We start from the raw sequence: 144,179 nt of genomic DNA, 5'->3' as shown, positions 1-144,179 counted from the left end.
ACCCAAGGTCAGCCTGTCAATCCCTGCGAGTAGGAGGGGAATTGAAATATATAGAGATTTTTCTGAGTGGTCCAGAATTTTAGACTTAAACAGCAGAAGTGCAAGGGATGAAAAACTGAACTGGATGCAATTTAAAATATGACTTCTTGGACATAGTCTCATTTCTTTAGAGGAGTTAAAGGATGACAATATGTGTTGCAGATTACACAACCAGATTATTTTACCTATATAGGCCCAAATTCTAGGTAGGTAGGTAGATAGATAGATATAATGGGAGTGGCTAAGGTGTTGAGGAATATGGTTAGACTTAAGTGTTGTTTTGTTCTATTTTGTTTTGAAAGTGTGTAAATACTGGGCCAAATTCATGCCTTGTGAAATGCCACTGATAAATATGGTGCCTATTGAATGCACCATAATTACAATGTATAGCTTTGATTTTCTCAATAGATGTATTTATATATTTGGTTCCCAAGAGGGCATAGCTTATCAGACTTCAGTAGCATCACTGTAATATTATTTATGCCCAGGGCTGTTGTTACAGCATGGTACGTCCACTAAAAGTCACAGGATTGCAATGGTGGGATGCTCAAACGTCATGGAAGCAAAGACAAAGGAAAGTGTCATGAGACCTGTTTTGCAGTTCAAATAAAGCCAGATTGTACCTGGCCCCTGTGCAGGAGCCCAGGGGAGGAAAAGTCGTAGTCTTGTCCTTTCGGCAGGAGCTAGACACACGCTAGAAGTTGCTCATATACTAGTGTTCTGATGGCAATATAGGGATAGATACAGAAATAGAGCAATAGCAATCTCTGTGCTCCCCAACAAGTACTGCTCCCTTCTGGTGCCTGGAAGGTAGGGCACAAGTAACCCCTGCCCCCACAAGGCGTGAGGAAGAGATGGGGTCACAGCTAACACCCCTCCTCCTCTGGCTAGTAGAGCTGGCAGGACATACAGGGAGGGGAATATGCTGCATGCTCTGAAGCAGTGTAACAGAATGCACCCTTTCTGCGAGGAGCTCCTGGATAGCCTGGGCCTCTTTAAAGCACAGTCCCTCTCAGAGATCCAACTGGGCACTGCAGCTCTCACCACTTCTCAGATGAGTCACTAGCTAAAAGCCACAGCTGAGCCTTATATGTTTTGTTCTATATTTTAGTGCCAATAACTAGAACTGTGTTTGTGCTCCTGTAGCAAAGCGATGACTCACCAGTGCGGCATTTCCAGCTGGTGGTCTCAGGAATTAGCTCTTCCAGCCCAGAGTGCCCTCTGCAGGCCAGTGTCTCACCTGCCGCTGGCCCCTGTGTCCCTCCCAGACCTCAATGCCCCTCTCCCCACCCAGGGGAACCACCAACCCTCTATCCCCACCTTGCCTCACCATCTAGCCCCCACTCACTGGAGCAGACTGCAGTCTGTAAACCACTCATCATCAGCAAGGGGGTAGGACCAGCTACCTCTGCCTATTCCCAGCCTACCCCTCTGCAGCCCCAGTACCTTTCTGGGCCTTTACCAAGGCCTGTAGCCTGGGAGTTTACCAAGCTGGAGCTCCCCAGCTCCCTTTGCATTCACTCTACTCTCTACTCCCAGGTAGCCAAGTCCTTCTCTCTCAGAAGCTAGAGAGAGTCTCCCAGCTCCTGGCTCACTGGCCTTTTATAGGGCCAGCTGTGGCCTGATTGGGGCATGGCCCCAGCTGTGGCTGTTTCCCCAATCAGCCTAGCCTTTTCTCCAGCCCCAGCGCACTCCAAGGGCTGGGTTTAATCCTTTCAGGGCTGAATCAGGGTGACCACCCCGCTACAGCTTATGATAACAGTGGACAGGACAAATTAGTTGTTGCAAATTAGTTGTTGCAGTTGTTGGAGACCTGGTAGACCTCAGCCCATCTTCTTCTGAGGTTTTTTTTTTTTTTTTTCAACTTTGTGGAAGGAAGACATCTCCTGACCCATGGATAAATTAAACCTCCAGGTGAGAGATTACTGGCCAGGTCATTTGTGTGCCCACAGTGTTGCTGTGTTCCTAATTACAATTAGTTTCCCCTACAGCTCAAGGTTTAATTTTGCAGCTCACAAAGCTTCAGGGAAAACAGGTTTAACTGTTCAGCATCAGATACACCACCTACTTAAAAATCCCAGATGTCAAAGCCATTAAAGTGACACTGTCAATTTAAAACTCACATGTCTGTCTGAAAATCTTATCACTGTAATAATAAGTCATTTCTAAAGTTGTATAACTGAAAGAGATTAGAGAAAAAAGTCTCTGTTTGAAAGCATTTTTTGTACAGCCTATTTTACTGTTTCTCCTGTTAATTCAGTTACGACCTAATCCAGCAATGAAATCTGCTCACCAATTCTCACTCCAGCCCAGAATCCACATTGACTTCAGTGGAGCTCTGCATGGCCCCAGAAGCAACTCGTACAGATATCACGGCAGAGATGGGGCCTTGGTTAGTTGTTTCCCATATATTTTGTGGGGGTTTCCTAAACAGGGGAAAGAAGAATTTAGTTCCCGCTGATTCAGTTCCCCCTGGAGACAAATGGGTTTGTGAAAGCACAAAAAATTAACAGTGAGAGACTCTGGGCAAATGAAGTCCTTCAAACTTTTAACTCCTTTTCCACAAGTGACTAGGTTTCAAATTGATGTCCCTTTAATATTTAAAAAATGAATGCAAAATAGAAACTCATTGACTCCTGTTGCATTAATAAACATTTTTATGTCATAAAATGAAAAAGGGGTTTTTTAAAGAGAGACAAAGAGAAAACATTAGTAGACAAAGAGAACACTTCACATTTGCACCCACGCTATAATATTATATACACCTCTTATGGGTTGAATTTTTGACTCAGTGTCCTTATTTTACCCTTTGGCCAATGTTATGTTTTCTCCTACTTCTGCTGTAATTCTTCTTCTTCTGAGGAATATCAGGTATTTTGAGAATGGCTTTATAATGTTAGGGAGACAAATTCTGTAGCCTTTAAACAACATTTAAAAGAGCCATTGAAAGGGTGTTGTGATAGCACAAAAGATGACTGATTATATGCACATTATTGAAGGAAAGGGGATTTGGGGAGCTGGAAGGTGGATAGGAGGAGAGGGTGACTGGGTGATGGAGCAAGGAGATGGGGAGTGGATAGATGCAGAGGGAGTTGGAGGGGCTGAATAGGCACAAAAGGTGGAGGGTGTATAAGTGCAGAGGGGCACCATTCATTCTATGCATTGAATGAAGCAGTATTCAATATAGTATAGTATCCTATCAGGTAATTAGAGATTGTATTATAATGTAGAAGCAAAAGGGGGTCAAATTCAAGTGGCAAGAGCGACCTTTATTCTTGCTGGTTTCAGAGTCGCAACCATGTTAGTCTGTATCCGCAAAAAGAAAAGGAGTACTTGTGGCACCTTAGAGACTAACAAATTTATTTGAGCATAAGCTTTCGTGAGCTACAGCTCACTTCATTGGATGCATTCAGTGGAAAATACCGTGGGGAGATTTATATACACATAGAACATGAAACAATAGGTGTTTGTTTCATTTGTTAGTCTCTAAGGTGCCACAAGTCCTCCTTTTCTTTTTCCATACACACTGTAATGAGAGTGATCAGGTAAGGTGAGCTACTACCAGCAGAAGAGCGGGGGCTGGGGAGGGGAGAGAGGAAATCTTTTGTAGTGATAATCAAGGTGGGCCATTTCCAGCAGTTGACAAGAACGTCTGAGGAACAGTAAGGGGGGAAATAAACTTGGGGAAATAGTTTCACTTTGTGTAATGACACATCCACTCCCAGTCTTTATTCAAGCCTAAGTTAATAGTATCCAGTTTGCAAATTAATTCCAACTCAGCAGTCTCTCCTTGGAGTCTGTTTTTGAAGTTTTTTTTGTTGAAGAACTGCCACCTTTAGGTCTGTAATCGAGCCAAAAGAATACCCAAACAGCCAGAAGAATACCCAGAAGTTGCCTACTACAGGACAGGCCCAACAAAGGAAATAACAGAACACCACTAGCTATCACCTTCAGCCCCCAACTAAAACCTCTCCAACACTTCATCAAGGATCTACAACCTATCCTGAACCTATCCTACAACCTATCCAGTCCTTGCTTACAGACAGCCCCCCAGTCTAAAGCAAATACTCACCAGCAACCACACACCACACAACAGAACCACTAACCCAGGAACCTATCCTTGCAACAAAGCCCGTTGCCAACTGTGCCCACATATCTATTCAGGGGACACCATCACAGGGCCTAATAACATCAGCCACACTATCAGAGGCTCGTTCACCTGCACATCTACCAATGTGATATATGCCATCATGTGCCAGCAATGCCCCTCTGCCATGTACATTGGCCAAACTGGACAGTCTCTACGTAAAAGAATAAATGGACACAAATCAGACGTCAAGAATTATAACATTCAAAAACCAATCGGAGAACACTTCAATCTCTTTGAAAAAAGAAAAGGAGGACTTGTGGCACCTTAGAGACTAACAAATTTATTTGAGCATAAGCTTTTGTGAGCTACAGCTCACTACCCACCTAAAAGTGGCAGTGTGTATGGTAACACCCGTTGTTTCATGTTCTCTGTGTGTATAAATCTCCCCACTGTATTTTCCACTGAATGCATCCGATGAAGTGAGCTGTAGCCCAGGAAAGCTTATGCTCAAATAAAATTGTTAGTCTCTAAGGTGCCACAAGTCCTCCTTTTCTTTATTCTTGCATTTCCCAACTTTTGAATTGCCTTAACATTATTTTAATGTATGGGGTTTTTTATGTGAATCAGCACCTACCTTCATTTTCTTTCAACCAATAGTGCATAGCTTAGATAGGGAGAAGTAAATGGAGCTGTAGAGTTTTAAGCAATATGAGATCAAGTGAAGTGCCTGTTCTGTGACTGCAAGGGCATATACAATTTTGGTGAGCTTTGCACTAGATGGGGAGATTTCTGACATCCTGGGTTTGTTTGTTTTTTTTTTTCCTTCTTTTTGCCAAGAGGTCTTTAAAGTAACATCATTGAGACTGTCAAGTTTCTCTGACAGAATAACTTGAAAGCAGAACTGTGAGAACCATAGGATACTTGAGTTCACCTCAGGCTTGGTGAGTAGTACAAAAGGCTTCTTAGTCTGCAGGGCTTCCAAGCATATCACAAAGAAAAGCAAAGAAAGTCCTTTTGCAGCAGCTTGAGAAGCCACAAGAGCTTCTCCATCAGCACATTCAAAGGCTTATATCCAGGTGATGCAGATTGCCCCACACTAAAGAGCACTGAAGCCAATGGGAATTTGCTATTGACTTGAAAGGCTGGAGGATTGGCTCCTAATACATTTTGTTAGATGTTCTGTGAATTATCTTGTCCAATCTACTTTTTACATATAATCAGAGCATGTGTTGGGTTTTTTTTAAGAAGTCACACAATTGCAGCCACGTGTAGGAAGGTGTAAACTACAGTCAGAAGCCTGTTGGAGGTGTTCTTGATTTGGCATGGGAGACGGGAGACACTATAAAATAGTAAAGAAGTAGCATTGGATAATTGTTCTTCCTTTCTCAATACTGACAGAACATTTTCATTATCACTGGATATTTATAAGTATTGTAAAATATAAAAATGAAGGGGTTTTTTTTGTTAAACAAGAAATCAGTCATCTAATGGTGCATATAGTTGACAGATGGAGATGGTTGGCACTTATATGTATTTAAATTGTGAACATCTACCCCGCTGTTCCATCCCTACTTTGTCACTTGTCTTATTTAGTCTGATTCTTGACAATACTTACACATGTGAGTAAATTTACACATGAGAGTAGTCCCATTGATCTTAAATTAAAAATTCCTTGTCTTCATATATCAGTATAGACATTCACACTATGGGGCCCCAATTCTGACTGGGGCCCCTGGATAGTATTGTAATATTAATTATTATTATGATTATTTATGTAATATTCTTATAAGACATAATTTTTAACAGGTAATCTCAGAATACAGTTTGCAGTGTTGTTGCAGCCAGGTTGGATGCAGGATATTAGGGAGACCAGGTGGATGAGGCAATATCTTATACTAGATCAACTTATGTTGGTGAAAGAGACAAGCTTTCGAGCTTAGATTGAGCTCTTCTTCTTCCTTTCCCAGACCTGAAGAAAAACTCTGTGTAAATGTAACACACATGCCTAATAGGGAGATATCTCTTTAAGAGGTCTATTGGACCATGGGTGGGTAGGCGTGAGTTGTGTCTGGGTTCTTGTTGCTAGGCACGTGCACAATTAGCACTCCACATCCACAAGTTTCTGGAATTGGGAGCAGTGGTTTTGGGTATGCTCAATAGGTTCCCTATAGCTGGACTTGGATGCCTTGAGGGCAAGCAGTCAGGGACGCTGCTTTCCAAAAGGCCAAGTGCCCTTTGTGGGCTGGGAGAAGCTGAGCCTAGGAGTAGAAAGCAGGCTGTTTTCCCTACTTCTGAAGCATTTTGTAGCAGGGTTTTTTCTTAAAAAAATCTATATACTTAACTGAGTGGTTGGTTAACCGGTTAAGTGACTGGCTAACAGTGATAGCAGCAGAGGAAGAGTCTGCATGTTTTTCACCTGAGGATTCCTACAAGCAAGTGGAGGGAAAATGTTGCTTTTGTCTCCACAGATTGTATAGATTTGGTGATCAAAGACTCTAACTGAGGCTTGGGCGAACTCAACCTTACCTTTTGGGAACTCTGAGTTTCCTCTCACTATGTTTTTGTGGGGACTGACCTGTTTAGATTTAATTAGTTTTCTTTATTTATATTTAGATTATCTTCACAGTTATATGTACGTGGATTGTAAAGTAGGTATGTTGTAAAAATTAAGTTATTATTATTTTATTATTATTATTTGTTTCTTTATCATATGGTTTTATAAAGTTGGTACTTAATTAAGTTCATTTATTTTGTTCTTTTCAGGACTTGAATGTGGGGAGATTGACCCTGTGCAATCCTTGCTGAAAATCCTTAGAGACTGAATTCTGGGTCTCCTGCTGCTTTTCTATGGGAGTGGGGTTTTGGGGGCACTGGAGAAGGGCAATAAAGTGAACTGTAGCTCACCCAAAGGTTATATAAGATCAAAAGTCTGTCTTTTTCACCAACAGAAGTTGGTCTAATAAAATATATTACCTCACCAACCTTGTCTCTCTAATGTAAGAATATAATTAATAAGGGAAAATAAATGTTTGATTTCTAAATGAGATGATGTTTGGTTTATCCTGTGGCAAAAGTGATAAAAAGCTATTATTAGTAAGAGAAATTTTGTACTAAATGTGATTTATTCTTCTGTAAATTAACAGTTGCCTTAGTGACTGACTTAAAGTCCTTTGAAGTCCCATGGACTTCAGTGAGCCTTGGATCAGACCCTTACAGTGCTAATCTCCACTGGAAAACATATTTGACCAAAGAGGAATTGCTTAAATAAGCTGGGCCAAATTCTATCCTTGGGAACATTCAGGCAACGATAATGAAATCAAACGGAAGATACAGTGCAATAGAGGGTAGCATTTGGCCCTTTGTCTCTGAAAGGAATGACCTACAATATAACAGATCAGCAATGGTAAAGTTAAAGTGTAGTTATGGTCAGAAAAGTGACAGTAAAAGTAGAACTTTCTTGCTTAACAGATCAGATCCTTATGGGTATTTGGATTCAGATCAACTTGTTACAGTCACTTGTAAATGGAGTGCATCTGACTTGGAATCTTTGAGGGACATGAAACATGGAATTTCACAATGGCATTTTTACAGAGGAACTTTATTGGGAATCAGTAATGAAGACGTTAAAGGAGACGATGGGGACATTAATGAAGCATTTATTATCGAAGTAGGTTACATTTTGTGATGCAGAGGGGCTTAATTCACAGTGTCAGGATTGACCCAGCAATGAGTCTTTCACCTGCACAACTCCCAAGAACAGATGGCCAAACCGAAGAAATAGAGAGTATTCTCAGAGCACAGCATTTTGAACTGTTACAAATTAAACAGCAGAGAGAAACATTTCCTGAGCTACATTAGTAATAAGGAACACTTAACATGGTCCAAAGAGATCTTAGAGAAATTGTGCTGCTTTTGTTGTTCCATTTTTGTTCAAACCCTAGTTGCAGGAATTGTATATTTGTTAATTTCAAAATAAGCCTAATTTACTTTAATTATCTGCCTCTTGTGCTTTATTATTTTACTTCTTTTATCGATGTAAAAACTAAACCAGCTCCAAAGGTTTTCTTAGGAGCAATTGGAATGTACTGTAATTTTCCAGCTAGTCAAAACAATGGGTTGAATTACTAATTGATTGCTAATTGTTGACATGCTTGCTGAATTACATTCAGAATTTATTGAAAATAAGGTTTGCATCTTTCTCCTCTTTCACCTCAGTGTTCAAGGATAGGCATGATAGGAAGTCATGTCTACTTCCTTAGGGCTTAATCCTGAGCTATTGACATCAGTAGAAAGAATCTTATTTGATAAGGCCCTGTTGAGCTTATTGACATTAAATGTTGATGGGGGAAGAACAGCTTCTTTTTTTGCTTGCATCGTGTTCCATAATATAGTAAAAAGTATGTCCAAAATGTTAACAAAACAAAATACTCCTGTGCCTGTTGTCTTCATGTTGTTTCTCACAAAAGAAATAATGAGTGTCCACAACACTCAGTCCTAAAGTCCTACGATGAGACTTCAAACAACACACATCTGTCAGCTTTATAAAGCCAAAAAGGAATTTCAAGAAAATGAACTGTAACAAGAATGTGGGGTTTGGCTGCGGGGTTTGCGGTGGGTGGGTTGTGGGGTGGAGATGGGTTTTTGTTTGTGGATTTGTTGATGTTTTGATTTTTGTTTTGGCAGGGGTGTTGCTATGACATTTTTTGTTTGCTTTTGATTTTTTGCTTCTAAGAAAGAAAGCCAGAAAATAAAAACATGTACTGAGTGTTTCATTCAAAGACTTTACGAAAGGACATGGTGAGAGGGAGAGAGGATCACGTAAGAGTGTCTGAAGGTTCTAAGACAGAAATTTCAACAACAAAAAGCCCAGCAAACAGTACAGCCCAATATTGCCTAAACTTCCATTAAATTGTCTTCAAGTTGCCTCATTACCCATACGATCAGATCTACCCTGTTGTGCTTTGAAATCAGTTGAAGCGGCACCCTTACTGCTTTCTCTTACTCTGCAAGATGTGGAAAATTCTTGGAATCTTGTAATCAGATGCAGAGAGTTAGAAGTTCAATTCATAGTCTGAATTACCCACACAAGAAGAAAAGGGTAAGGCTCTGAAATCTGTGCTTTACTCAGTATCCATAGGACCCTCTGAGATAGGAAATGGGGGGGAAAAACAAACCTAAAAGGCAATTTCACTAAGGATGTCACAATTAATGTGTACTACTTTACTCTTGTTTGCTTGAGAGCATGTTTGGGGAGAAGTGTTTATTGTGTTTTTATGTATGTTAGTACGTGTGCTCAAATTTATCAGCTGGACAAATTTTTGAAATCCCCTAATTACTCTAATTTATTAGCATGTATCTGTTGAGCCATTATCTATAAAACTATCTGAGAGAGATTAGCTGATTTGTTACATGGAAGTGAAAATATATTATGTTATTTGCAAACACATTAGAATGGTACTTGTTTCAATTACTTGGAATATTGAAATAATGTGTGAATAACAATAGATTATTATTGTAACAAAAGTACCAGATAAAAAATGTAGAGCCAGAGGCTCTTGGATGCAGAAAGGTATGGAAAGGAGAATAGGAATGGAAAACTGGGCAGAAAGGGTTTAATTTAGAATTCATGGGGTGGATGTTGATGGAAACTGTGGGCCACACAGCTTCGTTCCCATTCAAGTCATCAGAAGGCTGTGTAGTTGTGAACCAGTGTAATTTCTGTGTGGGGAGATGGCAGGAAATACCAGCACAATCGTGAGCAGAATGTAACAATGCTCATTGCATCCTTATTCCATCCCCCTGAGAGGGATGGAGCTATGGCATAGTAATGTCAAGGAAACCATATTACCAAGGGGAATGGAGAACTGGTCACAATGCATTGAAAAAATATTTTGGTCAAGAATAGCCTTTTTCAGAATAAAACATTTTCATGAAAGATTTTTGTTATTTCAAAATGTTAGTTTTTTTACAAAATCCAAAAATAGAAAAAATTGGGGATGGGAATGTTATTTTTATTTTCTTTGGGAGGTTTTACTGAGTTAAATTTCAGTATCTTTGGGGTCCATTGTATTAAATGCAAGTTTATGTATTCTTGCAGGCCAGGATTGTTTGTAACTCTCAGGGGAGTGGAGATGTGGTGGGAAGCCTGGGAGTTCAGAATGTGTGCCAGACAAAAATGGACTTTTGGAATAATAAGTGTGAAGTGAATTTCCTGGGCATTACCTAGGGAGAGGTTAATGGACATTTCCTCCCCCCTCTATGCAAAAACCCAGCTTTCTGAAGCTACACTTGAACAGTGGGTCATTGTCCGCTGATTACCTGTTCCTGGAGACTAGAGACTAAAGGCCCAAGCTGTATAAACAACTGTCAAGCCATTTTTGTGGTTCTGAATCTAAGACAGTTATGAACCTATAAACATGGGAAAACGGGGGTTTTGGAGGACTGACACCTATCAGAGCTTGAGGCTGGAGTTGGGGGTGATCTCTGGTAAGCTCTTTAGCATATGTGTAACTTCTTTTATTGTATTTAATGTTTTCTCTGTAATTCTATCACTTTAAGAATAAATGTGCTTGCTTAAAGGGAAGTGGTAACTTATAACCACTGGCAATATCCTCCAGAGAGAAAGCAAAACACAGATACTGGCCTTTTAGGCAATCTGTCTTGCTGGGGATATCACAGTGTCGGCAAGGAATTGTGCAGTCTTAAAGGTTTCCAGCTCCCAGCCATCTCTTGGGTTGATACCTACAAATCACTCTCTCCTGAATGGGAGTTCTTTAAGTGGCCACCCCTGGTGGAACATGGGGAGGGAAGAACAAGTACAGTTACTCTGAAACTGTGATACATATCGTGGCAGCATGTGTGGGATCTATGAGTCTAAATTGCTGTAATGCCAATAGAAGAAAGCAAGTACTGTAAAGGGTAAAGCATAGAGAAATGTCTCATAGTCTTTTTTTGCGAAAGGAATAGCAAAAATAGAGATGGGAGAAATGAGTTATTAACAATTGGAGAAAGGTAAGCTAGTTGAGCTATGCAGAGAAGGGTAGTTCAACACTGAGGAGCCAACAAAGGGCAACTAGTTGACCTGCTGTATTCTGACAACCAGAAGAGAAATGATGGTCCAGTTTCACAGGGAACATCCAGCCCACTGGCAGAGAGCCCAGCAGGCAGGAGAAATGGGAGAAGCCTAAAGTGTGTTCCCTGGGTGAAGCACAGAGGGGGAATACAGGTACAATTACCCTAAAATTGTGACATTTGAAACCTGTGGAATGAAAATGGTTCTGAAATTACCATCTCTTGGGAACAGGGCTCGTGAAGAATGAGGTCTGGTGTCTTTGGACCCCAATCACTTCCATGCAGCGGCAAACTCCACCCCTTTAGGGAAAGAATGTGACAGTAACTGCACAATTTAAACTTTGCAGAGTTGTGGGAGCACTAATTCACGTCCCAAAGGATTTGCCACAGAAAAGGGCAATTTAACCCATACAACTCAACCAAGCAATGCAATTAATGCATTTCCTTGGGGAAAAAGATATGCCTATTTTTTTCTTCAGTTTTAAAAAAAAAATATTTATGGTATCAACAGCATGCAATTGCATTGTAAAAGAGACAGTTCTTATGGAAAGAAGATGACCACAGCTATTACTTATTTTTTACAAATTGCAATGATTTATATTAGGGCTGTTGATTAATCGCAGATAACTCATGTGATTGACTTTAATCACTATTTAAAAACAATTATCACAATTAATTGCAGTTTTAATCACACTGTTAAACAATAGAATACCAACTGAAATTTATTAAATATTTTTGGATGTTTTTCTACATTTTCAAATATATTGATTTAAATTACAATACAGAATACAAAGTGTACAGTGCTCACTTTATATTTTTATTACAAATATTTGCACTGTAAAAATGAGAAACAAAAGAAATAGTATCTTTTAATTCACCTCATACAAGTACTGTACTCTTTACCATGAAAGTGCAACTTACAAATGTGGATTTTTTGTTTGTTTGTTAGTTATACAACTGCACTCAAAAACAAAACAATATAAAACTTTAGAGCAGTGGTGGACCTTGAAGAGGATGGTCCCAGAGACAGGAATCTTCTGTGGCCTCTTTCATCTGATATGACCATGGGAGCATTTGGGGAAGGAGTCTACAAAGAGCTTCCCTTAGATGATCAATGTAGTTCTGATGCGATCTGAGGGGAACCTTCCCTCAACTTCTTTATCTTAGCTGCTCTCTCTGTCATTGCTTTAAGACTATCTCTGACGTGGCCCTTAATCAAACACTTGAGGTGGCTGGAGTTAGGGTCATCAACAGGCATAGGCTTCCTACAGTCTACACAAGATGTGAACCGAGGAACTTTGGCATAGGTCCTCCCCCCGGGTCCTGGGCACAGTCCGGAGACCTGCTGGAATGGAAAAAAATTAAAAGAAGGGCTAAATTAAAATAAATAAAACTATAAAAGAATTTTAAAAAAGAAAAAATTCCCAAGACTTTTGGGTACCACTAGGCAGATTGTGTAGTTATTCACAGGGAATGCCAGTGCTCTGACCACCAACTATTCTAGGAAGAAAGAACTAAAGAAAGGGTGTGGTGAAACTGTCCTTTATATCTACATTTGGAGCATGAGAAGCTCATCAGTGGGTGGGGCTGCCACTACACATATTAGGGAAAACTCTCTGGCATTGGTGCATGAGGCACACACATACCTAAAGTGCAATAGACATTTGCAAGCACTCAAAGGGGAAACTCTTTTTCGGTAGTCTACGTCCATAAATTCTTCTATACCAGCTAGTTGTTGAATAAACACCCATTCCTCCAAAGAATGACTGTTCTGCTACATGTTGCATGCAACATAAATTTAAGAGGGATTGTATCAGCTTAATATTGCACTGAATATTATTCATATGAATAAGAGTAATTTTCAAATACAAGCCTTACACATTCTTCTCATTGAATGGTTGATACAACTGGTTACCACCAATTGTATAAATTATTTGCAAGTGGTGCAGAACATCATCATTTTATAGATGCTGCTCCCATGGAAAAATCATGGAGCAGGTCCTCAAAGAATCAATCTTGAAGTACTTGCATGAGAGGAAAGTGATCAGGAACAGCCAGCATGGATTCACCAAGGGAAGGTCATGCCTGACTAATCTAATCGCCTTTTATCAGGAGATTACTGGTTCTGTGGATGAAGGGAAAGCAGTGGATGTATTGTTTCTTGACTTTAGCAAAGCTTTTGACACGGTCTCCCACAGTATTCTTGTCAGCAAGTTAAGGAAGTATGGGCTGGATGAATGCACTATAGGGTGGGTAGAAAGCTGGCTAGATTGTCGGGCTCAACGGGTAGTGATCAATGGCTCCATGTCTAGTTGGCAGCCGGTGTCAAGTGGAGTGCCCCAGGGGTCGGTCCTGGGGCCGGTTTTGTTCAATATCTTCATAAATGATCTGGAGGATGGTGTGGATTGCACTCTCAGCAAATTTGCGGACGATACTAAACTGGGAGGAGTGGTAGATACGCTGGAGGGGAGGGATAGGATACAGAAGGACCTAGACAAATTGGAGGATTGGGCCAAAAGAAATCTGATGAGGTTCAATAAGGATAAGTGCAGGGTCCTGCACTTAGGACGGAAGAATCCAATGCACCGCTACAGACTAGGGACCGAATGGCTAGGCAGCAGTTCTGCGGAAAAGGACCTAGGGGTGACAGTGGACGAGAAGCTGGATATGAGTCAGCAGTGTGCCCTTGTTGCCAAGAAGGCCAATGGCATTTTGGGATGTATACGTAGGGGCATAGCGAGCAGATCGAGGGACGTGATCGTCCCCCTCTATTCGACATTGGTAAGGCCTCATCTGGAGTACTGTGTCCAGTTTTGGGCCCCACACTACAAGAAGGATGTGGATAAATTGGAGAGAGTCCAGCGAAGGGCAACAAAAATGATTAGGGGTCTGGAACACATGACTTATGAGGAGAGGCTGAGGGAGCTGGGATTGTTTAGCCTGCAGAAGAGAAGAATGAGGGGGGATTTGATAGCTGCTTTCAACTACCTGAAAGGGGGTTCCAAAGAGGATGGCTCTAGACTGTTCTCAATGGTAGCAGATGACAGAACGAGGAGTAATGGCCTCAAGTTGCAGTGGGGGAGGTTTAGATTGGATATTAGGAAAAACTTTTTCACTAAGAGGGTGGTGAAACACTGGAATGCGTTGCCTAGGGAGGTGGTGGAATCTCCTTCCTTAGAAGTTTTTAAGGTCAGGCTTGACAAAGCCCTGGCTGGGATGATTTAACTGGGAATTGGTCCTGCTTCGAGCAGGGGGTTGGACTAGATGACCTTCAGGGGTCCCTTCCAACCCTGATATTCTATGATTCTATGATTCTATGATTCATGGTCCTGAATGAAATGCATATCACTAACCTAATAAGTACAAATGCTTAATGATGTATTTTTTTTTATGCCTTGCTAAATGTTAATGTCCGACTTGTGAAATGTTAAGGTAGTAAATAGCTTCTTTGAGTTTATATGCACTAAATTTCACTTTGTAGCCCTGAGCATTTAAGGTAACAGTCACAGAGTATTAGTCAAAGGGAGTGTTCTATAATCTCATTGACTTTTAATTTGTTATTGTTAAAAATAATAATTAAGAGTTGATCTCAGTAGAACTGAGGAATAGACCATTGTCACAGGATAATGGTCTTCTGCTGATTGGTGAATGTTGAGAAATTTACTGAAAATAAATGTTATGAAATTTGGGTGAAATGTATGCTACAATATCCTAATGTTCTTTTACAGTGACTTTGTCAGCTATTTTGAATGACTAATATAGGACTTATCATGGCCTGGGGAATGTTACTACACTTGTTTGATAGTCATTGATATAAAAATTAGTTGGAAAAGATTTTTCACAAATGCAGTTTATTTTAAAGGTTACCACACAAGTATGACTATGTTGGTTTCCAATGTTTCCTGTATTTTAAATTTTATCTGTATCTAAGTATCATCCGTGAGCAGGATTTATTCTGGCTGAAAATGTCAGCATGATGATATAGTAGTTGTTTTAAGAGTGCCAGCCAGAGGTCAGGGCCTATTTCATGAGTGGGTGGTTGAAGTTCTGTGGCCTGCAATATGCAGGAGGTCAGAGTAGATTATCATGATGGTCCTTTCTGACCTTAAAGTCTATGAGTCTGAGTTTCTGGAGAATGTTGACGTATGGTTCTGCAGCTGGACTACAAGTGAATGTAAAGTGCTGAATTCAGTACTGATGTAAGTGGGTGAAAATTTATTGATGTTAAGGCAGCTGCACCTGCAAACACTAGGGATAAATTTGACCCAAATTATCTACTATGAACATGTGAATATACTTAGATACCTAGTGTGGCTGAGCAAATATTATGCTAAATCCAACCAACTTTGGAGTAAGCAGAAATGCAGTTATTCTACATATCCCCTCCATGCCTTCTGGCACTGTAAAGTTATCTAAGTGTTAAGGACCAGATTCTGATATCCTTACTCCTGTTGGGGAGTATCTTACTCTGCAAATAGTCCGGATGAACTCATGTGGTACTCTTTTGTGGAATAAAGAGCCCCTTGTCATGATAAAGGTATGCAAATCTGGTCTTCAGTGACTATTTATGCAAAACACTTTCATCTCTTAGAATATATATATATATATTCATTTGTTGGCAATTGTTAATAACATTTTGGTATCTTGTATAAATTTAATTCATTTAAGTAAAAATGAGTAGTTTTGTCTGCACCTTTTTAATCATGTAATGTTAAATATTTTCATCAGCTCTTCATAAAGGGCAAGCTACTGTGGTGATTTACATGCTATTCTATTGACTTCAGTTAATTTAAACATACTGTACATCAGCATATATTTAGCCCTAGGGATCTCCAAGTGGTATAATTAAGAATGGAGAAAAATCTGCTCTCAGTTTAAACCCCATAAAGGTCAATACAAAACTGAGAACTAGGTTTGGCCCATGACCTCTTATTTGAACTGCATACCTCAGAACTGTATTCTGACCTCCATTTACACCCATAATGCAGTCTTTTATTCCAGATCCACACCACTTCCATGCTGAGCATAGTATAAGTCAGGTTTTGACCCAAAGGGGGCATTAACACACCGCAGTGCATTGCCGAATCAGAGCCCAACATCCTAGCATTGGTTTAAATGAAGGTGGTTCAGGTAAAAAAAAACAAATCTTGCTTTCAGATGAATTAACTGTTATGCAGCAGCCTTCCCAGAAGTTGGAACATTAAGATGAGGAATAGACACACATATATCTGCTAATTTAAAGGTCTCAGTGCAAATACTAGTATTCAAGAACATATGGGACACTAGCTGGAGGATAATTGTAAGATGAACAGTACCAGAGAGGCTTGTAATTCACAGCACTGAATGACCCTATGTTTGTTGCAGAACTATTTCCTTCAAGTGATAGTTCCTCCTGGAAAATCCACCATATCATATCTGTAGGTATTTGCAGCCTAGAGTTTGACACATTTTACTCTCTCTTGGTGATTAATTGGTGGTCTCCCAAAGCATTCAGGATCATTGTTAACCAAGCTCTTTGTGCTAGCTTCTACATTTTGGCAGGAATAAGAAAAGACACTAATCTAGGTTGTTCTTGAGCCATATAAAAAAAATAGCACATAGATAGATTCACAGCCTTGGAAAACTATATGGGAGCTTCCAGGGCTTTCCTCAGCAAATGTCAGTGCTATTTCTTTGTGCTGTAAATTCTTTTTCAAACATTAGACAACATTTTCTGCAACAGTACTATACATGCAGGTTATTATATAATACATCCAGGAGATGTAATCTAATTGCCTTCTATGACAAGATAACTGGCTCTGTGGATGAGGGGAAAGCGGTGGACGTGTTGTTCCTTGACTTTAGCAAAGCTTTTGACACGGTCTCCCACAGTATTCTTGCCAACAAGTTAAAGAAGTGTGGGCTGGATGAATGGACTATAAGGTGGATAGAAAGTTGGCTAGATTGTCGGGCTCAACAGGTAGTGATCAATGGCTCCATGTCTAGTTGGCGGCCGGTATCAAGTGGAGTGCCCCAAGGGTCAGTCCTTGAGCCGGTTTTGTTCAATATCTTCATAAATGATCTGGAGGATGGTGTGGATTGCACCCTCAGCAAGTTTGCAGATGACACTAAACTGGGAGGCGAGGTAGATATGCTGAAGGGTAGGGATAGGATACAGAGAGACCTAGACAAATTGGAGGATTGGGCCAAAAGAAATCTGATGAGGTTCAACAAGGACAAGTGCAGAGTCCTGCACTTAGGACGGAAGAATCCCATGCACCGCTACAGACTAGGGACCGAATGGCTTGGCAGCAGTTCTGCAGAAAAGGACCTATTTGTTACAGTGGACAAGAAGCTGGATATGAGTCAACAGTGTGCCCTTGTTGCCAAGAAGGCTAATGGCATTTTGGGATGTATACGTAGGGGCATTGCCAGCAGATCGAGGGATGTGATCGTTCCCCTCTATTTGACATTGGTGAGGCCTCATCCGGAGTACTGTGTCCAGTTTTGGGCCCCACACTACAAGAAGGATGTGGAAAAATTGGAAAGAGTCCAGCGGAGGGCAACAAAAATGATTAGGGGACTGGAACACATGACTTATGAGGAGAGGCTGAGGGAACTGGGATTATTTAGTCTGCGGAAGAGAAGAGTGAGGGGGGATTTGATAGCTGTTTTCAACTACCTGAAGGGGGTTCCAAAGAGGATGGATCTAGACTGTTCTCAGTGGTAGCAGATGACAGAATAAGGAGTAATAGACTCAAGTTGCAGTGGGGGAGGTTTAGGTTGGATATTAGGAAAATCTTTTTCACCAGGAGGATGGTGAAACACTGGAATGTGTTACCTAGGGAGGTGGTGGAATCTCTTTCCTTAGATATTTTTAAGGTCAGGCTTGACAAAGACCTGGCTGGGATGATTAAGTTGGGGATTGGTCCTGCTTTGAGCTGGGGGTTGGACTAGATGACCTCCTGAGGTCCCTTCCAACCCTGATATTCTATGATTCTATGAGACCTAACTAATACTGTCACTCAATAGCTTCAATATGCCAATAATATGGGAGCTATATTCCAAAGTAAACTACCATGGCCAGATAGCTTGATTCCTGACTGTGTCCAAGGTGCAAGAAGTCAGTGAAATATATCTTACAACAATAAGTTACTGTTAAAGTACAGGATGTACACTGGCTTCCATATAAGATATGTAGTGTATGGCTGTCTTTTTTTGTTTTTGTTTCTTGCATATGCAAGACATGTACAGCTACATCTCCACATCCAAAATAATGTGGAAAGCCCTTTTAACTCGTGGAATAGGTAAAGGTACCTTTCACAAGCAGTAAGCTCAAAAACTCCATGTAATGTGTCATAGATTCTGTAATTGGACACATGGGACTGTACCTTTTCCATAATAGTAATAAGACATAGTAAGCATTTGGAGCATCATACTCTATGATGCATATGAAACAGCAACTCAGAGATCTAACATCAAGCTTGAAATGACAACTGAATTCTAGTCTCAGGGATGCAGAATCCTGGACTTCTCATCCTGAGGTGAGGGCAAGCAATTTTTATAAGTCACCCAAAAGCTCAGTACTTCACATTATCTCTGGCTTTGTAAACACTAGCCTTGAGCCATTGTTTCAGTGTGTGCAAAAGATAAATATTTATACAAGCAAGATCTTACTGTAGCCATAGTTTCAAGCATTTGACAAATGAAACAAATCAGTTCTACTAATAGTAGTCAACACTACAAATCTCAGGCTTCCCACAGTACTTCTTGACAAGTGGATCTACAACAGTTATATATTACATCTACATTAGTTTGTAATTTTCACTGCAATGAATAGCAAAACACTTACTTATATTTAACATCTTCTTTTGAAGTGTTTCCATTTAGGATGTAATTCACTATGCAAATAATTTTGAAATTGTACTGGATTTGAATAATTCTGTTTATATTTTCCCATTTTTTTTTAATTATTGAAAACCAAATTATCAGACCATTTAAAAATCATGAATATATAAGAGATGGGAAATTGTAACAACATACATCGAAATATGCTACCTGCTTCATGAGCAATTAGCTCTATATGAAACAGAAAATAGGTAAATAAAAGCTGCTGTTGCTCCTCATGTTAAATGGGAGGAGATTTTGACTCTGGAATCTACTTCTCCCTCCCGTCTTGTTGTGAAACAACTCAAACCTGTTTACCAGCAACTCATGCTGCAAAGTCCTTTTGTTTTCTCAGTATTTAAATTAATGCTAATTCAAAATGCAAGTGCAGCTCAGTGCAGCTTTCTTACACCTGTGCTCAAGTCACTTATGGAGGAGGAGGAGAATATGTCTCTCCACAAGCAAAAATTTTTCTCATTTTCTGATACTTCATGTCATTGTCAGTTCAAGTACTCACACTCAGATAAATTGATTTTAATAATTTCTATGGGTTACAGCAGTAAGTGGCTAATATAGAGAGAGATAGAGATATTTCTGTATGAAATGTTTCACTCTCAAGTAACAGGAGAAAATATGCATTGGGAATTTCCTTACCCTGTTTAGATTTGTCAGAAGGAAGGTATTGATGCCAGAATTGTATTCCAGCAATGTCTCAGTCCATCCTTAGTCAGTCTGGAACAAAGCTAGTTGTGCTTAATGGAAATTTAAATTGTTGGTTACTCTGAGAAAAAAAATACTGTCAAGTAATGGATTGACTGTTCAATTTAACACCATTGCTTCACTTCAAGAATCAAGTTTTTAATACTAACCTAGCACAAAATTTGTCCTTGGATAAACATGCAGGGCTTCAATGGAAGTCAATGAGGGCTATGTATATGTAACTGAGGACTGCATTTGACTCATAAATCACAACATTCATAGACACTCTTTCCTACACACACACAATAAAAGGGCAACTTGGATTTTAGCCAAATATCTAATCCGAACAAGCAATAAATGAGCAACCTGATCACTTTTCAGTGTGACATTAGGTAATCAAAAGAGAAACAAAAATGATGTAATTTCAAGGGATAACTTTTTGCATGCCACGAGTTCTGTTTATTATTTAATAGCTTTTGTAAAGCATCACTTCAGTTCTGTTTCCAAAAAGCAATAAAGCAGAAGTTGTTTTTACAAAGCAGACGGAAAATTGGTTCACTAACTGTTGGTCATTTCCCAAGTATAATTCAGTATTTCTAAACCGTTGAATATACTGTATAATAATGGTTTGTTTTGTATTTTAAGTAAGCCTCCCAATGAATGGATTGTGAAAGAACTTTGGTTATGAACTACATGTTGATTTTTATTGTTTCTGATTCAACTATCAATTGCAGTGTTCTGCTTGTTTATTTTTGAAAAGTCACACTTTTTTCCTACTTTAATTTTTTTTTGTTTCTTTTTGTTTACCCCTAACAAACTACTGTGTTTTGAAAATAAAGATCTAAATGTAATAGTATATTGAAAGCAATTCACTGCGATACTTCTCATTTCAAGATTTTCAAATTCTTTGAAGGGAATGAAATTTGCATTTTCTTATTAATACTATGAGAAGTTGGACATTACAGTTATTGAAAACACAAGCCAATTTGGTCTGCCCTTCACACAAAATACTCTTGTGTTAGGAGATTTGGCAGCTCTCTGTTAAAAGATTGATAGGGCTGGATACTGAATTCTCCATAACTGAAAGGTTACCAACAGAGACGATATATATTAGAGCTGAGAGAATCTGATGCTACCTGAAGGTAAAAATGTATTGGATATATGTGTGTGTATGTGTTTATTTCTAAAAAAAAAAACCCTCAAATAAACAGAATATTTATTTAGCCAATGTACTTGTACTCAATGTACAAAAGAGCTTAGAAGTGTCAACTCAAAGGAACTGCTATTAGAGAGTTGTGGAAATAGAATATTAATAAAAAAAATCAAAACTACAAGCAGAAACAAACAAAATCTGTTCAGGGAAAATGGATTTTATGCAACACATGGTAAATTTTTGTAGCCAAGGTCACATAATTTTCTAGAAAATCATTCTGATGCCAGAAAAATAATCTTCTGCTGTCTTCTGAAGAATGAACATACTGAAGAATTAAAGACAAAACTGACACTACTTCTGTTGTGAAGAGATCAGATGTTTTATTTGGCAAATATTGATAGACAAAAAAGCACTTTTACATGAAATCCTTTCCCATCCCATTATATCTAAGATATTTTTTCTTGATTTAGGAGTAACATTCACCTATCTCTATTAATGGAAATTATTTTTTTAAAGTGCAAAAATAAGCATTTTTTTATTATTATGGTTTCCAGTCGAGTAGAGTGGGACAAGCAGGAGATTATCTAGAACAAACTGTGAAAGTATTCTATTCCTAAATCATCTTCTCTTCTTTCTATTATTATGAATACTTCCAGGGTAAACTTGGAGTTTTGAAGTATTGAATGTGAGTGGATGAGGAAGAGTTTCTGTTGCTTAAATAATCTCAGAATAAATACTTCTTTTCCCTGTCCCATTCCCACCCCTCTCTCCTCTCTCTGAATACAAGCTTATACATTATGAATTCCTTTCTGCAGATACAATGGGGTAAAAGTAATGGTCTGATCCTTCTTCCAGTGATGTCAGTAAGACATGGAGCAGGGCTGGATTCTTGTGTCCATTACATAAATTTTTGTCCTTTATAAAACAGCATTTTTTAGCAATAGATTTGCATTTCTTGAAAGAAACGTGCCAGAATTCCTTCTTCTCCAGTGTCAGTCTCTACCCCAGGTAAGATTCAGGCATGACAGAGAATCTAGTGATTCATAGGTGAGTATGATTTATGTGCAGTTCCTTGGTCAGAATATAATCTGGGGTGATACATGAACATATGTTACAGTGCCCCATCTGTAATGAAGAGAATTGTTTTTATTAGATGAATACGTAGAATTACAAAGGAATAGAAGAAGAGATTAAACATAGCTCTCATTTACTTAATAGAGCTTTGTATTTAAGCTTAAAGAGAAGATGTATGTATCTTTAAGGCTATCTTGTGGTTTGGCTTATGTAACTAGCTCCACTGTCTGCCTTTGTAGGTTATACTTCACTTCAAGGACAGTGCTACAGTGTGAGTGACAAGAGTGGTCTGGTACTCAAGTAAGCAGAATAACTTGGTTTGTTGTTTTGTTTCTCTATTTCATATACTTGCTAGTTTTTTTTTTCCTCACAGTGACCCTGAAATTCACCTCATTAGCAATGAAATCTGTCTGCATAAATAAAGCTGCCTGATTTGGAAAAAAAAAATATTTTAGTTTCTCACAGATCAACAGACCAGGAGACCTTTACACATTGATGACCCAGTTCCTGAATACCAGCTCCTACACATGACACAGAGGACCAGATGGAAACTTTGTTGATGGTTAAAGAAGACAGACCAAAGAGTATATTGCCATATCGTTCTAATCAGTCTCCCAAGCTTCAGTCTCCCAATCCACCACCAGTGATGAACATTATATATCTCTATTTAATACAAAAGATTTCTATTAATTTTGTTTTGCTTTCTTACATATTCTCTATAGAGTTAATTTTTTCCCCATATGACAGCAATGGGTATATGGTCTATGCAATGGATAGAGGAATTATAGCAATGTTTTGGCAATATCTGCCAGGGGTGGCTGTATATTTTACTGGGTTTTATATGAAGTAATATGTAGAATTCCCATCCAGCTCCCTCCCAACCTATGACCTGGTCCCTCCACTCCATTTAATCACAACTTCCCCAGCCACCTTCTTCATGTTTGTGACCATCCTTTCTGAAGCAGCAGTGACACGCCTCCCTCCATCATGTTTAAGAAACTTCATTGTCTCAGGTGACTCCCCAGAGAAGCCAGGAGGTGAAACAGAATTGTAACTTGGGGCATGGAAGAGGGCAATCAGAGTATTCAGTCTCATTTTAGCTCATGGGGAGCAGTCACCTGGGGCCAGGCTATAGGGAATTGAGCATGGTGTACTGTCTGGGACTAGATGTCTGCTTTTGGTGCAGGAAGGCCCTATATGAGCACATAGATAACATACGCTTAGGCTACTACTGATACCTGACGGCAAGTAGTCCGTAATTAAGTATGACTATGCTCTGCATCCATTTTCTTGGCTTTTTAGAGAGAGAAAAGGTGGAGAGCTCTCATTCTTATTGTTGCCTCACCACATTCCTACATGACATTTCTTAACCAGGATCTCTTTTACTGATTGCCTCTTGACCTTTCTGTTTTCTCCTGAACTCTTAATAAATGGAGGTGTGATGCTGCTTCTCTTGTTAAAGTTCATGAAGTTTTGCCAGTGCCATCAACATCAGTGGGAGACAGAACAGGCCAACAATTAGAAATTTTTTGTTTTGCTATGGTAATATTGACATGTTTACATTTTCATTTTGGGTTTAGCTAAGCTTAATTAGACTCAAGTTTTTAAAAACAACGCAAGCTTACTGGTCAGGTGGATTTTCCAAGATTCTGGTAAAAGATGTAATTTTTTTTTTGTTTTTTTCATTTTGGGTTTCAATGACAAAGCGTACTATACAAAGTCTTTCTTCTATAAAATTCTGCATTCACTCATCTCTATATTAAAGTTCATCCACTCAGTGATAGAGATATTTTTCAATATCAATCAGAGCCATAAATCATAATAGGTAACTAAAAGTAGGATTCAAGATTTTGATTGACAGTGAATAGCCAAATAATACTTCCAGCTCAATAAATGTCAGAGAAGTTTTGATAAGCAAGATAAACTATAATAATCTCTAGAGAAGAACATGGTACAAGAAAAGTATTAAAAATACCTCAAAATGTAATTTAGGTGAAAGAAGTAAACTCAGCTATTTTAAATGTGATGATTCTGCAATTTCAGCTTAATATTCATAGATGAATTTTGAGACAGAAATTGTTAAGAGAAAACAGTTTTGTTAATACTCTAGATATAAAGAATTGACCTGAAATGAATGCAGGAAGGGTGGTGTGGGGAAAAGGTACATTTTACATTCCAAAAATTATTTTTTAGTTCATCTCAATAGAACTATTAGAAAAAAAAAAATCACCACCACATAGGCAAAGTCTAAACATACCCATGATAAATGCGGAGATAAAGGAAGAAGGAGGCACGCCTCGGGGCCCTAATTCACCCCGGGATATTCACTACTTCCCACCACCCAACACAGATGTAATGAGGTTAAGTGGTGTCCGTATAAAATAAGTAAGAACTACTAATTATTCCTCAAGGAAGGTTTTTAATGATTTTTGACTATAATAACAGCATAAACAAAACAAGAAAAGGAAAACCAAAGACCAGCACTAAATAAGAATTAATACAAAAGGCAGATTATATTGAAGACAAACGCAAGTATATGTAATATTGTGGACCATTTGCGAGTTTCTGAACAATGACTCTACATATGCTGGTCCTGGCAGGTCACAATAAAAGCCCTGAAGACAAGCATAAGTAAAGCTTTTATTCACCAATTTTATATTCCTGGTGACAAAATATTTCAAAGCAAACACAACTATACGTATAAGGAGCTAATGAACGACAGCACTACAGGCATCTGCTCGGACTACTTGAAAGACAAGCACAAATACATGCAAAGCTATTATGCATCAGCCACCTGCTATTGGTTTTATGCTGCAGTATCAATACAACTATGATCAATTTGGCTTGAGCAACTAGACTTCTGTACTCCATAGACTTACCCTGCATTCATCCGAAAATACGTTACCCTTGAGTCGGCCACTTTCTGCATTGGCCAGGTACAGACAGTCAAGAAATGCATGTCTCTTCAGTTCAGGGGGTGTGGTCAGGTTTCCCTTATGACTGAAAACACATACACAGTCCTGTGCCTTCGTCCTTTTTATCTGATCTGACTGCCATGTTTTAGAACAGACCAACCAATCAGGATGGGCCACATGGTTTATGTGGTTGCCCTAGTTGTATAATTGATGAGTATTTAATTTTTATATCTCATTGTTAGTTGTTCGTATAATTTAGGCCTGTTTATTTTCTGTAGCCAATTGGGTCTTGAATGTGGGTAATTTGGGTTTAATAAGTACATAGGAGTCAGCATAAAATATTATCTGGTTGCAGCACGTCCTGACCACAAGCTTAAGCTTTATTTTTGCAAGGCTTGCATTTTGCAGTATAATGTTTGAGGCCTAACATTTGCAATACTTCTATTCCGTTCAAGCTTGACAAGACAGTTGTTCAATTTATTCACAATAAAAACTCTAGTGAAAATGTTTAAAGATAATTTTCAAAAGCTGTACAGGTAAAAAGAAACAGTGCAAAACAATTGCAAAACTATATGAAAACACTCTTTTTCCTTGCACTTTCAGTTAGTACTGCTGACCATCATTATGGAGAGATAAATTTGCTGCAGTTGTTGACACCTATTTTATGTCATTAAATATTGGCAAAATTAGTTAAACTTTTGAAGCATAGTATTGTTTTGAGCACATTTTCTTTCTTTCTTTCTTTCTTTCACAAAAACGCAACACATGGCATTGATTTTTAATGCTTAGAAGGCACCATGTTATCTTTTCATTTATCAGGGCTATGCCCAATCTTGGATGCTTGTGAATTTTGCAGTCAATTCTTATATTTTCTGTCTCTAGAGATCTTGTCAGGGAATACAACAAATCAGCCGTCAATATTTGGATTTAGGCATAACTTGATTAATGAAGAGGATGGCTTTGTGCCTCCTAAAACTTGTCATGCAATACCACTGGTTTGCTACCTAAAACACCAGAATAATAAATCATCTTGTTTTTAAAGTGAGTCTACTACTTTGACTTTTAGACTGTCTCCCCAAGTAAACTAGTAAAGCCCAGATTTAAATAGTGGATTCACACTTTATTCCCAGTTAAACAACTGTTTTCTCCAGTAAGCCATAACAGATTGCAAATAGGGAGGACTGAAAATTTTCTGTGTGTATTTGGGGGCTGGGGCTGGGAGGGAAGGGTTGCTCGACTGACAGCCAATTTTGGAATACTGGCATAATAATTTGTAGAGCTGATTCTGCAGTGGAAGTACATTATTTATTTCCAGGTGGTGTACAGCATTTGTTTGCACTGTGCAAACAATGATATGATTTGTCTGTCAGGTCAAAGTCCAGTGAGTATAAAAATCTATAATGAAACAATATTAATTAGGCTTATAAGGACATGTTGGTATCTCTGTAAATTTAGAATGGCACCCCTATGCCTGGCTGTAGTTTAAGTGAGATTTTTTTTGTCAGTTTTTTCCCCTACAAAATGATATATAAAACAACCAACAGTGAAGGAAACTCACCTACTGCACCCAGTCAATGTTGCTAGAGGGGTGATATGATATAAATCAAAGATATCATTAGTTTCCTCTTAAAATTTCAAATGTATTTACATGTCCTGACAACTATGCTTGGAAGTTACATAGCACATTTCATGTTCAAAGTGCTCTATAAATATTAGGTCAGATTCTTGGCCCCACTCTTGCTGCTTTTTACTGTTTACAGTTCAACTGGAAACTTAGTGGATCTGGCCCCTGGGATTCCACAGCATAGGACTGCCTGATAGCTGGAATGGACCCTTGTGGCCATGGGTTTCTTTATGTGAAGCCAGGAACCAAACTGGCCTCAGGGTCAGACAACCACAAAAGTGGCTCAGAGCTATCTTTCTCTCATTGATTTTAAGTAGAGTTGTGAATGCTCAGTTCCTTGGACAACACCCAAAATTAGAAGCCACTTTAGAAAATGTGAGTTAAAATTCCTTTCCCAAGGCTATGCAAGGGAGTACTGCCAGGAATAGAACTCAGGTATTTCTAGCACTCAGTCCTTCACTCAGACAACTAGAAGTGCCATTATATCATCACTTTATCTACTCAGAGTTATTTTACTCTGAATTCACAGGATATATGCAAACTAGTAATGGATGAATCTGGACTAGATGTGGGTTGGGGTCTGCTGCTAATTACAATGCATTGGAAATTTCCTGTACCCTGGGAGGGAGAGTCCTACATAGAGGGTCCTTGTTCAATTGCATGCAGAAGTGCCTGGTGATTTTCTTTTCCTCACGTTACGGCTATGTCTACACTGGCACGCATACTCAGGTATTGAACCATGTACATGCTCATGCACGCTCCCCATATCCACGCCAAGTATCTCCATTTTGCTGTGCCTGACAAGGCTATAATACTGTTTACACTTGTATATACCATGTCCACACTGTGACTGTTCTTATGTGATGTTAGCGGTGTCCCAGGGTTCTGTGCAGACAAAGACACTTTAGGAACCACTTTGCTGTGTGTTGTTGGTATTGTTCCCCCCTGCTTCACACATTTGCTGATGGCAGTTCCTGATTGCATTGCCCCCTCACTGGTGACAGTTTTGTTCCCTGTAGCTGAAGGACATTAGCTGTTCATTCCTGTGACATTGCACACATTATAGACAATTATAACAGGGCACCTCCACTGGATTATCATCTGAGGGTTGGGTTTGTGCTGTGGAGAGTGGTGGTTGAGTTCTAATGCAGTCATTGAATAACACTTTTGTATTCACAATTTACAAATCTCTGTTACTGGGAGCACTCAATCTCTCTGAATGACCTCATCAACATTTGTTTTAGGGGGGTCAAGGGTGTATGGAGCCATTCTTTTTGTTAACCATTCACTGTCACCAATGCTAACTGCACTTAGCAGCTGTTATTGAGCGCTAATCCCTACTAAGGTTGAAACTAGTCAAGGTTGAGGGTAAGGAGGGCAGGGAAGTGGCAGGTGCTGTCTTTGCCTGTATTGTTACTGGAATTGTGTTTCAGTTTTCTGCATGTGAACTAAGCCATAAAGACATTTATCTCCCTATTTTCTGTCTTTTAGATTTCTGCTGCATTGAAAACTAGTAGCACTTTTGGTAAGCATGTAATATAACTGTACTTTCCCCATCTCTCCTATACGTGCTTGGAACTTCAGATATTTCTGAACATGGGGATGTGGATGTGTAAGGATGCTTGGCTGTCCCTCCTTATCAATCTCTGAGGGAGGCCATGCCTCCTTGCAGTCGCACCCTTGTCCTGGCACTCGCTCAGAGGGGAATTAGCTGTATGTAACACTCAGGCTGCCCGAGCTGGGCTGAGCAGCAATTGTGCCCGGTCCTCAGGCAAGGTAGGGTGGCAAACACTAAGGAGGCATTGTCCTACAGTCCAGGCAGAACAGCAAAGTGTCAGGTATCCTGGCTGCTGCAGACAGCTGAAAAATGCAGGCCTCTTGGCCTAGAGTGGGGAGGCTGCCACCCAAATGTGGTGGTGGCAGGGGGACCCGGGCCTATGCTGCTCCACCAGGTCCCAGTCCAGGGCCCTAGCAGTGGTGAAGTGTTCTGCCACTGGGTCAGCGGGGATCTGCCAAAACACACTGACCTAGGATCTGGACAATAGGGGAGGGATAGCTCAGTGGTTTGAGCATTGGCCTGCTAAACCCAATGTTGTGAGTTCAATCCTTGAGGGGGCCATTTAGGGATCTGGGGCAAAAATTGGTGATTGGTCTTGCTTTGAGCAGGGGGTTGGACTAGATGATCTCCTGAGGTCCTTTCCAACCCTGATATTCTATGATTCGAACACCCAACCAGACAGTCGTCAAGTTTCCCTAGGCTACTTCCTATGTCCTTTTGTGTGGTACATCCATTTTTGGGTGTCCTTTGTCTCCCCAGGGCGGTGGGCGAGTGGTAGCCCAAGCAGCTACTCGGCGCCTCAGTCGACCAGCAGCTCTGGCAGCTCCTCAGCATAGTGGGGTCCTTTTCAGACTCCAGCGGGAAGCATCTGTCTCCCTTGGCAGTTCCAGCCCAACTAAGCTGCAGGGCCCGCCTTTTATACTTCTGCTTCCTGTTTCACCACTCAGCTTCCAACAGGGAGTGTGTGGCCTTCCTGGCTCTGCAAACCAAGGGGCAGGTTGTGGTCCCTCCTTTTCAGTCTTTGAGGGAGGCCTCACCTCCTCACTACAGTATAGGTATGAGACAGACAGAAAAATCATGGCACCAGATCGGGGTGGCCAACCCGTGGCTCCGGAGCCACATGCGGCTCCTTGTATAAGCACTGACTCCGGGGCTGGAGCTACGGGCGCCAACTTTCCAATGTGCTGGGGGGTGCTCACTGCTCAACCCCTGGCTCTGCCACAGGCCCTGCCCTGACTTCACCCCTTCCCGCCCCCTCCCCTGAGCCTGCCATGTCCTCCTTCCTCCCCACCACAACCTCCTGCATGCCACAAAACAACTGATTGGGAGGTGAGAGGAGGAACGGGGAGGCGCTGATCGACGGGGCTGCCATTGGGCAGGAGGTGCTGGGAAAGGAGGGGTGGGGGAGCTGATGTGGGGGCTGCTGACGTATTACTGTGGCTCTTTGGCAATGTACATTGGTAATTTCTGGCTCCATCTTAGGCTCAGGTTGGTCACCCCTGCACCAGATAGTTACATCATTGAATTTCATGTGCTGTAAATCATGTGGCCCAATCCTGAACCTGAAAACATCTTCCATTCATCATATTTAGGAAGGAGGGTCCACCCACAAGTCCAGGAAACTATAACAGTTACTGAAAGTACTATATAGAGCATGTAATGAACATATATTTTAAAAGAAATGTCAACCAAAAACCTTTAAAGCATTAAGGGAATGAATCCATGAACACTGGAGAAATATTAAATACTCTGCTCCCATCTCCTTGCCCTCCCCATGATCTGGGAGGAACAATGGAGGAAAATCTCTCTTGGAAAAAACTGGGGACATCTCCTGCATGGGGTTTGGGCAAATGGAAGAATTCAGGAACTCCCATAGGTTCATTATTCACCTCCAGGACACTCAGGTGGGTCCCTCTGTGAGGGGTTCTGGAGTGCCTGGTCCCAGGAGTCATGTCCTCTTCCTAGTTATATGAGAAGGAGTTCTAGAAAGAGAGTCCTCCAGCTCAGCAGCATCCCGGACAGCAGAAGGCAGACCCTGAGCTCATTCAATCACCAGTTCTATGAACCTTTCCATTAAGGCAAGGGTCAGTAACCTTCGCCACGTGGCCCATCAGGGTAATCCTCTGGCAGGCCACAAGACATTTTGTTTATTTTGACTGTCTGCAGGCTCAGCCCCCCCGCAGCTCCCAGTGGCCGTGGTTTGCCGTTTCCTGTAGCTCCCATTGGCCGGGAACGGCGAACTGCAGTCACTGGGAGCTGCGGGAGTCCGTGCCTGCAGATGGTCAACATAAACAAAATGTCTCACAGCCCGCCAGAGGATTACCCTGATGGGCCGAGGGCCGAAGGTTGCTGACCCCTGCATTACAGAATACTCTTGTTCCCTATGGCATGCTCCATGTACCAGTTCATTAAAATCTCTTCCTGTTAAAAAGCCCAATCCTCCCATTCCCTGGGGAATTCAAACTGGTCCTACTTTCTCCTGTCCATCCCTATAAGCAGCTCTTCCAGGATCCTTCTCCATCTTCCTCTGCTGTGTCTGGGGTGCTGCTCCTGCCCTCCTGGAAGAATGGTTTCCCTCTAAGGAGCCACAGGTCCTGCCAGTTCATTTTTTTCATTTGTAAGAAGCTGAGAAATTTCCCCATGTAACCTAATTTTGGTATAGAAGGCCACAATTTTGATACTTTTCTGCATTTGAGGAATGTGACTTTGGATTATCCTTGGTTCTCAGACAATTTTTGCAGCCCATGAGGCAGGAGCACAGACTATTAATGGTAAGAAAAATATACTGAAGTCTTAAATAAATTAAAATGTTCATATTGTTTTGAGGGGAGTGGGTGGCAGTTTCTTCCAGAGTTATGTTACCAGTTTGCAATTTCTTCTTTTAATGGCTGGCCTACATTTGGATAACATAGCAGTTTTCAAGATACCAGAATGGAAGAGAGAGCTGGCTTTCCAATGCTGTGGAGGAGATCTGCAAATCTATGCCTGAGAGACGTTTCTGCTAATTGATCAACCCTTTACATGTTGCTGAATTGGATTGGTTTGGAGAGCTAAGAAGGTGGACCAAGCACATTTGCATTGCTGTTGAACCTCAAGAACCAGCCAGAGTTTCTGCTACATCAGAAACTTGCTGAAACAGGCTTAAAAGACTGGGATGCAATTCAACTGGAAATTGACTATATTGCATTGACTATAGTGACTAGTTTCCGTGCAAAGGGAGATGTGAACTACTAAAACCGGCCACTCCTTTCCCCGCCCTGGCATCACCAGAAAATTCTGCCCCTGTGCCTGATTCACAACAGTGACATAGACAGGAAAGAAAGAGTCATAGATTCCAAGGCCAGGATGAACCATTATGATCATCTAGCCTGCTCTCCTATATAACACAGGAGGTAATTCCTTGAGCATAGCTAGAGGCACACTACAGACTTATTCGGTTTCTTGGTGTTTCTGATCAGCACCACAAGCCCCTCGTCTCTCCACTGCAAAGTGATACCACACTGTGTTTCTCTAACTGCCAAACCAGATCCTTTCCCCACCCATTCCCCACTGTATGTAAAGCATGGCTTTGTATGAGAAGCAGCCAGACACCAGGGACAGGAACAAGTTTTGTAAACTTCCAAGGGAGAAAGAAATGCTAGACTAACTTTTCTTAGACAACCTGCACCCTCCCTTTCCCTGGTCCACACTGCCCTGGAACTGTTGCTACCTGATGGCTGGCCGAGAAATAAATAGACACAGGACAGAATGATTTTTCATTAATAATCTGTTTTAAGACATAGCTTTAGCCAAATGCATAATAGTGATTCATTAGAAATCACTAAAATCATTGATTTATAGCTGTGCCTGGCTTAGGAATCATTTCAGGGTGGAACAGTGTGGAGGCTGAATGGAAGGGGGAAAGTTGGAGGAGTTTGGTAAGAGGATGGGGCTTGACAATGCTGTGGATTCAGCACTGCAGTTCAAACTCACAGAGACCTAGCAATTCATAGGATATTATTCAGTGAGAAAAACTCAGTTCAAAGTACTTCAAATGCCCTGGATCTTAAAATCAGGAATGTGGCACCAGAGGAAGAGGGGACATTGGTGGCGAAGCTGGGGGTCCACCATAAATAACCAGCCTGAGATTCTGGTTCCTGCTGCAGTTCAAGGTCCTTGCTGGGTTTGCCAGGGGGCTTCCTCAATTGTCTCCTCGAGGTAGAGATGCAAAATCACATGTTCCTTGTCCTCTGTCTTCCAGGGCATCCTCTGCAGTGCTTACTGCCTCCTCACCCTGGTACTCATTGGCAACCCATTGGACAACGAAGCCAGTGGGGTTGAGCAGGAGGTCATGAGACACTTCAGGCTCCGCATAGAAGGGGTATATACCATGTGCCCTTCCAGAGCTACTGTTGGAGTTCTTTTGGGCTCCTGTACAGGAGCCTCAAGTACTTAATACATTCTTGGAACTGGGCTGGGGTCCATTGAATACCCACCTGCTCCAGCCTCTGTGAAATATCCCATAAAAAGTAATAGAGGATGGTGTACTCTGACACACATTGATCAGCACCTGGGTATGGTCAGTGGGACAGGCCACTGCTCTTGGAGCAGAATTATCAGGGATCATGGCTGCGGCAGTTAATCTCCTGGCAACCCAACAAGTGGTTGGGGAAGGCTACCTGATTGACTACACCACTTGATTACTCAAGAATGGCAGCTGGCTGCTTTTAGCCCAGCAACAGCAGCATCTCTCTGGCTGCTTGATGCATTCACACCTGCAGCTATGATACTGCCTGTGTCTGGAGCTCCTTGACATGATCCTGCCTCGTTCTAGTCCTTTTCCTGCATTGTTTCCCAGCCTTGCTTCTGCTCAGTCCTTGCTATCTCAGCTTGCTCCTGGTCCCAGCCTCCTAACACTCACCCTGGTTTTTAACTCTGGCTCTAGCCCCTGATGTGGTTACTGGTTTCTGATCCTGGCTCTGACCCTCAGGTTGGCTATTAGTTCCTGACTCCAGCTGTGACCTTTGGCATAGCTACTTGTTCCTGATTTCAGCTCTGAGCATAGTTTCACTGTTAGTTCCTGGTCCACACTCTGACTCCTCGTGTAGCTATTGACTGCTGTCTCCAGCCCTGACCCTTGGTTTGGATCTGCTTTCTGACTCCTGCTTTGACCTCTAGGCACAACTCCTGTGTAGACCACTATGCATCTCTGCCCATGACCCAGTGTCTAACAAGGATCCACGTTCACCTGTATAGATCTAAAGAGCGCAGTGGAAAGCTGTTCTGAAGTGCAGAAATGCTACTACTGGTGACAAAAGGAGAAACTAGAACCTCTGTAAGGTAAGGGTCTGGAAGAAAAGGGTTCAGTGCATTATGGGATTGTGGAAAGAGGACTACTGAAACTTGAGACATGGTACACACCCCTTTCCCCCATCCACACTTCAAATTGGCACGGGTATAGGGCTATGTCACAGACTGAGTTGTGTACTTACCTACACCCACCCCTCCGGCATACTATTTTATTCACCCTCTATTCACCTCAAAACATGTGCTTCTAAGGTTTAGGAGTGGACAATAGGGGTAAGTCAATGTGTAAGAGGCACATTGGGTAAGACACACAGCATTTCTCAGCACAGAATTAGTCTTCTCCATTTTAACCTCCCTGCAGGACCGTCATCTGGCCCGGCTCCTCTCAGGACAGCTCCAATCAGATCTGGCTTCTTATTTCTGGAAAATGCTTCTCCCAGGCCTCTGGTTTGGTTGGTCTCATCTAGGACACGTTGGCCTGATTCTGCTCCTTGCAGAATAATTACACTCTGGTCCAGCTTCCCCTTTCTGCAAGAGCTGCCTAGCAATGTATTAGGAAAGCAGTCAACATTAGTCCTCATTATGAAGAGTCCTTCCTGTGATAGATATGGCAATTCCCTGCAATATCCTGGATAAACCTTATTAAATTAAGTTAAACATTTCTGAATTAAATGTAAGTATTTTAGGAGTTAATTGTATTAAAATGCATATTTTTATTTGTTATCATGAATCTCTAGGGCAGCAAATCTGACTAATGTAAACCCTGGGAAGTGTTATGAACTTCAGAGGTCTATTTGAAACAATGAGGTGTGTGCAAAACCCAGCCTCTTGAAGCTAGTCCTTGAAAAGTAACCTATTGACTATGAATGATCTAGTCCCAGATCAAAGAGTTAGATTGCATAAAGGAAGAACTAGATTTTTCATGGGTGTGCTTGTTCTGAACCAAGGTGATTATGGACTAGTAACCACAGAAAACCCTCTTGGTGGGGTTTGAAGGATTGATGACCATTGGCCAGAGCTCTGACAACCAGCCAGAGTTGGGATGATCTCTGCTAAGCTTATTAGAATGTGTGTAGGTTCTTCGATTGTTTTTAATATGTTTCCCTGTAATGCTTTCACCTTAAAGATAAATGTACTTGCTTAGAAAAAGCTGGTTGGAACTTATACCTATAGGCAATTACACTGTTTATAACCTCTGAGGAGAAGGCAAAACAGGCCAGCTAAGACAGTATGATTGATTGGGGAATTTAGTGCAGGCAGGGAGCTGTGCAACCTGGAAAAAAACCCACTTAGGAGGGAGCAAGGCAGAGGTCTCTGCCCAAGAGAGGTTATGGCCATGGAGCTGGAAGCATGAGATGGGTGTCCCTGCCAGACCCTGGAGCGGGATACAGGTGCAGTTGCCCTGAACTGTGACACTACCTATGCAGTAATTTCATGAGGACCATTACCCAAATCCTGCTGAAGATCACAGGAGACTTTACATGGATTTCACCGAGTGTTGGATCAGGCTCCCAATGCCTTAATTAAAAAGAATATAATATACTTATATATATAAAATGTTGCTCAGTGGAATATTTCCTAGCAAATAATTGCTAAAGAACTAAAACCTATTTCTATTACTTTTCCCTCCTCCTCACTGTGGATACCGAGCTGGCTGTAATACTTGCTTGTTGTCATAAGCTTGGTATTTTTGGATGCCCAGATAACTGTAATTACATACTCTTTCTTCAACATTATGAAAAGCAGTTTCTGAATCAGAACTGAGGTCTACAGACGTACCCTCCATGGTCAGGAGAGGAAAATGAGGTGTGAGCAATGCAGAGGGTATGATTGGCATAAACATAATCATCTGGTTGTTTAAAACCCACCTGTAGGCTCATGAAAGCAGAAACAATTTTTATCATAGCTGTCTGTGAGACTAAACATGAGCAACACTAACAGATAGAGGGGAAATGATCACAAAAGGCTTCTGGGGAAAAATAGAAGGGCTAGTTGTGATAACAATAAAAAGAACAAAACACCCCCTATTTTGCCAGCTGAAGCATTGAAGTAATAGAATAAGGTATCTCTTTTGTGCCAATATCCTGATTGCATTTTGCTTTCCAAGCCTCATAAATGATAATTTGGATTTTAAGTTTTCTAATGCATGATAAACTTGTAGGGATTAGCTTCATGTGCTCATGTAATTAGTACCAAAAAACCCACCAGCAACAAAATGAGCCAGTCAGAATATCAGACTTGCTGAACCATGGTATGTATGGCTTAGGGGGGAAAAGTGAAGCTGAACCAAGGACAATGTGAGAGTTTCAAGGAGCAGAGAAGGCCAACTGGGGCTAAGGAGCAGCTTAGTGGTCCACCAGGGGTGGGCAAGGGACATACTAGTGCTTCCATAGCTTCTTCCTTTATTAGCAGGAGTACTGTAAGTAAGATACAAGAAGTTATTCTTCTGCTCTACTCCACGCTAATTAGGCCTCAACTTGAGTATTGTGTCCACTTCTGGGCACCACATTTCAGGGAAGATGTGGACAAATTGGGGAAAGTTCATAGAAGAGCAACAAAAGTGATTAAAGGTCTAGAAAACATGACCTATGAGGGAAGATTGAAAAAATTGGGTTTGTTTAGTTTGGAAAAGAGAAGATTGAGAGGGGACATGATAACAAGTTTTCAAGTACATAAAAGGTTGTTACAAGGAGGAAGGAGAAAAATTGTTCTTTTTAATCTCTGAGGATAGGACAAGAAGCACTGGGCTTAAATTGCAGCAAGGGTGATTTAGGTTGAACATTAGGAAAAACTTCCTAACTGTCAAGGTAGTTAAGCACTGGAATAAATTGCCTACAGCGGTTGTAAAATCTCCATCATTGGAGATCTCTAAGAGCAGATTAGAAAACACCTGTCACAGATGGTCTAGATAATATTTAGTCCTGCCATGAGTGCAGGGGATTGGACTAGAAGACCTCCTGAGATCCCTTCCAGTCCTATGATTCTATGATTCCACTACTGGATCTACTTTTATTCACTGCATTAAGATTCCCTGACAGTATCCCCAATAAGTCCATTGGGCAGAAAAGGCAGGGGCGAATTAGTTAGTACCTCATAACTTGTGTCAGTGGTTTATGTAGAGTTAACTGTTCTAGAAAACTAGAAGTCACTAACAATTGTTTCCACAAAGGGTGGATTAGAAATTGCTGAGAATTCTCCAATTGCATCACAATGTAGCATGGAAATTAACTAGAAAATTCAATCCCTTTCTTGAATGGTAGAAATTTGACAAAGATAATATAGGGTTTGACTCCAATAAATTAAGTATAAAACTACAGACAGATAACTAAGGAGTCACTAGCACATCTCCATAATCTGCTAGTGCATAATGGGTGGCAGGCTGTTTATTGTCAAGAAGGCTGCCAAGACAGCAAAATACTTATGAGGCCCAGTTAGTCATGGGTCTTAGTAACAGCTGAAACCCTGGTGGTTTAAATTTGAACTCTAACCCAACATTGTGACATATTTTTTTCTCATAATACTCCAAAGACTTTGTTTAATAATCATCATAATTCCAAAAAATTATACAATGCGTGGTGAATCTCAATTTACATATCAGTTATTTTTTTTAAGCACAGAGAAAAGTGTAATTATCTGGCACTGAAGCTAATGAATATGAAAATGAAAGGTTTTCACATAGGTGGCAACTACAGAAGCAATATTTATACAATAGCTTCATTGTACCTGTGCTCATTTAATAGAATTGTGCGGCTGTTGCTGTTTGAGCTCCATAGAAAGCTTTAGCACACTGAGCACAACTGATGTACTTCGGTTTCTTGTCAGTTCGCTTAAAAAGAGAGGAGCGAGATTGGCCCAAACTACAAAATTCAAATCTGAGTTGGATGTAATTTCAATACTTCCACCTTCCCACCCATCTTCATAGCTCTGAGGTATGTGGATGTGGGTGCTGGTTCAGCTTATTGGACAACTAGGCCCTACACAATGGGGATATCTGCATTCAAAGTAATGGTTCAAGACCTATAAAAAAAAATCTGTGGACACTAGCCAGTGTTTTGCTGGGGTGGGTTCACTAACTTTTGTCATAAAAAAAATCTGATGCTGTGACAAATTGCTCCCAAAAGTACATGATGGGAATATAACCAGGGAAAAGCTAAATATCAAAAGTTAAGCATGTCATGTAGTGTCACAAAAGTGTGACAACGTTTCAAGAAGACACCAAGAACATAACCAATTTGATTCCCCTGTCCCTTTACCCTCATCCACCCCAACTGATGCGACTCATTCCATCACTACTATCCTGGCCTATCAATACTACAAAATTGCGGTTATTTTTTGTTTGTTTTGCAAATGAATTCATGAGTTTTCTTCCTTTTATACTATAAGCCATTAGCACATCTTGGAAAAAAAAAAAAACCCAACCAACTAGCAAACAATGCTTGTGGAAGGTGTTAGGGTGCCTGAAAGCATTAGGGACTGAAAACCTAATTTTACTCGAGAGACCAGTTACATCATGACCAGTGGCAGTACAAGCTCCTCTCAAATCTCCCTTACCAATATCTCTCAACACAGGTATTGTGGGATCAACTCTAGCGGGGAGAAGATAATTAAAGTCCATTTCCATCCAGTTTTTGCCCTCTCAGTTGAGATTGTCAACAAGAACGGCAATTAGTGTCACTGGTTTATGTGGTGTAGGCACATGTCAACTAGAATGGAATGAGATGATCAGACAGTTTGGTGGAACAATCATCACATGGTAATAATACTGTCTGTCCGTAATAACGCCAGCCATGTTCAAATAGTGATGCAGAGGGGATTTCTTCACATGAAGAGCTAACTATGAATTTTCACTGTACATTACACATAGATAAATTAAAACAGAAAAAAAAACAAAAATGACATCTCCATGAAAAGTCTCTATAAGATATTTCTCTTGAATCCCCACACAATCCCTGTTGCCTAGGGGTATGTCTACCCTGCAATTAGATGCTTGTGGCTGGCCCTTGCCAGGTGACTCAGGCTTCTGTGGCTCAGGCTAAAGGGCTGTTTAATTGTGGTATAGATGCTCCGGCTGCCATCCGGGCTCTAGGACCCTGGGGTAGGGAGGGTCCCAGAGCTCGGGCTCCAGCCTGAGCCTGAATATTTAAACCACAGTTAAACAGCCTCCTAGCCCAAGCACCGCAAGCCTAAGTCAGCTGATATGGGCCAGCCACACATGTCTAATTGCAGCGTAGAAATACCTTAGTAGTCAAGCAGGCAGACTTCTTGCATTTAAAGGTATAGTATACATAAAACAGAATCATAGCAACAGGTAACACAGGAAATGCTTTCTTCCATACTGCTCTTTAGATGTGGAATGACCTCCATGCACTGATCGGTAAGGTATACAACCTATGCTTTTTTAAATTACTTCTCAAGTCTCACCTCTGTTGTCACACCTTCAAGAAACCTGCTAACAAATGATGGTTAGGTTTGGGAAAAGAGAGATGTAAAAGAATGTATATTTGTACATTAAAATGTGTTTAAGCCTTGTGGTCTGAAGCTCTACAGAATAAGGACCTGTTCCCATCTGTTGGTGAATAGGACAGAGGACAGCTACTGAGAGAGCTTTGTTTCTCTTCACTTTCTTCCCAGAATTCCTCCAGCAACACTTTGGAAGTCACTATAACTATACTCAAACTCAGAATTGGTTGGGTAGTGAAACTGAACTGAAAAAGGTGGAAAGTGCACTTGCTTTGTGGCAAGGAACACATCCCTGGTGGCAAGGATCCTATATGCTACTGGCTTCCCCAGGGAAGGTTTTCCTCCTATTGGCAAGATGCTTTGTGTGTTCCTTATTTTCTTCTACTGTAATTCCTTCAGGGCAGGAAGTGAGTCCATGCTTGTGTCTGTACAGATTTAGTATGATAGAATCATGATCCGGAATGGAGTCTTTGGGTGCTACCACAATACAGGTATCAGTTATGATGGGGACAGTGACGATGATGATAATGCCTAGGTACCACGGTAGCAAGTAAAGCCCCATTATATTAGACAATGTGCAAACTACTGCTACTATTACTAATACAAGAGGCAGAAACTAACACCATTTGACCATTAATTCCCAGTCACTGAACCTGATTGGGTATGTTTATTTTGGAAGTTCCTTTAACTTTATTATTTGTAAGAATGTTTGATACTATACTTTAGCTGCACCTTGGACTCCATTAGGAAGCCAGGTTGTGTGCCTTTCATCTACCATCCAGCCAGGTGTTTCTGCGCTGGAGGCATAGAATGTTTAAAGTTTTAAGAGAGCTTTGAAATCCCTAGTTGTCTTGAGGCTCTCTTGCTTTCTACCTTGCTGTTCTTTGAAGAACCATTTAATTTGTTCTTTATTTGTGTGTTTTGCTATGTTGGACCCAGAACAATAAAGGGTTGCTTCTGGACTGACCTATTTTTAATCAGACTTTAGAGGACTGTGAGTAGGATTTTGATTGTGGAATATATCATTCCGCTATCTGCGAAACATATTTTGGCACTTCCTGTTTGAAGATGCCATAAAATTAGCTTCCTTGTGAAAAGTATCACATATGATCTTTTAGTCATCCTCGACTAAAGAAATTGTTGCAGATGATATACTGGAGGGTTGAGCAAGTTGTTTATAAATAAACACATTCCTCAAATGACTTTGACCCGTTTTTAGGAAAGAATGTACCAAACAATATATTGTGACAATTGGTTGATTATTCCTGATTGCTTCCTTTTTCCTTTGAAAGGTTGCTTTCATGTGCATATTAATGTGTGAATTCTGTGTGCTTTGCAACACAAATGATACCAAAAACTACAAAGCCCTTTACTGAACTAACTGACCCAAAATTTCTAACAAAAACATGAAAACCTATGCTTTCTTACTTTTTACTCTAAATTGGGGGAAAGTATAGCTGCAGTTTCTGATACATTAAAAAGACATATCAGTAGCCATACATAAAAAATAAATTCATCACAATAAACACCCAAGCACCCACATTGTAGTAAAATATTTATTAGTTTTTTGTCTTTTAATTTTTATGTTTTCTTACTTTATATGTTATCCATATGTTGATATTTAGGCTAATTTTTACACTTAGGCGGTGAGCTTCTTTGGTTATGTAGGAGAGAAGACTAGCTGATCATTACGAGCATTTGTGGTCTTAAAATCTATGAATCTGTGAATGACTCTGAATCATGCAGTTATGCACATGAGCAACATTACTCAGGATAATCCCATTGACTGTAACTGTTTGTAGGATAAGGGCTAGAGATTGCGAATTCCTTTTGGAACACAACAAAATACACATCAATACCCATCATCTCCAAAACCCAACCAATTCAACAATCCATTCATCCTCATTTGATTATAATATTATTTTTCTAGCATATGTAATAAAGCCTAGAGTTCATGATGGGTGAACATGAACATCAGAACAACACAGTCTTATATAAAGTCAATCAGAAAAGCATGCAAAATATGTTATCTACATTAAGACAGCTTCTGTGACTCTCCTAAAATATTAAAATCTAACCAAATTGATTCACAGTGTTCCTGAAGAAAGATGGGTAAATTTTAATCATAAAATGCTCATATTGGGCCATCCTGTATTATCTTTCCATATCCTTTTCAACTTTTCCACCACAACTTCCTGAAAACCTTTCAAAATCCAGTGGGATCTGGTCCATCTATAGGAAAAGTATATCATCCAAAATTATTTGGCATTCTTCATAAACACTGAGAAGATATTTTATGTTCCAAAAATTTCAGTTTTACGGTATCAAATCCTCAGGTTCTTCATCAGTTTTTACTCATGCTATATGCAGGCAAACTCCAATTCAAACCACCAATCACTGGGGCAATGAAGGCCATAGTTACACTCCTCTGCCTCTGATCCAGTCCTAAAATTATCAGGTCCAATCTCTGCTTTCTTTTTTAAATATATACTTGAGCAGGTAAACTGATCACTATGGTTAAAAGTTCGCCACCAGTTTTACCATCAGTTACAGCCTTTGGAGTGTATGAATCAATGACCGCAGGTCCCTTGACATTTTAGGAGGACCACAGATCAGTTTGCAATTGTCTCCCAGGCTGCCACTGATAACACTAGGGTTCCACAAGGTCCTTCTCAGCCACAGGAAGAAACAGCTCAATAGCATATGAGGTAGTATGATGTAGGGAAGTCGGCACAAGACTGAGAAAAAGGGACTCCTGCTTCCTGATTCCCAACTCTGACACATAACTCCCTTTGTGGCCTTACTCAAGTTATTTCACTTCACCTACTAGTACTTAAATTTGTCCTTCTGTGAAATAGGAATAATACTTAACCCACATGAATGAAGATAAGGTAATTAAGGGCCAGATTGTAAACCCCTTACCCACAATGTAGAGGGCCAGAAGGAAGTCAATAAGGTGACTTGTAAGTAACCACTCACCAACAGGATTAATGAGTTATTATTCTGGCCCTAACTAATGTTTGTAGAGTGCTAGGTAAGTGTTAGAATCCATCAGAATGCCCACATAACTATCCTATTCCTGGAGTGCCCTCCAGTTTATTCAAACACTTGTTGCTTGAAAGATACTGCAAACTACAAAAACCCCAGCACAAGTTTCTAAGATCAATGTAGCTAGAGTCTGGGAGAACCTACATTCACCCGATAAATACTTCTGGGACCTAATCCTGCAAATTTATCCTACCAGATGTAATGCTACTGATTGAATTCAGTCATTCGAACGAGTGTTTGCAAGACCATGCCCTTTATGTAAAATGAGTCAGTTGAATTTGAGTGTGTATCCCAAGAACCCTCTTATTAAACATCCCCCAAATCTTACAGCTTTGTATATAATGGTGAGGTCAGGGTGGACAGTCATCACTTATCTTTGGTGTAAAGAAACAGCAAAAAAAAATTTTACCCACTAATCCAAAAATGCTCTGCTCAACCAGCCAGCTCTTCACTTTATTTCAAAGTGAGTTTGCCTAGATCTTAGGAGTTAGCCTGTAAAGTTAAGTATGTGAAAACTCTTATATTTGACCAATTACTGGGCTGCCTGGTGCTATCCATTTTTAAGCAGAACACTCCAAGAGTGTGAATAAAGCTTCTAATATAGATGAATTGTGGGAGCCAAATCAGAAGATATATGATTCTTTTAATTTTCATAAAAGGCACATCTTTTCCTTTGCCATTTTCACATTTTTTATCCTGATCAGAAATAAAGTAAAAAATAATAATCATTGTCTTTCCAGATTGCAATTAGGTTGCAACTCTTAATGGTAGATGGCAGAATTCTTACTTTCTGATCCCACAATATGACTTATAAAATTATTAATTAAGATTTGACGTTACTAGGCTGGGGAACAAAAGCTAAATTTGAAATATTTCAGCATTCAAAGCAATGAAAACATCCTCTAACATTTCAGAAGTAAGCTTCAAACCATTTTCCAATTAATCAATACAGTTTTGCTCATTATTCTTAAAGTATTCTGGCCATTCAGCCAGAATTAAATGTTCTTTAAATAGTCTGGACTTTTGTTGCTTTTTCATGGCAGCTGTCAAGGTTCCTTCCCCACTCTGAACTCTAGGGCACAGATGTGGGGACCTGCATGAAAACCTCTTAAGCTTACTTCTACCAGCTTAGGTTAAAACTTCCCCAAGGTACAAACTATTTTACCCTTGGACTTCCACTGCCACCACCAAACTTTATCTGGGTTCCTGAGAAAACGTTGTTTGGAACGTCTTTCCCCCAAAATCCTCCCAACCCTTGCACCCCACTTCCTGGGGAAGGTTTGGTAAAAATCCTCACCAATTTGCATAGGTGACCACAGACCCAAACCCTTGGATCTTAGAACAATGAAAAAGCATTCAGTTTCCTTTCAAGAAGACTTTTAATAGAAGTAAAAAAGAATCACCTCTGTAAAATCAGGATGGTAAATACCTTACAGGGTAATTAGATTCAAAACATAGAGAATCCCTCTAGGCAAAACCTTAAGTTACAAAAAAGACACACAGACAGGAATATTCATTCTATTCAGCACAGCTATTTTCTCAGCCATTTAAAGAAATCATAATCTAACACATACCTAGCTAGATTACTTACTAAATTCTAAGACTCCATTCCTGTTCTGTCCCCAGCAAAAGCATCAGACAGACAGACACAGACCCTTTGTTTTTCTCCCTCCTCCCAGCTTTTGAAAGCATCTTGTCTCCTCATTGGTCATTTTGGTCAGGTGCCAGCAAGGTTACCTTTAGCTTCTTAACCCTTTACAGGTGAAAGGATTTCTCCTTTGGCCAGGAGGGATTTTAAAGGTGATTACCCTTCCCTTTATATTTATGACAGCAGCTAATCTCATTTCCAAATCTTATAATTCTGAAGTATATATAGTATATTTTTCAGGGACATGTGAATGAGTTCTCTTGGTTTTAATTATATCCAATAAATGACTTAGGTCCTGATCAGACAAAGACTTATGCATGTGCACGTTTTAACTCAATAACAATTATATTAAGTAAGGAATCCATGAGCCAGTATATTAGGGAAAGCATGCCTACACATTTTTGCACGGCTGGGACCTTAGACACAAACTTGGTGTCTTTTTGTGTATTTCACATGGATGAAGAGGAAACATGCCTATACAATATGGCATTGCACCAAAAAAGGGAAGACACTGATATTTGCCAATGACCATCCTTGTTCCCAATAATAAATGACACAGGGATGTGAACAGGGAGTAGATGTGGGTTTTGTGCTATAGATAAAGGAAAGCAATTCAGAATTCAAAGCCTTTAACGTTTCTTCTTGAACAAACATATGGTCACATTTTTGTGAAAATGTCACTACAGTACATAGATTTTTACAAGTGAAAACAGGCCAATAATATCCAGTCACATTGAGTCAGTTTCCAATCAAAACCAAGCTAATGTCGATGAAAAAATGGAGGAACATGAGCCCTTTTTCTGAGTGAAGCTTGCTTTTTCACCAACAGAATGTGAAACTGCCTTTTTGTAAGCTTTTAATGTGGAAATGACCATTTGACTGAAATTGTGACTGAAGAAAAATGTGGAGGGGTGAAATTATTAATATTATTCTACAGTATATTATTTGTATTAATAGCACCATAAGGAGCCTAATCATGAATGAAACAGTTTCCACATTAAATAATTTATAATGATCTTAAAACGAAACAAAACAAAAACCTATGAAAAATGAGTGAGAAGTTCCACAAATCAAAAATTGTTTATTTCACTCAGCTCTAGTTAATATAACTCTGGGGAGATGGCCTTGATTTGGTTGCGATTAAAAGTGAAATTCTAAGTCTCTTCTAAGTCCCCATTTATGCATAGCACAAATTCAATACCCAAACTGCAATTTTCTGCTTAAGTGAGGCTCAGGACTGGAGTATCAGTTCTGAGCTGAAAGAATAAAATTGCACCGTTCCCACCTCAAGCTGGTGTAGTTAGTTCCACAGCTTTATGAGCGCTAAAAAAATTATTCAGACATTTTTAAAAGAATAGAATAAAACAAAAAGACACAGGAAATCAAATCTCTCCAAGAGGTAGATGTGGAGTCTAGAGCTCGGTGAATAATTTATTTTTGAGTTGAGCCAGCACAATGAGAAATCAGGGAAAATGTTTGGCTCAGTTTCGAAAATGTTTGAAATTTGTCAGAAAATTGTAAAACCCCATTTCAGGATAGAAAACTCTGTGTTGTATGTCCATGTCCCCTTTTGTAACCTGTGGTCCACTGGTTAAGGCACTCTCCTGGGACATGAGACCCTCCTGAAACTGTTCTACTCTGTATAAATATTTAAATATTCACTGGGCCACAGAGAGGCACTAGCCTGGGAGGTAGCTGTAGATTCAAATCCCTCCCCTGACTTAGACAAACCTTTTACATATTTATGAGCATAACACCTACTATCTCCACTTTTCAGAGAGGGAACTGAGGCACAGAGAGACTAGGGGTGGGCTTCACAAAGATAATTAGGCCCCTCGCTCCCGTTGAAATCAAGTGACTTTCCCTGGTCACACAACTGACATTCCTTTCCTGGCTCCTGAATACTGCTAATGCCCTGATCCTGCTAGCACTTATGCAGATGTTTAACTTTACCTTGATGTCAGTAGCATTTCTTGGATGCTTCACATTAAACATGAGCGTAAGTATTTGCAGGGTCATGGCCTAAATAGTACTTTTTTTTATCTACAGAATACAGCAATCTGCTGAAATCTGCAGTCACAAAACCAGACATCATAGTAATTAAAATCTTACAATAACACGTAGAAACCTATAATTCTGGTAAATTACTGGATTAAATAAACAGTCTTCTGTAACATACATATCTTATACAATCTAAGAAAAATGTCATTTGCACTCTTTTGGAGTCAACAGGATTTCATGGAAACAGCTTGTGAATCAATACAATTTTATTATTATTTCTGGCACATCAATCAGGTAAAGCAGAGTTTTAAAGCAGGTCATTCCCTCACGTGCAGAAATACATTTTATTATTCCAATACTTATTTTGATCTTGAGTTTATTTGCTTTATTTTAAAAAAAATATCACTGACAGAGATGTGTTGATTCAGAGATGCTGCTAGGCTACTTCTCTTAGGCTTATCAAAGGAAGTCATGCTGGAAAGGTATGCTTTTTTTTTTTTTTTAAGAAAGGAAAGAAAAATCAGAAGTCGGCTGCAGTGCTAACCTATTTTTCCTTAAAACCCTATTTGAAAATTGTCCCCAGATTTTTAACAAAGGCGAGGATGAAGCTTCAACTAGTTTGTATAACATTTTCAATGAAAAGTTAGAAACAAAAGAATTGAAAGTTTATATTTATAAATATGTATAAATTAACAAATGGTAGCCTTTATCCTGCAAATGCATGTGCAATGCAAAGTACAGAACGCATGGTTGGCTAATGTGAGTGGAAGCTACTCATGGCCATAGAGATTGTTAAACATTACAGCCTTGATTGAAAGCCCTCTGAAGTCAATGGGACTCTTTTCACTGATTTCAAAGGGCTATAGATCAGGCTCAATGTGTAGGTCTTTGTGAATTCTGATTATGGGGCCTTAGAATTTTCAGAAGAATTCAGCTCTTGCTATAGACTTGTGCTCCAGAACCTCAGATTTCATTTTTGAAAAATTGTTTCCAGCCACTCTGGTTCTACAAACTAGCTTACAAATGAACACCCATGAAGAAGTAGTGTCTACATGAGCTTGGAGACAGCCTGAAACATGACTACCCCATTCATCGTAAATGGTCAATAACTCTGAAACTTAAAGATGGTGGTCTGCAGCAGATTGGAAAATGAAAATGTGTAATTCAAAATCAATATAAAAACAAATAACACAGTGACTACTGCACTGTATTGCTCATTTTTTATAGGTGGGCAATTAAAATCTTCCATTTCAAAATCTTTCCTGAAACTACACTTCCCTCTTTGGCCAGATTCCTGTTACTTAATTGGCCAACAAGCTGCAATTTCACTAATGAAAAATTCCATTGTCCCCATCACTAATTTATTTACCCTACAGCTTTGTGGGAAATTATAATTGTTTAGTATTTGTGTGGTGGCTTTGGGTGGGGGGAAGGAGAAGGTGAAAAAGAGCAGAAGTTAGGAGGCAAACAGAGTGTCTGTTGGTGGGAAGAAAAATCCATTTATTTATGTTTAGCGCCCCATAAGGGATGTACTATCTCTTTAAGAATGCTTTTGTGTGTTTGCTAGGACAGGAAATGAAATATCCTCTTGGAGATGGCAAGCCTGACTGCTGTTTGTGAGAAGAATGAAGCAAGGAGTTACTGTGATGTGGAGAAAACCCCAGAGAATGCTTCTTAAGTCCCGCTGAGAGGAGAAACAGGAGAACAGATTGTGTGCCAGCTGCCTTCCCCAAAGTGGAGCAAAGGAAAAGACTCTTACAGAATATTGGTGAGTGAAAAGGGCCTGAAATCCTTAATCTGGCCCTCTGCAGTGCAGTGTGATAATAATGGTGATTTTTTACATTGAGTGCCCCCCATTATTTCAGTAACTGCTGCTGCAAGGGGAATGTCTCACTTGTGTTCCCCACCAGTAAGTGATGCCAAATCTCATATTTGCTGGTTTTCTTGCTGAAAATCTCAGCTTTAAAAAAAAGTAAACTTCTAGTCCTCAAGTTTGAAAATAAAAGCTTGTGATTCACTATGACCCCCAGATCTGTTTCTCTAGTAATCCTTCCTAGGCAGTCATTTCCCATTTTATACATGTGCAACTGATTGGTCCTTCCTAAGTGGAGTACTTTGCATTTGTCCTTATTGAATTTCATCTTATATACTTCAGACCATTTCTCCAGTTTGTCCACATCATTTTGAATTTTAATCCTAACCTCCAAATGACTTGCAACCCCTCCCAGCTTGAGAGTGGTCTCTTAAATCATCACCCTAGAAGCTCACACCTGCCAGTTTAACCTATATGCTATGCAGTAGAATAATTATGTTTGGTAATGTTTAGATGCCATATACACTCATCCATACTATTTTCCCTCTTACCCTTGGAGAAAGAATGGTCCAAGGAAAGTCCTTGTGTGTCAAGAAGCTAGGATGCAGATTTCTCCTGTGGAATGTGGTTGAGTTGAAAAGCCTGAATCAGAAGTTGCTATATATAAGCAGAGTTGGGCTGGGATAGAACTTGAATAGGAGACATTCAAAGAACCTCTACTACTGGTATGGCAAAGAGTGGTGTTGGTTTTCTATTAAGTGGAATATTTCTTGCTGAGTCACAATTGGACCATTGCCCAGCAAGAATGTAGGAGTGCTGTGCTGTTGAGGATGCATTTTGGTTGAGATTTAGAGACATGAGTGTTTTTGTGATCATTAAATATCACAAGCCAATTTTTGTAAGAGTTGGGATTGACCTTTGTGTCCAGCACAAATTTAAATTTGCAAAATACTGTTCTACATCCAAGTTCCCCCTCTACCTTACAACATGACTTAAACTATATTCTTCCCTCCATGAACTACACTATTATCTAGCTTTCGTGTGTGTTGATAAATTTACTGCTATATTCACTCTAGAGGTGACTGCATTTCAGAGGTGGATGAAGTTATCTTTGTTTAGGTTGTTGAGCTTGTTAAGTATTTTGCATGACCCTTGCGATGACTGTAGAAATTTAACATATATTGATATTATGGCCTCTTGAGCCTTTTCTTCAGTCTTCCTCTGGGGACAGATGCTGGCAGACTTCTGTTATGAGCTAGTGTGGATGCTATTCTGTGTATTATTATAATGACCTCTTTCTCTCGCATAGTGTCAAACACATACAATAACAGTCAATGGAAAAAAAATCTGTAGAGCTTTACATTCATCTAACTACTGGATCTAAAAGAAATTGCAATATGGTAAATATTCTTTTGTTTATTAAAATGAAGAGGAGTGTAGTAGTGCAAAAGAAAAAGATTACTGATCTGCTAGTTTTTTGGTGCTTTTTTTTAAAGGACATGAATTAAAATGAAGTATGTACAAGCCTCTTCAGTATAACTAACACTGCTCCTTACATTCATTCCAGGAGATTTATGCATTTTCACAGCCACTGCTACACCTGCCACTCTTATAATATGGTGATGGCAGACGCTTAGCCAGCAGTTTCTGCTGGGTCCTGGCCCTGCTGGGGCTGGCAGATGGAAGAGCATTCTAGGGGAAGACTGGAATCTAGTCCCTGCTACTGTGTTCTTCTTACACGATCATGAATAAAGGATGATATAAATGTAATAGTGGCACTATTCTCAGGACACTGCCTGAGCAACCATACACCTCATTACGCTGCATGAAAGAATTGTTCTCCAATCAGAAGCTGCAAGTACTGATGTGTTATTTCTTTGGCTGATAGAACCTTTTGTGCACTTATACACACTATGGCACATTAAATTGCAATCACTAGAAGCTCTTGTGTCCCTGAATAGTGGCATCTCTTTAAAACAAGGTATTGTGATTCCATGGTGAGATCCAATAGCTACAGTGTGAACTTTATTAATCATGGCTGCACTATAGAAGTATTCACCCAGCATTCAATAACCACCTACGGTCCTGCCCTGTGTATTCACTGGGGGCAAGGGGAGAATTGCATCCCTAGATCTGAATCCAAAGGAGACAGTCTACATGTGGGTGTGTTCCCCTCCACCCCACCCAGCTGTGCGAGTAGGGGCCTCAGCCAGCCCCTGGGCACATTCCCTGGACCCTGCAGTAATCACTTCTCTGATCCCAGAATGCACTTAAAAGGATAAATTAGGGACTGGGTAGCTTGGGGAAGGAATGGATGGCCTGGAGACAGAGTCCAAGGAAACACACATCCCCCAGCTGGCTCCACAGAGATGCTCAAGACAGACTTAGGGCTATATTACCTTCTTGTGGAGCCTCCTTTCTTGTAGTGATCCCACTGTAAGCAGGGTGAGTCACGGGGGCAGTTGCCACCAGGAACAGAGGGAACAGGGTGTTAGGAGCCAGAGCCACTGTAGAGGTACAGGAACTCCACGTGGGTGATCTTAGCTTCCCATTGATCTCCTGGAATCTGCAAGGTTTAAGGGGCAGGATGTGTGGCCTATTCCATGCGGGACAAATCCTGCCCTTAATGAAATAATGCATGAGGAACTCTGTGAAGGGATCTCTCCAGAGATTTCCTCCCTCTTTGACCCCCCAGCAGCTGATGCTGTGGGAGGGGATGAGACAGTCTCTAGAATGGATTGTATTCTGTAGCTATTTTAAAGCCCTGGTCTGGTATCTGGAGCCATTGTTTCTGATAGCTCATTGTCTCCCTCTGGTCATCTGGCCCAGCATCTTCTCTGTCCCATCAGATAATCTCCTCATTGTCAGTGTGAGAGCTTTCCTTTCTGAGAGTTCCTGTCATATGGAGCAACCACTCTACAACTCTGTGGCTTCATCGTTTCTCCATTTCTTCCAAGTGACAGGTGAAAACGAATTTTGCTCCATTGCCTATATCCTTAAATTATAGCAGAGGCAGAGAGTCATTTTCTCAGTAATTGTATTATTTCTTTCTACAAAAACTTTGAAAGACTCTGTGAAAGATGATATACAAAATAAAGCTGAATTGTAAAAAAGGATTTCCTTTGAATGTAAACTAAAAAAAGTTCATTCTGTTTAAGGGAAAAATAGTATAGTGAGCCTGATTCTAATCTCATTTATACCGGTATGAATCAATAATAGTTCTCTTGAAGTCACTAGTTATACTAATGAAAATGAGGCCAGAATTGGGCCCCTTTTAGTTTTTGTAAATAGGCTGTTTGACTGACACCTAAAACCTGTTCAGTACAGGACAATACCTTGTGCAACTTTTTATACAGTGTACAGAGCTCCTCAATAGTTTTGCTAACTACCTTGATAACAGAGGAAGTTACAACGTCTCCTGGAACATAAGGACATATGGTTGCATCTAATTTCATCTTGGACCACACAATTCAATTGCCATATTGCAACAGACCGGTGTTTGATCATGTCTGACAGTATCCATTCTCAGGCACTTCAGATTGAGGTGCAAAGACAGCTCACAATGGACAACTACACAGTGACCTGCCCCTGCCCCCAAAAATGTCATCCTAACCCTAAACAGTTAGTAATTGGTTTATGCTCTGAACCATGAATATCTTTATAAAGTTGTATCCGTCTGTATGACTGTGGATATAAATGACTAATACTTTCCAGAATTCCACTAAGATCTTGCTTTCCAAGACATCTAAAGGAAATGAGTTCCACAAGTTAATTATGGGAAGGTATGGTTCCTTTTAACCAGTTTTTAAAATGTGATGCCCTTCAGTTTCATTAAAAATCCCTCTACTTTACAAGGGAATTTAAAGAATCCCCCAATTAACCTTCTCTATACCACACATTGTTTTCCGTACCACTACTCTTTCCATACATGTCCCCTCTGTTCATCTCCCTGCAGACTAAACAGACTTCTTTTCAATTTCTCTATATAAGAAAACTCTCCATAGCTTTCATTTCTTTTTATCATTTGTGTTTTCTGCTTCTGTTTTCTACATTCCTTCTATATCTACTATAGCCCTTGAGATAGGATGATGAGAAATGAACAGAGTGTTTAAATATCAATAGTATAAGACATTTAGTATATTTTCTCTGCCAATCTACATACATCCTAATATTTTGCAAAAAGAAAAGGAGTACTTGTGGCACCTTAGAGACTAACCAATTTATTTGAGCATAAGCTTTCGTGAGCTACAGCTCACTTCATCGGATGCATACTGTGGAAAGTGTAGAAGGTCTTTTTATACACACAAAGCATGAAAAAATACCTCCCCCCACCCCACTCTCCTGCTGGTAATAGCTTATCTAAAGTGATCACTCTCCTTACAATGTGTATGATAATCAAGCTGGGCAATTTCCAGCACAAATCCAGGTTTTCTCATCCCCCCCACCCCCCACACAAACCCACTCTCCTGCTGGTAATAGCTTATGGTCACGCGATTAGAGACATGAAAGTTGCGATATTACAACAAAAAAAACTTCAAATCCAGACTCCAGCGAGAAACTGTTGAATTGGAATTCATTTGCAAATTGGATACAATTAACTTAGATTTGAATAGAGACTGGGAGTGGCTAAGTCATTACGCAAGGTAACCTATTTCCCCTTGTTTTTTCCTACCCCCAGATGTTCTTGTTAAACCCTGGATTTGTGCTGGAAATGGCCCACCTTGATTATCATACACATTGTAAGGAGAGTGATCACTTTAGATAAGCTATTACCAGCAGGAGAGTGGGGTGTGGGGAGGTATTTTTTCATGCTTTGTGTGTATAAAAAGATCTTCTACACTTTCCACAGTATGCATCCGATGAAGTGAGCTGTAGCTCACGAAAGCTTATGCTCAAATAAATTGGTTAGTCTCTAAGGTGCCACAAGTACTCCTTTTCTTTTTGCAAATATAGACTAACACGGCTGTTACTCTGAAACCTAATATTTTGTTTGCTTTTTGTTCCGCGATTATGGCTAGACTAGAGGCACCTACTATAAACACCAGAAATTTTGGGAGAAGAGATTAAAATAGATGTGTCTATTTTAACCAGAATCCCTAATGCTGTTGACAGGTGCACTGTGGTTGAAAAATGCAGTCACAGAAGCTCTTCTTGCTCTGTTGTAACGATAATATCATCTAAGTAGATAAGCAACCTGACTCCTGGAGACCTCAGAAGCAAAGCTACTGGTCTCATAATCATTGTGAAAGCTCCTGGAGCAATCTAGAGGCAAAACTACATTACTCTCTTTTGGTACAATACTGCTTTCCAGGAGAACCTTAGGAAATCTGGTAATTTGGATGGATGGGAGTGCTGATACAAGCTTTGATCAAATCTCTCTTGGCCAGAAAATGCACACTGTAAACAGTAATTTTTAACTGCTTGAGACAGTCTGCAAGACAGATACTACGAAGAACCCTATGAGCAAAGAGTAAATTTCAGGTCAGTTTCTTGGGACAGGTATTTTCTGGAAGATCTATGAGAGAGCTTGGGAAATGGGGAGTGAAGGGGAATGGAAAGGAGGAGGAGGAGGATAGCTTAGGAGGACTCGGAATAAAGATAGTCCATTTTATGGTGCTAGCCTGGAACTTGAGAGCACTGAGTTGAATTCCTTGGTCTGCCTTAGGCAAGTCACTTAGGCTGTCTGTGTTCATCTACGAAATGGGATAATAGCACTTGCCTACAACCCAGGACTTTTGTGAGAATAACTACATTAAAGGCTGTGAGCCTCCAGATACTATGGTGGTGGGGAGCTATAATATACCGATATTATAAGAACCTTACATAGACCGAATGCTCTGGGGATGGTTGGGATCCATAATCCATTGGGCCCGGGGCAAGTGCCACATTGCAATGTTTTTCTGTTAATTTCTGACTCTGTCAAATTACATAACTGTCTTTATGTAAACACTGACCTTTGAGGCGACGGCCTTGCTGACAGCAAATGTAACTCTTTTCCGCTGAGGCTTCCAAATAACTTTCACTGTCCTTATGAAATAACTGGGTAGTCATTAGAAATCTGGAGGGGGTTTAACCTTTCAATGGGGGTGACAGCCCGGGTACATTTGGATAAACCAATATTGCCAACTCTCGCAATGTTATTGCAACTCTAGCAATTTTGGGTGTTGGGTTGCTGGGGTATTTCTTGCCTGTCTTGTGAAAACATGAAGAAAGGCTGCCAACTCCCAAATGTTCTCTCACTCAAAATGGCCACCATTTCCTGATGTTATAATGGGGCTGAAGCCCGCAAGATGGCCATCATTCCCATTGTTTTCAATTAGGCTAAAGCCAGGCCCACGGACAAATTGGCTGCCACTCTGTGGTTCAGGGGGCTTGTTGGAATTTATTAACAATATTTGAAAATTATTAATTTGGGAAACCACCAAACACTAATTTAGCCATATATCCCTTAATTAAATCCAAAGACCAAATAGTACTTATACAATTGATCTAAACTTGTCTAAAAAGTCTAAATAATAAGCAATTTACTACGTTCAAACAATAATAAAACATTTAATAAGCATTTGATCAAGATACTTACAAACAGGCTAAACCTAGAGGTGCTTAGAGCTATATCGGTTGTTCCAGTACCCTTTAAGAGATTACATTTTTACACTCTTTAACAAACAAGCGATGTCATTGCCAGGTACTGACTTCAGCTAAAAATCAATTTGAGACAGTTCACCCTTTATTTCAAGTCTTAATCAAGATAAGATTTACAATTTCCTTTCTTCCCAAAGCCTTTCCTCCCCTCCTTCTTGCTGTCCAACAGTTCTTCCATTGCACTTGGAACATCCAGGATAATTCTGAGCCAATAAAACTGGACAATTGGAATGCATACCGAGCACCTTTACAGATTATTCTGGGACATCTACCTCAAAAAAGGAACAATCCTGGGAAAACCTGGACAAGTAGCCGCCCTACTTGCTCTGCTCTGGTTTCACATAGGCATGAACACTGGTGTGTGGGTTGGGAAGGGCCATGTTGGCTCATTTTAAGACAGATTTGTCTTATTCAAAGCCATCAGCTGTCCAGTTTTATTGGCTCAGGATCAACCTGGATGTTCTAGCTTTTTGCACCTCACAGATAATGGCAGCCTTAAGAGAGACGGTTCTGGGGTAGTAGAAGGCAGGGCAGGGGAAACTCAGGGAAGTGCTGCATCTGGGATCATGGCAGAGGAGAATAGCAGATAGCATGGCATAATGAATTGAATGTATAATTGCCTGTTTCTACAATAAGTGGAGGAAAAAATACAAGACACTGGACATTTATTAATATATAATCACTCCTAGTTTGTGAATCACATTTAGGAAGACACACACATGCTTTTAAAATCATAATTGTGTACAAGTTATATGTGTGTATAATATGTCTAATCAGTGTTATGATATTATTAAAATCTCTTGGACAAATTTCTGTAATGAAATCCAATGCTTACCTTTCAAATCCTGTGGATTTTATGGTAGATCAATGATATTTACTTGATGTAAATTTGATATAACTTCAAATGCCCAGTACAGTTTTAAAACAATTGTATTAGGTTTGCCAGGAGGACAGTCTTGATTTAGAGGAGTCTGCTCTTATCACTACAAGGGAAGAAGGGAAGAAAAAAAAAAAGCAAAATGTACTGAAATTTCTCACACAGGACACAGCAAAAAGAGAGAGGATTATAAATTTAAAAACACTGTCTAATCACTCAGCGTCTGAAAAGATGCAAGAAAACATACAGTCTTCATAGAGATAATTTTAAAAGCAAGGGACTAAAAGTATAATTCTGGAAATTATTGCATATTCTCTTAAGATCCTAGTTGTCTTGAGAGACACGCAGAACTCCCACTAATGGTAAATGGAGCTGTGCACATGCATCAATTCGAGAACAGACTTTCAAAAAGAAAATTGTGTATGGGAAGCGAATTATTTTTTATTTCACCCAACATTGTCACTTCTAATTCCATAAAACTACAGCTGGACTCTTTCAGTTGCATAGTTACCAAATATTTGGTTTCAACACCTATGACTTTTTTTAAAAAGTCAACTCGGCTTATGCAGACCTAGTGTTTGGTTGTGGGGTTTTTTACTTAATTTATTTCTCATTTTTACATAATTCTATAGACAGAATTTCTCAGATAGGGCCCAGTCCTGAACTTCAGACTAACAAATTTTCCATTAACCAGTGGGTGATTTTTATAAGGACCAAGATCTTGCATTAGTCACACTTGAAATACCTGAGTAAAATCCAAGGCTAAGGGGCCGATATTATCCACCTTTCCAAGTTCTGCTGATGGTGAGGAGAAGACATGTGCCACCAGAGTGAGGTACCTGCAGCTGCCTAGCAGGCGCCCTTCTTTTTGCCCTTGTACCAGGTTTCAGCTACACAAGTTAAGGTGAGTTCTAGCAGGACTGGGGTGGAAGGAGCAGTCATGTGGCATGCTCCCCTGGGATATCTTCTAGCTGGTAACTCTGTGGGTGTTTGTGCTGCTCCAGGCACTGTAAACTCCCACCCTGTGCTTCACTTTATGCCAGCAAAAGCAGAAGCTACTGGAAAAGTGCTTCCTGAAGGAAACATGCTGCTGCTGGGAGCAGAGTTTAGAGGAATTGGTTGCACAATCAATGGCACTTGGATCATATGATGTGTAGTGGGTTCCTTGGCACATGTGTGATTCAAAGTTCTTCCCTCCCTTGACTGAGAGGACAGATGGTCCAGTAGTTAGGACATTAGCCCAGGACTGGGAAGACCTGACTTCAGTTCCTTGGTCTGCCACAAACTTCTTGTGTGACCTTGGCCGAGTCACTTAGCCTCTCTGCTTCAGTTCCCCATCTGCAAACAGGTATAACACTTGCCTCCCTTTCAAGGGTGTTAAGGATATATTAAAGTTTGTGAGGTGCTCAGATACTAGGGGGCATACAAGTACCTTTGTGCAGAACTGTCCTTCTGTCTCAAAACTCTCTCTTGTAATGCTGCAGAAACTCTGCCATTCTCATATTGTAACAGAATTCTTTGGGGACTTTTACTCCTGCTGTAGGATTCTTCTGGAATAAAGGAGAATATGGCCATTAGAAGGAAAAGAATGTGATTGATAGATATTATGTTAAGGTGAATGTTTTGTTTAAGAATGGGTGGGTAGTGGGATGAGACAGTTTAATGGCAAGTCTACATATTTAATTTAGCATGGTATTTGTCACAAATTCAGGATCCTGTAGAACAGAATAAATCAGATGAAATAAGCAGCTCTTGGCGCAGGATAGAGCCTTTAGTTTGTAAACTTCATAGGCTTTTATTTAGTTTATTCTTGTTATTAGGGAGGTAAAATAGCAGAAATAAAACTGAAGACTTTTTAGATTTTTAAATTTGAAATCTTAAACCCCAGTCACGGAGGCAAATCCAATAAATGAAAAACAGGGCTGCAGTTCCAGAGAGCAGTGGTGGAAAATAATTAGAGCTCTGGCGAATAAGATCTTTTTTTCTTTTTCCCCATATAGATGCTTTTCCCAATATACTCACTATTTCATCATCCTCTTCATCAGGAGCAAGTTTTGCATCCAAGAATTTACTGGCCCCATTAAATTAAAATAACAATATAGGGCCAAATTTTGGCATGGACTATGCATACCAGTGCGATTGTGAGGTGAAAACCTAACTTTGCTGTCTACAATAAAGCTCACAGAAAAACTTCTCTGAAAATTTCCACAGCAGGAGCTGTGGAGGTGTGTTCTTGAGCATGTCTTTAAAAGTCAGAGAGTGTTGCCTGGCATTCATGCATATATGTCCCTTGGCTCTGAGACCTGGTGAGAGGGATGGGTCTCAGATCCGAAGCTCTAGCCCAAGCAGGAACATCTACACTGCTAGTTTTAGTGCTGTAGTGTGAGCCCAAGTCTGTAGATCTAGGTTCTGAGACTCACTGCTGAGGTGTTTGTTTCTGCAGTGCAGACATAAACTTAGTGACCTGCACAAAGTACCTAGCAAGTTCTTGACACAGCCACATTAAGAACTCAGGAGTTCCTGGCTTGTAGCCTCTTGTTTGGTCTACTAGACCATGATGCCTCTCTAAAAAACTTTAGATACTTATGTGAGCCAAACTTTCGAATTTCTTATCCAAAGTTTATAGCAAACTTAGCTATGCCTCTTTGGCCTGTACACCAAACCAAATCCAAACAGGTTTGAAGCAGCATGAAAGTAGAATTCCGTCCAGGTGACACAAGGAAATGCAGAGGCATGCAAGAATATTTTCAAAACAAACATTGTTCAAACTTCTTTGAACTGTAGCAAAGCTTCTGTATGAGTTAGGTGAAGGTTAGGATCAGTTCATATTTTTCTGGACCATTGTTATCTGTACCTGGTTTTTTTGTTTGTTTGTTAGTTTTTGTGTTTGGTTTGGAAAAGGACCAAAATAAAAAACAATCTAAATATGTTATTGCAGCTTAATTATCAATGTATACTGTTTTCATTATGGTGCACATTTTTGCCTCCTAATTTGAGTGCCCCAGTTCACATTCCTATGTGCCTATCTTTCTGAGCAGCAGATCCAAATACAAATCCCATCTCTATGTCCTAGTTTTTTCTTCAGCAATTCAGAAACTAAGTGGCTTTAACTGCCATGAGATTGGATGAGAAAGAATGAGTGAGAGAGAGAGAACCATGTAACATTGAACTACCTGTTTATTTCATTGTAAGGTACTCTCATACCTTATGATGAGCATTTATGAATAACTCCCTCTTAATAAATTTCTCCAGCCTCATTTTGGCAAAAAACAAACAAACAAAAAACCCAAAAAACAGGCTCTCGTAATCACAAAGTCAAAAGATATATTTTTTCTTTTTTCCTTTTTGCCAGAATCCCATATTTCTGTGTTTGCTAGGAAAAGCGATTGCTGGCCCTGCTATCCAATATTTTTTCTCCACCTTCACCTAATACCTGTCTAATTCCCAATACACTTAACTGTTTACTTTAGATATTGTTCTCCATGATCTCTAGTTTTCTAGGAAGCAGGGGCAGGATTTATTCTCTCTGTGACACCACATTCCAGACTTTAGAGTCTGAATTTAATATTTCTGATTGATTGTTTTCTTATTAGTTGCTATATTTTTCCTCCATAGTCAAGTTTACTTTAAAGATCAAGAATGATCAGAGAGAAAACATTCTTCCTGGTTTTCTGATTTGCCTTTGCACTGCTGTCAAGATAGTTTACAGCCAGCTGACTAATTCTGGGTCCAATAGCCACAGGTCCCCTGATTTTCAGAGCAATTGTTGACTGATTTGTGGCATTTGGAGACTCACTAGATCTTCTACCCCCAGTGCTAGGGGTGCTGCTAGCTCCCTGCTAGCAGCTGGCTTGCTTATGCCTCCTCCTCTTAAGGGGGAAGAGTGTTACTTGCTCATGTACAGGGTGCTTGGGGGCGGGCAGATGGAAGGTTGCAGCAGTCTGAATGGCATCCTTCCATATCGTAATGGCAGCAGTCCTGCAGCTGAAGGGAGAATGCAATACACATCACAGAGGAAGGCTGAGGCTAAGAATCTAAAAGCTAGTTTTTGCAAAATATTCAGTACCTGTTTGTATGGGTGGTGGCCTGCCCTCTGTGATGAAATTGTTCAAGAAAGTCATTCTTCCTTCAGTGCCAAGGTAGATGCAGCAGATGATGCATAACTTGATGATGCATCACTCATACTGGGACTGTAGCATACACAGCATTGCATGCCACAGTCACAGAAGTGCTTTTCCACACACTTTAGGTGAAATATACTAAGATTATGCTGGACTCGAAGTAGAAATGCTATTGTCAGAATTGCGCCCCATTGCAGGCAAAGCAGAGTTACGTATCAAAAAAGAGACATAGAAGTAATTTTAATTATGCAGGATGAAATGCAATAGTAAATTTAAAGACTGTAGGTTTTGGGTTTTTTTTTTTTTTTGTAATGTTAAGCTGGATGTGAAAAGGATCCATAAATAAATGATAAATCACTGATTGCTTTGAAAGTTTACTTGAAATGTCTGTAGTGTGCTGCTGACAGTGAATGTCCTGAATTGGCCTAAGAAATGCAACTTAATGCAAAAGCAAACAGGAATATAACAATATTATGGCATCTATATTTATCTGATAGCAGTAGAGTTTGATGTGTGTTTTCCAAAATACTAAAATTATTTTATGAAAGTAAAGCAGATTATATAATCGATTTTAAAAGTTTTGGTTTGCACAGTATTAAATAGACAACCGTATTAAATAGATGGGAATGAATAACCATATAGGATCAGTCAGTAAATACTGTCTGTATCTCAGGAAGCACACAAAAAAAAGATTGAGTGGAGTCTTTTATTCACTTTGATTTCCACATGTCGAACTATGGTAATTTATGTCGGAGAGAGCTGTAAGTTTTTAGCTAGTCCTTACCATGTGTATCTTTCCTCCTGATTCTACAGTATATTGTATATACCCTCTCTGTGACCACAGAAGGAATCTTCTTTGGAAGAGACCTGAACTAACAACACTGTGTGCCAAAGAGTGGGCTTGTTGGCCTGATTTCAAAATTATACCTACTCCTCCTGATTTGTATTTTCTACCATTTCAACAAGGGATCCATTGTCCTTAATCAGTTATTTTCTTCTGGCTATTGTCATACCATCTGCGAATCTCTCCTCTGGGGATTCTTGCTCTGGAGCTGGCATTTCCAGGCTCCTGGCAGGTGCACAAATCCTATCTCTACAGACAGGGAAGGTAAGCCTTATCTACTACAATTCAGGCCAGTTCAGTTTATTAAACAACAGAATACTATGTTACAATACCATTTGTGGACCAGTTATACATTATAGAATGTGCTAAAAATAAAATGAGTTAATGTGATGGGAGCCTAATAATTGAAGGTGGGTTTGCATTACATTGTAAGTACAGCTTTCCAAGCTGCTTTTAGAGTTACGGTCTGCCGGTCCCCATGGGAGATCCAAGGATGTCTGAAAAGCCCTTGGAGTAGGAGCAGTGTAATTCCAGATGACATTTGGATTTATGCTCCTTCCGCATGGTGCCGAAGGTAGTCAGGGCAAGTGGAAAGAGTTTTGCATAGAAACCAAAAGCAACTTCATGGTAACATCCCATCACTGTATCACCGCTACCCCTTTAAAGGCCATGCAGCCATGGAGGTCAGCCATTCTCCAGGAAAAGCAAACTATGTGGAAGGAGAGTACTGCCTCAAGAGATGAATTTTCTGTGTTTTTGATCTGCTGCTTTGTTCTTTCTGGGAAATGGACTGGTAATGGAGTGGAGCAGCCAGAGTGCATAAAAAAATGGCTTGGTACCATAGACTCTGGCCAGTCCATATGCCGCCTCGAATGCCAACAACAATGGTAGCACTTCTAGTCTCTGGTGTGTTGCCACTGGTTGGCCCCATTACTGCTTACATGCATGTTCATGCTCCATCAATTGCTTGCAAAAGCCATAAAAGGGGGATTTACTGCTGTCTTCAGCAGAAGTAATTAAGATGCTTTTTACATCTGATATCATTCTGAGAGCAGAACGTGTACATAGAGTGGCTGTTTCCTGGATCCTCTCCCGTTTCCTCCAGCACAATAATCCACCTACCTTTCTACGCACATGGGCTCATCTCTGTGCTGCATATACCCCATAATCAGAAGCAATCAAAACTTGGGATGGATGGGAAGCCAGCAGAAATGTGTCAGGCAACAGATATGATGCTGCTCCTGCATAGCACCTAAGGGTAGGCAGAGTGCAGAAGTAATGCTGACAGACCCAGTCATCAGCAGGTGAGATCGAACGGGGGACCTCCGGCGCTTAGTTCATGAGCCTCTACCACATGAGCTAAAAGCCAAGTGGCTGTTAGCTAAGGCTGTAGAGCAGACTCATTTGATTGCTCTCTTTACGTGGTCTCAGTGCCACTAGATGGCACAGAACACCACACCCAGAAAGTGTGTGGGTTCCACAGATGCACCAAAATCTACAAGGACGGGTTCTGCTGGACTTTGATCTCCAGCCAGAACAGCTGCCTGAGCTCTCTCGGTGTTCCATTCGTTCACTTGCACAGCCATCCAGAGGAGACAATGCAATAGCACTGTGGCCCAACAAAAGGAAGGTTACTATCAGGATTAGTGCTCCCCTTTTGCAGCATGACATGATTGAAGGTGAGTGTGTGGCCCTTTCTGAAATGGGAATAAGGGAAGCAGGTCCTGGTAGATGGGGAGCATGGTGCAGGATGCCATTGCTGACATTCTGCAGCCCTGGGAAAAAGGCCAGTTTGTTTCATGCATCTGATTTAGGCCCCGTGGCTTCCAGGATTTTGTTAAATAGATTTCATTTTCTATACATCTTGCCACTAAGCACTCTAGCCATATCCTGCAGTCACTGTGTGCACCTTCCTCACATTGCAGACAATGGGAACTCAGTGAGTGAAATGTTACTGCAGGATCCAGCCCTGCAATATGTAAAGGCTGAATAATGCCATTTGATTTATAAAGGAAGGAAGTCTCTGAATTATTCATGATTAGGTAAGAGAAATCAGCCTGTTTGATTTCCATCTTTAGCCTATCTTACATATACAGCAAGGAAGCACAGATCATGTTAGTATTTTCAAATTGGAAGCTCAGGCTTTTATATGAAAACTAGTAATCTACCATACTGTTTTCTTTTTGTTTCTTTGTTTTTACAGAATTTTAATCCCTCATGTTGCTCAGACATTCCATAGCCTTGTAGGGTTTTTTTTAACTTTATAAGGGGATTTGGAACAGGGGAGTATGCCTAATAGTAGTTTTAGGGGGGGCTGTATCCCCAAACATCCAAAGAAAGAAAAAAAGGAATGAAGATTCTTTATGAAATCTTGTTGAAGCCCTGTTTGAAGAAAGATTATAGAAAACATCTCTATACTGTGGGGATTTTGGGATTGTTTGTTTGCAACTCTCTTTCACCTACCACCATTAATCATAAGGATCTTCTGAAGAAAACAAATATACCTGGCCTTCAGACCAAACTTATTCCGAGGAAAGGAAAATTTGGATGGCAGTGGAAGCCAGAAAGGGAGTTAAAAACAAACAGCTCCACTGCAATACTCTGACACTGACAGAGAGATGGAAAGCTGGTAATGTGAGATTCCTATTTTTAAATAGTGATTTGTTTAATCATTTCTTTTCCCTTGCGCTGAGACTAAAAAGTGTTGCCCTCTTACATCATTTTGTGGGCAGACAAGAAGAAAAAAGTTGTACACGCCCTCTAGACTGCATAGAGTACAGGCAGCAAATTGGACAAAGAATCAAAATATTCAATAAAAGTTTGGAGTGAGTTGGACACGACATCTAAGTGACCAGAGGTCATCCCATGTTCCACGGTGAAACCTGCCATCACATCAAATACTCTATTAAAAATGTGTGTATCCCTTTCCTATCTCTATTTTGCTGCTTTGACGGTAACAGTTGGGGAGATTATCTGCCTGGCATCAAACAGATATATTATTTCTAAAGGATCATATGTGACCCATATGGGTGGGTTCTCCGTGTTCCTCTGATGGTCTGAGATATGGGGGGATTACCTTGACGTCTCCCCTCATCCTCTTAATATTCTTTAATAGGTTCTTGGGGCCCCGACTGCTGCTTTTTTTTTAATGGCTGATTTGTTTATTGTTGACCTCTACCATGGAGTGTCTTTGTCTATCTCCTAAATATGAGTAGATGTTGACTTGCGAAATCATCTCTCCTTAGTGACATCAGATACACACTTGACAGCATGGGAATGGCTCAACAACAAACTGTGAGTTGCGCTCCTTCGAAATTCTTTACCATCATCAGTGAAAGACCCTGTTGCTGTATTAAGACACATTGGCATTGCTTTAGTTGACACTTATTTACAATACAAGAGCTTGATTTGAAATGCATTTAAATAGTTAGTTAGAATTAGTGATTCTGTTATAGCAAGGAGTTATCTGGGGCAGGGTAGAGGTATATTATGGGGATCAAATTCTTTGCTTGCATAACTCCATTTATTTCATGGGAGTTATGTCAGCAAAGAACTTGGCCCAGTATTTAAAGCGAACACACTACAGATCTATTGAGTGGAATTTTGCTGTTGACTTCAATGGGGCCAGGATTTCACTCATGGTATCTAGGTGGCTGGTTTGAAGTTCCCCTAACTTTCAATCACCTCTTTAGCTACAACTACATTAATCTCTGCTACTTTGAAGTTGTGGCTCATAAAAATACTCGTGAAAAGCAAATAGTTTTGCCTTTGGGATACACCATATTATAACAGGTATCAGTTGGTTTCTAGATCTCTTCTAGACAGGATGCCAGAAATCACTTTGAGGTCTTTACTTCCCCATTTCAAATTATTCCAGCTGCTTGCACTGCTAAAGCACTATCTTCAATAGATTGCCCCCCACCCCCGAAATAAAGTATAAACCTTTCTATAAAAGTTGGCTTAATATTTTTGTTTGCTAAGTGGTTTTGCTTCCTTCCTTGGTTATGATTTCATGGAGGCATTTTTGCTCACATGAGAAAACAAATGAATAAATTCCCCAGTGCCTGCTTCCCTGCTCTGCAAGCACATATCCCCCTGGGATGCAAGGTTCATGACAAGCTAACTGGGGAATGTTTGCAGTAGCCCCTTGCTCCAGTTTTGGGATATCTGCAGTTGCCTAAAAAAAAAAATTAACAGGTTTCCAGAACTGAGGGCCATAAGACGCTTGTGGGTCAACAACTACTGCCATTATTCTCCCATCTGTTTTTCTATTGTGAGATGAAAAGAGGAATATGTTTCACCTGTACCAGTTTGCACCATAGGTTGGCAAATGTGCCAGCACATCTCCTTTTTTTATTCTTTCTATTTCTCTGTCCTGTTTTTCTTTTCCTACTTCTTGTTTCACACTTTATTTATTTATTTATTTATTTATTTATTTGTGTCCCTTCCTTACCTCCCTGTTCAGAGAAAAGCTACAAGCTGCTTGGAATGCATGGGAAATGAAGCTGTGGCTGATGGGTTGTGTGAACATGCAGCCCTATACATATGAGGTGCTTTATGGCTGGCTGCATTAGAGGGGCTTTCACAGGAGCAAAGGAGGATGGGCAATTTTTCACTGAGCTGCCTACTCTCTGGCCTGCCATTCCAGAGTGCGTTTACAGTGTGGCGCTGGATAGATTGTTGAGTTTTCCATGCCACTGCTGCTCCCCACTTCTGCCCTAAACTAGGCCAGTGCCTCCTTAGAGGCTAGTTTTCCCAGGTTTGGAAATATGGTACTAAACTGAGCTTGAAAAGGTAAGTGTGTAAAATCATAGATAGATAGATACAATACTTAACAGCATGCCTCTATTTGTATGGTGAAGAGCAAACATTGTTTCTAAGGAAATGGGACTGGTGGGAAGGAGACTTTCCCCTACCCTATTGAGTATCACCTGCCAGTTCCACTCAAGCAATAATGTATTTTGTGTGCAGAGTGGCTGACTAGAAAGCTGGTGGTGATAGGAAGCAGCAACTCTGTGTGCGTGCCTGTGTGTGTGTGTGTGTGTGTGTGTGTGTGTGGTTATGGTTACATCAGGTTTGTTGTTTTGAGAAAAATGTCCCCACTATGTCACTTAGAGAGACAAGGTGGATGAGGTAATATCTTTTACAGGACCAAATTCTGTTGGTGAGAGGGATAAGCTTTTGAACTTACAAAGAGCTCTACTATGTCCCTGAAAGTTATAAAATCCATATGTGGTATCTATCTCTAGGAGCTACAGGCTACTTTTTAAGATGTTAGACTATTAACCATTCTGCCATCTAACAACAAAATATCCATACAAGAAAATGCTTATCAATTTAAATGACCCAGGTAAGCCAGAGACATTTTGGAGTTAACTTGCTCTTTCCTCCCTAAGATTTAACCCCCATCCCCTGAAATTCTGCAAAATAAGATATGCTAATGTAAATATTGAATGGCATTATAGTAATCAAAGCCAATGTAAATATTCTTTGCAAGTCTTCTCGCTTATTTTTAATTGTGATTCACAACCATAGTTCTCCTGTGGTTGAAAAGGATTTCATTTGTGTAACTTGTTAAAGTAATCATTTGAGAAGTATCCTATAGGGGGCACTCAGGTACCACAAACAGCTGTTACTATTTCCAGACAGTCAGATTATGTTCAGATGGAATGGGACAGACCCTGGGGCACATTTTCACATTACCTTTTATACAGAGAACAAAAGTGAGTAAAATATAAACTAAAACACTCTCTTTGTCATAGCCCTACTATTCCCCAATGAAAGACAAAGCCATATTAAAAAGTGCATTTAAATGACATTCAGAACCTGATTATGCTAGAAGCATAAAAGCATGATAGTGTAGACAACTGAGCTTGTCTGCATTTTAAAATTCTAAACAAGATATCTAATACGTTATGTTTCAGTCGTGGATACAATTATTATTCTCCTGCTGAGTGTTAGGACTGTTTTGAATGTTAAAAGCGAGGAGGCATGTGCCTTGTTCTTGGTTTTAAGTGAAATGACTATCTATTCAAATTTCCTTTTACATAAACTTGCCAGTAAAGAAAAGAGTTTGCCCACTATGTAGCTGTGACTGGTTGCCACAACAATAATTTGGACTGACATCGTATAGCTTTTATCTGATGGTAAAAACCTTGTACCAAATGTTTCTTTATGTGAACTGTTTTATGGTTAATAAGATTTAGTCCAAAACCAGAATGAATATCCTGCTGTGGCACCTGGCTGTCATCACACAGTGACTTATTTTGAAGCAGAGGGAAAAAAGATTCCCTTAATCTTTGAAATGCTGTGGTACAAATTTGTAAGTTTGTGTTCTGTGTCAAGGTAACATAAAAATGAATTCAACAGTTTCCCACAGGATAACTTTCTAAACGGAATTAAACAAGTTAAATACTACTAATATACTCTGAATGTAAAAGGAAGTTTGAATTCTAAACTATAGAGTATCACACATATTGAATGCTGATGCTTCTGGCCTATAAGTAACCAAATTACTGTGAGTTGAAGGTTCCAATACACTGCATCCCACCAAGGCTAAAGCCCTAGGTATAATAAAGTGCAGTTTATTTAGAGTAAAGTGTGTGCATGAAGGAAAGAGTTAAATGATCTAGTTCAGTAAGTCAAGCACATACACCTGATGTTCATAAAGTGTGGGAGATTTTAGTGGCTTCTAATGCTGATGAGTTAAGCAGTATAGAGGTATGTTTGAAGGGGAGGGTTACCTCTGGGGGGAAAAGTACATTGCACTAAGAAAGCTGAAACTTTGGAGAAAGAGATTCTACAAACACCAGGTATTCTTTGTAAATGTAAGTAATGTATAATACTTATAATGGGCTCATTAATAATAATTATGGCTTTCTATACAAAGCTTCAGAGTTGCCCCAAATATGTCAGCTTTTTTTCAAAAACTACATTTTGTACTATTATTTTAAAATCCATTTTAATTTAAATCTACTTTTTAATCCCAGTTTAAGAGGGTGTTTTTAAAAAAGTCTGCCTTATTTTGACCCCATAAGCAGACCTATATAAGGCACTTGCATATTCAACAAGTAAATAGAAATTAATTACTATTATTAAGTAAATAGAAATTAAAAATACTGCATGTGGAAACATGCTCAAATATCTGTGTTTAAATATAATTTCTAATTTTAAAGTCCATTATCTACAAAATATGAAATATGGCTCCAGGATGGGAGTGTGTTAGTGGTCAGTGAAATATTTTCCTTTTTCCTATGGTTAGCATAAGTATGTCTGTTTGCAAATATTCCTAAATATTCTCGTGGATTTTGGCATGATGCCTTAAAATCTCCCGGCTGGTCAGCAATGGGGTAGGTTTAGGAGCTTCATATGACGCGGTTGCAGGTACTGCACTCATAAAAGTGACATAGCGTAGAAGGGAATTAGAAAGGACTTTGTATTCTGTAAAAGAGGCAGTTCTTGAGTTCTACCACTGTACATATTCTTTGACACTTGTGGATATTTTAGTTTCCTGATTAAAACTATAATTATGTTTATTTGATTTAAATTTAAAAATGAAAAAGAGAAAGTCTCTTCACATTCAGGGAAGAGACTCTGAGGCTTCTCATTTTCCGCAACTTGGGCAGGCATAATTGTTTGGTATATCATCACTCTCCTTGTGATTTGTTGCATGATGTGAAATACATGATTGATGTGTGCCATAATGGGATCCCTTTACAGTACCTAATACGTGGAATTACTTTTCTCTGATTTAATGCTGTCACAAAGTGAGACTCTGAAAAAATAACTTGCTTTAAAAGACTTAACTTCTAGCTACCATATTTTGGGGGAGTGGAATGGGGCCATCATATATAAAATTTTGAGAATTGACAGTGGGTCCAGTTGTGGAATTGGACAATGAGGCTTATTCCCCTGAAGGCAATGGTAAAACTCCTTTTGACTTTTGAGAGCAGGATTTGGCCTAAGGACTCTAGCCTCTTTCCTAGTTCTGTACTAAAGATTTTGCAGGTAGAAAATGTATATGAAGCTACAAGCATTCTCTTTGCAAGCATTTACATGGGGAAATTGATATTTTTCATGAATTGTTTAACTTGATCCAGGGCAAAAACAACACTGTGTCAACCAGCAAAAATTATTTGATTAAAAAAATGATGAATTGAGCCTTCAGTAAATTCCCTGTGGAACTGAGAGTGTGTCCCATGTGAATATTAGAATCTACGAATATTCATCATTGTTCATAAAGTAAACAGATTTTTGGAATGAAATGAGTTTCTGCTTGTGGATACTAATTCTAACCACAATCCTGTGAACAGTTAAGGCTCTATTCAGCACGGTGCTGAAAATTCTGTTTTTTTTTTTTCCAGCAAAGTATTTAAGCATGACAATTTCAAAGAAGCTGCATTCTTTTCCCCAGTGTTGTGAAATATTCCTGCCCAGCATTTTATATATATATTTCTTTGAAATTGTCATGCTTATATATATATACACACACACCCATGTTGAATTTATAAAATAAAGATACTATATTGATTATTTGACATGATTTTAATTTCTCTTCCTGGCTTTATATTGGGCCAACTTCAGTGGAGTAGTTATTTCTGCTTTACACTAGCACAAGATTAAAAGCAGGCTCACTGTATGTAACAGAAAATATTTTTATATTGATGATAAACTAACTTGAAAATACAGTCCTTCTTGAAAGAGATGCTTCCTTTTTAAAGTTGTCCTCTGAATGCAGTAAAATAGTGAAGATTCCTGTTTTCTTTACTTTCAAGAGTTTGTTTGGAAATATTTTCAAAAAGAAACAACCATTTCAATCTATATGAAGAGCTTCTATTGTTTTTTATTTTATTTTATTTTATTTTATTTTGAAAATCTATAACCAGCTAACTGTAGCAGTTATCCATTATGTGAGATATTGGACCAGATCCTCAACTGGTTAGTGTAGCTATATATTCTTCATTGGAGCAATGCTAATTGAGAATATGGCCCAGTATTGTGTGTATCATTTAAAAACAAGGATTAGCAAAGTGATGTCTTGTGTGAAAAGTGCTGAAATGTAAAAAGGAATATTTCAAAATCCCTATATTCACCAAGCTTCAGACTTCATGTACTCTTAAAGGTATTCATGACATATTCCAGTTTTTGAAGCAAATCACCACAATTGTTTCCATTTTCCATGTATCTTTTTTTAATACTTTACAGTTCATGTATTAAAGCAATGCCAAACTGTCTTGAATGCCAGACAGTGATTTCCATCCATGCCACTTGGTATGCAGATATACACATTACAGTTCAGTCATGAAGAACTTTTTCAGCAGCTGTGGAAGATGCACATTTAGGAAGAGACAATGATTAAAAAAAATATCTAGTGCATTAGAAACTGGAAATTCCTTAAGAGATGTTTTCTCCAAAAGGGGTCGCTTATCTCATAATGCAAACTGTTGAATCTAGATAAATAATCTAATATTTTATAACTTTGGTCTCTTTTTCTCCTTATCCTGTGTCAGCTTCTGCCTGGCAACTTTTCTGTATCTGGGAGGACAGGGCAGGGCACCCGGCAGCCTCCAGAATTGCTGCCAATATCATTCCCTAGCAACCTGCTTTTTCAGGCCAACTCTTCTCTCTGAGAAGCTGCATACATCACCTCTGTGACACAGTCCAGAAACCCTGGTATGTACAACCACAAGTTTTCTTGTTAACTTATGACCTGAGGTGGGTAGCAGGTGAATTATTAATGCCAGTAGTAATAGGCCACCTATTCAAATATTATAGCAAGCACCCAAAAATGAAATATAAAAGTTTAAACAAACATTAAAAACAAATACCTGTTTTTTCACTAATGCAAAGAAGATATTTCCATAACTGCTAATGTTAGAATTAGCTCTGGCTGATGATTAATATTCTTGTGTTGTTTTATACTAGCAAGTAAAAATGATTGGTTCTACTTTGTCTAATTTATCTCAATAAGATATTTCATAATATTCTATAGCTTGATGAATTAATTTATTTAACTTGTCAGTATTAATAACCCCGATTAGTATGAAGAAGGTATAATACAATGAAGGAACAAACAGATCTTGAACAGCATTTTTAGCTTTGATTTCTCTGTTCACCATTAGTTCATTCTAATTCCCCATTTAATTATAATGTTTATTACAGTGAAAGAATATTTCCAGACACCCATAAAATCTTTCCCCAAACCCTTTTGGCTGAATGCTCTCTAGCACTTCCTGTTTATGTCACTCACATGGAAAAGACTGAAACCTTCAAAAAGTAGGACACACTTTCCTGACACTTGAACTATTTCTACAATAGCTATTATGTCCATTGCTGTTGATAGAGAACCACGCAGAAGTCCTTACATGTGTAAGGATACATGTGTAAAAGGTGAACTTTAAAAAGGACGGCTGTGAGGGGGGAGGGAGGAAATCTAATAAGTGTATCTAATTCTTTTTCTTATGAAAGCTTCTTTGAGAATAAGCCAGTGAAGTAAAAATGTATTAATAGGTGGTCATTTACATGTACTTTGAAAGACAAAGTAACTTAAACACCATCTTGATACTTGAACTTTGCATTATATCTCAGGCATACTTTGTTACTCATTCCTTCCAATATTTTCAGGTTTATTCTGTTCTGTATATTATACTTTTTATACCAAAACAATCCATGTAGAGGAGGTTTTAGGTGCTGATTTACTGAGGTGGACAGATGGTATTAAAGTTAACATTATTCATATATATTTGTACTTTTGATCTATATTGTTAGAGTAGTTTAATTTCATCACATAGATGTGACTTCATAGTGAATAATGTTTAATGGAAATGAAATTGAGGGGGAAAATGATTTATTAAAGGTCAACTTTTATTTGTGCAATGGCCTATATTTTAAAACCAGGCTTCCATAATAATTACCATCTCTTTATAGCACTATTTTAAACCAAGGTTCATTTATGGGTGGCTATTTGACAAATGATTACTTACAGGTAATTGCATTTTTATTTATAATTCTGAGTGCACACATTTTTATTTATAATTCTGGGTATATTGACACCTTATTTCCTGGAAATACAGAACACATTGACTTTTATTTCAAAAAAGTGAACGCCTTTTTATTTTAATAAGTTTAGATGCATATGTGATTTGCAATATTGAAAGTAAGATCAATTAATTCCTCAAAGACTCTCATAAATGTTAATGTTTAAAATGGATAGTAAATTGCGCTTTATCATTAAAGCAAATTATTCAAGTAGACTACTGAAAAGCTTTGTTCGATAAGTACGGGGTAAAGCTAAAAAGGAACAAATTAGTAATAAAGCTTCACATGGTTGGAAATACGTTTTTAGTGGAAATGATTTTGTAAGAATGATTAACTTGTAAAGGGACAGTATGCCAATTAACAGATAATGTTTGAGGCAAAATTATGACTGCCTTTAACACTATGCACTTGAGACCTGTGCACAGGATGCATTTTATAAATCAGAATAAAATGGATTGCTAATAGATATTGAATCAAAAATATTCAATTATTATGCTAAATTTGTGAGGGGAGAAGAATTCAGTTAAAATACAAGAAAAGATTGTATACTATCAAAAGTAAGAATTATAGCTTTGCCAAGTGTGCTGAGAAAAAGTTCTGTGTTACATGTCATACATGCATTTCTTTATGACATGCAGCCCGGTCTTGCAGTCCTTCCATGTGGAGAAAGCCGTTGTCTTCAGTGGGAGTTCCCATGCCTGGCATACGGCGTCTTCCAGTCATACCTTTTATGAAATAGAAAGAAAAACATTCAGATTCAAGACATGTTAAAAATGTAATAAGATACAAGCAGTACTATAATAACTATGTAAGAGCCATACAAGTTGAGTATTGTGATTTACAAGAGACAAGTGACACTCTTGAAATGGTGGAATGCTGTTTCAATATGTAAGTTCCCATTTTGTCTGGGAAGTGGGGGAAGAGCTGAATTCATAGGACCATAGAAGTTCAAGGTGGAAAGGATATATTTCATCATTTAATTCACCCACAAGTTGTCAGTATGGGATTGTTCCCTACACTGGGCCAAGTCCTGTGCTCAGTTAAATTTGAGAATGGGCGACGGGGATGGATCACTTGATGATTACCTGTTCTGTTCATTCCCTCTGGAACACCTGGCATTGGCCACAGTCGGAAGACAGGTTTCAGAGTGGTAGCCGTGTTAGTCTGTATCAGCAAAAAAAAATGAGGAGTACTTATGGCACCTTAGAGACTAACACATTTATTTGGGCATAAGCTTTCATGGGTAAAACGCACTTCATCAGATTGAACTTTTAGGTCTGAAATTGAGAACACTTCAACATCCCTGGTCACTCAATTTCAGACCTAAAAGTTGCAATCCTCTGACCAAAAAAAAACCCTTCAAAAACAGATTCCAACGAGAAACTGCAGAATTGGAATTAATTTGCAAACTGGCCATTAAATTAGGCTTGAATAAAGACTGGGAGTGGATGGGTCATTACACAAATAAAAACTATTTCCCCATGCTAATTCTCCAGCCCCCCAACACTGTTACTCACACTTTTTTGTCAACTGTTTGAAATGGGCCATCCTGATTATCACTACAAAAGGTTTTTGTTTTTTTTTCTCCTGCTGATAATAGCCCACCTTAATTGGTCTCATTACAGTTGGTATTGCAAAACACCCATTTTTTCATGCTCTCTGTGTGTGTATATATATCTTCCTACTGTATTTTCCACTGCATGCATCAGATGAAGTGGGTTTTATCCCACAAAAGCTTATGCCCAAATAAATTTGTTAATCTCTAAGGTGCCACAAGTACTTCTCGTTTTTTTCAGTCGGAAGACAGGATACTGGGTTAGATGGACCTTTGGTCTGACCCAGTATGGCCGTTCTTATGTTCTGTTAAACAGCTGTAAATTGTGAGTGATGTTTGTGTAAATCCTGAGTAATTGCACTAACACAGAATTGGGCCCAGTAGAATGTTCTTCCATCTGGTGTGTAATCCAATATTAAATTACTCGAATGGTAGGGTTTTAGTATTCCCTGGTGAATTTTTGCCCTGATCCTGTTCTCCTAAATCAGTGGAAACAGGATTTGGTCCTTCATTTTTTAAACAGCTATCTCAAGGACTCCTAACTGATCCACATCATTTTACTATATATGATTCAAATACTCCATAATTCTCCCAACTTGTCTTTTTATTCTTTTTTGCATTAGACTTCTCCACCACCACCTGCCCCCTCAAGTTTTCTGGGTGTTCAGTTTCATATAAAATGTATTTTAGACTCTGTGCCAGGGAATATAAATATAAAGTTAAAAGGACTAAGGCTTTGCCCTTGAAATGTAAAGGTCTTAGCTGACAACTTCAGCTTCTTGCTACATTCTGAGAAAACAGATCTCTAAAAGTCTATATAATTGTCTTAGCTCCTGCAGTTTGTTAAACGTGTTTTAAGTTTTATAAAAAGGTAACCTAAACTGGTTTTGGCTTCCGATAGGTTCAAGTTAATGCTGGTGTTTTTTTTTTTTTGTTTTGTTTTGGGCAAATAAAATTATTAACATGACTACACAAAGCAGAAAAAAAATCCAAAATTATTTTTAAATGTGGACATCTATTAGGTCAGCTGTTGTAAAGAGGCACCAATAGCTAACCAAAGAATGCAAATCCCTCTTTGGATGCCAACTCTTATTTCCCACATATAATGGTAAAGAGTTTTCTAATGGTACCGTCATTTCTTTGGCTAATAGGTAATGCCTTGTTTGTTTGTTTGCTTGCTTGCTTGTTTGCTGAATCACTTAGTGTGATACACAAGTCCTCCTGAGGTTTGTGTTTGTATAGTTTAAAAAAAAACCCCCTCTTTTTAATTCATTTTTGCTATTTTCTCTAGCTGAGGCAACCATTTTCCTCTTGAACAGAACTGAGTTACTTCGCTCCCTGTTCATCCTCTACTAGATGCAAAACTAAAATGTGCTACTTCTAGAAGAGGAAGCTATGAATGATCTGAGGCTATGAATGATCTGAGACCCGGCTTGCCATTAGGGGAAAAGCAGAAAGGCTTAGCTGTTGGATACAATGCAAAAGCCTCCCCTTTCTAAATGTCCAGATCCCAGCAGAATATTGAGAGCTACTTCCCTTTCAGGGAGACAGAAATAATTGTGATTTGTAGTGTTTTCCATTTGCAGGGGTATTTTCCTGTTGTGTTAAATGCCTCTTATTAAGTAATAGAGGTGATTTATGTGGACACCAAAACGGTCTGTGGTAGATTCTGTGATTAATCAGTGAATTCCCATCCTCTGGCATCTCTCACTGCCCCTCTTGCGTGATGTAAGATCAGACGTACTCTGCATTGAAAAGTCAAGGCACACAAGCTGCTCTCACACACATACACCTCGCAATCCTGCTGAAAGCAGGGAGAAGGCGGGCAGGCTGGGCTCATTTAGCAGACGAATTCCCATTGACATTTGTAAATTACGCAGCTCGATTGCAGACTTGCTGCTGCTGATTTACTGAGTGCGCAGCCAAGCAACCCCGGCAGAGGAGGACGCTTCAATCCGGCCACAACAATGTCTGAGTTTCTTTTTGCCTTAGTAGCGATCTCAGGATTATTTCCTGTTGCTAAAGTGCTGGCAGCGGGAGCCGATCGAGGTAAGGAGAACACTTTATTTTCCTCTGAGATGATTTGGGGAAGTGTCTAAAACTTCCTCCGGCAGCTCAGCTCAGCTGCATGGGACATTTGTCTCTGCCAATGCTTCTCGGGCTGTTCGTACAAAAGCAAAAAAAAATAAGATCAGGTAGAGAGACATGCAGCACGGAAAGTATCTTCCTGCGTGCACAGCGGACTGTGATTTGACTTAGCTGCCTTGTGACAGACTCTGCAGATGTTAGTATCCGATTTCACCCTCGTAGATGCTCTCTGCCTGCGCTGCTTGTTGCAAGGCATTGCAAACCTTGGCGGTCGCTTCTTGTTAACGGTCACGCTATCTGCGAGCCTACCTTTCAGTCCTCAGCTTGTATTTCGGTAACTTCCTTGCCTGCTGCGAAGCAGCCTCGCGCAAGCTGTGCTTGTCTCGGGGCTGATTTCCTGTATACAGACCGAGCCTTCTCGGGAAGGCACCTAGCGAGCTGCTGTGGCTAGGCACAGGACAATAGGTCACAATCTCCTCTCCCTACTTTCTATTGAAGCTTTGCAGCCCAGGCACTTGTATTAGCTTGAGATACAAAACAGCGATACACTTTCAAGCGCAACTTCTCCCTCTTATGGTCTCCTCGGTAGGGTATGGCGTTAATGAGCTAACGAAAACATTCAGAAGCAAGAATAAACCAGCGTTAGGTGAGCTTTCTAGCCAGAACTTGGGGTTTCTTTTTTAGAGCCTCTCTGAAGTTTTGTAACCCCTCCCGGGCAAACACAGAACAAAATGCACCCAGACCAGTAACTCAACCCGATCGATGTTCACATGGGCGTAATTAAATGTATCCTTATGCCTTATGGAAACTTGGCTATTAGGATCATCTTATTTTGACTGATAATGCTCAGGCTTTTGGTCTAATTAGAAACAGATAAATAAACCTTATACCAATGTCAGACAGGAGGGGATGGGGAGAGAATGGATCACTGAATGATCTAATGACAGTGTTTATATGAAGGCAATTATGTATTGACTTTAAATTATTGCTTCATTATAACAAAAACCCAAACAACCAGGCATGAATTGAGATGCTTCTATCCTGTATAATACTTAGAGAATGAAGTATGTACTCTGTTAGAGATATATACCCACACAGAAACACACTGTATGGTAACACTAGCAGAGGGTTTTCTGTGAGTAGTTTTATAAGGCTAATCAGTGGTGAATTTTTGCAACTGCTGATTAGTTCTACCTTTCAAAGAAGCTTCTAAAACTATTTCCAGAAGTCCTTTTATTCAATTCCATTACGTTACCATCCATAAGATTTTTGAACTTTATTTAAATGGTGTGAAGTTCATGAGGGGCTAAATAAAACTGCACAGCTAAGTAATAAAGAATACAGAACCTTTTAGCCAAGGCACTAAAATTAAGATCTTGAAAGATTTCAGAGTAGCAGCCGTGTTAGTCTGTATTCACAAAAAGAAAAGGAGTACTTGTGGCACCTTCGAGACTAACAAATTTATTTGAGCATAAGCTTTCGTGAGCTACAGCTCACTTCATCGGATGCATTGAAAGAGTAACTGTTTTCCTGTCTTAGGAAATCTTAGATGAAAGACGACAGAATCCCTTGGGGTGGAATTAAGTTGAACTGTTCTTTATTCTGACAGTATTTGATGCTATTAATAGACTGACTTTGCTATATGATGCTTGAATTAAATATTTTTAAAAGTAGGATTTAGGTCATCTTTGTATTTATTAAGCACAAGAGTGTTATCATGTTGATTTGACTAAAAGTTGTTTTGGTAGATCAAAATTTATTAAATAGTAAAACCCATTAGATCAGATTGCTTTCTAGCTCCTTAGCCTCTAAACTACATAACTAATGAAATGAGACAGCATTAAATATTGTCATATTCAATTTGCTAGGAATGAATTAGATTTTATTATAAATGTAACTATATGATGTATTGAATTAGCATTATGAAACTTGGAGTGTTCTATATCATACACATTGGCTACTGACTTGTTTACTGACTGTTTAAAACTCATTTGAACAAGTACAAATGGCTTTAGATAGCAGAAATTTGTGCCTGAAATAGACTATAATTCAACTACCAAAGCTGTTAAGTCAATGGAAATTGACTGGCTATCAGAAAATCTAATGGATGGTTCACACCACAAGCTGGAAAAGCAACCCCCTTGACTGGATAGCAAAGAGACAAGTATCACCGTGGGATCACAAACTTGCATATTAAAACATGCCATCATAAGATGCCAGGCTGTAGCGCAAGATACAGGCTGACATTCAATATAATGCTACCTATATAGCCTAACACTAAAGGTTCTAGGAGACTCTGTTCGGTTTATGAATGGTACAAATGGTTTTTCTATGATTCAGTATTGTATATGGAGAATTTTGATCACACTAATGCCAGTTCGTTGGAAGAACTTCAAGAACTTTCCAAGATTTGTGCAAAATAGTCTGAGTACATTTCAAGAGCAGTAGCCTGAATACATCCGTGATCTTGTGAATAAAAACCTTAGCTATTAACCATTTTGTGAAACTGTACTAGAATCTAACCTTGTGTACCCTGCTCACTGTTGGAGGTTAGCAGATGACAATTGATTCATGAACAGAAGATTCTGATTTTAATTTTTGCTTTAATGTTTGTTTTTGTTTATATAAATGGACTGTTGGCTTAAGTTATAATCAATCCAGTTTTAAAAAGGCAACATCATTCTAAAACATGCCATCCAAAAGAGTGGGATAAACCAGATTCACTTAGAATCAAGTAAGTCATCATATCATCATGACATGTCTTATCAAAGCATAGCGTGGTGCAAATTAAGACTTAAAAGACGTAGTGTTTAAAAATGTCAAATGTTCTCAACATAAGTGCTTCAGAATGTACCACCCATGAAAATGGTATTACATTTTCATGTCAGGTAATGTTTGGGACATATTGCAAAAAGCACTGACTATACAGGTATTGGTTTTCTGTATTAAATGTTTAAAGTTTGTCAAACATGGTGGGTTGCAGTTTATCCAAACTCTCAAATTTGGAATGCAGTAGTCACAGTGTTGACTGAAAGGGAACTAGAAAAATATCCTGGATTTTATCAGATCTATTCTGCCGCCAAAATGAGGTCACTACTGCTCTATTTTATATAATAAATAATAAACGGTTAGAGATGAGAGAGAAGTTAGGGGAAAAGAAAGGAAAGGAAAAGAGGGGGGGGACAATAGAAAGGAATGGAAAAGCATTGGGAGGAAAAAGAAAACAAGCTCTCCGGTGAAGAGGTTCATTTATTAATTTGGAAATGTCATTAGCTTTGGCTTAGTTTTCAATTGTAACATTTTAAAGGAAGTTCATGGAACTCCTCATTCTTGAGGTTCTCCTACCATAAAGCTAGATCTACTACAATAAATGCTGGAAAAATGCCTGATAACAGGTGACATGTCTGAGTACAGTACATACATTACCTGCTCTATCATAGATAGACAGAAGAGTTTCAGAACAAGTGGGTAGCTCCAGGAATTATGTTAAGAGTATCAGAATGGTCAGATGGTTCTGTAGTTTCAGAAGGCAATACTTAATGATTTCATCAATGAACTTTCTTGAAGGATGGTGAAAGGGACATGTGGTCGTCATCATCATGTCCTCCCCATAAATGTTTGTCATCTTAATGCCTCCCCTCACCCAACTGCAGAATTTTCACCTAGTCTGATGTGCCTAACTTTTTCTTTTCTGCTCACAGTGAGACATGAAAGCAGAATTTTTACAGAATCAGACTGATTTCCGAATGAGATGTTGGTTTACTTAAAACTCATGAATTACCACATAACTGAATCCATTGCACACAATTACTTCCCCCATCCCATTTTTAGTTTAAAAAGTATGTATTCCCCTTGGTGTTTTTTTAAAGCTATTCTGGATCCCAGGGAGGAGATCCAAGGATGGATTATCATGGAAACTACTCCTTTCTAGACTCATAAACCTCACCAGAAATCTCGAGTCCACGTACAAGGGAATTTACTGTTTGTTTGTTTTTTCCTAATGTCTCTTGGCCACCTTTAAAGTTTGGCAATACACTTAAATGTACGTGAACATGTAAAATTGCCAGGTTTAAGAGTCAGATGAATTCTGCTCTGAAACTATCTGCAAATAGTCATAATGAATGTGTTTTTTAAGCTTGACTCCAATCTCATTATTAACACGTTGCTGTTTTTAAGTAGAACATGCAAAAACAGTTGTACTCTGCTCCTGCCAAATGGAGCTGCTCCTTGTCAATCAAGTGTGAAGTATTCTCAGTGGTCTTAAGACAAGCAAATTCAAATAAAGCTGTTTCAGTGCTTTAATATAGAGACGCCTCTTCTCATACTTAAATTTCTGTATCTCTGTTAATTGAGAGAGAGCAGTATTGTGCCCACAAAGGCAATGTTTACAAGGTCATGGTGACATTTTTCCAGTTGTTTACTATGAAAAACAGTTTTACAGAAAGCTTGGTGTGCTCCTAAGAAATGTATTTATCATTGGAGAAGTAAAGGTATCTAGAAGGAAGAAAACAGAAGGGCATTTAGGACAACAGTTAAAAAAAAAAAAAAAAAAAAAAAAAAAAGAAATGCCTTAATGATGCAGTTGCAAACGAAAATGAGTGAAAGATTTCCATAAGAATGTTTTTATTCACTAGTGCAATTGGCGGTAGGTAAAATGCATGTCTGCTCCCAGTTGAGTACGCAATTACATGTGCAAAATACTGCTATTTTCAAAACAATCAGGGAAGTGTGTGTGCAGTCTTGTTCATAGGCTAATTAACATGCATATCATTCCTAGCCATGTCCTTATTTGCGCTAAGCAAATAGATTTTAATAGATTTTTTTCCTTTAATTAAAACAATGTCAAAAAAGAAATTATAAAAGGCAAAAGTCTTAACATCAAAATACAGTAGAGAAATTTTGTTTTCCTCCAAACTCCTTCTTAATTCCTTAGAGGTTTATTCCTGCTCCAGATTAAGATACTGATCCTGCTAAAATTTACATAAATACTTAACTTTACTCACAGGAGTAGACCTCCTGGAGATATTGGGACTATTAGCATGTGTACTAGCCTTAACAGAATAAGGGTTAAAATGCATCCTCTTCTCTTAATTTATTTTCAATGTATATTGAAAACCTATAGGGTTTCTTGGCATTTCCACATGCAAACTGAGCAGCAGCTACATGGTATTTTTGGGCTGTGATTATATAATTTTTATTTGGGATGCTACGAATGAAAGTTATAATATGTGTAAGTGTTAATACTTTTAGACAGTAGTAAGTTACATTTGTCTAAAATGTTACTGTACATACATTGCTCTGTTATCTTTTTCACTTAAATTGTGTGATTTCAGATGTTATTCTGTATTATCACTTTCCCAAAGGAAATAGAAAATAAGGTTTTCAGAATGAAATCTCTCCTTACTTTTTTTTGTAATTAACATCTAATTATGTTGAAAAATCCAGTTCCATTTTTAAATGATTGTACACACCCCAGCTGTCATTCAGTGTAACTATGCAATTGTTTATTTGCTCTTAAGCGCCATCTATTGAAAAAGATATTAAAGCATGTGTATGTGCAGTTGTATTCCAGTTAAGGATTTAGTTGTCAACAATACAGATGAAAGCTACTTTGTACTTTTTGGTATCCTATTTCTAAAATGCAAAACTTTTTTTGTTTTTAATATATTTAGCAAAGTTAGATAACCAGAGGTCTAATTCTGAGTTCTTTTAAACCAGTCAATGGAATTACATGGGTACTTGACTTCAGTGGATGTACTCTTGGTTTACATTGGTGGAAGACCCTAATCCTGCATTGGGATTTGCTAGGAATGACAACTATAAATGGATGCAGCTATCCGTGCTAGTAGGTTTTGATACAGGATTGTGCACCAATGAATGCAATTCCAATTAAAGTCAATGGGAGTCTTTTAAATTTAATGGGAATTGCACAGGGCACTTAGTGATGCAAAGAAAATTATAAAAAGAAAAGGAGTACTTGTGGCACCTTAGAGACTAACCAATTTATTTGAGCATGCTCAAATAAATTGGTTAGTCTCTAAGGTGCCACAGGTACTCCTTTTCTTTTTGCGAATACAGACTAACACGGCTGTTACTCTGAAAGAAAATGATAATAAGCCATAAAATTTGCAGCCAGTGGTCTGTTGTTCACTATATTATCTGTGTGATTTTTAGATTGAAAGATGCTCACAGCAGGAAGTTTGTCTTCCTAGATACTTCCTAAAACACCAGGCACTCCTAGTGCACTTTTAAATTACATAATATAAAACATAATTACCTATATGTAAATACAAAGACTAATTCCAATTATATTTATTTTGTTTGTGACCTCTGTTGTGCTGAAGTGATTCTGTCAATTGATCCTCTGACCTTAGTAGAAAAGTGCATCTTTGAGATAGCAGGATTTAAACAGTAACCAATATTTGGTTTTGTAGTCATTAGACCTATCCAATTAATAGAAAGAGAGTTGCTTCTTTTGAATTATTGGATAATGGTAGTCTTTGAGAAAGGTACTTTGAGTTGTCATTGATATTTGGTTATACTATAGTAGAACTCTTTTTGTGGGGGCAGGAAAAATGGATCTTATTACAACAAAAGGTCCAGCTACTGAATATAATACCTTATAATGTATTCTTATTATCAGTTGAATGTCCCTAAATAACGTTTCACACACTGCTTCATCTTGAATGACTTGGCCTTCCAGCAGAACTGCATACTGTTGAAATACAGCAGAAATGCTTTAGAAATAAGAGCATACATATTTCTTCTTCTGGTAAGATCAAGGTCTGGTGAACTATGTCTTGTTTTTATTCTTATATCAATAGGATATCGCTTCATAACTTTTGTATATGGCACCAAATTGAATGACTTACCATTTTAGTATAACAGGACAGGTGCTATTGAAATAAAGCTTAACTTTAGAAATAAGAATATGTATAATTCCTTGAGGATTCCACCACCACTGAGTTTTTATGTAATGGCAATTCATAAGCTCTTCACTCTTCTTGAAATGAACAAAGAAAACTTACAGAATGAGACGCTATAGCTTTGTTCCTTCAGATATTCTTGTGGGATATTTAGGGGTCTGTGTAGGGGTGTGTGTGTGTGTGTGTGTGTATATATATATATATGTATACATACATTTATATAAAATTTTGGGGTGGGGAGAGGGAAGGGGAATATGCAAGAGCGAAATGTGGATATTATCCTCCGCAAATGCAGTGCTTTTCTCATGAGGCTTTCTTTCAGAAAGGGAGAATATACTGTTGACTTAAAAAAAACAAACCCAAAACACCAAAACAGACTGGAAGTAGAACAAAGTGCACTTAAAAAAATCCTCATGCACTTGTGCATATAATATACTTATAAATTAACATTATTCACTTACATTTTCCAAACTAGGACATTTGAAAACCTGTCTTTAAAGAATACAGTGACGATATTAGAGAGATGTTGGTACCTCTCCGAACATGACATACTCTTTTTTTTTTTTTGGGACCACTTTTGCCCACACATTTACGTAGCCATTACACATGGACAAACATAGTTTTGAGGAGTAATTTTAAAGCTTTGGAAGTACCAAACTACTAACATGTCATCCTTTCTTGAAAATACTCTTTTGAATGAATGTCATCAGATTGTCCAAGTTGTGAAAGTACTTACCATTAAGTTTTACAGCAATGTGTGTCTACCATGAAGTATCCCAAACCATTTCACAGAACGTGAGTCAGATTTTCAAAGAATACCTCATTTGTGCATACAAATATTGTGATTGTAGGGGAAAAGAATGGCTTTGTGAGCACATGGCTAGTTAGACACACAACTGGGTGTGCAAATGCCCAATTTATATGACCAATGTTGGTATTTGTGTAAAAAATAAATGTGAATTATGGAATATTTACTTGACATTTTATGGGAAATCTTGAAATTACAACTTAACTATGACACCTTTTGTTCATTACATCATCCAAAAGACAGCAGATACAGTAGAAAAGTCACCCTGGTATTCAGGCAATGGGTCAGTACTATCTCAGAAATAGGGCTGGTTTAAAAACAATCCACTTTTCTCACAATTTAACATAGCAATTTTTGTTTTTTATCAAAATAATTGGAATTTTTCATCTTTCTTAAAACCATTTTCTTGGAAAATGAAAAATTATGGTTTTGATAGTGCTTTGATTAAAACATAGACTGATAACTTAGTCATAAATATGAAAAATTGAGTGTCAATATTGTTGATGTTCAGAAAAATCATTTCTGAAAAATGGTTAAAGGACATCCAAAGGAAGGCGAATTAATTACATTTAGAATGTGAAATGTAAGGGCAGGATGGCTTTTACATTAATGTTCAGTAAATGTACCTCACTTTCTGCTTTCATTATGGATTAACTGAAAAGAATGAGGATGGGGCTTGGAGGAGGGAGACTCCTCACAGCTTGAACTATGCACATATTTTTGAACCCCTTGCTTTAGTGGCCTGATCCAAACCCCCTGAATACAATGGAAAGGCTTCCGTTGACTTCAGTGGACTTTGAATCAGGTCTAAAATGCAGTCCTGGTCTGAAAAATGACTGTGTAAATAAATACGGTACCTTCCCATACAACAGATTAAACTCTCTGTGGATATTTGCAACCAAAACTGCTTTGCTTAAAAAAATGATAAAATGCAAGTTTACTAATGGCACTTCTGCAGAACTAACAGGTCTGTGGGAGAGTAGACCAGATTATTTTCTGGGATTGTTTCACGCAGAAACAAGATGTAGTTACCAACTTTTATTTTCAATAGAAAATAGTTACAAACTATTAGTAAAATAGTTACAAACTTCTATTTTCAACATATTTATGAATCCCATTCATTTCAAATGTAGTCCTCCCATCGCATCTGTCCAAACCTATAATTATTTTTCTTCAGATTTTCCAGTGGTCAGAATATGAAGACTGTGGGGTAGTATAAATGTAACTAGGGGCAGTGTTTGTCTTGCAGAATCTCTCGTGCCGATGATGGACAATACAGAAAGAATTTAGCTTGACTCTCAGATTCCAGGTTGAGTTTGTAGAACTGGTAGTTAATTTAAAAAAAAAAAAAGTCTTTCACTTGCAAACTCAGCAAGTGTGATCTGGAAGGCATTGCAATTCAGTAAATTAGAATCCCACAGTGTGACATGTATTGTATCAATTTTCAGAGTAGAGTACCTTTTAAAGTACCTTTTGGCTGTGAACATCTCTAGGTTTTATCACTGTAGGTACAGGCACTGACAAGGTTTGAGCTCACCTGAAAACAAGCTTAATGAGAATGTAGTGTATCAGGCTGTGTGGTAGTGACTTTGACCTATTAGAAAAAAAAGGAACTATGAGGGGTCAGGGACACAATCAAATAAACTACAATAGCTATTCGACTGAGCAATATGTGTGCAGAGTGGAAGCCTAATTATTTATTTTTGTAATAAAAAGGTGAGAATTACTTGTGCATCGCTATATTTGAACTTAGAGATGGAAAGGTGATTGTGGGCAGGCAGATGAAAATGATGTGGGAGGGAGAGGTGAAAAATCAAACTCTGGATTGAATTCTGTTTATGGTCAATATTTTAAACCAAATAGTTTACTCCTGCATTTAGATCACAGTAAGAATAGTAAATGAACAAATGTGATGTTATATTTAAAATCATGGAACTTTACAATGTACAAGGGATACAGAAGAAGTCAAAACCACAAAAATGAAAACTAAGTCACTCTGCCATGCTTGCCAGTTTTCATATCAATATGTCCTCATGCTTTTATTCAAACAATGAAAGGCTAAATCTGAGAGAGAGAGGGTATTCGACAGACCCAAGGTTTCCGAGGTCATAATACAAACTGAAATAGCTGAACAGTCCAGCACTGCTGTATGCCATTTCTGTCAAAATGTATGACAGAGGGGTGTGGGTGTGTGTGGGTGTGGGGATGTGTGTGAATATATATATATAAAACCTTGGTATATAGAGAGCAGTATAAAAGATACCATTAAGTAGGGCAAAGCTATTAACACTTTTTTTTTTTTGAGGAGACAAAATCTCATGCCCTGACCTAAATGGCCCATTATTACACTTCTTCAAACTGGAGCAAGTTATTCAGGTCAGAGTGCATGGACAGCCTTACCTGAATTGCCTGCTTCTCCTGCACTTGCTCAGATGTAGTGAACTACATCCATTACATTTTTTTGGTCTGGTTTTGGAAGAGCTGTGACTTAACCTCCCTGTTCATAATGCTACCCACCTACTTTCTAGATTATACTGCTCTTGAGAATTGGTGTTCGCTAATCTGCTACTTCTCCATTTTTATATAGAGTTGTTACCCTCATATCCAGTAATGCTACAGGAGAGTTTTGCTTAAATCTGTTTAATTTCCTTTTTTATTTCTTACCCACATGTTAAATAGTTGGTATACTCAAAATTTCCAGCTTTTACAATTTACGTTGCCCTGTGAATATTTTCTTTTCCTTGTAGAAATTCTTCTTGTCACTGTTTTAATTTTGACTGCTCTTGGGGCAGTAAGAAGTGAGCGCCAAACAGATGGTAGTCACCAAGCTGAGTGAAATTCAGAATTAGTGTGCAAATACAGAACGTGAATCTCAATATTCAGTGCACCTTCTACGGCAAGTAAATTCCACCTGGAGACACTTTTCATAAAGAATTGTTACCATTTTGATAGTTGCTGGACATTCCAGGAGCCATTTACAGGCTGCTGATTTTCAGTGGAATAACTGCTTTATGCTTCCCTTTACTTAATATACATATTTTGTTTTTTCATATTCTATTGTAATACTTCAAAAGATTAGACTGTATCAACTGATGTAAATTAGCATAGTCATTGTCTTCAGTAGAAATATACTGATTTACACCAGCTGAGAATCTGCCTCATCATCTCATAATAGTGTCATTGTAGTGTTGTAATAAAGTGTAATATATTTACAAGGGTTATCACTGTTGCATTTTTATATTAATTCCCGCAGAAGACAAGCAGTGAGATTTTTTTTTTTTATAATTCAAGAATATTAAATATGTGATCATCAATTTGAGGAGCATAGAAAATTCATAATAAAACCCCTTTAGATAACATAAGTGCTTAATAGGTAATTAATGTAATCTTGATTCTGTATAATCTTGATTTTATTCCTGTGTCAAATTTGTAAATTACCTTGGGTTCTTGGTTTTAGGTATTTAAAAAAGAATAATAATGAGTCAAACATGTTGAGGAAAAAAACAGAGATAGCTGTATGAGAATAAGCTTTATTCATGTGAATCATGGGAATTGTCAGACCGTAACAGATCAATGGTCAGTCTAGTCCAGAAGTAGCCAAGCTTTCTGGAGATGGCATATTGTCTCCACAGTGCACTAATAGTATAGGGCTATTCCATGGGGAAACCTTTTTTTTTTTTTAAGCCCCTCTAGCTATTTCTTTGAAGCATGAGTATTGGACCTCCATGTTCTTAAGTATGCTAGTCTTATTGCTATGAACTTCACTGGCTAATTATACATTATGTAAACATCATTTCCTTTTATTAGCTTTAAATATTGCCTTTTAAGTTCATTGGGTTGTCTCCTTGTTTCATATAAAATGGCAAAATGGTCACATCCAATCGGAGAGCTACTGAATATTTATGTAGCATAGAAGGCATGTTAAAAGTACACATTTGCCACAGTTTTTCTACTCTCCACATTGGTACAGTGCAATGGTAATTGTGGCTGCTCAGCACTCCTCAAAATTTGATCCAAAAGGCAGAACACACACTCTGACATCCTGATCTTGTCATGAGCTACTGCATTGTTGCAAGGGTCCACTCATGCAGAGCTTATTGCAGGATAAAGACCTCTGACGGTATAGTCTCACCCTGAATACTGCATTCATTTGTGACTGCAATACTACAGACACAAATGGCATAGAGAATGCAAATAAGGAGAGAGAAGAAAAAGGTAATGTAGGGAAAGATTAAAGTTATAGGCTTATTTTGTTTGTGAAGGAGCACAAGAGCAGATATGAAAGGAACAGGGTAGTCTCCATTTATAAAAAAATGGCAGCTTTTACCAATTTACCACACACTGATATCTGAACTGACCACACTTTTCCCCTCCTATGTAGACTAGCAGATATGTGGCATCATTTGGCAATTATTAGTATTGCTTCTTGCAAGCAGTGGTGAAAAGTTTATTTTGGTCAAGTTCTGTGGCCTGTGTTATGTAGTAGGTCAGACTAGATGATCACAATGGTCACCTCTGGTCTTAGAATCTATGAAATTAAGTCTATGGCTCTCTTGTCTGGAAATACTTTATGACCTCCTTGGATGAGTTGCTCTGGAAATGAATAGGATAATAAATGAATTCATGAGGGATCCATTGCTAATGAGAGTCTCAGTGGTACTGTCCTGAGTGTCATGTTAGTATGATGGGTATAAATCATGTCCTTACAGGGTCCACAGAAATTTTCGATACGCATCTGACTTCTTCTAGAGTAATCATAAAGAATAATGTTTTCTGGTTGACAAACAATTTTGAAGGTTTATAGCTGCTGTTCCCTCCAGAGACTCCCACCTTTTTGTGGAAAAAATATTCCTATGTCAGTGATAGTGCAGTAATGTTTTAATAATACCAAGAAAAGTTTTCCAAAACTTACATTACTAAAATCACACAGGAGGACAATTTGCTTTCTTGTCAGCATTCCCCTATTAACAGCTTACTGTCAGAAAAGTGAAGAGAATAAAATCCAGGGTTATGCTTTGTCTCTCTTAAATCAGTATAATTTATTCCACTTAGCTTTTGAGAAATACAAAGAATGTGCAGTTTGCATATAGTATTTGCTTTTGGGGCTTGGGGAAGAATGTATGTGCACTCTTTGCAGTGGAAACGGTTGCTCTTTAGCAAAACTAGTTACATCATAAAAGGTTCATCTTTTATGAATGTATATTTTTTTCAGAACAAAGGTTTGTGTTGTAATCTAATCCCTGGCATTAATTTTGTGTAGTTGGAGGGATATAATTTGTGATATCCTGAGCTTTCCAAGTTCTCTGGATCCAAAAAGTGATGGGTCTTCTAAAAATTGTCCCAAGAAAACTGAGGGTAAAAAATAGCAAACTGTGAATTCTAAATGTTGCTGTGGCTTGGTGTTGTCACTGCCAGAAGCAGAGTGCAAAGGTTCTTTGTTTAATAATGCTGATATTTTAGTTTTCTTGATGTCTAATTTGAACGTTGGTAATACTTTGCAGAAATGTAAAGGAAAAAAACGGATCTGGTTTTGTTGTTTTTAGTTGTGAAAGTGTGCCATGACTCACATGTTCACAGAGCCTGGTGAACAGCAGAAACATCAAAGTGATGTACTTTGAAAGCAATGAGTGTGATTACAAATTACAACTCTTATTAGCCAGTAACAACATGCATGCATGTATTTTTTTTTCTCAAGTAGCACTTAAAAAATGTACCTGCTGTAAGACCACCAGAGTTCAGATAATTCACAATATCAAGCCTTCTGTCTCATTTTAACATATCCTGCTCTGAAATCTGTCTGGTATCTTATTGCAGACCTCCCTCTTTCTAGCGGAACCATCTATATCTCTTACTTAAAATCTATATTTTTAAAATTTTAGTAAAATTCATTAATGGGTTGGTCAGATGGTAGATACTATGTGAGATCTGGATTCAACTTTTGATGTGGGTTAGCTCAGTTTTCTAGTTTGGAGTGGTGATTCTGCAGAAGGAATGCTCAGAGGCCTCAATCTGAGCATGTGCTTACAGATGAGCACATGAGTAACCCCATTGTCTTCAATGCAACTACTCACATGCTTAACTTTTAAGCACGTGCTTAACTTCTTCACTGCATCAGGGCCTCAACCCCTTAGAAAGGATTATGCTGTAGAGTTTGCACATGAAACCATTGGTGAGGAAGAAATATTAAGAGTCAGTTATCAGGAAACAATCTGTCATGTTAAGGGGTCTGGTTTATATTGGTTTTGCTTCCCATTGAAAATATTGTTAAATTGTGGTAAACTTCATATTGTAACAGCTACCCTTCATTTGAGATAAATTTAAGAAACAAAAGGGGGCCTCAAAACAAACTACCAGCATGTCATCATCACCCAAATCACAGCACATGTGAATCTGCTCAGGAATTAAAACTTTATGGGAAATGGAGAATTTCACTGGGTGTTGTTTAGTGGATGTACATGTGTCTGTGTGTGACAGAAACAGAAAACACACCAGAGGAGCCAGAGAGAAGACCGCTCTAGACATAATCTGAGTTACTGAGTGTAGGATCTTGAGAAAAGTCTAGAGAGAGTGCTTCTGAGCTGATGGCTGCCTGAAAGGATTTAAGGGATTGACAATGTGAGCAAAGAAACAAGCTCTAATTGTGCATTTCCTCCTGTGTTCAGGGAAACAGGACCTCTTACATTTTTTGATGCAATCCCTTTGTTTACAAAGAAACTTCCATCCTTTCATCCATTTCCCCATCAGGAAAAAAAAAAAACGGGCCTCAAACTTTGATAAGCCACTTGTAGTACCGATTTTGACCCTATTTTTTTGTTTTGTTTTTGGGTGGCAGCAGTTTGAAGGGAAAAAATAGCATACATCCATCCTTGTTACAAACCAGAGTGTATGGTGTATAGACAAAATGGGACATATTATGAATTATAAATGATGCGATTATGAAGTCACCTGCTAAGTCTTCGCGTTGGCTCAAATACCGCAGTATCAGATGGAAAAGAGGCTAAGATAAGGAAAGTCTAAATTATATTCTTGGAGATCTTTGAAGTCCTATGAGGTGAGAGTAGGCAGAAAATACTGGAGGTGACGTATTGGCTGTGTGACTGGAGTGAAGATGAGGGATTTAGTTTTGTGGAAGGTTGGGCCGTGTTCTAGTGGGAGAGGGCTGTACAAATATCTATTATTTCACATTGGTGGGGGGAGAGAGAGGGGCAATCTCTTGGCTACAGGCAAACTGGAGCAGCCAGAAGGGCAGTAAATTAGTGGCTCGAGGGGAGGGTGCTAAGGAGGCAAACGCAGTACAAACTCAAACTCAGTGTTCCACAACAAATTAAACCCATGTGGCAAAGAATGTGAAGAGAAGAATTATTTTTTCAGTTGCATATATATGAATGCTGCGAGTATGGGTGACAAGAAGTGGGATTGGAAATTTTCTGTGGTTGGAAGAAATGAGGCGTAACTGTCATTGCTGAAACCTGGTGGGATGAGTCATGTAACTGGAATGTTAAAATCTCTGGTTATAACCTTTTCAGGAAGAATAGTGTGGGTAAAGGGGGAGCGGGATGGGAAGGGGTTTGCTTTTAAAGACTCCTTACTTATTTTAGAGTTATCAATTAAACTCGAACTTCAGAATCTTGGCTGAAGATGGACCAATGTGTTAACAAAGGCCAGGAAGAGGTACTGGTGCGGGGCTGCTACAGACAACCAAATCTCACTTGAGAATAGGCTAAGTTATTCCATAAGCACCTACAGTAACTCCTCACTTAAAGTCATCCCGGTTAATGTTGTTTCGTTGCTGATCAATTAGGGAACATGCTCATTTAAAGTTGCACAATGCTCCCTTATAACATTGTTTGGCAGCCGCCTGCTTTGTCCACTCTTGCAGGAAGAGCAGCCCGTTGCAGCTAGCTGGTGGGGGCTTGGACCAGGGTGGACCGCAGCCCCCCTATCAGCTCCCCACTCCCTTAAGTTCCCTGTGCAGCAGCCGCCCAGCAGTCTACCAATTGCGGGAAGTTCAGCTGTCCTTCCCTCCGCACTGCCATGTGCTGCTCCTGCCCTCTGCCTTGGAGCTGCTTCCGGGAGCCTCCTGATTGCTGTGCAGGGGAGAGGAGAAGAGGGGGACTAATGTCAGGGTGTTCCCTCCCCCCACTCATGCCCCCTGCTCACCCCTTCTCCATATGGGGACAAGGCTCAGGATGCTGGCCTCAGCTGCTATCTCAACTTCTTGATCCTTTTAAAGGCAATGTACTTAGAATGGTGTCAGTGTACTTTGAGGGGCAGTGCATCTCTCTCTCTCTCTCTGTCTGTCTGCTATGCTGTCTCCCCTCCCTCCATTCATGCTGCTTGTAGAGTGTGACGCTACATTAACAACAATGTGTTAATCCTTAGGGGCTCAGCCGAATGCTAGTTCATCATTTAGCAGTAAGGCATTCCCTGGGAAATATCCCACCCTCTTCCACCACCACTTCAACCAAGCTTCACAATCATCATTGCTGTTGTCATAACCATAGGGATAGCCTAAAATTCCTCCTTACCTGTAATGGGTTAAGAAGCTCAAATAACCTGGTTGGCACCTGACCAAAGGAACCAATGGGGACAAAAGATACTTTCAAATTGGGGGAGGGAGGCATTGTTTTGTTTTTTTGTCTCTGTGGCCATTCTCTCTCAGGACTGAGAGGGACCAGACAGAAATCCATCTTCTCCAACTCATCCTAATCCAAGTCTCCAATATTGCAACCAGTGTAGGTAAACCAGACAAGGCGGATTAGTTTATATTTTGTTTTGCTTGTCAATTTTCCCTGTGCTAAGAGGAAGGTTTATTCCTGTTTTCTGTAACTTTAAGGTTTTCCCCAGAGGGGAATCTCTGTATTTTGAATCTGAATACCCTGTAAAGTATTTTCCATCCTGATTTTACAGAGATGATTTTTACCTTTCTTTTTGTCTTTTTCATAAAATCTTTCTTTTAAGAACCTGACTGATTTGTCCATTGTTCCAAGACCCAGGGGTTTGGGTCTCTGATCATTTTGTAACCAATTGGATAGGATATTATTCTCAAGCCTCCCCAGGAAAGGGTGTGTAAAGGCTTGGGGGGATTGCTGGGGGAAGAGGAACTACAAGTGGTCCTTTTCCCTCATTCTTTGTTAAATCACTTGGTGGTGGCAGCACACCTCAGTCCAAGGACAAATCGAGATTTGTGCCTTGGGGAAGTTTTTAACCTAAGCTGGTAGAAATAAGCTTAGGGCGTCTTTCATGTGGGTCCCCATGTCTGTACCCTAGAGTACAGAGTGGGGAGGGAACACTGACAGCTGTGTACAGTATTAAATTAAAACTTATACTGTGTGTGTGTGTGTGTGGGTGGATGTATGTATGTATGTGACAGAGTCAGGCCAGATGGCTACAGGAGAGTGATAGAAGGCAGATATATTAGCCCCAGGTTAAGTAGGTCCCTTTTCCTTGGGTAAGGTAACAGGGAAGGTTCCAGAACAATCAGGAACTTTCTGGAAACAATTGAGGCAGACAGGCTGATTAGAACACCTGCAGCCAATCAAGAAGCTGCCAGAATCAATTAAGACAAGCAGTCTAATCAGGGCATCTGGGTTTAAAAAGGAGCTCACTTCAGTTTGTGGTGTGCGTGCGAGGAGTTGGGAGCAAGAGATGCAAAAAGGTGAGAGTGAGAAGGCGTACTACTGGAAGACTGAGAAGTATAAGCATTATCAGTCATCAGGAGGAAGGTCTAGTGGAGAATAGAATAAAGAAGGTGTTGGGAGGAGGTCATGGGGAAGTAGCCCAGGGAGTTTTAGCTGTCACGCAGCTGTTACAGGAGCCACTGTAGACAACTGCAATCCACAGGGCCCTGGGCTGGAACCCGAAGTAGAGGGCAGGCCCAGGTTTCCCCCATTCCTCCATCCCTTCAACTCCCTACTTGATACTGGAGGAGTTGAACTGGACTGTGGGTTCCACCAGAGGGGAAGGTCTCCGGCCTGTTCCCTGATCCACTAGGTGGATCAGCAGAGACTGCGGGGATTGTTCTTTTTCCTTTCCCCATGCTGGCCAGTGATGAGGGTAACTGAGTGAATGGCAGATTTGAGCCACGAAAGTGGCCAAACTGAGGACTCCCATGAAACTCTAAGGTGAGAAAATCTGCCAATAAGTGCAGGACCAACCAAGGCAGAAGAGGAACTTTGTCACAATATATATACACATATAATATAGTTTTTTGTCTGGTGAAAAAAATTTCCCTGGAACCTAAACCCCCCCCCCCATTTACATTAATTCTTATGGGGAAATTGGATTCGCTTAACATTGTTTCGCTTAAAGTCACATTTTTCAGGAACATAACTACAAAGTTAAGTGAGGAGTTACTGTATCTGTAATGTGTGGAAAGAAAATGTTTGAAAGACCTATTCTGGAGGTGCCATTCAGCCAGTAGTAAAACCTCAAAAGAGTTTCTAAAGAATATAGATGAATTTTTCTAAAATGAAAGGTATTATACTTGACACAAGGTAACTACCTTTTGTACCTGATTATGATGGCCTAAGATGAATTAATCACTGGACTAGAACTCAATAATCATCTCCTGATTTACACTCGGTATGGGTAAAAAGAGGACAGTTTTTCTCAGTCACTCACTCACGCACTTTCAAGAGGGCTAATATCAGAAAGCTGAAGAAAATTGAGCAAAATCAATTGAGGAAAAATTTAGACATGGAAACTGGGAAATTTTTAAGAAGAGTTTATTAGAACAGCCATGGGAAAGTGAAGGCGACAATTAAAAACAGAAAAGAAATGTATAACAATGGAAAAAGTGGGAAATAGAAATTGATCTACATTTAAAAGTTGTGAAGTATAGAAAATTGGTAACGGAAGCTAAAGGTATTAGGGAAAAATCAATGGCTGGCATGGCTAAGGACAAAAAGCAGTTTGAACATATTAGGAAAAAAAGAAATCCTAGAACTGATATAGGCCCAATATGAAAAGGAGCTGGTAATTTTTTTTTTTAAGAATGATACAGAAAAGGCAGAAACATTCCATAAATATTCTGTATTTGGAAAGAAGCTGGGTGTGTGCTTGTACCATAGGAGAATGATGCAGTACTTTTCAGGCTGCCAGTAATCAAGAAGATAAACATTTTTAAATCCGAAGGCCCAGATAATTTGCACCCAGCAATGCTAAAAGAGTTGGCTGAGGAGATCTCTGGCCTGCTAATATTCATTTTTAATAACTCGTGGAATACACAGAAATTCCAGACAACTGGAGTGCGGATATTCTAAAAGAGCAAGCAGATGACCAAGGTAATTGTAGGTCAGTTAACCTGACCTCAATCCTTGGGCAAAATAATGGAAAAGCTGATATGGGAATCTATCAAATGCCATAAAAAAATTATCTTTCAAACAATGTGTTCTCTCCATTATATCAATCTTCAATATTTAAACCATATGCAGACTTCAGTGTTTTCCATATGTTGTGCTTTATTAGAGCTGCTGTCAATGCAGGTTGTTTCCGCAATACATTAGGGATGAGATATTTACATCTTGACATATGAAAAACCTTCAATTCACTTCTAAGTATTATATTGAAATCCTCAGCATATCAGTAGTAAGGATTCCTAATGTCAGCAAATGCTAACCTCCTGCTAATGCCTTTAAAGTGTTGGACACAGTTTAAGGAGATGAAGAGTTTTGGGCAAGTGGATCTCGGAAATAAAAATAACAAACTGGTTTACAGGAAAAAGTAGCATCTTATGAGAACAAGTTCCATTAAGAAGGAGAAAATAAGTTCTTTAAAGTTATTAAAAGCATATACACTGCTAGAAAAGGGGATGGATTGGGGGGAAGATGACCAGAGGCAGGGATGAAGGAGTAAGTGAGATATTTAAACACAGCAATAGAGGTCTCAAGTAACATCTGGAGGCACAGCTAGTGAAAGGAGTCTTCTCCACATATTTGTCAGATAATGGTGTCCAAGTTATGGGGACTTGTAGATAAGGAGAATAAGGAGGAAGAATGGTCTGGAGTTCCACAGGGTTCTGACTGGGATGCAGAATATTTTCATCATCATTAAACAACTTATTTGGGATCCAAATCCTGCTCTCCTTGGAGTCCTTAGGAGTTTTGCTGTTGATTTCAAGGAGAGCAGAATTGGGCCCCAAATCTTATTTTACATCAAGCAATGTCTGTAGCTCTGAATTACTGTAAGGGTAACATTTTCAAAAGCGCCTAACTGATTTGGTCTGCTAAGTCCCATTTTCAAAAGTGACATAGGCATTTAGGAGCCTAAATCTTATTGACAGTTAAAGGAATTTGGGTTTCTAAGTCACTTAGGCACTTTGGAAAATTCTCCTCTACTCTAAATCTGTTGAAAAAGTAACTTGTGAGGCAGGAAGTGTACCATATATGCTGCATAGGACATGAGATAAAATTTTAAAATACTTTTCGTCTGGTTCTTATTTTTTTATTGGGCACTATTGGAGATGCAGATCTTGGTTAAGCGGGGAGGGTGGGGATGGAAAGAAGCAAAAAACAGATGCCTCACACTGCTTAATATTTCCTGTTTGTTTGGCGGGCCTATGAGAGACAAAGTGTGTCAACTAAGGTACTTTTATCCAAGATTGCTGTCACAGTTCCTGCTATCAGGTGAATTGCATGGCACTGAACCTTCAAGCCTCAGCAGATGGCAACTGTAGTTGCTGCATATCAATGATAAAGGGTACAAAATGTCTATGAATGTACACTGGAGCTTTTACTTTAGAAGGAAAACAGTTATTTCAGTAACCTTTATTGTGGATTGAGAGAAACGACATTTAGTTACCTATTTCCTACATTAAATCTAAGGAAGTTTTTGGACTACTATGAACACTACAGCAAGTCAGGAAAATGTTGAGAGAACTATTTTCAGTTGGAAAATGCAATTTTGTTGAAATAGAAATACTTCGCAAAATCGTGTGAATTTGGCTAACATTTCAATTTGGGGAAAAATCTGAGAATTTCAAAATGTTCTGATTCAGACCAAAAAACTGAATTGAAACTAAGTCTGTGGTGATGGAGGTAGGTGCTTGGTTCAGCTACCAATCTATTTATTGCTGTTCTTGGCCTGCACTTAACATGGAGATGGAGATGATGAGAATCAGAAAGTCAATATTCTACTTTTCAGCTTTCCTCAGTGCCCACGTTCCATTGCTGTACGTGAGAAGTGGTAACATCACAGTTCTGCAGCTTTGTAGAAAGCCTGATATCACAGCGTCTCCACAGAAGGTCCAGAACACGGTGGCAGAGGTTGCTGTTCTACAAGCTTTCACATCTTTGGAATGTCCTCCTGCACTGTCTATGGCCCTTTACAAGTATTTTCACAGTTGCCAAACAGACAGGTTAATGCTGAGCTGGTTATATTCTAGAGTTGGAGACTGCTTGATGGAATGACCCAGGACTTAGTTTTGTCCAGATTGGTGAGGTTATCAATCTGAGCTGCTCGTTGCCCAACCAGATTTACATCCGTAATATAGTCAGCTAAACCATGTTCAGCATGCCATTTAAAATACAGGTTAGACATTTACTGACAAATGCAGATTTGTCATTTTGATAGTGAGTGGGACACCTGATAAAGTATCAGAATGGTAATTGTTATTTGCAAAAGGAAAAAAGTAATGTGCCATTTAACTATCTGGCTAATGTGTCTCTTTTGATTTCAAGATTTGTAAATTGCAATGGCTCCAAGTACACTTCTCTGTGCTGCGCCAACATCAAGCACATAAGCATGCTAAAATCCAGAAAGCATTATTCCAGCTATAAGAAGAAGATACAGTGACCTTCTGAAAGGGTGAAGACAGTTTGATTTAGTTAGTTCTCTCCTCTCCTTTACCAGTAACGGACAAATCATAAGACCTGTGAGTAATTACATATTCAGTAAACAAATATTGGAACATATAGAGAAATATTTGCTACTAGAAAAATACAGTCGATAACTTTGAGGGGCAATCCATAAATCTCTGCAAAGTTTTGCAGATCTGTCCTTTCTATGTACTAGATGAATTTCATCTTTCAGAACACTTTGCTTTAAACCTTCAAGTTACTTCCAGTGCTTATAATGACCTGTTTTCCCACTATTGTTTCTAGCTATAGGTAAAACCAGGTTTTGAGGCAGGTTCTTTGTATGTATTCATTGGGAATCTGTCACATTATGGAAAAATCTGCACTATTATGATGAATAGATTTGGATAATATGTCTGAGAAGAAAACTTTGGTGTGCAATTTTTAATCAAAATTTTCTCTGCTTTTTATCGGTGGTTCTCACATAACACATTTTGAAATTTAACTTTTTTCTCCTTAGTAACAATAATCAGCAAAATCTCATTACCAAACTGTGTGTTAGACATATGTACATAACCTATCTTTACAGGTGGCAGTGCTTAGATTTTTCTGTTACTCTTCCAGGTCATATTTGATGTTTTAAAGCAACATAGTAACCATTCATCCAAGTATAACGTAGAGAGTGCAAATTTAATCTTAATCTCTACATATCTGAATTCAAATTGTAATGAGTTCATGAAATAGCTTAAAATAAAATTATACTTCAACTACTTGTGAAGTTTTATGACAAAATACCCACAGTATAGAGCTCATCTTTTTAAGAGCTGATTTAAACATGCATTAACCAAAATTAATTTGGGTTTGGTTCTTTCAAATATTATCCAAATTTGACTGAGGCGTTAAGAAATGTGAGGATCAAAGTCAGGAGTTATTCTGTAACTCTCCTGTGTATCTTAAATATACTGGAAGAACTCTTAACAGAAGTTTGATTTTTTTTTTTTTGTCCGAGATGGTGATATTTAGATTTTATTTCTCACCAAAGTGAAGTATTGACACAAAATGAAAAGGTGGAAAAAACACCCTTTCTGCTATTTTTGTTCTAGTATGTAAAACTGTAGACCTAGTGATCAGGTGGGCATAGGACTTGCTACCTTAGTTTTTTAGTTTGGTAAGAGCCACGGAGGTGAAAAGTCTATTCCTTAAGGGAAAAATGGATTAAACCTTTCTGATGATGTGTAAGTAACAAATGGGTTCATTGTCAAGTGGCTATGTCCTTGTAAAATGGAGGCCAAGTTTGAAAGAGTTTAAAAGGGAACTAAAAGAAATCAATCTAAAACTATTAAATTAATTTTATTACAGTCTTTAATAGCCATTAGAACTGTTTCAGTCACTCTCGTCAGGATTCATCTGTAGTTCTAGAGTTGAAAGGTTAATGACTCATTTACTAAGCTATGCAGTTTTCTTTCATTTTTCATTTACAATTATCTCTCCTTGTTATAAAACGCAAAGCCACTTCCAAAATGTATTGTACTCATGCATCATTGCTGTCAATTAAAGTTATTAAATCATATATTCTAAAAAGAAATCCAAATATGCATTCATATATTTCAGTCACTGAATAGCCACTTCTTAGCATTATGAATATGACAAATCTGGTATCAGTGGCAGCTGGAGCCTAAAGTTAGCATTGCAACTGAACAGATGTTCATTCCTGAGGATTCAAATATTAGTTTGGAATGTTAGTTGTCCTGTGGTGGCCAGTAGAGGAGAGGCAAGAGCAGCTTGATAGACAATAACATGGAAGAAAGCATTGACCGGTCATGGGAGAAGTAGGTGAAAGGGTGGAAAAAAGGCTAGCTTCATTGGCAGAGTAGAGGGGCAGAAGGTCATGGGATAAGAATGGGTAAGTGGAGTGGGGTAAGTTGTGAAGGGCATTGAAGGTGAGGACAAGACGCTTGAGCTTGATTAGCCCCATTATAAATGACATCTTTCTAACACTCTGAATGCAAGTTAGCTCTTCCAAGAGGAATGTTTTAATGAGCTTGTTGCCATAGCAACGTTGCCTCAAATAACACACATGAAATATACAGATATCTTCCCAAAATATATTACTTACTACTATAAGCTGTTCTCCAAACTTCCCTGTTTGTTCCTTTCAGAACAAAATAAATTGTGGTTATACCAATTATTACCGATAGTGAAGGCTGAGACTTTTGGTATTCCACACAATGTATTTCACCCTTTTTTATTCCTCAGATATGTTAACAATAATTCTTTGTTTTGTACCAAGTTAAGAGTAACAATGTATCAGCTCTATGGTAAATGCAAAGGATATTCTTAGAACTAATAGCCATCAGACCTACAGAAAGGTTGGGAATATTCACTGTAAATGTGTTCACAATGAAAATGTATTTAGCTTGTGCTTCTTAAATCACATCAGAGGAGCTCTTCGCAGGTAGAAGTCCTTGGTCTTAACAAGATTTACCATATTACATAACCAGAGATCCATTGACTTTGCAGATAGGTAACTGGGTGCAACATCTTGCCGTTGTTTTGTCTTTTTGGAGTAGCTGGCCGCAGCCTATATGATTGTAATATTAATACTTTATACTGTGCTTTACAAACTTTAGCTGTATAAATCTCACACTGCCTCCAAGGTACGTTCAGTATTGTTATCCTCTATAGAGGGCAAAGCCAGGTATAGAATCCAATGGTCCCATAGGCTCTAAGCCTTTATGAACAGTCCAGGAGGACACTAGTCCTCAAAAGTCAAAAAAGTTAACGTTATAGTAACAGCCTGAATCAAAGGTTCATGCTGTTTACACTGACTACAGGGGGTTTTTTTTAGGCTATTACTCTGTATGGCTGGTGGGTATGTGATAACCAGTCACCTCGGTCAATAGTATTATATAGCTTGGATCATCTGTTAAACACCTGAGGTGAAATCTCATGTCTATAGTCAATATTTCCACTATTTCAGTGTTTTTTAAATTTCTTGTAAGCTTTGTTATTTTTTATTTATCTGTCACATTTGATTTTCCTTCATTCTACAGAGCTTTTTAAAGCAATTTTTTAAATTTGTTAGGGTACAAGATGGACCCTTCCAGAAATTAAAATCCATTATCTACAAAACTTGCACAGCATGGGCAGTAGCAACACATGCTACCACAATTTAGGGCTGAAAGGATGATTTGGGGTCTATACCTGTGCTGTCCTGAACCCTTTTGTGGAGTGCTGGAGAGTGCTAGTTGTGATGCAGAGAGACGAGGTGGGTGAGATGGTATCTTGGACCAATGTCTGTTTCTGAGAGAGACAAGCTTTCAAGCTTATACAGAGCTATTCTTCAGGTCATTTCTCCACTGGGAGCTGGACTGGATCAAGAACTGATTCCACACAAATCACTGGAATAAAAACAACTTTGATCACCACAGAACTCAGGGAAATTAGAATCAGTGGAAAGTGCAGAGGTGAAAAGCTCTATATTCCACTACTAGTTCCCCAATCCATCAAGTCTTCTTGTTCTACAAACAGATATTTTTGCTCATGTAATGAAAATTAGAAAAAATAAATTTGGTTTGTTAATGTGCTATGAAAAAATCAAGATATTTGAAAGCAAACTACTTTTATTATCTTATAAGATAAAATACATTTAATACTTAATAATAAAAACACTCTGACTATATGTTACTGCTTCACTGTATTTATTGTGCCATTTATTCCTCCTGAAAAATGATATTTTTAAAAATGCAAAATCACTGTTTCACACAGATTGAATCACAAGATGTCTACAGGATCATATGTTAAAGTTTTTGTGCAGTTTCTTGTAAAACTGTTTGTCTCAAGTATGATACTGTCCTAATTTCCAATCTAATGACTCTTAGGCGGAGAATGTAGTTTCTGAACAACTTTAACTAGTAAATGTATTAAAACAATCTGGGAACACTTGGAACTTTTCTGTATTTTCTAATTTGATTTGCTGGCCCTTATCATCACTTAACCCCTATTCTTAATCAGGATATATCAGATATCCAAAATGTAACACGCTGAAAATGTTAGGCTAGATATAAAGGCACATGAAACTTTTGATAGAGCTTTCTCAGTACAAGAACTGTAACAAGATGAGACTGAGTTAGTCGCACGGCAGACTGTAAATGGAAGAAATAGTACAAAAATCTGTTGTTACACAATTTACATTTTGAACATAGCATTATGGAACAGGAGGATACTATGTTTAAACACAGCTAAATTAAAACAGTATATAGGCAGTGCATATTTAAACGTTATAGAACCAGCACAAAATGAGCATAACACTTAATTTAATGTTAATTCTACAGCTTTACAAAATATTTTTCCTCATGTATTTTATTTGTTCAATGGTTATCTCCATGTATAATAATATCAAATTATTATGCTGTCTCAGTCCTAAATCGTATCACTTTTCACAGACCAGAAAATGGCTTGTACTTCACAAAAGATACGTTTATCTGTCTATATGGTGGATTTTAAATTGAACAGTTCCATACATAATTATCTTAATATTAGCTAATCAATCTTTAATTAAAATGTTAATTGCTAATCGAGAGAGTACATAAAATATAAAGCCTACAGTAAATTATTCCTTTTTTGCACCAGGAAGAAAACCACACATTTACATGACAGTGGGTTCTTCAGAATTGGAAATCAAGTGTCTTATGATAGCCAGCTAAAAATGTTACTGAACATGTAGGAGTTGCTAGCTCTCAAAGTGTAGGGAGCGGGAGTTAGTTTTGTTCCTGTTTAAAAATACTCCTTTTTTCAAAAGAGTTGGTAAATTATGTGCAATTGCAATGCAGCAACTCTGATTGGACCCATGGGAAACATCTTGTGGGTGATATCCTTGTCTGATTGTAGTCAATGGGAGTCAGCTGTAGACAGTGGGGCCAGGACTTCATCTCTGGTGTCTTGAGTGGGTAGTTCAGAATTCAGACCCAGTCAATCCTTGCTTTTTGGTTGAGCGTTCCTCTTCTAGTTTGAGTTGTAGGTGTGTGTACGTGTATAATTATAGTCATGTTGCAGGAATTGCGCTAAGATCATAGTCTCATTTCGGTAGGCCATAAACAGCCATCAAATGGGAATAGATTCAAACAAATGAACTAGATGCAAAATACTGTATCCCATTACTTATTCCTTGATTTATTCAATCTACTTATTACATTTAATGACATTGAATTAAACAGCTGTAGTTACATGTATACAGTTATAGCATATCGCATTTTTCAAGTAATAAAGGCATGTATGATTTCCATTTCAAAGTTCTACAAATGGATATGGCCAGCCAATCTCTTTTGGAAACTGTCCTGAGCTAAAGGATGGAATTAAACAAAAACTAAACACAATAAAATTGTGTGGCGATTTATACAAAGCATATTGGATAATTTTAAATAATGAATAATAGCAAACTCTCAGTTGCTGCATGCAGCCTATGACATTTGCCTTGCATCACTAAAATCACTTCTCCCAGTCTTAATGCCAACACAGGTGTTTTGCTTTTTTAACCTGTTTTATTTTTAACTGAGATGCTAAGGAGTACACAATTTAGGCATGTGTTCACACTACAGACTTTTTAGAGTAGTTACGCTAAGCTGCAAACTGTTCAAAACATACAACATTCAAAGCAATGTATTAAGTGAGAAAAATATATGTTTGCATATAAAGCACCATCTGCTGATTATCCCCCCCCACCCCCCAAATCTGTTGGGTTGCCAATCTGTTTAGTTTATGAAAAAAGTATTTTGGCTCTTATGAGTAGAAGGCAGGTGGTTGTTTGTCTGACTTCTTAAATACTAGCATTTTTTTAAAAGGAAAAATGCTATGTACCATCAAACAATAAAGATATAAAATCATGTAGAAGAGTTTTGAAAAATTACAGGCATAAATCCCAGTTCCACACAGTGCCTTTACAGTCAAAGGTCTGATTGGAGTCTATGAAAGTTTGCCTGAGTAAGGAATGATTGTATGAAAATATCCTTTTTGTTGTTTAAAACTGTAATATTTTCATCAAAGAACATCACCTTCTCACCTCACTTTTAATCTTGCGTCCCTTTCATTCCGTGTATTCCAGTGTTCTATCCCACTTGTTGTAAAAGTCACTTAATCTCCGTTTGAGACTGTACACGATTTGCCACAGCAGCATGGCTTCTCTTAACAAGTTCTTCCAAATGGATAAAGAGGAAGATGCCTTTGACATCTCTACAGTGCCAGGAGGATATATCCAGGCCTCAGTCAAGAGGTATAAAAGTGAGGTTATTTTAGGAATGATAGGATTTGTGTACATCACTTAGGTTCATACTGAATAAAATACGGCACTATATTTGAAACATTTATTAGATGATATTATACGTGAATTTTTTAAAGCACTGCTATTTACTTCCTCTGCCCAGGCAATCTACTAGGCTTAAGGAGATATAGTTGGTCTGCATGAGTATTCTAGTAGTTTCAGTGTGAGTGTTTCTTACATACAAGGGTGGATTAATGCTAAAATGGTCCTGAATCTACCATACATTCAAAGTTGGACAATCTACTTCTGAATTTCATCGCCTCCCTCACATTGTCTTCCTCTCATATAGCCCCCTGCATATCACCTTTCTAACCAGTCCAAATCCACACCCCACAGTTAGATATTCCTTCCCAGTCGCCTGGAGGAGCTTTCATCTTCTCACTCCTGAGTTCATGAACTAAGTAACTCTCTCTCTCTCTCTCCCCCGCAAAACAGCACATCTCGTAACAATTAGCAGTGCACAACACTATCACCTGCCACTCCTCCTTCGGCCTCCTCTAAAAGCAGTTCCCCTTCACTTTGATCTCAAGGAATCTATCTTCACTCAACCTGCTTAAGCAGGTTGAATACTCTGTGGAACAAATTGGCATGCACTTGAATTGTACGGTTTCCTTTTCTCAGCTGGAAACAGCGGCCTAAGAGTGATTTCTTTCCTTTTGTATCCCAGGCTGGAACCAGGGACTCTAAAGACAAATCTGCTATTACTGAAATTGTCTGCAAGAGAATGGTATGAGTGATAAGAGTCTAAATTAGCAAGAGTGTAGAAACTAAAATAGATGTAAAACTGATCTTTGCAAAATATCCCTGAAGTCATTATTGAGTGAATAATCTTATAAATGAGGGGTTATATAACTATCACACTCCCTAGAAAAATATATTTGCCCTCTTAGTTGCCTTCAAGAGGTGAATATATTTTGTTACCTGTAGTTGATTTAACCCTTGTGGAACTGAGACAGTTCCAAATGAGGAAACATGGCAAAAGGATTTGGGATCTGTCAGGGAAGAGGAATGTCTGTAGCAGTTGGGAGGCAGACTACATCAAGATACCTGTTTTAAAGATGTCTTGGTCTGCGTCCGTCCTGCCAGAAGGGATTACCAAGCCCTGAACCAGCCACAAATGCTGATTAACAAACTGGTGAAAGCAGGTGTTGGCAAGCAGGTGAATAGATTGGGTGGAAGCAGGAAGGCAAAAGATGCGCTGTAAGAGTGGTGATTGGAGAAAGGAAGAGAGGAAGATTGACGTGAAGTACTTTTTTATGGGAGAAGTTGAGAGAGTGTAGATCAGCCGAAAAGCTAGTGTAAATTTTGGGGCGAATGAGAGAGGTTCTGCATCTTTGGGGCACAATTGTGGGAGAAAAGAGAGATTTCATCTGCACTCTAAAGGCGCGGGAGTTCTATTTATTTATTTTAAAATAAGGATATTCGTAGTGGATCTGTAAAGTGCTCTTACATTTATCTTACAATAAAGGCCCCTGGAGCTTCAACCTTTTTGCTAAATTATCTTTAAAAAAAGCTTCAAGTGAAAGTTTAACAATCCCTCTCCTCCAGTAAAGATTGTTCAATAAAATAATAACTGTGCAACTCCTGGCCAGACTCCAGCATTCAGGCCTAAAAGGCTGTGGCTGCGAGGATCACTGTCTCCTTTTCCCCTGTCAGGCAGCCAGAGCTTTTGGGAGGGGCTGGGATCAGGAACACTTCATAGAGCACCCTCTTGCTCATGCTCATGCTCTGACATGAGCACTCTTCAGAGAAAGCTTTGTGAGGTTTGGGCACTTGCTCCTGGGCCAGTTGGCAATCAGGCAGGATGAACATACCTCTTCTACCCATACAAGCATCACTGTGGCCCTGAATTTGGTCTTTCATCTTCAGCTCTTTCTTAACATTTCTAAATGTACCTTTTAGGCCAAATCTCAGTTATCTTCTCTTAGGACAAGTCTACACCTTGGTGCTACATTGGCACAGCTGCGCCGCTGTATCACATCTAATGAAGACCTTCTATGCCAACGGGAGAATGCTCTCCCGTTGGCATAATTACACCACCTCCGCGAGAAGCATAACTGTGTCATCAGGAGAGCATCTCTCACTGACATAGCACCGGTGTTGACGGTGCGAAACTTGCGTTGCTCAGGGGCGGGGGCTTTTTCACACCCCTGAGTGACATAAGTTAGATCGACTTAACCAGAAGTGTAGACCTGCCCTTAGAATTTCAATATGAGGCATACATAAATCTAGTTTTTTGCTCCTAAGCCATAAGACTATTGATGCCGTTTTAGAAGTCAGTTTTGCAAAAGCAGCCCCTTAAAATACATCTGATAAAAATGTAAACAAACTCTTTATGTCAGTGACATACAGATGGCCTTCTTATTGCCTTCCCGAGATGAGGATCATTTCCAGTTTACTTCTAATACTCTTGCGAATTTAAAATGTCATGCTTAATAACCATCTGTTGATTTAATAAAAGATAATTCTCTTGGATAGCCCCGTTAAGCTGGGCAGTTTGTTTACATTGGGTTCCTGCCCAACAGCAAGTTATAACAAAGCCTAACAAATTATACAACAAATAAATCAAAGCATAGCCATGGGCCAAATTCTGCACTGATTTGCACACTGTACAACCACAGTCAGGCCATAATGCGGCTTATAGAGACAAATTATGTAATATGCCCACAAGTTGACCTTATCTTATGTAATAAACTACAGATTTCCTTGTTATAGATGTAGTGTTAAATTTTTTTGTTAAAGGATTTTCATACTGAAGCAAACTTGAAATGGAGTCTTTGTTTACTTAGGACCAGATTGTCCAAGAATTTAGGTGTGTGCACAGCAAATGCAATTGTGTTTCCTAACTTACACCTACAGATACTATGGCTGCATGTGCAAACTGTGTAGTTACCAACACAATTTTTTTGAGTAACAGGTGCAGGTAAAAGCAAACAGTCAGTATAACTTGAGGGGAAAATAATAATTTAATTGGATTGTTCATATTTATTTTTAGCTTGTAAGGTAATTGTGCTTCAGAAACAATGATTGGCTCCTGAGTTTGGCTGTCAATGTTTATTTGGAGCGCACACAGATCCAGTAAAGACATAACTGATCAAAAACCTTCTGCAGACAGAGGTGCCTATCAGGAAAAGAGCAGTTCAGCCGTGTAAAGGTGTGATAAAACAGCCATATTAGAAACAGCACCAGATATTAGTGCAAATTGTAGTATTAATTTGACTAACTTGGCCCCACACCTAGAGTTCATAAATGCACACATGGGAATCTCTGAATTAGTCAGCTCTAATTGCATCATTTAACGTGAACATTTTAAAGGTGTTGTATTTTTAATGTGAACATTTTATGCCTAAAAATGTATCTTCTAATTTGGATTTTTCTCAGTCCAATTACTTGGTTCTACTCCAAATTGTTTTTCTTTTTCTTTAGAAAATAGTAAATAATTTAATATGCTTGGATAAATGCAGCAATAACTTCCTGGGAGTTTTGCTGGAGTAATGAATGCAGAATCTTGCTCTATCATTGTGATGATGACAAAACATTAGCCAAGATTGTACTGAAACTACTGCTTTGGTAATTGTCACTGAAGATCTACTCAAGTGCATAAAGTAACATGCATGACTAAGGCTCTGATCTTGCAGTATGAAGTGTGTGGTGTGAACTTGGGGAACCCCACTGATTTCAGTAGGGCTTGGCATTTCACTGGGACATGGCACCAGTTCAGCAGTCTTCCCACACAACATGTTGCAGGATCAGGGCCTAAGTGTGTTCTGGTTCTGATACTAAGGGCTGGTCTTCACTACGGGGACGTTGACGCTGCTGCAATCGATGCAGCAAGGATAAATTTTTAGCAGGTCTAGTGAAGACCCGCTAAAATGATTGCAGAGTGCTCTGCTGTCGACTCCAGTACTCCAACTCTCTGAGAAGAGTAAGGGAAGTCAACTGGAGAGTGTCTCCCGTCAGTGCAGCACAGTGAAGACACCAGAATAAATTGAACTAAGCTACGTCGACTTCAGCTGTGTTATTCACGTAGCTGGAGTAGTGTAACTTAGGTCAATTTACCCCCATAGTGAAGACAAGCCCTAAATCAGCTACCAAATACACTATCAGAACTTTGAGGAAAAGATAGTGTCTTCTGACCTCTTTGTACAGATCCTAGCACAATGGGACATTAGTTCTGATTGGGGTATTGGGGCATTATTATAATGCTAAATAATAAAGCTCCTTGAGTGCCTGTCTGCTTACGCCTTTTAATTAGTTTAGCAGCCATGTTTAATAATGGTTTAAACACCATTGTGGTATGGTGGGTTCTAATCTAGCTTGTTCAGTCAGTGGCGTTCATCTTCAAACATTGGGTTAAATCCTGATCTCATTAAAGTCAATGGTAAAACTCCCTTTCACTTAAAGGCCTAGCAGGGTTGATTGATTTAAATCACCAATTTTTAATCATGATTTAAATAAGCAGACAGGAAACCTTGATTTGCATTTTTACTTTTCAGTTATTTTCCTGAAGAAAATTGCATTCTTATTGGTTGGTATAACCATTACAACTTTTTTTGAAATATTTTTTGTTTACCAGGAGGAAACACTATATTCATACACTCTTAAGCAATTGTGTAGCTCAGTGGTTCTCCACCAGGGGTATGTGTACTCCTGGGGGTACATAGAGGTCTTCCGGGGGTACAACAACTCATCTTGATATTTGCCTAGTTTTACAACAGTCTACATAAAAAGCACTAGCGTAGACACTACAAACTAAAATTTAATACAGACAATGACTTGTTTTACTGGTCTATATACTATACAGTGAAATGTAAGTACAGTATTTATATTCCAATTGATTTATTTTATAATTGGTAAAAATGAAATTGTAAGCAATTTTTTCAGTAATAATGTACTGTGACACTTGTATTTTTGTGTCTGATTTTGTGAGCAAATAGTTTTTAAGTGAGGTGTAACTTGGGAGTACACGAGAGATCAGATTACTGAAAGGAGTACAGTAGTCTGGAAAAGTTGAGAGCCACTGGTGTAGTTTAACATACGTTTAGTTATATTCTTAATGTTTACATTTTTTATGTAATGGTGACCAACACATGTTTACTAGATGGCAATTTTTTACTCATGATTTGTAAAATTGCACTTGGATGAAAACTGGAATTCAATTAAATGTACAAAAACATTGTCTCAAATTCACCATAGTGGATATCTAAGAGGGGCGGGGGAATAAATTAACAAAATATATTTAAAATTAAATGATGTGTTTAAAATATGTATTGACTTTAACTAGTGATTTGATGGATGGTTTCTGGTCATCATGGGCCAGATTTTCAAAGATATTTGTGCCTAAAAATGCATATAGATGCCTATTAGGATTTTCAAAAGTGTGTAAGCAAGCTATGCACCTAACTCCCATTCAAATCAAAGGGGATTAATTAGCAGCTAACTTGCTTAGGTACTTTTGAAAAATCCCAGTAGGGATGTACGTGATTCTGTAGGTGTCTAAATACCTTTGCAAATGTGGCCCCATGTCCTTCAAGTTTTTAGAATGAGTAGATCTCAGTGTCTCCCACCTGGTCTTTATTCATAGACTGGAAGAAGAAAAAATGCTTTCTGTTCTTTCAATTCCCAATCAGTTACTCGATTTTTGAATGAACTAGTCCAGATGAAGAAAACATTCTCTCTGCACCTGCAAACTACACTGGAATCAAAAGTAATTAAGGCAAAAGCTTTTCTGCATAGCTGAAACTGAAAGTACTTGTATTTGGAAAAATGTAAATACCATGATTGACTCCATTGTACAGACTGAAAATAATATGTAGTACATGACATTTTGACTTACTTATAAGCTTGAGTTGCTTTCAAAAGTTACATATATTTCCCCTTGGTGCTGTAGATAATTAAAAAAGCAGCATGCTTTAACTCACTAAAATTTGAGGCGGGCTCATTGATGCAGCAAATTATATTTTTATTTACATTATTATAATAGGTTGTATTAAGACCTGAACATATGTTGTCATAACTTCAAATTTACCTTTATACCAATTTTTAAAAGAAAAACATATTTAATTCAAATTTAAAAATCAAATGTAATTTTAAAAAAAATCATCCAACTTATGGGTCAGGATTTCACACATCATGTTTAAAACTAGGTGTCTATCAAGTTCACATAAAACATGCTTTCTCAATACAGCTAAACCCTGTCTGTTACCTGACCGAACTGTTGTGAACTAGAGCAGACTGATCGCTAGAAAATATAGTGGTAGTTGAAAGTTTACTGGATAAAAGAAAAGGAGTACTTGTGGCACCTTAGAGACTAACAAATTAATAAGATAAAATAAAAGTAGTGAGTTTGGATCACTGTTATTTGTGGGATTATATTATTTGTAATTAGTGTATTTCTGGCTGGCATTTGTATAAATATTCATAAATCGCTAAAGATTCAGAAATGTTACCACAGCTAATTTAATCAGTTCTAACTTGGTGTCAGCTTGGCCACAACCAAATTGAAATACTCCAACACACTTCTTAGTGGGCTCAAAATTTCATGAGCCAGGGGTTTGTGTCCTGTTAATGCAACTGAAATGTTCCTATTGGTAAAGGGGAAAACAAATTATTGTGTGCATGTGACACACAGAACCATTGCTAACAAGCTTCTAGAAGCAAACTCCCATTTTTCAAAAAAAAAAAAAAACATTGAAAAGCATATTTAATACTGTTACTTGTTGCTTTTTTCATAAAATAGTTACTTAGGCACTTTTTACTGAGTTTGAAATGAGGTAATGTAAACTATTTTTTGGATGATAAAACTGACACTGAAAAAAATAAAAACAAACCTGCATACATCAAACGCTGATTGGATTTGAACTCAGTACTTGATATTGCTGCCATCTGCTTTATCCGCTGCATTAAACAGACTGATTAGCAGCCATGGGATTTAGAGGTATTATGGCCACCAGAGGGAGGCCATATTATTCTAGGAATGCAAAAATGTCAGTGCAGGTAAAAGTTGATGTGACTCACAGATGACACAGTAAATTAACAAAATATTTTATGTTCATTTTAGCTATGGTTATCTCAATAGACAGAACACATACTAAAATGATGGACTCAATATATTTAATACTGAAGTGACAAGGTCACTTTAAAAACTAAAAAAATCCTTTAAATTGAAAACCATACATCAGTGCACGATAATACTCTCTCAAGAATGGTTTCGCTTTTCACCTTTGTTTCTTTGCTGACCTGTGTCCAGTCTCATCATTTCTTCTGTGTTACTGTCTAACTGTTTGGGCCAAATCATGGTTTTCTATGTGTTTTTTAAAAAAACAAAAATAAGAAAAAAACCCAAACCCACTTAGAGTAGTCAAAGTTTAAATGGACCCCAACTTCAAAAATAGTTAGAAGTAATTTTAGGAAGTGCACTCCCTCAGTCTGCCTACTAATTTTTGTGTTTTGGCAATCACAAACCTCCCCTGTTACTATGTAAGCGAGCTACAGAAACAGGGAAATTGACTGATTGTACAGAAATGTTTAGCGTAAGCAAACTACAAATATAGAAAGAAAATAATTTAGTTTATCTAATCTTTTTGTTTCATTCATCTAAGGTGTTAATAATAGGTAGGAAAATATTCAGCTATCTGGACATTTCAGTTGATAATGTCCCTTTTCCATAGAAATCTCACCATTTTTAAGTCCACGGAGTTTCTGTTGTATTTCCCTATCTGATGGGAAAGGTTTGGCAGTCTGAAGAATCAGAAGCATTGTCTCCTGCCATATATGTCCCAAAAATCGACATGGAAAATCCTTCAGATCTCAAGTATCCCCATGTAGTAATGTCTGGGTGTCTTATACTTGTGACAGTATGGTTTTCATAGAAGCTATGCTGCCAGGGTTCCATGCCCTGCCTTGTCCAAAACAAACCCTCAGAGGTTTGAAGATTCAGAGAAGGGAAACTATATGCATGGATCTTGAGGGTAACATTAATTCCAGTAGATGCTCCACTGTGGGTTTGTCACCTACAGTAACTGCCTACTACGTAAAAGGCCCCACAGAGTCCTGACTATGGAGAGTTCAAATGGAGGAATTTCCATGGGATTACAGAGAGATGTTTCTTTTAACATTTTTTAGCCATTTGAGCGGATTTCCTGCATCTTTTTAATCCACTTTCTGGCTAAAATCAGATGAGCTTACAACACATCTAGATAATCAATTAGGGCAGGGACCTTGTGTTCTTACATGTTTAGAAAGGGTTTTATAAAATAATTAAGACACCAAAACACAGAAAGAATGAAGTTGTCAATGCCTGATGGTTTCAGAAATGCTCCAGACTTTCTATTACGTACTGTATTCTGGAGATAGGAACACTAACAGTGTTGTTGTGATTTTAATAAACTGGTCTTTAAGTCACTACTGTGACTCTCAGTTGGTTTCAGTAAAAATGTATTTGTTTTAGGGGGAATGTATTGGTTTTAATAAAAACCTAGTCTCAGATGGAGTTTTATTGGTTTGAGTTAAAATACATTGATTTTGGCTGAAATATTTGGGCTTTGAGCTAGATGAATTTATTTTAGTAGTAATGCGTTGGAGCTGGTGGAATTCTTTTTGTTTCAAATGTCCCCATTTAAAAGAAAATGTAGTGTTTTAAAGAATTTATACAGGCATTAATCAGTCAGGCATCGGATCTTCAGAGCCTGCCATTCTTTCTAGAACATAAACTCCACTGTTATGGCCCTCAAAGGAGAGAATGTTTTAATCTTATTTTTGAATGAAGGTAATTGTAAATCTATTCTGTAAAATGTTTGTCTTATTAAAGTACTGTCTTAATTAAGTTAGAGATTTCACTCTTAATTCAAGGCTAACAAGGCTGCTTGACTAATGCCTACATACTTTCTTCAAGCGGTTCAGTTTAATTAAAGTGAGGGAGGTGAGACATTATGCTTTGTTCACAAATCTGAGAGCCAGAAACTCTCGGGTTCTAATTGCAAACCTGACACTGACTCCTCCTATGGCCTTGAGCAAATCACTTAGGCTACGTCTCCACTACAAACTAGGGGTGTGATTCCCATTCTCCTGTCCATTTAAATAGCAAAGAAGCCACAGGAGCAGCTGAGGCACTGTTTAGCTGTGCTGAGTGCTTGCCTGCCTGAAACCAGAGGGCACTTACTTGGCCTGGCGAAACTGTGAAGCTCCTACCACAGCTATACAGTGCACGCATATACACGCACGTGCTCTCTCGCGCTCTCTCTCTGTTTGTGCCAGCTAGCTTGATGAGAGCTTGTGTATGCGAGTAGGGGAATCGTACCCCGGGCTCCTAGTGTAGACTTAGTCTTGTCCTGACTGATGCAGATTCTCATCTCCCTCGTACCATCATAAATTTTCCATAATCCTTTAGAAGTCAATGGTATTACTCTAAAATTAGTATTTTTCCTTTTGAGTGTGCTTATCCATCTGTAAGATGGGAACATTTTCCTACCTCACAGGGTTGTGGTAAAATTAATTAGGTAATGTTTTAAAAGCACTCTGAAGATCAGAAGTGTGGCCTAAGTGCCAAATTCTGTCATTAATGGATGGAGTGAGTTTTACTGAATCCAATAAATTTCACTTGGAATTAGTACCCCATTGCATGAAAGAAAATACTACATTTGAAACAAAACCAGGGCCAAAATATTTAAACTCAAGCCAATGACCATTTAACTTTGCCAACAAATTATTCTTGCTAATGTACAGCCATTATGCAAATATCATCTGCACTTTGGTTATTACTGTCCTCAGAGCATCCAATATATATACCCACAACAGGTATGAGCCCAAATTCCCCTCCCCCTTCCACTCCACCCACCCAAGATGAAACATACTGGAAAGGATTTTGAGGGAGGAAATCTCTGGAAGTATTCCCACACTGAGATCTCCCCACTTCCTCCAGTCTGTGAAAGGCAGGCCTTGACATCCAGCCCCCAATTCCCAGGAAGATTGCAGAGCCCACCTCTCCCCATGAACCACTGGGTCTTCTGGAGTTCCTCACCTCTCGATCCCTGGAAGCATGGATCCAATAAACCTGCACTACCAGTTCCTCTCCCTAGTTATGGGTGTCCTGGAATGCATGGCTGGTGAGACCCACAGTAAAGACAATAAAGCCTAAGGCTGTATTGTCTTTTCTGGAGGGAGAAGAAAAGATGCATGTTCCCCTCACCTCTGTTCCCACCCACAGCTCAGTTTCTGGCCCACCCATTCCTTTACAATTTCCACCCTCTTTGCCCACGTGTGCTTGGGGGATGTCAAGGAGGTGGCTGATTTTACATGGTCTGGTACAGATGCAGGCCCTGGTCACCATAGCTTCTGAACTATTCCTAACCCAGTTGCTTCACTCAGCCCCAGGATAGTCAATTGTATCTCATTTTAAAATGAGTTACTCTGAGTAACATGAGTTCTTTCTGTGAACTCAGCAATGACTGTATCCTGGACTAATTGACTCAGCAGCCGCCAGCCTCAGTTCTTTTAGCCTAAGACCAAAAAATATCTTAGCCACTGTCTCATAAGCAGGAAGGCATCTGAAGTTATTCAATAGATACATATGTGTCTACAGGTGGCTTGTTATTAAAAAGTCAACATTTACCACCAATTGCTGTACTTAAAATAGGAAACAATCAGTATCTCAGACACTGCAGCATGACAACCATTGGTGAAGGTGTTCCCCCTCACTCCCCCAATAGTAACCACTGTGCTTTGTGAGTCTCAAAAATCCAAATTCTGAGCAGCCCACAAAATTCTATCGTAAATCCCTGAGTGTTCCAGAACTTGTGTAACATACAGATTGAGAGCTCGTAAATAGAGGAGTGTTGTCAAAATCTGGTGGCTAGCCCACAATGATATTTGGCCAAAAAAATATTGCTTGTGAAAGCAGATGCAATTTCAGTGAATTTGTTGGCCTTGCACCCTCTGATGTCATCAGTAAAAGTGAGTCATTGGCTGAGCTGCTTATGCTTGGCAATCTGGTCCTGTGTTCACAAATCTATTCCATTGTTCATAATTAGTATGTTTATGTTTTTTTGTGTTTGTTTTACTGTGGACAATAACATCTATACTGTGGAATGAATTTGCAGGATCTGATGCAATTAACTTCATATATCAAACAGATATAACAGTGTCGTAGGTATGAAATCTGATCCATGCTTTGACCAATGTCTGTTAAATATAAACCAAATCAATTTTCAACCCAAAATTTTAACAAATGTATGTACAGAATGTTGTTTGCAGGTAATTAACGTGCAAAACGTACTTTTTATAAAATGATGTGGTTCTGTGTATGCATCTGAGGTTCATAGGCTATATTCTCTCTTCACAGTTGTTTGTTCAACTCAGAGTAAACTCAGTGGGAGGTGTATATTAGTATCTAAGGATTCTGTTTTAGTTCTATATATTTTATTACTGCAAATCAGTATTTTATTTACAAAATACACAGTTCATCTGCATCTGAGTCCTATTAACTTTAATGCGAATTTTGCACAACTGATTAAAGCAAATGGACCTCTCTGTTAAAATTCAAACTAATATGGTTTATAAGCAAATTAATTACTTACACCCAAATAATTATCCTATACTAATACACTCCAGTTACAAACGTACATTATATATGTTAATCAGTTTGTCGTAAATGAATCAGTTTTATATACAGACTAATAAAATGGACATATCATAACATCTTATTCACAAAACAATGTAACAAGGAAACAGATTTCTGTGCAAGTATATTTTAATTTTAAAATGTGAAGTAGAGATTAAATCTATGTGCCTGTTATATGAATCCATATAACTTGTATGAATCAATGTGATATACAACCAGTCTTAAATTCTGACATGTTTGGTACATCATTATGAGTTATATTGTGTATGAAAAGTTTCTGGTTTTAAGATAGGTTGACAAACAGCTCAGATTTTAATGAAAAGTTTTACCTTAATTTTTAAAATGGTCATTTTAGCCGAGGGGAGATACTGTCCCTTTATAGCAGAGCATCTAACTTCCTTCCTAATTGAGGTTATTTGTTGGCTACAGCAGAATCATCCATTTTACTGTTATAGGGGGCAAAATTCTGAAATTCAGTATATGCAATACTTCTTTCTGTACAGGAGTGTTCATGTTTTTCTCCTATTTGCATCACTAGGAAACTGGTGTTTAAAAAAAAATAACATACTTCATTTTATGGAAAAGTATGATATTTACTAATGTAGTGAAAATGATTCCATGAATTTGTCTACCCATAAGATGAAAGTGCACACTCATACCCAACTACAAATTAAATGTTGAGCTGCCTCCTTGTCTTTATCTTCCCATGTACTCCTGAATGTTTTTGCCTATTCTGGTGAAACAAGTAGCTAGTCTAAAATGTTGTAACGCAAATGAATTGCACCAACTCTATACAGCATTCTGAATGTACAATGACATGAAAAGCGGCAAGTAAATTTTAGAAGTGCTGAATTATTAAAATTACAAAAACAAAAGAAACGGCCTACCTGAATACACTAAACAGTCTATATAAAAACGACAGGTATATAATAATTGATGGTTTGTTATCTTAATGTTTTGAATTAAAACTCCCTACAGAACCATATGAAACCCAGTAGTAATTCTAAAGTGTCCTTTTTATAAGGAAAAACTGTTAACTCGCAGCAGGAGCACTACCTGAAAGGGAGGTCAGCTCTTGGCTAAAATGTAAGGTAATATATCATCGAAGAGTAATTAATCAGACTGAGGAGGACACAAACATTAGATTCACAAGGGCAATCAAGAGCGTATATAGCAACATGAGAGACACCAGAGGAAACAGCTTGGTGTCTTGATCTCACTGAGACTTTGCTCTCTTCCTAGTGCTATTGATTGTGATTCTACAGTTAGGGTTGTAAGTGTACTTCCATTATAAGCCATGGATTTCAAAAGTTTTATAATGGGGCTCTAACTGTTTTCTTGGTGGGGAAATTTACTAAAATACTACAAGTTAGCCAAAAGAGCAAATTCTTTTATCAACCTCAAAACAAGGTTCTGGTCACTTTCTGAATTTTTTTTTACCAATGTACGTGTGTGTACCAATGTACGAGCATGCACATACTTGAATGTAGGAAATCTGCATTGATGTCCTTTATTGTCGACAGGTTTCAGAGAAGCAGCCGTGTTAGTCTGTATTCGCAAAAAGAAAAGGAGTACTTGTGGCACCTTAGAGACTAACCAATTTATTTGAGCATAAGCTTTCGTGAGCTACAGCTCACGTCATCGGATGCATTCAGTGGAAAATACAGTGGGGAGATTTATATCCACAGAGAAAATGAAATAATGGGTGTTACCATACACACTGTAAGGAGAGTGATCACTTAAGATGAGCTAATACCAGCAGGAGGGCGGGGGGAACCTTTTGTAGTGATAATCAAGGTGGGCCATTTCCAATTGGGTGGGCTCATCTTAAGTGATCACAGAATGCTACTTCTGCTGAAGTAAGTGGCCTGCTACACTGACATCATAACTCCACCTCCATGAGAGGCACAGTGCTTATGTTGGAGTAGTTAGGGTGACACAGTGTCCATGTAGATGTCCATGTAGATATCTACATGGAAACTGTGTCACCCTAACTACGGCAGACTAACATTGCTTACATCGACTGGTGGCTGTCATTCTTGCCAGTTTCTGGCTGTGAGCCCAGCACCCCACTCAATTAGCACAGAGCCTATCAGCTGTGAAATTTACATTCTTGTCAGTTTCACAGCTCCAGCTGTGAGCCTTGCTGGGCTGGCTGGAGGCAGCCATGAAACTGACAAGACTGTCAATTTCACTTCTGATAGACTCTGTGCAATGAAATTGAGTCTGCACCAGGCTCACAGCTGAGGCTGTCACCTTGGGGGCGGGTGGGGGGCTCCAGCTGTCCGTGCCTCACAATTTCCCACTTCAGTTGGTGCAAGTGCTCTGGTGAGGATGTGCACCACTGGCAGAAGGAGGGTAGTGTGGACACCAACAACGGACTGAATTACTGTGGTGGCTGTAGATCCACCTAAATTAAATCAACCTAATTTTGTTGTGTAGACAAGCCCTTAGGCTTGAATAATTAAGACCAGATATCCCTGCCTTCCACATTCTTGTTCAAATGTTTGTGGTGGTGTTGCTAAAACATTTAAATCACTTGTCCACAGGTGGCCTTTATCAGTCAAACAGAAACCATTTCCCTCTATTACTGTTAACTGAAGACGCACCCTTTCAATTCTAGACTTCATGTAAGATCAGTATCTTCAGTTCTTAGTTTGAAAAATACTCAGTAGGAAAAGTTGCCCTGTCACACTGATGGAGTGACTAAGGCCCTGGTCCTGCAAAGACTTACTTTTAAGCGCTTGAGTATCTCACTGAGTTCAATAGGGCTACTGATGTGCTTAATCCAGAGTAATGTAGTGCAGGCAGGGACCTCAAGAGACCATCTAGTCCAGCCAGAGGTGAAAGTAAGCCGGTACGCCCCAGTATGGCAAGAGCTGGTGTGCCGTACTGGGGCAGCCCAGCTTCCTCGAGGCAATTTAAAGGGCCTGGGGCTCCCAGCAGTGGCTGGAGCCCCAGGGCCTTTAAATTGCCTCTAGAGCCCCACTGCTGGAGCCCTGGGATAGTGACTGTAGGGCTCCAGCGGCTATTTAAAGGGCCTGGGGCTCCCCTGCTTCTACCACCCCAGCCCTTTAAATAGCCGCTGGAGCCCCGCCACCACTATTCCAGGGCTCTGGGGGCTATTTAAAGGGCTGGGGCAGTAGAAGCAGGGGAGCCCCGGGCCCTTTAAACAGCCCCCAGAGCTCTAGGGTAGGTGGGGGCTCCAGGGGCTATTTAAAGGGCCGGGTCTCCAGCTGCCTCTGCTGCTCTGGTCCTTTAAATAGCTGCTGGAGTCCTGCTACTTCCCCAGGGCTCCGGTGGCTATTTAAAGGGCTGGGGCAGTAGAAGAGGGTAGCCATGGGCCCTTTAAATAGCCCCTGGAGCCCCAGGCTGCTGCTGCTACCCTGGGGGGGGAGGGCACTTACGTTACAGGGTGGGCTGGGGCTGGCTCTGACCCACTCAACCCCGCCCCTTCCGCCCTAGGCCCCACCCCTTCAGGGGGCCAGAGCTGTCCCCAGCGTACCAGTAAGTCACTTGACTTACTTTCACCCCGGAGTCCAGCCCCCAGAGCTGAGGCAAGACCATGTATATCTAGACCATCCCTGATTGGTATTTGTCCAGTTTCTTCTTAGAAAACCTCCAGTGACGGGGATTCAGTAACCTCCTTTGGAAGGCTATTCCAGTACTTAATTATCCTTATACTTGGAAAGTTCTTACTAATATCTCACCTAAATCTCTCTTGCTGTAGATTAAGCCCATTACATCTTGACCTCCTTCAGTGAACATGGAGAACGATTGATCACCATCCTCTTTATAACAGCTCTTAATGTATTTGAAGACTGTTATCAGGTCCCCCTGGAGTCATCTTTTCTCAAAACTAAATATGCCTGGTAGTTTTTAACCCTTAGTTATAGGTCAGGTTTCCTAGATCTTTTCTCATTTTTTGTTGTTGCTCTCTTGGGGACTCTCTCCAAATTACCCACTTTTGTTATAGCATAACATCCAGAAATGGACTCAGTACTCCAGCTGAAGTCTCACCAGTGCCAAGTAGCATGGGGCAATTACCTCTCATGTTTTACATATGACACCTCTGTTTATACACCCCAGAGTGATATTAATCTTTTCTGCAACTGCATCACTTTGATGGTTCATATTTAATTTCTGATTACTGTGACCCCAGATCCTTTTCACCAGTCAACGTTAAACACATGGGTAACTCTTTGCAGGATTGAGGCCTGTCTCTGAGCACAAGAGAAATGATTTTTACTGTTCTCAAACTCCTACTCTTTGTCCGACTTGCAAAACTATCCAACAGTTTATCTCAAGAGAGACCCAGGATTGAAAGAGCAGGAAGTTGAAGTCAAGGTTGAAATATGTCAACAGAGCTTACAATTAGAGCTGGTTGGGAATTTCTCAGTGAAACACTTCTGAAAATGCCATTTCATCAAAAATGAAACTTTTTTGCACAAATGTGTGTTTTAACAAAATGTGGATCTGGAAGGTTTGACGTTCAGGATATCTTTTTGCACATCGCAGTGGCACGCCCTAACTGCTAGACTATTGGCTGTTCTGGGATGGGAGGGGCTCTTGATTTCTCATAAAACATTTTGAAAGGGCTTTTTTTTTTTTTGTTCTGCATCAAAATGAAAGCAAATTTTGAAACTTCAAAAATTTTCACAAAACAGAGTTATTGTTCTCCAGCCAGCCCTACGTCTAACATGCTGGCTAGGGTTTAGGTGTACCACTGACCACCTAGAGACACTGACCTACGGAGTCAAAAAAAAGAGAAATCTTTGGAGCCAAATGCACTAGGTGCACTTCTGTCCTTTCTGGTGCACGTGTATAGAATAGCTGAGAACTGTAATATATGAGACAGTGAGATACATTATGGTCTAGGTGTGGTTACTCTCCCACAATGTATGTGAATTAATTTACTGCAGCATCAGTTCCATTTACCTACAAAATAAACAGAGGTTTAAAACATGTTTTGTCCTAACAATAACAGAAAAATACAAAAATGATATTCAGCAATTAATTGTTCCACTTTGTTACTATTTATAAAATAATATTGAAAGTGAACAAGATTTAACCAATAGGGGCTACTGATATATGACACTCACTTCAGGGCCAGATTTTCAAGTGATCAGTACCTAGCAGTTCTCATTGAGAACAATGGCAGCTGCTGAATGTTTAGCACTTTCTAAAATGAATTAATTTTTACAGTGTGTACCATTAAATGTGTTCCTAAAATATGATTGCACAGTGAAAGAATCATAGTATAAATCTTACTTGTTTAAAACCTCTCTTTGTGATAGATTCTTATAGCTCTTTGGTCTACCAAGTAATTAATTTTAAAATCTTAGATAAATACATATTCTGTCTGCATGTAAATTACTCTGGAGAGCTATTATGTTGTGTAGACTGTCTAATGCATATTTTTAAGATTGTCTGTACACCTGTATTTATATAATAGACAATTCCACTCTTCCAGAATCATGATAGATTTTCATGATAACTACATTAGCATCCACTTCATCTCTCTGAGCCATCTCATGGGGTTTGGCTTTCTAATCCCCCCTCTGTTTTCCTAGGGATAGAATGGGGTTCTCCCTCCATTCACAGGCTTGACTGACTGCTCTTACCCTTAAGGAGATTGCCTCGTCACTAATTTGACATCACTTTTGTGTTCCAGAGATAAAAATTTCAAAACTAGGACTCTAAAGTTAGGCTCATGAATCCAAATTTCACCATCTAAATAAATAGCCTGATTCTCAGAAATGCTGATCATCCCACAGCTCCTTCTGAAGACAATGAATGCTTCTGGATGCTTGATACTTTCCAAAAGTAGGCTGTTTATTTAGGATCCTATTTTTGCAAATCATGTGCTAGGTTCCTTTTCTTTACCTGGACCACTAAAACTTTAGCCACTCCAGTTCTTAAAAGGCCCAGACATCAAGTATCCTGTGAGCTTATTGCTATCTCAGCTTGCCATTTTTCATCTGTTACCAAAACCAGACACTGGCACCATATATTGGTGGTTCTTATTGATCTTAGCCATGACTGCTCTTATTTTCTTTGTTTAGACATATCCACAATCTTCGTAGTGAACAACTGTTAGCTAATAGTTTCAGGTTTAGTAAATATGGAGAAGTGCTATGATCTAACAAAATATTATATATGAATGCCAGCGGTCTTGAACTAGTGATGGCGGAAGCTTAAGGTTCAGAGATTCATTTTGGCTGATTGCTGAATTGGGAGTTGAGGTGGGAAGGATATAGGGCAGTGGTTTTCAGCCTGTGGTGCGCGGACCCCTGGGAGTCTGCAGACTGCATCTAAGATTCCAAAGGAGTTTGCACCTCCATTTGAAACTTTTAGGGGTCTGCAAATGAAGAGGTTGAAAAATAACGAAAATAAGGGACTTCATATGAGGAGAGATTAAAGAGGTTAAGACTTTTCAGCTTGGAAAAGAGGACACTAAGGGGGGGTATGATAGAGGTATATAAAATCATGAGTGGTATGGAGAAAGTGAATAAGGAAAATTTATTTACTTGTTCCCATGATATAAGAACGAGGGGCCACCAAATGAAATTAATGGGCAGCAGATTTAAAACAAATAAAAGGAAGTTCTTCACACAGTGCAGTCAACCTGTGGAACTCCTTGCCTGAGGAGGTTGTGAAGGCTAGGACTATAACAGGGTTTAAAAGAGAACTCGATAAATTCACGGAGGTAAAATCCATTAATGGCTCTTAGCAAGGGTGGGTGAGGAATGGTGTCCTTAGCCTCCATTTGTCAGAGGGTGGAGATGGATGGCAGGAGAGAGATCACTTGATCATTACCTGTTAGGTTCACTCCCTCTGGAGCACCTGGCATTGGCCACTGTCGGTAGACAGGATGCTGGGCTGGATGGACCTTTGGTCTGATCCAGTATGGCCATACTTATGTTCTTATGTTCAGGCCCAGACCTGCATATCTCTTCACCAATAACAAATGTATTAAGTCTGCTACTCCCAACTGAACTTACATTCAATAGATATACAAATAATACATGTTATAATTTATTTTGCTTCCAAAAGTGTAGCAACCGCACCAACCTCAGCCATTTGCAAGTTGAAAAATTCTGACAGGTGAGCATTGAGCTATGATTAAATGACTGGAAAAGTGAATAAAAACTTAACACTTTACTGAAATAGTTTCCATGGGAACATAAATGTGACCCTCCCCTCATGTCTTATTCAGCCATTTCTTTGCATTGTTTATTCTGACCTTATATTTTTAAAAGTCCATTTGAAAAGTCAAGCATTTGAGAATTCTAGCAAGGGATTGTTATATTAATGGACCCTGAAATGCCTTAAACTCAAATGTTCAAGTTAATGGTTTCCAGTGGCACACACAGAATCTGAAATATAAGTCACTAAATGATGTTCATTTTCACTTTACCGGCAACAAAGTTTTACTCTGCTGTTTTATTACTCTGACTGGGCAATCTTGCTCCAGAATCTTTTGCAGTATTTGTCATGATGGCATTGGAATGCATCAAAAATAAATGCCAGTAACATTTAATAGCATCCTTTCTCTAATGTATACTGGAACATGAAAACATTTCACTGCACTGTACTGATTGTTGATAAATATAGAGAATGAAAGAGTCAGTTACTGCTCAGTAATTCCTGTGTGTAAATCTGCATTCGGGAATACTTACAAAACCAATGTACCTTATGTGACTTAGTCTAACCTAGTTATAGACTGAACAGTCGATAGTTTTTGTAACTAGAGATTGATAAAATGTGAGCAATAATCATTCTATAAAATAGTTTTCCGCTCTAAGTCATATGAGCTTGCGTAAAACCACTTGGATCCATATATAATTAAACAGTTTTCTGACACAACTTTAACTATGGATTCACTGCTGCTGCACCATAGTAAATTATATTTACCAGAAGCACCCAGCTACTTTAAAGTAGATCATACTGTAATTTCTTGTGAAACCTTGTTTGCCTTATTGCAGTTACACAGGGTATAAAATCCAAGCAAAATTTGGCCCTAACAAATTAATTCTCTCAAACAAAAGATGTGGACAGTCAAGTTGTATTATTCATTTTTTTACATATGGGAAAACTAAGACAGCCAGTGGCACTGGTATAAATCTGGAGTAACTTCTTTGACCTGAATTTTCACCAATACAATCACTAAAAAAAAAAAAAAAAAGCAGAATTTGGCATGTTTAGCTTCTTTTGGTGGTTGAGGACAGATTGCTGATGAAGACAGAGTGGCTTCTATGCTGTCCTTGATATGTATGCACATTCCTTTCGATTTCAGTGAGATCCAAATATGAAGCCTGAAGGGCAATGGCTAGTCCAGTATAACTAGCAAACCAAATACTGAATCCAAAACAAGGCCCTGTAGCCACACTGCCTATCTCCAAGATATATAGTATGATTAATTGTTAATCTGACAGCAGGCCCTATATTTATGGCTGCATTCTGTCTTTCATCTGGCACCACTGGGATTCTTTCAAAGATCAAAGGTAAATTATAATCTGATAACATTTAGCGGTCTCCCAAAGAGTGTGGATCTTAAAATATGCAAGCGTCAACATCTGTTAGAATATTAGCAATGGTATATCCTTTTCTTACTTAACTCATCAAAACATTATGTGTGAGGGGGAAAAGTAATATAAATTACTGATGCAAAAAGTGACTGAAGTTTCAACCCTCGGGGCATGGAAGATGTTATCATTGATGTGAAAATTATGTTGCATACCAACTTCCTAGCTGACATGACAAAATCTAGGTGGCATGCCACAGCCAAAATGCCAGCATGTGTCATATACTTTATTTCCCTGAGAGGTATGACATTCCAAGAAATGCTGCAACAAGCATTGTTCAGATACTGACTAATATTGGTCATATGTATATTGTGTTTTTAACGGTCATAAGAATATGAAATTAGCATGTTTTCATTACATATACATTCCCTTGTCATATATAGCTATGTCAGTGGTCTCCAACCTTTTTACGCACAAGATCACTTTTTGAATTTAAAATCAAGCCAGGATCTACCCTGCCCCTTCCCCGAGGCCCCGCCCCACGCACTCTATTCCCCCCTCCCTCCATGGCTCGCTCTCCCCCACCCTCACTCACTTTCACTGGGCTGGAGCAGGGGGTTGGGAGGCAGGAGGGGGTGCAGGGTATGGGCTAGGGCTGAGGGGTTCGAAGTGTGGTAAGGGGCTCTGGGCAGGGGGTTGGTGTGCAAGCTCTGGGAGTGAGTTTGGGTGGTGGGGTTATATGGTCTCTCTGCACCTAATCTCACAGAATCCACTGGACATTTCATGAATTTTACTTTTTATTTGTGTTATTTGTGGTTTACAAATCCAAAATCCTTCAGGGATTATCATAAATCAGTGTAATATTCTCAATGTGGGGTGTGCATTGGCTGAGCCTGGGACAGGAGTTGGGGTGCAGGAGTGAGGAATGCAAGCTCTGGGAGGGAGTTTGGGTGCAGAAGCAGGCTCCGGGATGGGGCAGGGGTTTGGGATGCGGGAGGGGGTGTGAGATGCAGGCTCTGGCTGGGAGGCGCTTACCCCAGCTAGCTCACAGCTGGCGGTGCAGTGGGGCTCAGGCAAGCCGCTGGAAGTAGAAGCGGCTGGCTGCCGACATGTCTCTGCAGCCCCTGATGGGGAGGAGGGCAGTGGGTCTTTGAACCAGCCAATGGGAGCTGTGGGGATGGTACTAGGGGCAGGGGCAGTACACAGAGCTGCCTCCCCCCACCAGGGGCCACAGAGATGTGCGAGCAGCCAGGCGTTTCCATTTCCAGCAACCTACCTGAACCCTGCTTAGTCTTGAAGTCAGATAGGTCTTTTGCCCCCACTGCTCCCCTTGGAAGGCTGTTCCAGAACTTCACTCCTCTGATGATTAGAAACCTCCATCTAATTTCAAGTCTAAACTTCCTGATGGCCAGTTTATGTCCATTTGTTCTTGTGTCCACATTGGTAATGAACTTAAATAATTCCTCTCCCTTCCTGGTATTTATTCCTTTTATATATTTATAGAGAGCAATCATATCTCCCCTCAGCCTTCTTTTGGTTAGGCTAAACAAGCCACGCTTTTGGAGTCTCCTTTCATGAGAGAGGTTTTCCATTCCTTGGATCATCCTAGTAGCTCTTCTCTGTACCTATTCCAGTTTGAATTCATCCTTCTTAAACATGGGAGACCAGAACTGCACACAGTATTCCAGATGAGGTCTCACCGGTGCCTTATATAAAGGTACTAACACCTCCTTATCTCTACTGGAAATACCTCGGCTTATGTATCTCAAGACCGCATCAGCTTTTTTCACAGCCATATCACACTGGCGGCTCATAGTCATCCTGTGATCAACCAATACTCCGAGGTCCTTCTTCTCCTCTGTTACTTCCAAGTGATGTGTCCCCAGTTTATAACCAAAATTCTTGTTTATTAATCCTTAAATGCATGACCTTGCACTTTTCACTATTAAATTTAATACTATTACTATTAGTCCAGTTTACAAGGTCATCCAGATATTCCTGTATGATATCCTGGTCCTTCTCTGTATTGGCAATATCTCCCAGCTTTGTGTCATCCGCAAACTTTATTAGCATATTCCCACTTTTTGTGCCAAGGTCAGTAATAAAAAGATTGGTCCCAAAACCGATCCCCAAGGAACTCCACTAGTAACCTCCTTCCAGCTTGACAGTTCACCTTTCAGTGTGACCCATTGTAGTCTCCCCTTTAACCAGTTCCTTATCCACCTTTCAATTTCATGTTGATCCCCATCTTTTCCAATTTAGCTAATAATTCCGTAGGTCAAATGGCTTACTGAAATCGAGGTAAATTATATCTACTGCATTGCCTTTGTCTAAAAATCTGTTACCTTCTCGAAGGAGATCAGGTTGGTTTGGCACGATCTACCTTTTGTAAAACCATGTTATATTTTGTCCCAATTACCATTGATCTCAAAGTCCTTAACTACTTTCTCCTTCAATTTTTTCCCCAAGGCCTTGCATACTACAGATGTCAAACTAACAGGCCTATAGTTACCCGGATCACTTTTTTTCCCTTTCTTAGAAATAGGAACCATGTTAGCAATTCTCCAGTCATACGGTACAACCCCTGAGTTTACAGATTCATTAAAAATTCTTGCTAATGGGCTTGCAATTTCGTGTGCCAGTTCCTTTAATATTCTTGGAAGAAGATTATCTGGGCCCCCCGATTTAGTCCCATTAAGCTGTTTGAGTTTGGCTTCTACCTCGGATGTGGTAATATCTACCTCCATATCCTCTTTCCCATTTGTCATCCTACCATTATCCCTAAGCTCCTCATTAGCCTCATTAAAGACTGAGGCAAAGTATTTGTTTAGATATTGGGCCATGTGTAGATTATCCTTAACCGCCACTCCATCCTCAGAGTTTAGCGGTCCCACTTCTTCTTTCTTTGTTTTCTTCTTATTTATATGGCTATAGAACCTTTTACTATTGGTTTTAATTACCTTTGCAAGGTCCAACTCTACATGGCTTTTGGCCTTTCTCACTTTATCTCTGTGTTCTGACCTCAATAAGGTAGCTTTCCTTGCTAATCCCTCCCATCTTCCACTCCTTGTAGGCTTTCTGCTTTTTCTTAATCACCTCTCTGAGATGGTCGCTAATCCAGCTTGGTCTACAACTCCTGCCTATGAATTTTTTCCCCTTTCTTGGGATGCAGGCTTCTGATAGTTTCTGCAACTTTGACTAGAAGTAATTCCAGGCCTCCTCTATCTTTAGAGCAACAAGTTCTTCAGTCCAATTCACTTCCCTAACTAATTTCCTTAATTTTTTAAAGTTAGCCCTTTTGAAATCAAAAACCCTCATCACAGATCTATTTTTGTTTATCCTTCCATTTAGTTTGAACTGAACTAGTTCATGATCGCTCGAACCAAGGTTGTCCTCTACAACCATTTCTTCTTTGAGGTCTTCACTACTCACCTAAACCAAATCTGAAATGGCATCCCCTTTTCTTGGTTCAGCAACTACTTGGTGAAGTCGATCGCAATCGATGGGTTGGTGACCACTGATCTATGTTGACAAAGTAACTGGGACCCTACAGTTGCAGCTGAAGATTGCATTAGTGAGCAATAAATTAACCACACGTGATAACTTGTTCCGAACCTAAATCTACACACAGATCTGAGAAAAATTATAGCGCAGTATTCAGCATAGGTAAATTCTACTACTATTTCAGAGTGGTCACTAATTTGCTTTTATGCATGCAAATTATAAAATGGATAGAACTGAGCCCTAATTTGTTTTCTTGTTCTTCAGTGCAACTGAACTGAACACATGGATTTAAATGAAGACTGTCATAAGGGTGATTGTTCATGTAAAGCACAGTATTATTCACTGCACCATATAATTGTTATTTAAATATTCAAGGAATATAATCTCTTCATAGGACTTTTAGGCACACACATACTTTAGTGGTATAATTAACTAATTCAGTTTTTTTAGAATCTGTGACCTGCCACCAGCAAAGGGGCACTTGCAGGGCCTTCTAGGCAAATGTAATACATTGTAGACTGTTGAATGTGGAATTCCTTATAGAGATGGATTTGTGAAATCCTGCGGGGAGCCAAGGAAATCTGTTTCAAATGCACTGTTTCCTACAGAGAGGGCTTTCACATAGACTCTCTGTAGAATCTCACAGCAAACTCTGAACTTTTAAGTGCTCACCAGTTTGTCTCATTGAGCCCATAGGAAATAATTGGAATGTGTTTGTAAAACACAATCTCTGTGCCAGCATTCACAGGAACGTGGCAGAAGATGGGGTTACATGAAGCAGCAGTGGTACTAATAATAGTAATAAAACAAGAAGTTTGATTATAGGGAGTGTGAGTGCTGTTTTCTACCTAGCATGAAGACAGCTAGCTGCCCCAAATACATGTACGTTACTTTAACATACAGATTATCTTGAATGAACACTACTTTAAATGTAGTTTGATTTTTAAAATAAATTAGGCAATGGAGCATCCCTTAAGGAGATGGCTCTGTAGCCTTCTCAGCATTTTTGTGCCTTTTGTTTGTTTTCCGTGGCAGTCAGTGAGTGAGATGTGAAAATATTTATTTCATTGATTGAAATGTTTCTTTTTCCTGTCAAATCAGACAACATGTGTATATCTGCATATAAAGATGCCAGATCATAAAAAAATGGATTTTTTTTTAAAGACTGGTTTCAGAGTAACAGCCGTGTTAGTCTGTATTCGCAAAAAGAAAAGGAGTACTTGTGGCACCTTAGAGATAACCAATTTATTTGAGCATAAGCTTTCGTGAGCTACAGCACATCTGATGAAGTGAGCTGTAGCTCACGAAAGCTTATGCTCAAATAAATTGGTTATCTCTAAGGTGCCACAAGTACTCCTTTTCTTTTTTTAAAGACCAAAGGTTATATTTTTATTAGAAAAAAACCTGTCTTTATGACCTGCACTTTTTTGCTTTTACGGTGATTCTATGAGACATGGGGCCTGCTGCTATGAAAACAAGTGCTTGGCTAAGTGCAATTTACAGAACCAATGAAGAACTAAACGCTTAATTGAAGCCTGCAGCAGCTAGAGGGCTCTATTCGTGTAAGATTAGATCCGGGCTGTTTTCACTGCTTAGCCCCCATGGAGTTGAGCCGCTTGAATGGATTCTAATACCAGTTGAAAAGCCAAGATGATTTTGATAGGGTTCCCATGAAGCCTGAACCTACTTTGAGATGCCCATGGGTTAATCAGGAGTAGCTCAACTCAAGTCAATGGAGTTGCATCAATATAAGAGACGGTGGGGATTCTGGCCCCAAAATCTTCAGAGTAGATTCACAATGTTTGTAAAACTCTCTAACCAGCAGAAATATAGAAGTTAGCACAGACTGATGACATAAAAATTAGCTTTTCTGGGCACCGATTGCCAAATGAACTCACATTTCAAAGGACAACAGAACATCCCTTTTTAACCTATTGCATTTAAAGAAAGTCTTCTTTCTTTTGTCTATTCATGCTGAACCTACAGGCAAAACCAGCCAGCAACAGAGAGTGAGTTGTACTCCATGAAAGGTTTCAGCAGTAATATCCCCCCCCTCCAGCCTTTGAGACTCAGATTTTTAAAGGTATTTGCAGAGCTCACCATCACAACACCTGACTGATTTAGGAGTCTAAATCTCATTTTCAAAAGGGATTTAGGCACTTAAGAACCAAAATTGCATGCATAGTTTATGGGATTTAGGCTCCTAGGTGCCTAAGTCACTTTTTAAAACAAGACTTTGGCATTTCAATGCTGAGCTCAGCAATGCCTAAATACCTTTAGAAATCTGGGATTGAGCACCCGAGAGACTCCCGTTGCGTCACCTAGGCTACAGCACATCCCCATTGTGTTCAAAACGGGTGTGTGCATTACAGATGTGTTCAACTGAACCCGATTTGAATCAGTATTAGAGTTGGGATAAAAGCCACGAGTCCCAGCCCTCTGATTTAACAACTGGATAGCATTTCCTGCCTACATCATGAGCAGCTGAAGTTAACATGGTGATATTTTATTGGTGGAATGGTGGCAAATAGAACTTAATCACTGCCTGACATTTGTGGCCTATAGCTAAATTCCAGCTCACTGGTGAGCCAGGACAATCTCATCCTAAAAGATACTCACAAGTGTAGTTTTTTTTTTTTTTTAAGTCATCCATGTCAGCTTGAATCTTGTCCTGAGATTATGCACAGATAGTTAAGTAGGAGTCCCGTTATCAAAATAGCATCGATTTAAGGCAAGTTTAGGCTACATTCTATCTGGTGGAGGAATGCAAACAGATAGAAAGGAAGGTCTTCGTAATGAAGTATCACCCATTTTGTCTTTCTAAACTTTATACTGAGAAAATACATGCCTGTTCTGCCCTATCAAATTTTTGCTTGCATAGGTTTGCAGGGTGTTGAAACCTGAAACGTTTAAAATGAATGGATCCCAGGATAATAAAAACATTCTGTAAACCTAAGAAGTGTTCTCATAATTTGTTTTAAGTAAAATAAATTAGTCTAATAGATTCAGATCACTAATCTGAAATGCATTTGTGTTCTCTCAAACACATCATAAAAATCTCTGTAAGAATTTAATTACTTAACAAATTGTTTTATGAAGCACTGTAAAAGAAAAAAGGTTGATTTACCTGGAAAATAGAGGCATATTTGCAGGTAGATGGATCATTTAAAACATAAATTTGGCTATGAGGAAATTGTCTTTGCTTTTTTTGCTGTATCAGTGTAGTCTAAGATCTAAAAAAAATGTTGCCCTAAACTAGGTTTCAAAATCCATATTTTTAGATACCAGAATAGATGGCCTGATTTTCAAAACTGCTGTTTACCCAATAATTCCAACTGACTTCAGGAGAAGATTTTTAGGGGTACAAAGAGGTGCTCAGTTTCCTTTTGTGATTCTTGAAAATATTCCACCACTTCAATAGAAGCAGCAGAGTGCTCAGATGATCAGGCTACTAACTTAGGCTAATATAGAATTTGGGATCTAATTGTAGGCAACCTGTGTGAGAATCATGGCTGAAATATATTTGTCCATGTGCATATGCCTAAAGGGAGATGTGGAATTCTGTGTATCTGTATCTAACTAGCTTGTGATTGACTCAGTTGGAGGGGCATTGTTTCATGATGTTTCAATGGGTGATTTATCACAATGGTGCTTGTTTATCACTACAAAAGGCTTTCTCTCCTCCCACCCCATTCTCCTGCTGGGAATAGCTTATGTAAAGTGATCACTCTCCTTACAATGTGTATGATAATCAAGGTGGGCTATTTCCAGCACAAATCCAGGTTTTCTCCCTCCCGCCCCCCCCTCAAACAAACCTACTCTCCTGTTGGTAATAGCTTATGTAAAGTGATCACTCTCCTTACAATGTGTATGATAATCAAGGTGGGCCATTAGGAGAGTGGGTTTGTTTGGGGGTGGGGGGTGGAGGGAGAAAACCTGGATTTGTGCTGGAAATGGCCCACGTTGATTATCATACACATTGTAAGGAGAGTGATCACTTTACATAAGCTGTTACCAGCAGGAGAGTGGGGTGGGGGGAGAGAGAACCTTTTGTAGTGATAAACACCCATTTTTTCATGATTTGTGTGTATAAAAACAAACATCTTCTGTATTTTCCACAGTATGCATCCAATGAAGTGAGCTGTAGCTCACGAAAGCTTATGCTCAAATAAATTGGTTAGTCTCTAAGGTGCCACAAGTACTCCTTTTCTTTTTTTGCGAATACAGACTAACAGGGCTGTTACTCTGAAACCTTTACTCTAAGGCAGGTTTTCAAATCCTTTAATCATTCTTGTAGCTCTTCTTTGAACCCTCTAAATTTTTTCAACACCCTTCTTCAATTGTGGACACAGTATACAGCAGCGGTTGCATCAGTGTGAAATACAAAAGTAAAATAACATCTCTGCTCCTACTCGAGATTCCCCTATTTATGCATCCCAGGCAACATTAGCCCTTTTGATCACAAAATTCCACTGGGAGCTCATGTTCAGCTGATTATCTGCCACTGCCCTCAAATATTTTTCAGTCATTGCTTCCCAGGATAGAGTCCCCCATTTTGTAAATATGGCCTACATTCTTTGTTCCTAGATATACTCGTTTACATTTAGCTATATTAAAATGCATATTGTTTGCTTGTGTCCGGTTTACCAAGCAATCCAGATTGATCTGTATTAATGATCTGTCCTCTTCATTATTTGCCTCTCCACAAAATTTATCAGTGATTACTTTGTTTTCTTCTAAGTTATTTGTAAAAATGTAAAATAGCATATGGCCGAGAACTGATCCTTGCAAGACCCCACTAAAACACACCTGCTCGATGATGATTCCCTGTTTACAGCTACATTTTGACACCTGTCAGCCAGCTTTTAATCTATTTAATGCCATGTTAAATTTTTTTATTGCTCTAGATTTTTAATCAAAATGTTCAGTACCAAGTCACATACCTTACAAAACACTATTTCTTTTATTAACCAAACTTGCAATCTCATTTAAAAAAAATATCAAGTTAGTTTGACAGGATTGATTTCTGTAAACCCATGTTGATTGGCATTAATTGCATTACCATCCTTAATTCTTTATTAATCAAGTCCCATATCAGCTGCTCCATTATCATGCCTGGGATTGATGTCAGGCTGACAGGCAAATAATTAGTGGGGTCATCCAGTTTATCCTTATAAATATTGGCACAACATTACCTTTCTTTCAGTCTTCTGAAACTTCCCCAGTGGTCCAAGACTTAGTGAAAAGCAACATAAGCAGTCCTGTGAGTTCCTCAGCCTGCTCTTTTAAGACTCTTGGATTCAAGTTCTCTGGACCCACTGATTTAAAAATGTTTTTAACTTTCATAGTTGCTGTTTATCATCCTCTTGAAATGATTGTGGAAAGGAAAGAGTGTTATCATCATATGATTAGACATCATCTGTTTTTTTTTTACCAAATGCAGAACAAAAATATGTATTTAATGCTTCTGTCACTGTGTACTATTATTGATATTTCTACCACTTCTGTCTAGTAATGGACCAGAACCATAAGAGTCATACTGAAGAATAAAATGAGATGACATGTTTCTAATCTGTGCTTATTGGACTTGAGTATAAGTACTGCCCTGACTTATTCAACACATAGGTACCTCCCATTTCTTATTCAACCCAATGTCCAGTAAAGGTCAACACAGGGACAAGGCATATGTTTTTTGGGACTAACCTAAATAAATGTAAAGAGACAGGCAAAATATGCTCCAAAATACCAAACAGCTTACTTGCTAGCATATTATATTCTTATCCTGATATTTTATTATCCTTATTATATATTCAGTGTTTCAGAAAGATTTTTCAAAATACTTTTAGCTCTTGTTCCTCTTTCTTCATAAGGTTGAGTTAAGTGCAATTGATATTTTGAAACCCAATGGACTACATTGGCCTAACCGAGTAGTGAAATCAAGCCCAATAGTCTTTGTCTACCCAAAGTTGTGATGCAGAGTGCTTAGCATCTAGCAAAATTTATCTTTATGCTACAATATCCTGTCACGTCTGGCTTTATAATGTTCATTTTGCATTGTTTTTGTTTTGAATGAAAGGTATTTCCTTTCAGAGTACACAGAGATGTTGAGCTGTTCCTAAGGTGTATACCCATATGAGTGGAAAGTAAAACTCACTGCCATTAACAGTGAAAGCAGCTTGCAATGAAGATAAAAATCACAAAACATTCTACCAGGATTCAAATTACTACAAAAAGAAACTACAATCTCCTTGAAAAAGGATCTCCGAAATCATAAGTCCAGTAAGAGAATATCCATTGGACAATGACAACGAACATTTACATTTATGTAAGGGACCTGTAACAGAATCGCAGAGTACTAAAGCTAAATGTATAAGTCAGGCCAGCTGCACTCTCCTGATGTTTAGACACCATTCTTCTTGGCTAGAAGGGAAGGTAATAGCAGGTGCATGCATTTAAGTCCTTTTCAAAAGCAATAATCCTTTGTAGTTATACAGTGTCTTTCACCTGAAGATCTCAAGGTGTTTTTCAAACATTAATTATGCATTACAACTATCCTTGGGCAATTACATACTCCTGTAAGGTAGGTATCATTAGGCATTTTACATGTGATTAAACTAATGTCCTGGGAAGTTGACTTTCTCAAGGTCACAAATCTTGTAAGTTGCAGACCCAGCCACAATAAGGAGGAATCTCAAGTAGAGCATTTTGACCCTTTTCACACTGAAACCTTAAACCAGTCTGATTCACCCAGTTTTGTATTTCAGTGTGAACCCAGACCTTTGCTGAGCATGCCACATATCTCAAAGGCAGGCGTGTGTATAAGCTCCTTTATCTCCCCCATAGGCCCTGGTTGTCCTTATTGTATATGAAAGGAGGCTAGCAATGGGCCTGGCTATCCCAACCTTTCCAGCTTCAACATGGCATATTCTAGTTTTGCTTCAGTTTTTACATTTGTACAAACCTGAAATTCCAAGGGAAACTCGGCACAAATCTGGATGAATCATGCAACCAAATCAGTGGGTCTGAAAAATGGCCCTAGTGTTGAATCCCAGGTACCTGCACTAATTATTAAACCACATAATACATCAAAGAAAGGAAGAGCAAAATAAATAAAAATGACCTTGGGTTTTTTCTCCCTTAAGTTTCTTTCTTTCTGGCTGTCTTTTTTTTTTTTTTTTTTAATGTGTGAATTTAATGAGAGACTGGCTAAAATCAGATTTATTGTAGGAAGGCAATATGTAAGTTTGCTGAGCATGCCACATATCTCAAAGGCAGGTGAGATCTTCCAAACACCTCACCTTTTGAATTTCACTTCTGGACTTGTTTGAGGCAAAGAAGGACAATCATGCTGACCAGTGCACTGATTTGTGATATGATTAATAGTCATGATATACAGCACTCAAAGCATTTTGCATCAAGGCATTGTCTAAATATTAAAAAATGAGCATGAGGAAATTTAGTAGTATCCCTATTTCATAGATGAAGTAACTGGAACACAGAAGTAAATGTGGCCAGATTTTCCAGAAATGCCAAGCACCTGCAATGCTCATTAAAGTCAATGGGAACTACAAGTACTCCGTGTCTCTGAAGTTCAGACTGAAGTGATGAGCCTAAAGCCACATAGTTCTGGCTCTGCCAGTTATTTACTATCACACGGGAGTTGCTAATTTCCAGACCTGTGCTCAATCTAGTATGCCACTCTGCCATAAAATAAAAAGGATCGAGACCAGGTTAAAGTTACTGTACTTGTTTCCTTTTAGCTGACAAAAGACAAAGGCTCTGGCCACAGGTATAGCAGCATTATGCTAAATTCAAATTTGTTTTAACAGGAGTTTTTCTGTCCGTATTCTTAAATTATTTCCCTGACCAAGTTGGACAGTGATTTTATTTTCCAAAGAGCTATGTTAAAGTTATAGATTTACAGAGGATTTATTTCACCCTAGGTTTCTAGAGCCGAACAAAGCAAAGTCAGCAACACTGTGGTAACTGGTTGGCAACTGGTCCATACTAACCTTCCTGTTGTTGGTCTCACAAGTGGTGCAACGCTGGGAAATTTTCAGAAATATTTCAGTGCAGGCAAGGCCTTAATGCTCAAGTCTGTACTGAAGGCAGAGTGGAGTCGCATTACTCTAGGGGGGACCTCTGGGAAGCATGAGGCCTCAGGTGTGCAGGAGGAACCTGAGGAGGATGCAGAATATTTTCCCTTCCATAGCCATTTGGCTGTGTGTGGTGTTGGCCCCAGGGGATGGTAGAAGGAGCAACAATTGTGTCTGGTGTCTCTATAGGAGGGTGCAAGGATAGAGCAAGATTTGTCCTGTCCTGTCCTTAGGGCTGTGCTGGGGTCAGGCACAATCTGGCTCACTGTCCTTTAAGAAGTACAAACCACACATAATGAGGACAGCCAAAGTGGGTTTTCTTCAGTGGAAATCTGTATTATATAGCTAGACCAGGAGAAGGAGTTTCCCATCGCCTGCTTAACATAAACTCTTTCCTACTCAATACTGCCTAACCACTGTGCAAGATGGCTCCTGGGAGAACACCTTCCATAAAGGCCAATATCTAAATTGACAGGCTCAATAGGGATGCAAAAACTCTTCAACAAGAAATATACTTGTGTTTCAAAGTACTTTCCAGAATGCTTGCCGCCTCCTCAATGCATGTGACATGCTGTGGTTTTGTGATGTATTAGAGTTCTTTTTGTTAGCTTTAACTTTTCCCTTCCTTTTATTTTATTACAGTGCCTTTAAAAAAAATTATGCTATCGTGCTTGTCACTGCCTGAGGTTTTTTTCAATATAAATATTATCTTTTTGGTGATTCCGAGAAATCTGAAAAAAAAGTATTGATTCCTTTGTCAAAAGGCTCTTCTGTATCTCATAAATATTCTTTTTGTCAAGATTTAATAATTCATTGTTCAAGCCAGTGCTTAAGTGGAATAGATTTATGTTAATACAAACTTTCTTTGGTATTAAGACGATCAATTTTTCAAGCAATAAAAAGGGACAAACAGCAAAACAAGCTGTGCTTAATTTGTAATATCAGGTCTCAGCCAGATAATTTCAAGGAAATGTCCATCAGCCACATACTAAAGCTCAAACAGAAACAGAGCTCTTTTTCAGTTAACTACTTTTTGGGCTGAATCCAATGTCCATCAAGGTCAACAGGTATTACATCAAGCCCTTTGCGAAGAGGCATCACACCCTTTTCATGGACAGTCTGTGAGGAATATTAAAATTAGAGAGTCAAAAATCCAGATACACTGATGATACTTTCCAGTTAAACAATGAGGGCCTGATTCAAAGCTCACTTGAGTCAAGAGGAGTTGTCTAGTTTGTAGTGGGCTGTATTCACATATTTGAACACCTCCTGGTGTCTGGGCATGGTGCTGCCATTCTCTTCAGCATCCAGCACCCCTTGCAGGTTGTTTGTGGCTCTGCCCTCTGGCTGGGTCACATAGTTCAAACCTCTTCCAGGGTACAACAACCTGAAATAGACAAAGTTCCTTGCTCTTCAGGGCCAAGTATAAATATAATGGTTTCTTGAACATCTGGGCTCTTAATTTCTTCTCCAGCGTTAAATCAGCTGGGTTCCACTTGAACTTCTGCCACCAATTGTATCTAGCAACAGGCTCTGGCCTGACCTGGTTCCTTTGGCTCTGGCCTAAGAAGCATCCCTCCTCACTCCACTGGCTCCAGCCAGGAACTGTCTTTCTAGTAGCAGGCAGTGGCTTTTTATTTTGCTCTGCTGGGTCTTGACTGGCAGTCATGGATTCCCAGCTCTTCTAGGTGCTGGAGGACCAAATCTCAATGGTTCTCAAAATGACTGCTTCCCGGATGCCTCTATAGGCAAAGCCAGAGATTTCATCAAAGAAATGTAGGACTGAAAGGGACTTTGATAGTCATCCAGTTTAGTCCCCTGCCCTTAAGAAGGACTAAGTTTTCCTGTGTTTGTCTACTTATTCTTAAAAACCTCCAATGATGAAGATTCCATAACCTCCCTAGGTAATTCGTTCCCATGCATAACTATCTGTACAGTTAGGAAATTTTTCCTAATGTCTAAACTAAATATTCCTTGCTGCAATTTAAGCTCATTAACTTCTTGGCCTAATAATCACTGCTTTTTTCCTGTCAGAAAGTTGTTTCCTGGGGCAGGGTTTAGCAGAGAAGTGGGGTCTCCAGCAAGGGGACACAAAAGCCTGGCACTCCCTGTATCACAGCATTGTTCTTCAATGAGCTTTGTATTAAATGGCCTTCATAGCATGACCAAGCTCCCATTAAAATCAGTAGGAAATTGTTGAAATTGAAATTTCCATTGACTTTAACTTGGAGTTGCTCCAGCCCTTAATAAGGAGGAATACCATCTCCCTCTCTCTCCTAACTGCATATAAGAATAATTAGATTTTAAAATACTTCATGTATTAATGAAATCACAGTGATGCCAGTCAGAGAAGGTGAAAAAGAGACATGATGCTTAATTTTACTAAGTGTGATAAAAGTCAATTTGGAGCCTAGGAGGTCAATAGGATTGAAACAATATTAATCTCTCTCAAATAGCACCAGTGTCTTGGAAAACAGTGAGACAGGAAGACAAACTGGACACCCAATGAAATCATGTGAAATACAATGCCATAATCATTATGAGTTATTTGTAGTATTTTCCTCATTCTGTGCACAAACAGTGATTAAATGCATGTTGAACCACAGAGAAACCTACAGCTTGTACAATGTTGCTCCTCTTTAGAAAGGAGGTGGAAACATAAACATGACTGGGAATGTTTCCTGTCTTAATTAATTAATTATTTTTTTTATTAGGTTGCCCTCTGGTTTTCACAGGGGCTTATCTCTGAATGTAAACTGTTTTTTTCCCAGCTTTCTTAAAACTAGAAATATTTTTTTAAATTAATCAAAATAGTGCTTAATTTCATGAACTAGACTAGAACTAACTCTTAATTATAAATGAGTGTAAACATGCCTCCAATGATCCTAAAAAAAGGAATTTTTAAACTTACAGAAGCTATCACTCTGTTTTTGATGACTTTTCTTTACAATACAGGTGAGCCATTTGGAAATGTCACAGAATGATGCCATAATTTTTAGACACGCTTAAAGTGCTTAGTTGGGAAAGTAAAACTGAAAATAGACATTTTATGTAACACAAGAATTCATTTCACATTTTAATTATTTAGTTAATAAATTCATAGATTCCAAGGTCAGAAGGGGCCATTGTGATCATCTCGTCTGACCTTTATTATAAGACAGGCCATAGAACTCTTCTAAAACAATTCCTTTTGAACTAGAGCATATCTTAAAAGAAATACAATCTCGATTTAAAAATTGCCAGTGATGGAGGATCCACTACGATCCTTGGTAAATTTGTTCCAATGGTTAACTACCCTCACTGTTAAAACTTTATGCCTTATTTCCAAGCTGAACTTATCTAACTTCAACATCCAGCCAGTTATACCATTATCTCCTAGATTGAAGAGACAATTATCGAATATTTTTGTTCCCATGTAGGTACTTGTAGCCTGTGGTCAAGTCACCCCTTAACATTCTCTTTATTAACCTAATACATTAAGCTCCCTGATTCTATCACTATAAGACTTTTAATCATTCTCACGGCTCTTTGCTGAACCCATTCCATTTTATCAACATCTTTCTTGAATTGTGGTCATAATATCCCATCAGTGGTCACACCAGTGTTAAATACAGAGGTAATATAATGATTTGACTCTCTTGTTGCCTGAAAAAATAAAACCCGCTATATTTCTGTGGTTCTTTCTCCAATAGAGTTTCAGGCTTCAAGGCAATACTCAGCGTTTTTGATTGCTCAGGCAAAAAGATTGTGTGTATTGCAGATTACTCATAATGAATGACATAGATATTGACATGTGATCCTAAAAATTCTGCTTGGTTGTGCCAGCTGAGACTCCAGAGTAACAAGCTTGAGATCACTGTGGGGTTTCTCTGAATTTATGCTGCTGAAAGCACAGTTTAGCCCATTGTGTGTATTTATAATATGTGATGTACAACTGTGTCATATATGTAATGGTAATATAAATGTAATTAAACTGCAGCTGTGACTACCTCCTCTGCACTCTGCCTACTAAATCCTCCCTTGGGACTTATTCCAATATTCAAAATCCCTTGGCCTATGCCGCTTCCCACAGCCCCCATTGGCCTGGAACAGCGAACTGAGGTCAGTGGGAGCTGCGATCAGCCGAACCTGCGGACGCTGCAGGTAAACAAACTGTCCTGGACCGCTAGTGGATTTCCCTGATGGGCCGTGTGCCAAAAGTTGCCAATCCCTGGCATAGAACAACTCATCATTTTTAGAGGTGTTTCAAATGTATTGATTTGAAGCTTTCTTTTGAGGTTATTGGCTTTACAGATATTCCTAATATAGTCTTTAGAAGCTTCCTAAAACACTTCAAAAATAGTTTTTCCTGTGGCATATATGGTTTATATAGTATAAAGGCTTTATTGACATTCATATGGGATGACCAGCATAATTCATTGCTTTGTCACTCAAGAGCACTGCTGCCATCCCAAACTCATGATCATTAAAAGTTTTAAAATGCACTGTTATGTGTTCCATATATATATAATGGTCCAGCTATGCAGCTGATGTAAATTTATGTAGCTCCATTGACTTGAATGGATCTACTGCTTTTTACACCAGCTCAGGATCTGATATAACATAATATTTTCTCTGTGTGTGTGAGAGAGAGAGAGAGAGAGAGAGAGAGGTTATAGAATTAGACCCTCTCCCAGATAGAAAAACTTTAAAAACCAAATTCTGCATTTGAATATTTGATACAACTGGATAACAAGCTTAGAAAAAAGTCTTTTAGTACCCTAAACTTGCACAACCTTTTGTTGAAAACAATGTTTGAGCCACTGAGTGGATCAGTGAAAATTGATGTTTCAATAGTAAGCGGCAATAAATAATTGTCTGAAGGGGGAAATAGATTTATCCAGAAAAAGTTGCATATTATACGTTCTATCACTAATCGGTAGGTCTTGGTGGTACTGCATGCACATATGCCTCCCCCCATATATCAATATGAAAAAGGTCATCTAAAACCTACAGAAACAATAATAAATAAGGTTTTAAACTAGATTTACATCATTTTCTGATAGCTATAAAACAAGAGGTCTAACATTATGCTAAGCAAAATATTTTTAGCTTTGCTCTTACTTTTCTTTCACTACTAAACCAGAAATGAATCTGAAATAGCTCCACAAAAGCTTCTAAAGGATAGGTTGCTATACAACATCTGTATAACTTCTGTTATACAAAAAGGTTAATTATGTGAGGATCGAAAAGTGTTTCTGCTTCAATTATAAAGGACTAGTGTATAGAAGGGGCTAACAGAGCCAGTTCATATGATCACGTTAATTATAAAATAAATGACAAAATGTGTTCATCTCTGCCATTAAAAAATAGAGGTATGAAAATGCATGAGAACTACCTACCATCCAGAAAATTTGGGATAAGTAATAGAGGAGGAGATCACACAAAATGTAATTCTTTTGTATGTATATGCTGCATGTGCTTATGTAAATTCATACAAATGTTTGAAAAAGTAAAAACTGTTCTTTCTGGCAAAGTTTATAAGGTGCCAAATACCATAGATTTCTAAAAAAAAAATCATACTGTAATACAAAGTTACTTCTTTTGTAGATCAAAATTTGCATCATATACAGTCATGCAACCCAATTAACTTTCATAGGGTTGCACAGATGTTAAGAAAAGCAAAATGTGGCTTTGTTTTATTTAGCTTTGGTCCTATAGTACAAATTTACAAATACAATTCATACTCTTTCCATCCCCCTCTCTTCCACAAGATGATTGAAAGAGGAAAAAATTGTATCCTATGTTTGTGCAGTATGCCTGTGATATGAAAGTACAGTACTTTTATTGTATTTACCAGGAATCATCCAGGATAATGTAACCCTTAAATTCATGGCTGCTTCTTTAAGAGTACTGTACTACAACAATGTTCAGAAAAGTGGTAGGTAAACCTCTGAAGGTTTTGGAGATTCGTGTTTTGTATGGATAATCATTTTTCTATTTGACAGGTTTCAGAGTAACAGCCGTGTTAGTCTGTATTCGCAAAAAGAAAAAGAGTACTTGTGGCACCTTGGTTAGTCTCTAAGGTGCCACAAGTACTCCTTTTCTTTTTTCTATTTGAATTCACCTGAGCTGTTGCAAACCTCTTTGGGCTAGAGAATAGCCAAGAAAATCTTGCAATAACAGGTTGTCTTGTGAGATTATCTCAACCACACGCCCTTGAGAACCACTACCATTAACAACAATAAATACACAGGGATCCTTGCCAAAACACCAAAAACTTCAAAATCATTGCAAATTTTTTCTTCTCCCCATCTTTGTTTTTATGTTTCCTTCCATCAGCTTACAGTTCAGACTGAGGATTGTGCTCCCATTTCTTGCAGTCCTTTGAGGCATATTTCTGTGGTTTTGTTCACTGCCTGAAAAATAATCCCTACATTACACAGGCTAAACCTGAGTATATTGGTGCTCAAATTCTTCCCTATGTTGGCGTTGTTTTGCATTGTACTGCATATCCAGCCATGGAAGGGTCTCTACAGTACAGGGGAATCCTCTAGTGACCTAGAATTGGTATAATGATGCTTATACCCTTTGTTCCTGTTCCTGGAGCCATTGGCAACTGGAGTAATTTAGAGTATCACTCAGACTCCTAATTATGTCAGGGGGACCAACCTGGCATAGCCCAGGATTAGAGAAACAAAAAGATTGAATGCCCATTCCAGTTGTAGTGTGTGCTCCTTGGCCACAGCTGAGTGTCTCGGCCCAGGTATTTAAATTTGAGTGACCAAACTTCTCATCTTATGTGGCCTTTAGTAGCAAAACTACAACTGATCCTCCCTACTGACATACTCCTTGAACCAGTCATGTTTAATGCTCCAGGACAGGTTTTTTCTGCAAGCTTCTCCTCTACCTCTTTAGAGATTTCTGTATTTAACTTTCTCCTTGGGGTTGCAAGCCATTGTGCCAGGTTTCAAAGGAAAAAGAGCTTCAGCCCTTATTCCATTCTGCTTTAGTGACTGAGGTTAGTTTAAAAGTTTCCTTCATCTGCTTACCATGTAACATGCTGTATGGAGTCATTCAATCGCAAGATCGCAGAAATGCCCCTCTAGATGGATAACACTTGCCTAGCCAGGTACTAGATTCTGCACTCATTCTGGGCCCGATCCAAAGCCCATTGAAGTCCAGGGAAGATACTATGGACCTCCATGGGCTTTGGATCAGATCGTCTGTGCACAAAACTCCCAGGACAATTAATATAAATGTTGTATATTGAACTAGATGAGATGACTCAATGAGTCACACTCCCTGTAGCAGATGAAATCCTCTATTGTGAGGCCTGAAGTGGACATTCTGAATGGAATAGCCCATCACTGTATGATATGGATGTGAGGGCACCTGAAAGGTTGACAATGACGTGAACTTGGATGGGAAGATTTCTCTGTACCCAGCAGTCCCTAATGAATTAATGTACCCAATGCAATATTCTAACTCAATGGGAATTTGAATATTAATTGTTAGTCAGTTAGAGACCTGTTATATACATCTGTATATTAAGTGCATTTATTGGTGAATACCTTATCTTTAAATTCATTAATTCTTGTTTACATCATATGAGTGTGAGGATTAGCTGATGCTTGCAAACTCTTTGGACGTCACAAAATGTTATATAAAAGCCAAATATTATTGCTTATATTTGTTCTACTCTGCGGTATGAGCTTGAACTGAGCACTCTTAGAACTGAAAAGAGATTCTTCAAGGAGAGTCTCACCTGGGGGAAAAAAAAGATATATGGAGCTAATATATGAGTTCCTATCAAATTCTGGACTATTATCCAGTCTGTCAGATCTGCAGACAATCTCAGCTTGAAAGAACACAGCTTGGCCAGTTGATGAAAAAATCAGAACTCCTCAATGCAATGACTGAACTACAACCTAATTATTCAACCCAAAATATTGGATATATTGTATTAATTCTCCAGAGCACAATTCATAAAATAATTAAAAAATATTCCAGAGTCTAAGGGCATGTGTACACTTACCTCTGGAGAAATCAATCCATTGGGGGTCAATTTATCAGGTCTAGTGAAGACGCGATAAATCGACCGCTGAGTGCTCTCCTGTCGAGTCTGGTACTCCACCAGAGCGAGAAGTGTAGGCAGAGTCGACGGGGGAGCGGCAGTAGTCAGTCTACTGCAGTGAAGACACCACAGTAAGTAGCTCTAAGTACGTCAACTTCAGCTATGCTATTTTCGTAGCTGAAGTTGCGTAACTTAGACCGACTTAGCTCGCCTCCCCCCCGCAGTGTAGATCAGGCCTTATACTCTGTTTTGAACGTTGCAAGTGAAATCAAAGACAAGAGCCATCCCCATAATGCAGGATTCGGCTTTGGAAATTAGTGAAAGCAGATGCCAGGAAATATTTGTGTAGTTTTGTACTTCATAAAGTTAATTAATATTTGAAGACATTTACAGTAAAAGGAACTATTAGAAATAAGAGACACGTGGAAAAGCTGGAGAAAACTCTTTTTGCTTTGCATTACTCATTTACTTTTAATTTCAACTATGTGAGTGTGTTTATGCAACCCTGCAGTATGAGTGTGCGCCACATCCATGTCTACATTAGAGATAGAGTTTTTAGTGCTGGTAGAGTACTGCTGAAATTCAGAATGGCTATAAGCACATGAGAATGAAAACTGACCAGTCAGTGCCAAAATGTCTCACTTTTATTTATTCACTCCATTTGAACATTGTATTATTATTAATGTATTTATTCATAGTGAATATGAATAGGGTAATATTCTTTTAAATAGTTTGAGCCCTTTGATGGCACTCAGTGTTTTATGTTTCAAAAGCCTCCCATACCGGTCTGAGCAGCTATATGTATGTAGCTAAGCCTTGCTTGTTTATGTAGTTGTAAACATGGCTATTTGGAACCCAGTTATGCTTGTGCGGTTTCTTTACATAGCTATTATTATGTAAAGAGCAAAGGACACAATCTTACTACTGTAAATCATGTCTGTAGCTATATGAACTTACAGTACATTACTATATGGCTGCTCTAACTTGTGCTGGGGGACCAAACTGGCCCTTTGTCAGCCTCAGGAGTTGTCCTTTCCAGTATGCTACACTTGAGTTATTTCACTGTAGCATAATATTCTTGTTAACAAAAGATAGCATAGGTTTAATAACTCTGCATTGTATCGTTAGAAGTTATAGCACTACCATAAATCTAAGGTTCTTACACTTGACATTTTTTATGCCATTCTTTATTATGAAACATACTGTTTGTAATGACACTTATCTCTCCTGTGTGCTTTTGTTCTAAGTAATGCTATCATTTTCGTAATCTTACAATAATATTGCCTCTTAACTAGAGTCATCTGCTGGTTTTATGCATAAACAAAATGCATGAATTTAAGGGTTAACCAAGACCTATATGTAATTCCTTTTTTTCTTTAACTTCATGAAGGCAAAAGCATATGGTCAATTATTTAATTATATGGAAAATCAATTAGTATGGCCCCTTTGGATTTCTTAACTTTTTCTCTTCAAGGATTCTCATCAACAGATGAATGTGTTGACGCCTCTGGTTTTAGGACTTGTGAATTCCCACACTTCTTGATAGGCTTCCATGGTGCAGGGTATGTTAAACTAATCAGTCAGAGCAGTATAAAATAGGGGATGTCAGAAATGGAGCTGAGACCGCTAGACCCTTAAGCACACCCTTAAATCCAGTATTAATCATCATCAGACACTTTACTTTTCAGGAGTTACACAGAAGGGCTTTTGATGGTGGAGAAGGAAACATTAACAACTGCTTTGTGCGTGGTACCTGATGGCTCAGGGTTGTGATGGTTCCAGCCTTTAGTACATGGATATTTGTCTTTTTATTAAATAGTGATATTATTTACACAATGAACAAAAGCCCTTTTAAGAAAATAAATTGCGGGTTTAACTTATTGCTCATGAAAGTGAAATAACACATGTGCAGACATCACAGTCAAAGTCTGTCAGGAAGCGAAGCTGCAGCGAATTTCAGTGAGGATTGGGGCGTTGGATCCATTGCCCACACCGCAGACTGCGGTGACTGCAGAGCGCTCTA

Source organism: Eretmochelys imbricata, chromosome 11 (genome assembly GCF_965152235.1).
Source record: "Eretmochelys imbricata isolate rEreImb1 chromosome 11, rEreImb1.hap1, whole genome shotgun sequence".
NCBI lineage: Eukaryota > Metazoa > Chordata > Testudines > Cheloniidae > Eretmochelys > Eretmochelys imbricata.
This window is presented reverse-complemented; position numbering follows the sequence as displayed.